Source organism: Jaculus jaculus, chromosome 5 (genome assembly GCF_020740685.1).
Source record: "Jaculus jaculus isolate mJacJac1 chromosome 5, mJacJac1.mat.Y.cur, whole genome shotgun sequence".
NCBI lineage: Eukaryota > Metazoa > Chordata > Mammalia > Rodentia > Dipodidae > Jaculus > Jaculus jaculus.
The window spans coordinates 156,649,833-156,792,751 of NC_059106.1; the positions used below are offsets into that span (position 1 = coordinate 156,649,833).

Genomic DNA, 142,919 nt, shown 5'->3' on the forward strand with positions numbered 1-142,919 from the left:
CCACATTTAAACAGGTTTTTAATATTTACTTATTGAGAGAAAGAGAGCAGGAGAGGGAGAAGGGCACACCAGGGCCTTCTGCCACTGCAAACTCGACTCACGTGCTACTTTGCGCATCTGGCTTTTACGTAAACCTGAGCCATCAGGATTTGCAAGTCGGTGTCTTTAACCACTGAGCCATCTCTCTAGCCCCAAGTTTTTAAATATATGTCTCATCCTTGGTGGCTATTAAAACTCAAATTGAGGGTTGGAGGGATAGCTTAGTGGGTAAGGCACTTTCCTGCAAAGCCAAAGGACCGAGGTTTGATTCCCCAGGACTCACGTAAGCCAAATACACAAGCTGAGACTCTTCAACTGGAAAATGAATGAGTGTGCTAGAATTACTAAGAATAGAGTTCCCACTCTAGGATGAAAGCCAGACAGAAGGTTCTGCACATGCCTACTTACAACAAAGGCCATACAGAGCTGGAGAGATGGCTTAGTGGTTAAGCACTTGCCTGCGAAGCCCAAGGGCCCTGGTTCAAGGCTCAACTGCCCAGAGCCCACGTTAGCCAGATGCACAAGGGGATGCACGTGTCTGGAATTCATTTGCAGTGGCTGGAGGCCCTGGCATGCCCTTTTTCTCTCTCTTTCTCTCTCTCTCTATATACATATCTGTCTCTTTCTCTGTGTGTGTCTGTCGCTCTCAAATAAATAAAAATAAACAAAAAAATTTTTTAAATAAGCATGTGCCACCATGTCTGGCTTGTTAAAAAATAAAAAAAGGCCATACAGCAGGCTCTGGTGTCAGTTTCCAGAGGTTTTCCTTCAAAAATGGGGAAGTAGGACTAGAGAGACAGTGTTAAAGCACTTGCCTGCAAAGCCTAAGGACTCATGTTCGACTCTCCAGGTCCCACGTAAGCCAGACAAAGGAAGTGACACAAGCATGCAAGGTCACACATGTGCATGAGGGGGCGCATGTGTCTGGAGTTCAATTTTAGTGGCTGGAGGCCCTGGCACACCAGCTCTTGTTCTCTCTCGTGCGTGCATTAAAAAAAAAAAGGTAAGCTGGAGCAATGGCTTAGCTGTTAAGGTGCTTGCCTGCAAAGCCTAAGGACCCAGTTTCAACTCTCCAGATCCCACATAAGCCAGATGCACAAAGGTGGCGCATGTGTCTGGAGTTCATTTGCAGTGGCTGGAGGCCCTGGTGTGCCCATTCTCTTTCTCAACCTTTCTCTCTCTCTCTCAAATAAGAATAAATAAATAAATAAGTTTAAAATAATTTTTTTTAAAGGCAGTCTGTTAGGCTCACCTAAAAAAATAAAGAAAAATGGAGGAGTACCCTTTGTGGAGATGCTGAGGGGAGATTTCTGTCAGCCTATCAGTTGGAGGGAAGCTCCACTGGATCCTGTGGGAGTTGGCTTGCAGTGAGTTTCCAGCTCCTGCGCCCTCACTCCTGATCACAGGCTGTGCTCACCAGGGCCTGTTAGCCAGGAACAGAAATACCAAGCTGACAGCCCCGTACAATGGTGCCTGCCTGTTGTCCCAGCACCTAGCTTTCAGAATACCCATCAGTATGTCTGTGAGAGAAGACTCAGAGTCCTCACTCCTTAATTAGTACCAATTATTGATACTATATCAAAAAGAATCTCAGCCTGGAGAGATGGCTTACCGGTTAAGCGCTTGCCTGTGAAGCCTAAGGACCCCGGTTCAAGGCTCGGTTCCCCAGGTCCCACGTTAGCCAGATGCACAAGGTGGCACACGCGTCTGGAGTTCGTTTGCAGAGGCTGGAAGCCCTGGCTCGCCCATTCTCTCTCTCTCCCTCTATCTGTCTTTCTCTCTGTGTCTGTCGCTCTCAAATAAATAAATAAGTAATAAAAAATATATATATATAAAAAAAAAGAATCCCAACAATCAAAGAAGGAAGACTTAGTGGACCCTGCAAGCTTTATAGCTGGACAGCCAGGTCTCATATACCAACGGGTGCAAGGGTAGTATGCCTGTTATGAGTGAAAGCAACTCTGCTTGGGCTGGAGGCCTGCAACATGGGAGAATTCCTGGTTGATACTGGACACCTAATCAAAAGCCTATGGAGGGGGGGAGGCCATGAGTCCTAGGGGGAAAGCTGCTACTACTGTTATCTGGCTAAATGGATATAGTATGCCCACCAAACTACCCTCCAAATACTTATGCTTATGCCCATATTATTAGTGCTACTCTCACTTTTGGTTAGAGAAGCTTCTCTCTGCAGATGGTGGTGACCACTGGGGAGATGCAAAACCCAGTGAAGTGCTGAAAAGAAATGGAGGGGTCAGAACTAAGTGAGACATCTCTATCATACCCTTCAAGGCTCAGGGACCATTATACACAAGACGAAGGAAAGAATGTAAGAGCCAAAGGAAGGGAAGGAGTGCTTTAAAATACTGTCTTCCAGACACAAAGTATCTGACGCTACCTACACAAGACCTGCAAAACAAAAGAGAAAAATATGATGACATCAAAACAGACGAGAGACTAGTTAGAAAGAAGGGATTAAGTGGAGAGGGGATTTGAGAGCGAGAAAAGGGAGAACGGTGGGAGATTATGATCATAGCATATTGTATGCATGGAGGTTGTCAATAAAAAGTGAAGAAGGCTGGGTTGGAGAGATGGCTTAGTGGCTAAGGCACTTGCCTGTGAAGCGTAAGGTCCCACGTTCAATTCTCCAGGTCCCACATAAGGTAGTACATGCGACTGGAGTTCACCTGCAGTGGTTGGAGGCCCTGGTGCACCCATTCTCTCTCTTTCTCTGTTTCTAATACATAAATAAATCTTAAAAGCAAAGAAAGTTGTATTTGAAAATGCCAGAATGAGTGATACCTAAATCTCTGAATGCCAACTAAAATGAAAATAACTTTTTAGCCAGGTGTGGTGGCACACGCCTTTAATCCCAGCACTCAGGAGGCAGAGGTAGGTGGATCGCCATGAGTTCAAGGCCACCCTGAGACTACATAGTGAATTCCAGGTCAGCCTGAGCTAGAGTGAGAGAGAAGAAAACAAAACAAAAAGTTTTATCATATAGAAGCTACTCTTAGAGATGTTCTCTGGAAGTATTATTTAACATTTTTTCAAGCATAAAGTAATAAATGAATAAGATCCCTCTATTCATATATATTATTCTATTCTTATGTAAATTTTCTAACAAACAATTAAACCAATAATTTTTTCCAAAGAGCATTAAGCATTAGTTTTTGAGGACTAAACCACAAAGTATGTGAGAAAAGAAATTTCTTACTAATTACTAAATGTCCAAAGTATTAAAAGAGACACAGTTAAAAAGCATAGAGAGAAATCACCAAAAAAAGTGAATTTAATAGAGAAAATAGTTGAGAAAAACATCCTAGATTTTATCAAAAATAATTACTCGGAAGTTCCAATTCCTGCATGTATCATAAATAGCTTTAAAATGTAAATGTGGGGAACAATAACTCTTTCTCATAAAACACAGGTGTAGGAATAATTCTACAGTTCTCTAGGAGATGTGGGGCGGGCGGGGCAAGGTACGGTTTGGGCCAGAGCTCAGCTGCTGCAGTTGGCAAAGGACAACTTTGACTCCACCTCCCACAGCTTTGTTTGCAGGGCTTGTAAGACATCTTCCATCTATCAAATTCAAAAATATGAAGAAAACAAGTGTGAGTGATTACAAATTATACACAGTTAGACATGCTAAAAACACATAATATTCATACAACCTTGGAGATTTTATGTACAATATAGGGTAGATCCTTGCTATCTAACAAAACTCTTAAGTTTTACTTAACATATAATTCTATTTGCAATAGTCTCAACCCATAATCTACAGCCACACACTCCTCACCATCTTGCCTATCTGGCATGAAAAGACATTAACATTTGGAAATAAGGTTATTCATACCAGGGGTACTGAATTAAAAACTGATTTGATTCAAAGCTATATTTCTAGTGCGTTTTAGAATTTGTAATGCTGTGATTCTGGCATAAAATTTTCTCAGTATTTTGTTGATGTAGCATTAGCTTAGTTTAAAACTTAACTTCACTAACAACTAAAATGAAATGAGCACTTTCTTATCCTAAGTGTGCTAAGAACCAGGCATGGTGGCACACACTTTTAACCCTAGCACTTGGGAGGCAGAGGTAGGAGGATCCCCATGAGTTCAAGGCCACCCTGAGACTACATAGTGAATTTCAGGTCTGCCTAGATGAGATCCTACCTGAGAGAAATAATAAGAATAAAAAAAAACCACTAAGTATGCTAATACCAAAACAGGTCACATTTGTTCACTAACAGGAAGGTACAAAGACAAAACAATCAAGATTACCTGCTTGAGAGACTTTTCTATTTCAACTCTGCTTTCAAGATTAAAAAGCTCTCTATCTTCTGGCACGATTTGCTTTTCGGCAGACCCTAGAGTATAACTGAAGCACAGTGCAAAGCAAAGTTAAGACATGAGCTTCTGTGAGCAGAAGCCAACGATGCTGGCAAGTAAGGCTGCACTCCCTTATACACAAGTGCTGAGGGAATGGTACAGCAACTTCATGACGACGCCATGGGATATCACGTCTCTCCATACTTCTACATACTAACTTCTCACTGTAAATACATCACTGTTGGAAGAAATTTGCTTTTCAGGAAGTTGGGTGGCAAAAACATCATATCATATTTCAAAATCTTAATAAAGGGCAAGTTTAACAATCCTGAGAAATCACTGCTTTATATAACTTTTAAGAAACAATATGGTTTCAAATCTGATTTCTGACAAATATTGTGTGCAATTAACTCTTGATTATCTAAATTTGTGGCAATGCAACAGGCATTCTCCAAGTTGTGTTTTGCTCAGCTCTACAGAGCTGTGGGATGTTATGGTTTGGGAAAGTATCAGGAACTTCAAGTTCAATTTTACTAACAACTGGAATAAGTACTTTCTTATCCTGAACATATTAGCATCAAAATAGTAAAAGAACAAACTGGAAAAACTAAATGTCATTTGAGTAATGTATAAAACTGTAAATAAATGCTGCAAAGGGCAACCACTTCTAAAATAAAACCAGACTCCATGGCATGAAATCCTACCTTGAAAAGTTAACTTATATCTTAAATTCAACTATTCAAGAAAAACAACTCCAAAATTGTAATTTTCTAGGGCAAACTCTCCCACACTTTTTCTTTTATTTAGTTAGTATCACTTTTAACAGTTTTGGTCAGGCTTAGTGTGCCACACCCCTGTAATCCCAGTGCCTGGAAGGTGGAAGGATCATTAAGTTCAAGGCTAGCCCGGGCTACAAAGTGAGGCCCTGTCTCAAAAAAAAAAAAAAAAAAACTGGTAAAAATACAAAGAGGGTTTTGTGCCAACTCCTTTATAACATAGGGTCTTACTACATAGCCAAGGCTCACCTGGAATTCCTGATCTTCCTACATTATCCTTCCAAGTGCTAAGATTACAAGTATGTGTCACTATACTTGGCTAAAATGTTTTATCTTTTTTAAAAAAGTGTTATTTATTTTCAAGCAGAAAGAGGCAGAGAGAGAGAGAGAGAGAGAATGAGAATGGGTGCACCAGGGCCTCCATCTGTTGCAAACAAATTTCAGGTGCATGTGTCACTTTGTGCATCTGGCTTATAAGGGTACTAGGAAATAATTTTTTTTTTAAAATCCTTTAACTGATAATCTCCCTTCAGTCTCTAATTCTTATTGTTTCCTAACAGTTCCTTTTTAGAAATCTTGGAGAATGGAGGCATTTCCTTACATTTTGCAAAAGACACCACAAAACTTTTTACTACAAGAAATAGGTGAAACTTGTTTCTCATTTCCAAGGATACCAAAGGAGCTCCTTTCCCAACAGCTGTGAAAGGCCTATTCTAACTGGGGACAGGAAAGCGCAAGACAGTACATACTGATCCACACATTTCCTTAAGACGAATCTTATTGGGAAGAAGGCTCAGCGGGTAAAGTGGTTACCGCTCAAGGTAGAGTAGCTGAGTTTGATCCTCAGACCCCACGTGAAAAGTCAGAAGCCACGGCGGGCTTCTATAAGGTCAGCAGTTGATGCTGATGGCAAGAGGTGGAGAAAGGAGAATTTCCCAGAAGTCCCAGGTGAAGCCAACAAAGATTGGCAGAATGGCAGAATGAGAATCCAGAGCAGGAAGCCCTGTCTCAGAGGATGTGGCTGGGCAAGGACCAACCTCGAAGTTGTACTCTGAGCTCCACACTCACCATGGGGCACACCCACATTCACAGAAACATGTGCACACACATGAACGAACACACACACAAATTAATTGAAAAATGTTAGGGCTAGAGAGATAGCTTAGCAGTTAAGGCACTTACCTGAGAAGCCTAAGTACCCACTTTTTATTCCCCAGGACCCACATAAGCCAGATGCACAGGGTGAAGCATGTATCTGGAGTTCGTTTGTAGTGGCTACAGTCCCTGATTCACCCATATTCTCTCTCTCACTCTCTCAAATAAAAAAAATAATTTTTAAAAACTTTTTTAAAAATCTTTCCAGGCAGGGTGGTACATAACCATTATCCCAGTCTTTGGAAAGTAGAAACAGAAGGGGACATGATGGAGAGTGGAATTTCAAAGGGGAAGGGGTGGGGAGGGAATTACCATGGGATATTGTTTACAATTATGGAAGTAAAAACAGGAGGAATGAAAGTTCAAAGCCAGCCAAAACTAAGTATTGAGCTCTGTCTCAAAAGTAAATAACCTGGAGAGATGGCTTAGCAGTTAAGGCACTAGCCTGTGAAGCCTAAGGACCCAGGTTTGATTCCCCAGTACCTACATGGCACATGCAGTGACTGAAGGCCCTAGTATAACCATTCTCTCTCTAGTAAACAAGTAAAAAAAAAAAAAAAAATTAAGTAAATAACTAGGCATGGAGTTGCACACTTTTAATCCCAGAATTTGGGAGGCCGAGGTAGGAGAATGTCTGTGGGTTGAGGCTAACCTGGGGCTACAGTGAGTACCAAGTCAGCCTGGGCTAGAGTGAGATCCTGCTTCAATAAAAACAAAATAGGAGGGGCTGGAGAAATGGCTGAGTGGTTAAGGTGCTTGCCTACAAGCCAAAGGACCCAGGTTCAACTCCCCAGTACCCACATAAGCCAGATGCACAAGAGGGCACATGCATCTGGAGTTCGTTAGCAGAGGCTGGAGGCCCTGGCACATTCATTCTCTCTCCCTCTCCCCCTGCCTATTTCTCACTCTCTCAAATAAAGAAAAATAAAATATTTTTAAAAAATAGGAGCCGGGTATGGTGGTGCACACCTTTAATCCCAGCACTCAGGAAGCAGAAGTAGAAGGATCACCATGAGTTCAAGATCACCCTGAGACTACATAGTAAATTCCAGGTCAGCCTGAGCTAGAATGAGACCCTATCTCAAAAAGGCGGGGGGGGGGGGGGAAGGCTGGAGAGATGGTTTAGTGGTTAAGGCTCTTGCCTGCGAAACCTAAGGACCCATGTTCAACTCTCCAGATCCCACGTAAGCCAGACGCACAAAGGTGAGACAAAGGTCACACATGCCTTCTAGGTAGTGCAAGTGTCTGGAGTTCAATTGCAGTGGCTGAGGCCCTGATATGCCAATTCTCTTTCTCTAAAATATTTTAAAAATCACTTTAAAAATTCACTTAAACATGCAAAACACGAAAGTTTCAATATACTTTTACTTCAAAAGAATTTCTTGCCGGGCATGGTGGCTCACGCCTTTAATCCCAGCACTTGGGAGGCAGAGGTGGGAGGATTGCTGGGAGTTTGAGGCCACCCTGAGACTCCATAGTGAATTCCTTGTCAGCCTGGGCTACAGTGAGACCCTGCCTCGAAAAAAAAAAAAAATTTCTAGCTGGGCGTGGTGGCACATGCCTTTAATCCCAACACTTGGGAGGCAGAGGTAGGAGGATCACCATGAGTTCGAGATCACCCTGAGACTACATAGAGAATTCCAGGTCAGCCTGAGCTAAAACAAGACCCTACCTTGAAAAAAAAAAAAAGAATTTCTTGGCCAGGCATGGTGGTGCACACCTTTAATCCCAGCAGTCGGGAAGCAGTGGTAGGAGGATTACCATGAGTTTGAGGCCACCCTGAGACTACAGAGTGACTTCCAGGTCAGCCTGAGCTAGAGTGAGACCCTACCTCGTAAAATCACACACACAAAAAAGAATTTCTTGGGCTGCAAAGATGGCTCAGCAAGTAAGAGAACTTGCTATGCAAGCATAAGGGCCTGAGACTGGAGTTCAATCCACAGCATCCAAGTAAAAAGCTAGGTGTGGTCACCCATGCCAGTAACCCCAGTCCTAGGCTGGTGGGAGGAGATCAGAGAATCATTGGGGATCACTCATGTCAAGTCTGACCTGGGGTGGGGGAGTGGCAGCAGCTACAGATTCAGTCAATGAAGTGGAAAAGTAACAGTGGAAGGATATCCAATGCTCTCTGACCTCCTTATGCATGCACACAGGGCCCCAGTATCTCTCTCTCACACACACACACACATTCATACACTCTAGATAATACTAAACCATACATACTGTACCTACACACACACACATACACACACCAGAAAATTTTTTCCTCACATTTTCTCCTTTGATTTACCTGACTTTTCCTATACCAGATAAATTAAACCAAGGCAAATAAACAAAAACATTAGCTTTATTGTCAGAAATTAGTATGTTAGCCGGGTGTGGTGGAGCACACCTTTAATCCCAGCACTCAGGAGGCAGAGGTAGGTGGATCACTGTGAGTTAGAGATTTCTCTGGGACTATGCAGTGAATTCCAGGTCAGCCTTGGCCCTACCTTGAAAAACCAAAATAAATAAATAAATAAATAAATTATTATGCTAAAATATAAATTAAGCCTAGAGAGATTGCTTGGTGGTTAAGGCATTTGCCTGCAAAGCCAAAGGACCCAAGATTGATTCCACAGGACCCACATAAGCCAGATGCACAAAGTGGTACATGTGTCTGGTATTCATTTGCAGTGACTGGAGGCCCTGGTGTGCCCATTCTCTTCATCTGAACCTCCTCTCTCAAATAAATAAAATATTTTGGGGGGGTTGATAAAAAGGAGATTTATTCACATGTGGTCTGGAGCCAGGATACCTTCTGCAAATAAAATATTTTTTAAAAATAAAAATATAATATAATTTAACCAAACTGTCATCCCCATACCAATGTCTCTGCAAACCTAAGCTGGTATCAGTAATGAGGTGAGTTTCTATACCAAGCCTACCTTTCAATGGCTTCGACACTGAGGCAAAACAAGTCTCTCTTGTAATCCAGATTCCTGGGAGTGCATCTGTACACGCAGCCAAGGGTGAGGGAACAGCCCGTACAGTACAGCGTCTCGAGAATGCTGCCACAGAGAAATGTCATCCTTTAGAGACAAAGTAGCAATATATATGGAAAACAAAAAGAGAGAAAAGAAAAAAAAAACATACTTTGCTAAAAGTCCACACACCCTTAAATTTTTGCACTCTAAAATGTTATTCTGACAAAATCTTTTTTATTGGGGGGGAGGAGATATTACGGTTGCTACTGTTTCTTTAAGACAAGGTCTATGTCACTCAACATGGCTTCAAACTTGTGGCAATGCTCCTGCTTATAATTACAACTGTGGGCTACTACATGTGCCTTTATTTTGACAGTATTAAGTTGTATATATAAGGAAGAAAAAAAATAAAAGTTGATGGTACGATTACAAGAGAAATGTAAAAATAGTTGGCGTCTAGGCTATAATGCCTTGGGCATCTAATGACAAGGGCCATATACAAAGTGGCCAGAGGAGAATATATGGAGAGATGTTTTTCCAGAATATAAACTCCTTGATCCGATACTAAGACAAGTTATTTAAAACTTTGGAAATGAGGCAAAAAAAATTCTATGTGACCTTTTAATGTGACTGCCTAAATATCCAGCCCTCCAATAGTCTTGGTACCTGGGTAGGGAGACACACCAGTTGTTTCTATTATGAACCAAAAAATAAGTCTTAGCTTTCAGGCCACGTGGCATCTGAAGCACACAGGATATAGTCAGACAACACAGAGAAGCTTGTGGTCCTAGTGACATGTTCATGTGAAACGTGGCCTAGAACAGTCCATAATTTGCAAATCCACTCTAGAGGAAGGTGGCCACATTTGCTTACTTGACTAATAAGGTGCACGTAATGCTAGTCTGGTAGAGATGCAAATGATTTCTGCTAGTAGAAAAGATAACCCAAAAGGCTGCAGCCATGTTGTCCTATAGGACACTAACTAGACTTGTCCTGCAACGCAGCATCCTCCCGAGCCAGCTCTGCCATGTTCTGGTGCTTGTCAGCCAGCTACTTAAATCTTTGACATGTTTCCTTAAATTATACTTCAACACACGCACTTCTCTATAAACTAAGTCCTTGTGATGATCTAGTCAACAGTTAATGGGATTTAGTCACCATGGAAACAAACCTCTGGACCTGTGTCTGTGAGAATTTTTCTAGACTAGCTTCAATGAGCTGGAAGACACACTGTTATGAAAAGTGCCATGGCCTGGGGTCCCAGTGTAAAAGGAGAGCTGGCTGAGGACCACTATTCGTCTTCTCTCCACTGCCTGACTCGCCCGGCCGTCTCAAGCTCTGGATCCACGCCTCCCCCTCCATGATGGATTTCCCATCCATCACCAGCAGGAAGACACCCGTCCTCCCTCATGTTACTTCACGTCAGGCGTTTAGTCACGGCACTGGGTCACTAAAACAGCCCTATACAGGTGATCCGCGAGTACTTTACTTAAGGATCCATCATTTCTCCACGTAATTGTTCCATCATTCTAGAGACTGTTCAACCCAGGTGCTGGGCAGCAGGATTCTCTCCAATCATACCTTCTTATAATCCATCACACCAGTCACCATCTCCCAAACTGGCCTGTCCAGATTCTCATTCTATACACATCCAAAGTTATGTTGTATACCTCAGAATACCACAGTCCCTACTTTGGGCAATGGTCACATAAGACAGAGCTTCCTTTTCTGTTTGCTGAGGATGCTGCTGGGAGCTGATGGCTGACAGGTGTGGCAGTGATACCTGTCCCCTTATCCTCACAGTGGCCACATAAGGCCTGGGAACGCTATGGTCCCGAGTTAGTTGCCTCTGACCAGGCAGCCTTGTCTGTGTACACTAGTAGTCTGTGAGTACACACACACACACACACATGGAAGTATTTTCTATTTGTGCATGAAAAAGGAGAGTAGACGTGGCATCTTTAATTTTGAGGTTTTAAGACAGATTATTGTCTTTCACATTTCAATTCTCTTCAGCAACAGGCTCAACTTCTATGTTACTAAGGGGATTGATAACACTGAAGGATTTTTTTTAACTTATTCTATACTGATTTAGTTAACATGAAAACACCTATATCCCAAGTAATTTCAATGGTAATGACAGAATGTTTTTCCTTGAAACTGACCATTTCCTGACACAGTATTCACAGACAGACTACCTTACTCACCAACCGTTTTCATCTTTGCGCTTGGATAGCTTCTGTTCCTTATCTACAGAAACGTTATTGGAAACACCTGGAAAGAAAGCGGCAAGGCTGTTAATGTGCTTGTTACGCATGTGCAGACTTTAATGCATCTGTCACTTGTACTTCAGAACTCAAAGGGCTAGAAGAGCCTAAGGAAAGAGAGACAGACATGGTTCATAATTACAGGCACAGAGAGGTCTTCTGAAAAAGGATAGTGGGTTAAGGGTTGTTTTATTTCCACTGACATCAGGAGAGGGAATTAGGGGATGGAGGAGAGAAGGGTTAATCAAAATTAAAGATGCTAGCCGGACGTGGTGGTGCACGCCTTTTATTCCAGCACTTGAGAGGCAGAAGTAGGAGGATCACCGTGAGTTTGAGGCCACCCTGAATTCCAGGTCAGCCTGGACTAGAGTAAAATCCTACCTTGAAAAACAAAAAACAAAATTAAAGATGCTATGGATAAGTCATAATGGAAACCTACTTCTTCATTGGCTAAAAGAAAATATATAAGAGAGAATGGGCAGAAGCACCCTGTAGGGGTGGATGAACACTGACCATAGAAGCCAAAGACTGTTAGAAGAAAAGGTCTGTGGCAGGGGTGGGGTACTTTCTACTGAGTTGTGATTTCCACCAAAACAATATGGACTATTGCCAAGACTCTTGGTTGCCCACCAGAACTACTTGCGACCCTACTGCTAAAAATAACACATGCTTGGGCTTCAGGAGACTGAGAAGTTGAGCTGGAACTGAATGTCATCATGGGTGTTAATCAGCAGTGGACTCTGCAAGCTATCCATCTGGTAAGACAGGCAAAATGTGCCAACTGGTAAAACGATGACATGTCTTATTTAAGGGAAACCAACTGGCAACTGACTAGATTTGAGGCCTGCTCACATGTGGGAATTCATGCCTGGTACTGAAAACCTATCAAAACCCTGTGGCCGGAGAGGGCATAATCCCTACAGGGGAAACTACTACTGTTTGTTAGACTAAATGGATAGATTAAGCCCACCAAATTGCCCTCTAAAGACTTGTGTTTATGCCCATACTGTTGGTTAGAGAAGCTTCTCTTTTCAGATGACAGTGACTATTGGAGAGACTTAAAACTCATCAAAGTTTTGAGAAGATATAACAGTGGAGTATTCAACATGAAGTGAGACATCTCTATCACACCCTCCAAAGCTCAGGGTCCATTGCAGAGGAGATGGTGGGAAGAATGTAAGAGCCAAAGGAAAGAGTGTTTTGTCATATTGTCCCCCAGATACAAAGGGGCTGTGGTATTCATGACCTCACAGTGGTTGATGCTACCTACACAGACTTGCTTAATATGGGGGGGGGGGATGATGACATCAAAATAGGACTATTTGGAAAGAAGGAACTCCATGGAAGAGGATAAGGAAGTGAGGAAAAAGGAGTGTGATGGGAGAGAAATATGATCAGGGTACATTGTGAGTATGTATGGAGGCTGTGAAAAAAGGGGAGGGGTGGAGAGATGGCTCAACAGTTAAAGGCACTTGCTCACAAAGTTTGATGTCATGGGTTCAATTCCCCAGTGTTCACATAAAGCCAGATGCAAAAAGTGGTGCATGTACCTGTAGTTCATTTGCAGTAGGCCCTGACACACCCAGTCACTCTCTTTCTATCTACCTCTTTCTGACTTTTTTTTCTCTCTCTCAAATAAATGAACAAAACATGATAAGTTTTAAAAAAAGACATTAACAACATGAGTAAAATTACCAGGGAAAATTCAGTCAAAAGTGGAACTTGGACCAATCAGAATATCAAGTCAGAAACTATGAAGAATAACTACCAGATAGAATGGAACCAAGACCAAGACCTGGGAGCCATCACCTACGCCTCCAGATGCCAGACATCTTGTCCTTGAAGAGGTCACCGCTGGAGCCCAGAAACAGAACACTCCCAAAGGAGAGAAAGGAAGATGGGGCATCAGGTGCAAAACAGCCAGAACAGACTCTGGATTTCACCCCCTTCTTAGGTCCGCCTCAACCAGGTAAATCCCACCTGCACTTATCCAGCTGCTCAAGTCAGAAACTGGGAGTGATTCCATCCGGTTCTTTTGATTTTTTTTTTTTTTTTTTTTTTTTGTGATTCCAGGTATCACACCCAGGGGGTCTGGCCCACACTAAGTAAGCTGTACCTCACAAACCTGACTCATGACTAGGAACCCTCAGTACCTCTTGTCTGAACCACTACAGTGGGGACAGACACCAGCAGTGTTAACCACTCCCCACCCCCACTTCCACCATGGCTTCAGAAGAAAGAACAGGCCTGTCACTCCCCAGAAGACTCCTGCTCCTTACAAAAGCCTACCTCTGCCTTCACTGTCCACCCCTTCATTCCGAAACCTCATCTTCAGTCTCCACTTTGGCCCTTTGTGCTAGCGACCTGCTGGGTCCCTGAGGCTGGGGGGGAGGGGGAAGCAGATTTTGAGAATTGTACATGCGGCCAAGTTGGCATTTGTCTAAAGACAACAAAAAGACAAGAGTTCATTTATCTTTTCATTGGGATAGGAGTAAATCAAATAACATAAATGAAGATGTTTTATACAGTTTTTAAAATAGTTTTATTTATCTGAGAGAAGAATGGGCACACCAGGGCCTCTAGCCACTGCAAACAAACTCCAGATGCATGTGCCACCATATGCATCTGGCTTTTGTGGGTTCTGGGCAATCGAACCTGGGTCCTTAGGTTTCACAGGCAAGTGTCTCAACGCTAAGCCATCTCTCTAGGCCTCATACAGTTTTTTTATTTAAATATTTTTATTTATTTGCAAGGAGAGAATGAGAGAGGAAATGGGCGCACCAGAGCTTCTTGCCACTGCAAATTAACTTCACATGCATGTGCCACAATTGTGCCTTTACATGGGTACTAGGAACAGAACACTGGCTTTGCTAGCAAGTGCCTTTAATAGCTGAGCCATCACTCCAGCTCCAGGTTTGAAATTTAAAAATGGAGGATAATATTACTCTCACATATAGAAAAAAGATAGTAAAGCTATAAAAATGGGGGAAACAAAAATCAAAGATCTAACATGTTATTTCTCAAAAAGCCATAAACAAGAGCAAGAGCTTCTCCAACTGTATCAAATATCCCAATCCAATTTTATGCTATTCTAGTCAACCAAGACCTCTTTGGCAAAACACTAGGTGAGTATCCTCAAGGATACACAGCTAGTCAGGGGTGGACCAAGACTCCAATACAAGCAATTAAAAATCTCCCCAATCAAGTCATGTCACTTCTCAGTAAGGGTACACCAAGCAGCTGCAAACAGTGAAAGTATGCAGGCCAGGCATGGTGGTGCACTCGGGAGGCAGAGGTAGGAGGATCACCGTGAGTTCAAGGCAACCCTGAGGCTACATAGTGAATTGCAGCTCAGCCTGGGCTGATAGAAAGTCTACCTCGGAAAAAACAAACAACAAAAAAAGTGGTCATTCAACCTTACTATAGGCTAAAGTGTTTTTACACTTTTCAGGGAACACATCTGGAAGTTTAAGTGAAAGTATATGCATTACTAAATGTGAGGATCAGCAGTCAAGTCCTTTTTAGTTCTACACCCTTCTGCATTGTTTAACTGTAAAGGGATAATTCCAATGAATCACTATGGGACACCTAAGCTTATCCTGTAATGAAACTCGGCCATCACCGTTAATGATACAAACTGATTAAACTTTATGGAAATCAGCATGTCCCAAAATGTTATCTGGTAAGCTCTGGTGTTCAGCTTTATGCCTGGTTTTACACAATCCACGAAGGCATTCCACGAAGGCTAGTGAATTTCTGCCATCATTCTTACAGAAGTCAGAGCATCAATTCACCTTTAAAACCATTAGATCCAAAAATAATAGCCGTTTTTACACCAATTCAGAAAAATACAGTGATCCATTTTACCCCTAAATATGCTCCAGCAAGTACTTGTAACTGCAGGTTAGAACTTCCCCTGCCTCGACGCTTACAACGCCCTTCCTCTCTCCCCTTTTGGTGGGGCTGTTGGTAAACTAACTGCAAGCTTACCCTCAAGTTTCCACAGGCCTGGGTTCTGTCCCGCGACAGAGCCAGTGGGATCTCAGACCTCACTCAGGCAGGAAGCGCCTGACTGAAAAAGCTGTTTCCCCAGTAAACCATTAACATCACTTACTAACACCCTGCTGATTCCCGCGAGGGCGGGGGAGGAGATGGGTGACAGCCCAGGCCAGGCTATTGGCCGCTTGTTTCTGAATAAACGCTAAGATGCTGGTTCCACAGAAGATGCTCTTTTGAGATGGGAGGAACCCCAGAAGTGACCCGTCACTCTTGAACCCAAGTACAGGGAGGACCCTCCTTCTTCCCTTTTCCAGGGACAGCTCACCTCTCAGGTGGTTTTTATTCCTCCTTTAAAAAATATGTATTTATTTATTTGGAAGAGAAAAAATTGGGCGCGCTGGGGCCTCCAGCCACTGCGTGCACCACCATGCGCATCTGGCTTACGTGGGTCCCGGGGAATCGAAGCTGGGTCCTTCGGCTTCGCAGGCAAGCGCCTTAACCGCTGAGCCATCTCTCCAGCCCCCCCCCTTTTGCTTTTTAAAGCCCCTTGGGCAGCGTCCTCCCCCCCCCCAAAGGGAAGCCTTGTCTTTCCTTGGGGACCCGGCCAGAACGACACACTGGGAAGTAAGGTGGCCCTCTAGGTCCCCCAACCCGACCCGGCCCGGCCCGGCCCGACCCGAACTGACAGCGCAACAGGATGCAGTTGGCGTCCTCCTGGCAGGCCACCCAGCTCAGAGAGTCGCCCAGCGGCCGCCGGCAGCCGGAGCACAGGAACACCAGCGGGTTCTCGGGGGCCGCCGCCTCCGCCTCCCCGCGCCGCGCCGCCGCCTCCGCGCCGGCCTCCGCCTCCGCCGCGCTGCACATGCCCGCCCACTTCCGCAGCAGCTCCTGGCGGCTCGAGTCCTCGCCCAGCCGCCTGCCCAGCAGCGACGAATTGCTCCACAGCCCCGGGCCGCCACAGTCGCACGCCTTGGAGCAGCATCCTCGGCCACAGGCGGGAGACCGGGGCCGCGCCATGGAATTAGAACTTATCTCCCGCCACCGGGCGGGAAAGCGCGTCTGCGCCTGCGCGCCGACGAGCACCGCCCCCCAGAGGGGCGGAGCCTAAGGAGGGACGCGCCTACGGCACCTAGTGCGCATGCTCCTGATCCGGAGGCTGGGGCGAGGCTGGTATCCATTGCGCCTGCGCGGCAATTTTCTTCCAGGGAAGCGAAGGATGCCGGAGAGCCGGGAAGCTGAGGTGTGTAAGGAAAGGCTTCTCCGCTCCGGCCGCTGTCCTGGAGAAAGTTGAAGGTCCCCATTCAGATTTACCTGTACCTCTCCACCTAAGCCTTCGCCGCCGCGGGGTACCCCGAGATGCTGGATTTGGGGGCAGCTAGCTAAACCGAGGCCTCGGAGCCCCACCTCCATGGATCCCTGGCCCTGGCGGCGGGAATTTTGCATCTCCACCAGCTCTCGGCCTTGGAAGCAGCGGCGAGTATTCAGCGCCCGCTCTGACTCCCCCCCCCCCACTTTGCAGGCCCTGGGGACCTGTTTTTCCCTGAGGTTTTTTATAGCAAGGTTGTAAGGAAGCCACCTTCATAGCCCGTTCTGGAGAAAAGATCCCTCCCTCCACCCACCCCTCAGAAGGACCCGGGATCCCTCTGCACCTGCAATGTTTCTAGAAAGCATAGATGAACCCCCTCACTCTGTCGAGATCACAGCGCTTAGCCGTTAGTGGGGTGTGGGGGGGGGTGGTCTCACTCTGTGGCCCAGGCTGTCCTGGAACTCACTGTGTAGCCAAAGCTAGCCCTTAATTGGTCCTCCTGCCTTCACCTTCCCAGGGCAGGGATTACAAACATGCACCACCACCCCCAGTTTGGATGCTGTTATTTCTTCATTGAGATTCTCGTTACAGCTAAAGTGGCTGAAGAACTGACCACTCCCTCAAAGGATAGATTAAAACACCCTCAAATTTGGGCTGGAGAGATGGCTTAGCAGTTAAGGCATTTGCCTGTGAAGCCTAAAAACCCAGGTTAATTCTCTAGTACCCACATAAGCCAAATGCAAAAGGTGGTGGAGTTCATTTGCAGAGGCTAGAGGCCCTGGCCTACTTGTTCTTTCTATCTATCTATCTATCCATCTACCTATCTATCCAACTATCATCTATCTGCCTCTCTCTCTCTCAAATGAATAAAAATAAAACATAAAAATTTCAATGCTATAGGAAATTATTTTTTTGTGTGAAAAGTGTCAAATGACTGGTAGAAGTAGCAATCAAGAAGTGTGAGGGGACCTGGGGAAATGGATTAGCAGTTAAGGAGTTTGCCTGTGAAGCCTAAGGACCCTGGTTCGATTCTCCAAGACCCACGTAAGCCAGATTCACAAGGGGTCGTATGCATCTGGAGTTCATTTGCAGTGGCTGGAGGCCCTGGCACGTCCATTCTGTCTTTCTGCCTCTTCCTCCCTCCCTCTCTCAAAGAAATAAATAAAAACACTTTTTAAAAAAATTTTAGGGCTGGAGAGATGGCTTAGCGGTTAAGCGCTTGCCTGTGAAGCCTAAGGACCCCGGTTCGAGGCTCGGTTCCCCAGGTCCCACATTAGCCAGATGCACAAGGGGGCGCACGCGTCTGGAGTTCGTTTGCAGAGGCTGGAAGCCCTGGCGCGCCCATTCTCTCTCTCTCCCTCTCTCTGTCCTTCTCTCTGTGTCTGTCGCTCTCAAATAAATAAATAAAAAAATTTAAAAAAAAAAATTTTTAAAAAAGAAGTGTGAGGAGCTAGAGAGATGGCCCAGTGGTTAAAGGTGCTTGCTTGCAAAGCCTTATAACCCGGGTTCAATTCCCCAGTATCACCCAGGGAAAGGCAGGAGATTAAATTTCCTTACCTTACTTTCCTCTCTCCTTTCAGTTTTCTCCTGTAGTTCCCCCATTGACCAAATTCAAGCAGAATCCAGAGGACCCGGAGCATGCTGATGGAGGTGGAGAGCAGGGTGCAGGGGTGTAAAGGAATGTCACAGGCTGCCCTTGGCCATCATCACAAAATGAGCTCTAGGGGCATGGAGCAAAGCAAGAGATAGAGGTTCATTTTCACCATATCTTGCAGGCTTTCTGCTCAACACATCAGTTACTCTTGATAACCTGATTGTGGCTTGGTTCAAAAATTGGCATAGGCCAGGCATGTTGGTACACGCCTTTAATCCCAGCATATGGGAGGCAGAGGTAGGCGGATTGCTGTGAGTTCAAGGCCAGCCTGGGACTACAAAATGAGTGCTGGATCAGCCTGGGGTACAGTGAGACCCTACCTCAAAAAAGAAAACTGGTATGAATAGCACAAATGCTAGCTAATGGTAGCCCTAGGAGAGTGGAAGGAAGGGAAGGAGAGGGGAGGGGAGGAGATGAGAGGATGAGAAGACAAGGTGAAGAGATAACTAGAAGAAAAGGAAGAGAAGAAGGGAATGAACGAGACTGACAATTTTTCAGGAAGAATTGTGGATTCTTAAAAGTGTTCTGAAGCCAGATGTCATGGCACACACCTTTAGTACCAGCACTCAGGAAGCTGAGGTAGGAGAATCACTGTGAACTTAAGGCCAACCTGGGCCAACAGAGTGAGTTCCAGGTCAGCCTGAGCTAGAGTGAGATTCTCTCCCTCAGGAGAAAAAAGGAAAAAAAGCTCTGGCAATTGAAGAAAATCAGAAATGAATGATTACTGATTACAGTCACAGACTAATTTTAATTGCACGCACTTCAGTGCACTTGCTCAGTGGAATGACAAGGTGTGATTACAGGTCACGGAGAGCTGACTGCAATGGCATGTCAAGACCATTTGACCTAACTCTTAGCGGGATCAATGTGTCTGGAAGCCAGAGGAAACCAGTGATTGCTTGCTCTAAGCAGCTGGCACTGAGAGAAGGACACGCTGTGCCCTCAGTCCCCGGGGACCTTCTACCACAATGAGAGCCCTCCCCCCTACCCAAGGAGGGATAAAATGCACTGTGGGGGAAGTAGGGGAAGATATTTATATCTGTGTTCCAAGAGTGAAGCAGTAATTACAGGAATGGGTTTCACCTTAAAACTCCCCAGAGCCAGGATGTTCTTTAAATAGCCCTTTTTTCCTCCTTCTATTTAGTGAATGAAATCATGATCTTCCGGTTCTTACCAGAGATAACTGGTTCTTGTTAAAGTTTAAAACAAAGAGAAAGAGCTGGGCATGATGGTGCATGCCTTTAATCCCAGCACTCTCGGGAGGCAGAGGTAGGAGGATCGCCATGAGTTTGAGGCCACCCTGAGACTACATAGTGAATTCCAGGATTGGCCAGGGTTAGAGTGAAACCCTGCCTTGAAAATAAATAAATAAAAAGAGAAGAACATGGTTTTCAGCAAAACCATAACACATTTAAGCTGAGAAAGAACCTATACATCCGAATTGGCACATCTCTAAAGATGAAAAGACTGGGGCAGAGGACAGCTCAGTGGTAAACAGATTGCTGTGCAGGCACAAGGGCCTGTGTTCAGATCCCAGCACCCACCTAGAGGCCAGAGGTAGTGGCAGGCATCTGTAAACCAGTGCTGGGGAGGCAACAGGGAATCTTGGAGACTCCCTAGCTAACTAGCCCAGCTGAATCTGTAAGCTTTAAGTTTCTCAAAAAGACCCTGTCTCGAGAAATAAAATGGATGGGGCAGGAAAGATGGCTTAGCGGTTAAGGCACTTGCCTGAGAAGTCTAAGGACTGAGGTTCAATTCCCCAGTACCCACATAAGCCAGCTACACAAGTTTGTTTGCAGTAGCTAAGAGGTGCTTGCATCTGCTTCTTTTCTCTCCGTCAAAAGAAAAAAAATAAAATAAATACAATGAAGGGCTGGAGAGATGGCTCAACCATTAAGGAGCTTGCCTTCAGAGCCTAACAACCCAAGTTTGATTCCCCAGTACCCATGTAAAGCCAGATGCACAAAACAGTGCCTGCATCTGGAGTCCATTTGCAGTGGCTGGAGGACCTGGTGCTGCATTCTCTCTGTCTCTGTCTCTCTGTCTCTCTCTCTGCTTACTAATAAATAAATAAAATCTTGAAAAGATGGAGAGCAACTCCTGGCCTCCACGTGAACACATATACAGACACACACACAAAAAAAAAAAACTCAAATAACAACAAAAAGATGAAAAGGCTGAGGTTCAGCCTGGAGAGATGGCTTAGCAGTTAAGTGCTTGCCTGTGAAGCCTAAGAACCCCAGTTCGAAGTTCGATTCCCTAGGACCCACATTAGCCAGATACACAAGGAGGCCACACGCGTCTGGAGTTCATTTGCAGTGGCTGGAAGCCCTGGCGTGCCCATTCTCTCTGCATCTTTCTCTCTCTCTTGCTCTCAAATAAATAAAAATAAACAAAATAATAATAATAATAAAAGACTAGTTACTGGCAGGGATTTGTGGACATCCGAGCTGTTAAAATCAAGTCACAGCAATACACTACCTTCTAGAAAAACTGCTCCTTCTCTCCTCCCCCATTTAATTTCCAAAGTCAGGCCCATTCTACAGGTGACTAAGCCCTGGTGGTCAGTCTTGGCCACCAGCCACCTTCCTGGTCAGTGACCAGGTACTAAAAGTGAGCAAGTAACAAACTTGCACCAATCCTATCTATCCTTGGACAGGCAAGTGCATTATCATCAAGCTACAGCCCCAGATCATTGTCATGCTAAAATTTGAGGGAAGGTTCTCTATTCCCCCTTTCCTTTTTTGTTTGTTTTTCCCCTAGGTAGGGTCTTCCTCTAGACCAGGCAGACCTGACACTCACTCTGTACTCCCAGGCTGGCCTTGAACTCACAGCAATCCTCTAACCTTCTCTGCCCAAGTGCTGGGATTACAGGTGTGCGCCACCACACCCAGCTCCTCTTTCCTGCAGAATCATGACCCAGCCACACAAAATAGCCCAGACAGTGATCTGTGAAGGGAAGCAAGATAAGAGATGGAGACCAGAGTCTCCACAGCATCTCATCTGTCCTCCAGCTCCCTGGGTCATTCCTTACAGCATGTCCCCACAAAACCCCATGGGAATTTAAACTAGTTAGAACGCCAGATGCATGTATCACCTTGTCCATCTGGGTTTACATGGGCACTGGGGAATCGAACCGGCCTTGTTAGACTTTGCAGACAAACTCTTTAACTGCTAAGCCATCTCTCCAGCCCTAATCATGCTTTTTTAAAACTACATCGAAATCCAATAGCTTACCTATCAACTTAATTGTTGTCAAAAAGAGACGCTGTTGGGCTGGAGAGATGGCTTAGCAGTTAAGCGCTTGCCTGTGAAGCCTAAGGACCCCAGTTCGAGGCTCGATTCCCCAGGACCCATGTAAGTCAGATGCACAAGGGGGCGCATGCATCTGGAGTTTGTTTGCAGTGGCTGGAGACCCTGGCACACCCATTCTCTCTCTCTCTCTCTCTCTATCTGCCTCTTTCTCTCTCTGTCACTCTCAAATAAATAAATTAAATTTAAAAAAAAAGAGAGAGAGAGAGAGACAGTGTTTCATACATTGCTGGCCAATGTGCGAGATACTAACCTTTACGGAAAGAAATTTGGCAATGGCTAACACAACTACATATAAATAACCTTTGATACTTATATCATAGATAGATACAGCTACAAATACATTCAGTTATGTGCTGCGTAGTATGTCAGTGATGGGCTGCATATAAATCTATATTGCCTGGTGATGACATATCTAGCTTAATTTGGATAAGTATCTTCTATGTTTGCACAATGACAAAATCAACCAACGACATATTTTGTGGGACCTGTTCCCATAGTTAAGCAACTCATGACTATATACATCTTATTTTCAGAAATCTGTTGCCAAAATATACTGGCAGAAATGTAATTTGAGAAATCATGACCATAAGGCATTGCAGTACTGTTAGAAGAGCAAAAGACTGAAAACAACCCAAACAGCCACCAGTTGGAGGCAGAGTGAGCTGCAGTACACCCATTCAGTGAGAGCTTTAATCATCCATTACAGAGTTCTTTTAATGTAACTTCCATTAGCACACCTGAACAGGAATGCACACACATGTTCACTTATTTTTTTTTTGTTATGTTTTGATTTGTTTTTTTTTTTTTTGAGGTAGGGTCTCACTCTAGCTTAGGCTGACCTGGAATTCACTATGTAGTCTCAGGGTGGCCTTGAACTCATGGTGATCCTCCTACCTCTGCCTTCCGAGTGCTGGGATTAAAGGCATGCGCCACCACATTCAAGAGATGGCTTAGAGGTTAAAGTGCTTACCTGCGAAGCCTAAGAACTCACATTTGAATGGCCAGGTCCCACGTAAGCCAGCTGCACAGTGACACAAGCTTGCAATATTGCACATGCACACAAGGGGGCGCACGTGTCTGGAGTTCATTCACAGTGACTGAAGGCCTTGGTGTGCCCATTCTCTCTCTCTCTCTCTCTCTCTCTGCCTCTTTCTCGCTCTCAAAATAAACAAATGATTTTTAAAGCTTTTTTAAAAAATGAAGGTTATGCCCAAAACCAGTTTTTTGTTTTGTGTTGTTTTTTTTGGTTTTTCGAGGTAGGGTCTCACTCTGGTCCAGGCTGACCTGGAACTCACTATGGAGTCTCAGGGTGGCCTTGAACTCACGGCGATCCTCCTATCTCTCTGCCTCCTGAGTGCTGGGATTAAAGGCGTGCATCACCACACCTGGCTCAAAACCATCTGTTTTTTTATTTATTTATTTATTTATTTATTTATTTGATAGAGGCAAATAGAGAGAGGAGAACGCCAGGGCCTCCAGCCACTAAAAATGAACTCCAGATGCTTGCACCATCCTCTGCATCTGGCTTATGTGGGTACTAGGGAATCAAACTTGCATCCTTAGGCTTTGCAGGCAAGAGCCTTACCCACAAAGCAATCTCTCCAGCCCCCAAAACCATTACTTTTTAAAAGATTTTTATTAATTAATTTGCCAAAGAGACAGAAGAGAGAGAGAATATGGCCATACCAGGGCCTCTTGCCACTGCAAACAAATTCTAGACGTGTGCACCACTTTGTGCATCTGACTTTACGTGGGTGGCTGGGGACTTGAACCTGGGGCTTTCATGGAAGCAAGCACTTTTAACTACTAAGCCATCTCCCCAGCCCCCACCAAAACCACTCTTAAGACTTACTTAGATGAACACATCAGGAAAACAGGAGTGAAATAGGAACTAGATACCCACAAATACACTTTGTATTGTACCATTCACTTGGAGTTATATAACAATTATGTTACATAATTATAAAGCTAGGTAATTTTGCCAAGCATAGTGGCTCATGCTTATAATTCCAGTACTCATAAGGCTGTCTAGAGGTTGAGGCCAGCCTGGGCTACATGGTGAGTTCCAGGTTATCCCAAATTACATAGCAAAATCCTGTCTCAAAAAAGAAAAGGTGGGGGAAGCCGGGTGTAGGCACCTGCCTTTAATCCCAGTACTTGGGAGTACTGGGAGGCTGAGGTAGGAGGATCGCTGAGAGTTCGAGGCCACCCTGAGACTACATAGTGAATAACAGATCAGCCTGAGCTTACCTCAAGACCTTACCTAGAAAAAAGAAAAAAGGAGGGGGAGCTGGAAACATAGCTTAATGTTTAAGGCAGATAGAGAAAGAGAGAATGTGCATGCCAGGGCCTCTAGCCACTGCAAACGAACTCCAGACATAAGTATCACCTTGTGCAGCTGGCTTACATGGGTACTGGGGAGGTGAACCTGGGTCCTTAGATTTCATAGGCAAGTACCTTAACTGCTAAGCCATTTCTCCAGCCCACCTCATATGTTTTGATCCTACCTGAAATCATTAAAAGTAATATCTTGGGCTGGAGAGATGGCTTAGTGGTTAAGGTACGCTTGCCTGCAAAGCCAAAGGACCCAAGTTCAGTTTCCCAGGACCCAAGTAAGCTAGATGCACAAGGTGGCGCATGCATTTGGAGTTCTTTTACAGAGGCTAGGTGCCCTGCTGTGACCGTTCTATGTGCCTCTTTCTTTCTACTTCTCTTTCCCTCTCTGAAATAAATAAATAAAAATAAAATATTTAAAAATAATATCCAAGGGGCTAGAGAGACTGCCTAGTGGTTAAGCACTTGCCTGTGAAGCCTAAGGACCCTGGTTCGAGGCTCAATTCCCCAGGACCCATGTTAGCCAGATGCACAAGGGGTGCATATGTCTGGAGTTCGTTTGCAGTGGCTGGAAGCCCTGGCGTGCCCTCTCTCCTTCTCTCCCTCACTCCCTCCTTCTCTCTGTCTGTCTCTCTCAAATAAATAAATAAAAATAAACAAAAAAAAATATCAAAATGAGCTGGGCATGATGATGCATGCTTTTAATTCCAGTACTTAGGAGGCAGAGGTAGGAGGATCACCATGAGTCTGAGGCCACCCTGAGACTACATAGTGAATTCCAGATCAGCCTGGGCTAGTGTGAGACCCTACTTTGAAATAAAAATACAAAATAATATCAAAATGCATACATTATACTCGCAATACGTATTCTACAACTGACGGGCACAGTTGACAGTGTGTGAGTCAGCTTGAGATGCCAAAGGGCCAGAGCACCACAGGTTGGGCAGCGTGACCAGCAAGCATTTAGTTTCTCACAACCCCGTGAGCTCTTCCTCCTGCACATGCTGTTACTGAGAAGCCCCAGTCTCCGCAGATCTGGCTTCCATCTCAGGCACTCCCCTTGACTTTCAGATGGCCGCTTTTACTACTATAATGAAATCCTTGAGGCCAGGTGCTTATGAAGAAAAGAGTTTTGGAGGCTGAAGCTCGAGGATGAGGCGGCCTCACGGGTTCAGCCTCTAGTGGAGGCGCAACAGCAGAGGAGGTCTTAGCAACAGCATGTCCAGGAGAAGGAGCTCACACAAGACAGGAAGCCACGATCGTCATATCGAAAGGCCTATCACCATGTCTTCCCACTGAGAATGTTACCCTTGGTCCCTGGCTGAGGGTAGCATCTGCTGGGTTTCTTTACTATCGTTGTTTTTCTCTGTGAAAACAATATTGCTTTCGAGATATTCATAAGTAGCTTGGAGGAGATTCTTGTTAAGCCATGCAGGCCCTGTTTCTTCTCTCGCACTTTGACCTTGTAATTTCAGCATCCAGTGTGGCATGCTTGCCAAGCTCTTGCCTGCCAACCATAGGGCTGTGGTGTTGGAGGAGAGATTTTTGTTTGTTTGTTTGTTTTTGTTTTTCAAGGTAGGGTTTCACTCTAGTCCAGGCTGACCTGGAATTTACTATGTAGTCTCGGGGTGGCCTTGAACTCATGGTGAGCTGGAATAGAGATGTTTTTTAACTTTTTGTCGACAATATACCATGATCATAATCCCCTCCCACCAGTCTCCCATTCTTCCTCTCCTATGCCCCCTCCATAGAGCCCTTCTTTCCAACTAGTCTGTCTTCTATTTTGATGTCATCATGTTTTCCTCCTGCATGATGCAGGTCTTAGAAAGGTAACATTAGCCATTTTCAGGTCATGAATATCAAGGCCACATTGTGTCTGGAAAAACAGTATTATAAAACACTCTTCCCCTTCTTTTGGCTTGTACATTCTTCTTTCTTTCTTTTTTTTTTTCTTTCCACAGTATTTTATATTTTGTTATTTTATATTGTCATATTTATTATTTTAGTCCCTTGTGTTTGACCTATTCTGGTTTTTTGTTTGTTTTTCAAGGTAGGGCCTCCACTAGCCCAGGGTGAACTGGAACTCACTCTGTAGTTCCATGCTGGCCTCAAACTCACAGCCATCCTCCTACCCCTCTCTTCCAGGTGCTGGGATTAAAGGTATGTGCCACCATGCCCAGCTGGCTCTGGCATTCTTTCTGCTACCTCTTCCTGCGTCTAGGAGGGTTCACGGGCTGCTTTTAACCTGGTTGATGTTAACAAAGTCTGACGTTACAGCACTAGGTGAAGCAGGGTCTTTGTCTCTTGTACTTTACAAGGACCTAGAGACATTAAGATAAGCACAGAAGTGAGGTTAAAACATGTGGCATGTTGGGGGTGGGGTGGGAGGGAATTACCATGGGATATATTTTATAATCATGGAAAATGTTAATAAAAATTTTAAAAAAATGTGGCAGAAACTTACCACAATAGGTCAAATGAGCCAGGCGTGGTGGTGCACACCTTTAATCTCAGCACTTGGGAGGCAGAGGAAGGAGGATCGAAGTGAGTTCCAGGCCACCCTAAGACTACATAGTGAATTCCAGGTCAGCCTGGGCCAGAGCGAGACCCTACCTTGAAAAACACAAACAAAAAACCAGGATAGGTCAAACACAAGGGACTAAAATAATAAATATGACAATATAAAATAACGGGAATTCTGGGGTCAGCTACCTCTTGCTAGGAGAGAAATCACCCCAAGACTGGTGGCTTAGACGGGTAGCCCTACATTCACCTCCAGGTTTCACGGTTCTGTGGGTTATCAGTGTAGACCAGGCTGGGGGTAAGGTGTGCCTTGAGTTGGGTTACACTTCCCCATGGGTCACCAGTCAGCTGTGTGGGGGCCAGGCAGCTCCCCTCCTGGGGATTAGCTGGCGACTGACGCATCTCTGATCCTCCAGGAGGCCAACTCTTGCTGATAGGGCTATGTAGGAGTGTGCAAGACCTCTGAAGACCTTGGCCTGGAACTTACACAACTTTCCTGTTTATTTGTTTTGTCAGTGCTGGGAATGGAACCCAAGGACTTGTCCATGCTAGTAAGGGTTCTGCCATTGAGTCACATCCCCGGCCAATAAACCTTCCTAACAGTTGTGTCAATTACTCAAGGTCAAAAGCAGTCAGAAAGGCAACACAAATCTAAGGGGTGGAGAAATGCTCCTTTTATATTTTGGGGGGAGGAAAATCACTGTGAGAGGCCGTGCCCGGGGAGAGAGACTGGAGCCCTTTGGGGATAGACTTCTTTGCGGGCTACTATTTGGATCGTGAGTGTCTCCCAAAGCCCACGAGTTAAAGGCTTGGTCCACAGTGCGATGCCATTGGAAATGGGACCTACTGGGAGGTCTGCAGGTCTTGGGGACATGCCCTTGGAAAGATAATAGGACCCCAGCCCCTTCGGCTCCCTCTTTTTCTCACTTCCTGTCCAGCTTTGTTCTGCCACATACTTCTGTCATAACATGCTACCTCGCCACAGGTCCAAAAGTAACAGGGCCAATTGACCCCAGAACCTCCAAAACGGTGGACCAAGATACACATATTCTCTTTATAAGCTGACTGTTCTTAGGTGTTCATTATAATAATGGAAATCGTGTTGTCACATACATTTTGCTTGTGGCAATGTAAAAGTAGTCATTTTATCCATTAAAGCTAAACTTATGCGTACCCTATGCCCCCATCAACTCCTCACCCAAGAGAAGTCAGCCATGGGAGACATGTAGGAGAAAGAGAGGCCCATGGTCACTTTATTCACAATGGCCCTGAGCTGAACGCCATGCAAACGTTCATCCGGATAGAGAAATGAATCGTGGGTTATTGGTATCCCACTACATAGGAAGAAAGATTTGCAACATGCTGATGAAAGATGCCAGATATCAAAAGGGTTGCATTTCATGTTTGGATATGAGGTTCAAAGGTAGCCACAACTATTTTATGACGGAAGTAAAAATAGTGGCTGCCTTAGTAGAAGGTAGGACCCAAAGTGCAGGACTACTGACCAACAAGGACACAAAAAACACCCCGACATGTTCCATGGCTTGATCTGAGCAATGGTCACATGGATGTGAGGAAGAGCACTGGATTTGCAGCAAGAGGGGCAAACACACCTCAACTATCCTCACACTCCATGTCTACTCTGTCTCCAGTTTCTAAATCCTGTCAAAAGACATCTCAACACATTCAGAGTGAAGATCTTTTATAAAAGTTTTTTTTTTTAATTTTTTTTGTTCATTATTTATTTATTTATTTGAGAGCGACAGACACAGAGAGAAAGACAGATAGAGGGAGAGAGAGAGAATGGGCGCGCCAGGGCTTCCAGCCTCTGCAAACGAACTCCAGACGCGTGCGCCCCCTTGTGCATCTGGCTAACGTGGGACCTGGGGAACCGAGCCTCGAACCGGGATCCTTAGGCTTCACAGGCAAGCACTTAACCGCTAAGCCATCTCTCCAGCCCTTATAAAAGTATTTAAAATAAAGTATTTTTTTATTCCAATGAGAGAAAGACAGAGAGACTGTGGGCATGCCAGGGCCTCATGTCACCACAAACAAATTCCAAGTACCTGTGCCACTTTGTGCATCTGGCTTTAACTAGGTACTAGGGAATCAAATCCTTGGCTGGCAGGCTTTGCAGCAAGTGCCTTTAACTGCTGAGCCATCTCCCCAGCCCCAGTGTAAACATCTCTAATTGTCTAATTTGTGATTCTAGGATGAGGCAACACTTCATTCCACAGCGTAAGTGTATCCATGAGCTGAGCAGAAGGCTGTTACCATCAGAAAAGGGCTGTAGGAAGCAGAAACAGAGCTGATGGCAGCGATCAGGTTGTTTTAAGTGACTTTCCTCCTGAGGTAGGGACAAGGGTGACAGAACAGAAAAATAACTGGTCGGTTAGCAATAGGTTACTGTCTTGGTAAGGATTAAAAGAGAGGAATTTTTGTCATGAAACTGGATAGCTTGAAAAATGTGGGCTGGAGAGATGGCTTAGTGGTTAAGCACTTGCCTGTGAAGCCTAAGGACCCTGGTTCAAGGCTGAATTCCCCAGGACCCACATTAGCCAGATGCACAAGGGGGTGCATGCATCTGGAGTTCATTTGCAGCGGCTGGAGGCCCTGGCGCGCCCATTCTCTCTCTCTTTCTCTCTGCCTCTCTCTCTGTCTGTCACTTTCAAATAAATAAATAAAAATAAACAAAAAAAAATTAAAAAAAAAAGTGACTGCTATCACCCTCTCCTGATTCCTCAGAGGGCCAGATACAACTTAATCTTGGTTTGACAACATGGAATCTCAGCAGGAGTGACTCCATTTTGATTTTTACCCTGGCTTGTTGGGGCCCGGTGCAGGAATTTAATCCCAAACACCAGCCTTCTGTAGTCTTTTTAATATATATTTTTTAAATTTTTTTATTTTTTTTATTTATTTATTTGAGAGCGACAGACACAGAGAGAAAGACAGATAGAGGGAGAGAGAGAATGGGCACGCCAGGGCTTCCAGCCTCTGCAAACGAACTCCAGACGCGTGCGCCCCCTTGTGCATCTGGCTAACATGGGACCTGGGGAACCGAGCCTCGAACCGGGGTCCTTAGGCTTCACAGGCAAGCGCTTAACCGCTAAGCCATCTCTCCAGCCCGTTCTGTAGTCTTTATTTAACGTTGTTCAACTCCAGCCTGCGGAGTTTAGAATTAGAAGAAAAAGAATTATACTACAATATATTATTTCATATGTATCTGATTTTTGTTGTTGTTGTTGTTCCCATTTCCTGGCATAGAGCTCCAAAACTTTTAGAACTTCTGAGTGATTGGATAAAAGGCATATCTTTACTATTTACAATAAGCCCCTTCCCACCATACGTGAGTTTATGCTCATGAGGGATTCCTGGAGGGAGGGATGGGAGGGCTGGTTGTCTGAAGAAACCAACCATGTATATTAACCCCTCGACCTCCAGGGAAGAGAGAAGAAGAAATGACCAACTGCTAAGTCACTCATGTGTATATAGGAGAATTTCTATAAGCTTCCTAAACACTGGGTTCAGAGAGCTTCCAGTTGCTGGAGGCTCTGGGAGGTTGATACAATTGAGGAAGGCCAGCAAGCTCCTCACCTCTTCCCAATGCCTCACGACTAAGGACAGTGGTGAATTAAGCCCTCTGGCATCCTTTGCTTTAGCTATGTGCTTTAACCACCATCTCTGGAGTTCCCATAGCTAAGCAGCACCTCCCACTAGCTCTGCTGAAAGAGAGTGGAAAATTCTACCCTTAGATCATACAAATGTTGCCATTTTCTGCAAGCAAGCACCTTTAACCACTGAGCCATCTCCCCAGCCCATGTTTTTTTTTCTTATCTTTTCTTTTCTTTTTTTTTTTTTTTTTTTTTTTTTGTTTTGTTTTTTCGAGGTAGGGTCTCACTTTAGCTCAGGCTGACTTGGAATTCTCTATGTAGTCTCAGGGTGGCCTCGAACTCATGGCAATCCTCCTACCTCTGCCTCCCAAGTGCGGCTACCCTGAGACAACATAGTGAATTCCAGATCAGCCTGGACTAAAGTGAGACACTACCTCAGGAAGAAAAAAAAAAAAATGTTTCTCTATTCCTTTAGATTTTGTTTACTTTATTTGTTGGTGTATGTAGTGTGTGATATATGTGCATGTGTACAGATGTGCATGCCCTGAGCACGTGTTTGCAGAGGTCAGAGGAAGACATCAGGTTTCCTCCTCTATTAACTTTGCTGCCTTATTCGGAGAATCCCTCACTGGACGGGTTCGTCCCCATGTTTTGTTTAAGCTGGCTGACCAGTGAGCCACGGTGATCCTTCTGCCTCCACCCTGCGTTGGTGCTGGTTTGGGGCATGCATGGCCATTTCAGGATGTTTGTTTGTTTGTTTGTTTGTTTGTTTGTTTGTTTGTTTGTTTGTTTTTTGAGGTAGGGTCTCACTCTAGCCCAGGCTGACCTGGAATTCACTATGTAGTCTCAGGGTGGCCTCGAACTCACGGCGATCCTCCTATCTCTGCCTCCCAAGTGCTGGGATTAAAGGCGTGTGCCACCACACCCGGCCCATTTCAGGATTTTTACCAGGGTGCTGCGCTGTCACCCGTTGGGTCATCTCCCCAGCCTCCCAGCCTGTGAGTTCCCCTTAACCCCTGTCCCCAGGGGAGCAGATTTGAGACCTGAGTCTCCTGCCTCCTCACACTTAGTTGCTGCTTTCTCTTTTGCTAACCTAGTTCAGTGATTGGCAGCCTGCAGTGGGTCTCAGTTGGCAGCAGAATCTTCCATCTGGCTGTACTTGACAATCTGTAGCCTGTTGTTGCTTCAAGGTAAGGTCTCGCTCTAGCCCAGGCTGACCTGGAATTCACTATGTAGTCTCAGGCTGGCCTCGAACTTACAGTGATCCTCCTACCTTGGCCTCCTGAGTGCTGGCATTAAAGGCATGCACCACCATGCCCTGCCTTATAGCCTTTTATAGCTAACTAAATTCAAGTAAACTGCTTTCCTGATCTAGCAAATGTTCAAACCAGAAGAGGGGGCATGTGAGCTTCCATGTGTAGCTGGTAGGTCAGAAAGAGATGACAGCCTGGGACTTAGTGTTACTAGTTCAAGGAGGGGGCCAATTTCATGGGATAGCTGGAAGGAGTCTGTTTAGGCTGGGCAGTTAATGTCAGAACTGAGCTAAATTATAAGAAAGCCAGTCTCTGTCTACTGAAAAGTGGAACTTGGTGGAAAACAATTTATCAGTCATGGTGGCACACACTTTTATTCCCAGTACTGGGGAGGCAGAGGTAGGAGTGAGACCTTACCTGGAAACCCACACATACATACACACATGTTCACAAACAAATATACCTACCCTCCCACACACATACATATACACACATGTTCACAAACACATATACACACACATGCTCACACACATACACATGCAAAAATATATATGTATGGTGTGAGGGCCGGAGGGATGGCTTAGCGGTTAAGGCATTTGCCTGCAAAGTCAAAGGACCCAGGTTCATTTCCCCAGGACCCATGTTAGCCAGTTGCACAAGGGGGCGCACGTGTCTGGAGTTCATTTGCAGTGGCTGGAGGCCCTGGCACACCCATTCTCTTCTTTCTCTGTCAAATAAATAAATAAAGTATGTTTTTAAAATATAGTGAGTACAGAGCTGGGCGTGGTGGCGCACGTCTTTAAGCCTAGCACTTGGGAGGCAGAGGTAGGAGGATCGAAGTGAGTTCAAGGCCACCCTAAGACTACATAGTGAATTCCAGGTCAGCCTGGGCCAGAGTGAGACCCTATCTTGAAAGACAAAACAAACATATATATATATGTATAGACACTCACACATATATATGGTGAGTGCATAACTCAGGGGTGGGTCCTACAGAAGCCCAGAATTTTCTTCATACTCCCTGTTAGCTAAGAGCTGAGTGGACCCCAGTGACCTATTTCCCAAGAGTTTGGTCCTGTGAGATCCTGGCCCAACTAAACAGACTCTTCAATCTAAAAAAAAAAAAAAAAAATGCAGATAGCTGCCTGGCTGGTCCTTGGGGGCTTGAGAAAAAGCTGGGAGGGGGGTGACTCGGCTGAGCAGTAAACTGTTCAGATGTAACGAATGGGCTCTATATACAACGGCAGAGATGACAAGTTCAGGGCCGGCATCACTCAAGTTCTGTCTTCAGACACTGAACCCAAGCCAGGGTTTCGCTGGTTGCTTAATAATCCCATGAGCTGCCTCGATGTAAGTCAAGGGCACCGCCAGGCTTTTGCTATGATTTTTTATGACCTTTTCATGTATAGAAGGCAAAAGTTACTGTTCTTCCCGGCACATTTGGACATCTGTCTCCAGCAGTGCCGTCATCTCTCGTCCCACCGATTCCTTGTTTTTCCACAGAGAGGCAAGCTAGAGCTGGGCTGGAAACTCCGGTCAGCTCAGCTGGCTTTGGAGCTCTCCCCCAGGAGGCAGGACTGGAGGCCTTGCTGGTATGCTGAGTATACGCTGCCCAGCACACCCCCTGACCTTTCTTCCAGCCAAGCAGCTCTGAGAAGTGGGCAGGACTCACGTCTGGAGACCCACAGACACGCCCAGGGTGATTCTGGCAGCAGTCCACTAAGCAATCTATCTCCTCTCCTCGCAAGGGGCTCAGAGCCCAGCTTGCGACTAGCCAGACGCTAGCTTCCAGGGGAGCAGCCATGGCCAACAGGACCAACACCTCCACCCCACACTACAGCTACGAATATTACCTGGACTACTTGGATCCCATTCCTGTGGACGAGAAGAAACTGAAAGCCCATAAGCGTAAGTCAGAACTGGAGAAGTCAGCCAGGCCAAGGCCGGGGGCTGGCCCAGATAAGGCTGTTCCATTCATGCGCTGTCTTCACCCACTAGCTCCAGGGGACATCACGGGAAAGCAACAATATAAATGAACGAGGCTCAGGACTCAAACTGTATCTGAAATGTTCTCTTATAAGCTTCTGAATTTACTTACCATAAAACTAAGCAGAGGGCTGGAGAGATGGCTTAGTCTTAGTGGTTAAGTGCTTGCCTGTGAAGCCTAAGGACCCTGGTTCAAGGCTTGATTCCCCAGGACCCACGTTTGCCAAATGCACAAGGGGGCGCAAGCATCTGGAGTTCGTTTACAGTGGCTGGAGGCCCTGGCACGCCCATTCTCTCCCTTTCTCTCTCTCTCTCTATCTCTTTCTCTCCCTCTTTCTCTGTCTGTCGCTCTCAAATAAATAAATAAAAATAAACAAAAAAACTAAGCAGAATATTATTGAATGGCAGATACATATTTTAACATACATCACTAGTTTTATGCTTTTATTTTTCCATTCATTTTTGTTGGCATATATTAATTGTACAAAATAATGGATATCGTGATTAAATTTTTTTTGTGTGTTTGTGAGAGGGAGAAATGCAGATAGATGCCAGGGCCTTCAACTACTGTAAACAAACTCCAGACGCATGCACCACCTTGTGCATCTGGTTTACATGGGTCCTGGGGAATCAAACCTGGATCCTTTGGCTTTGCAGGCAAGCGCCTTAACTGCTAAATCATTTCTCCAGACCTCATTATGATAGTTTCATATATATATACACATACATACATACATACATACATACATACATACATACATATATACATACATACATATGTATATGTATATGTATTTTTACTTTTTTGTTTCTTGACGACAGAGCCTTTGGCCTGGAGCTCACTATACAACAGAGGCTGGCCTCAAATTCCCAGCTATCCTGTCTCAGCCCCCCAAGTGCTGAGACTGCAGGTGTGCCCCTGTAGCACAGCATCTGCCTAGCTAGGTACTTCATTTTGTTTTTTGTTTTGCAAAGTAGGCTCTCACTCTCACCCAGGCTGACCTGAAATTCACTATGGAGTCTCAGGGCAGCCTCAAACTCACAGCGATCCTCCCTACCTCTGCCTTCCCAGTGTTGGAGCTAGAGGCGTGCGCCGTCACGCCCAGCCTAGCTGTGTACTTGGATCATGTTCAGCACCCCCATTCCCTCTCTTGTCCCTCCTCCCCCCTCCCACTGGTCCCCTTCTCTTCAACAACCCCTCTTCTATTTTCATGCCTTTTATTGTTTTTTAATAACTTATTTATTCATTTGAGAGAGAGAGAGGCAGGTAGAAAGAATAGACACACCAGAGCCTCTAGCCACTACAAATGAACTCCAGACGCATGCACCACCATGTGCATCTGGCTTACGTGGGTCCTGGGGAATTGAACCTGGGTCCTTGGGCTTCACAGGCAAATACCTTAACCACTAAGCCATTGTCCCAGCCCATGTCTTTTATTTTTGTTCCCATCCTGAGGATTGAATCCTGGGTCTCATGCATGTTGGGTAAGCATTGTACCACTAAAGGACTAAAGTCCTTTCATGCCGTGTGTGTGTGTGTGTGTGTGTTTATGCATGTACATATGTATGCGTGTTTGGGGGGGTGCATGCATGTACAGATGTGTGCCCTATACAGTGCTTGCAGAGGCCAAAGGAGAATGTCAGAAGTTCCACATTTATCACTCATTTGTGTATTTCCATGAGACAGGGTCTCTTCCTCAACTCAGACCTGTTGTCTGCTAACTGTTAATGAGCCCGAGAAGAGCATGGCCATGCCCAGCAATTTTTTTGTTTGCTTTATTTTTAAATGATTATTATTATTATTATTAACAAGATGTTTCATATGAATATATCATATGTTGGTGCCCTCTTTTCCCTTGTCCCTGTCCCCATTCTGTTGGGATTGCTCCTCGGTGGGGATGAAGATATTCCCCATGGGGTTGTAGTTTATGTGTGGTGAGAACAGCAGTCAGTTATTTTTTTGTGGGGGGGAGGCAGTGCCTCTGGGCATGACGTTCCAACCTGTGGCTCTTACAATCTTTCTGTCCCCTCTTCCACAAAATTCTCTTGAGCCATGGTGAGTGAGTTTTAAGTCTACTTCAGTGATGAGCTCTTAGAAGCCTCTGGATCTCTGCGTTTGTAGTGCTGAGTATTCTCAGGGTCTGTCTCCTACACCCTCACACTGATTATCAGGAACAGCATGGAAGCAGCGCTCTTGCTCGTCTCCCCATTCTTCTATGGATTCAGCTGTGGCTTGGCTGAAGTGTGAGGGGCAGTTTATCTCCTCCAGTCTCACTACCTTCTGCAAAACAGCAGATTCTCCAATGGAGAGTGAAGTGAGCATAGTTTAAATGGTATAAGCATTATTCATTTAGGGAGAATTTGATGTATGTAACCCATCTTTTAGCCAAAGACTAGTGAGAATTTGACACTGGAGAACATAAACTTTGTCTCCATAGGATTCTGTTCTGGTTTCCGATTCCAGATATGGGTTCCTTTACACTGAGCGGATCTCTTAGCCAATCAGAGAGCTATTGGTTACCCACTGAGGCCGTGTGCCACTATTGCACTGTGCCCAGCTTTTCTATAGACTCTGGGGAGTTGAACTTGGTAGTCTCTGGCCCAAGAGGCCCTCATGCTTAAGCATCAGGTGGCCATCTCCCTAGTGCCCCTTTCATGCCTTTCTAAAAAATAGATTTCTGGGGCTGGAGAGATGGCTTAGCAGTTAAGCGCTTGCCTGTGAAGCCTAAGGACCCTGGTTCAAGGCTCGATTATCCAGGACCCACGTTAGCCAGATGCACAAGGGGGCGCACATGTCTGGAGTTCGTTTGCAGTGGCTAGAGGCCCTGATATGACCATTCTCTCTCTCTAGCTGCCTCTTTCTCTCTCTGTCACTTTCAAATCAATAAATAAAAAGAAAAATAATTTAAAGATAGATTTCTTGGGCTGGAGAGATGGCTTAGAGGTTAAAGTGCTTGCTCGTGAAGCCAAAGAATGCTTGTGCAAATCTCCAGGTCCCACATAACCAGACACAAAAGTGATGCACACCTGCAATATCACACATGCACACAAGGGTACACATGTGTCAGGAGTTTGTTCACAGTGGCTGAAAGGACCTAGCACACCCATTCTCTCTCTGTGTGTGTCCCTCTCAAAAATAAAATAAAATAAAATAGGGCTGGAGAGATGGCTTAGTGGTTAAGGCATTTGCCTGCAAAGCCAGAGGATCCCAGTTTGACTCTCCAGTACCCAGTAAGCCAGATGCACAATGCACAAGGGGGCACATGCATCTGGAGTTTGTTTACAGTGGCTAGAGGCCCTGGCATGCCCATTTTCTCTCTCTCTCAAATAAATAAATAAAGTATATTTTAAAAATAAAATAGCCAGTCGTAGTGGTGTACACCTTTAATTCCAGCACTCAGGAGGCAGAGGTAGGAGGATCGCTGTGAGGTCGAGGCCACCCTGAGACTACATAGTGAACTCCAGGTCAGCCTGAGCAACAGCGAGACCCTACCTCGAACCCCCCATGCCCCCCAAAAAAGTGGCACATACATCTGGAGTAAGTTTGCATACTGTACGAGGCCTGGTGTGCCCATTCTCTCTTTCCCTTTCTCTCCTTGCAAATCAATAAATAAAAGGTTTTTTTTCTTTTGAAGGTAGGGTCTCACTCTAGCCCAGACTGACCTGAAATTCACTATGTAGTCTCAGGGTGGCCTCGAACTCAAGGCAATCCTCCTACCTCTGCCTCCCGAGTGCTGGGATTAAAGGCATGCACCACCACGCCTGGTCTGGGTTTTTTTTTGTTTTTTTTTTGTTTTGTTTTTTGAGGTAGGATCTCACTCTAGCCCAGGCTGACCTGGCGCTTACTCTGTAAACCCCAGGCTGGCCTTGAACACATAGTGATCCTCCTACCTCTGCCTCCCAAGTGCTGGGATTAAAAGTGTGTGCTACCACACTTAGTGAATAAAAGCCTTAAGAAAAAAAAAAATGGCCCCTCTGGCTGAGGAGATGGTCAGATGGTAGTGTGCCACACAAGCATGAGAAGGACCTGAGTTCAGGTCCCCAGTGCCCATGTAAATCCTGGGCAGGCATGGGTGGTTGGGAGGTGGAGATGAGGTACTGAGGCAAGCTGGCCAGGCAAACTAACAGAATCAGGGAGCTCTGGGTTCAAAGAGACTCAGTAAATAGATGGAGAGTGATTGAGGAAGACACCAGACATCAACCTCTGCCACATACACACCCACATGCACCAACCCAGCTCAGTGGTTAGTGCGCTGGCATGAAGAGCCTAACGACCTGAGTTCAATTCCCCAGTATCCATGTAAAGCCGGATGCACAAAGTGGCACATGCATCTGGAGTTTGTTTGCAATAATGAGGCCCTGGCATAACCATTCTCTCCCTCTCTCTCTCTCTCTCTCTCTCTCGCCTTGAAAATAAATAAAAATATGCTAGGCATGGTGGTGCACGCCTTTAATCCCACCACTCAGGAGGCTGAGGTAAAGAGAATTGCTGTGAGTTCGAGGCCAGCCTGAGACTACATAATGAATTCCAGGTCACTAGAGCAAGACTCTACCTTAAAAATTCAAAAAGAAAAAAATTATATATGTTTTTGGGGGGGTTGAGGTAGGGTCTCACTCTAGTCCAGGCTGACCTGAAATTCACTATGTCATCTCAGGATGGCCCCAAACTCATGGCAATCTTCCTACTTCTGCCTCCTGAGTGCCGAGATTAAAGGCATGTGCCACGATGCCAGGCTATGTATTTTTTTTTTTTTTTTGAGGTAGAGTCTCATTCTAGCCCAGGCTGACCTGGAAAATTCAAATATATATATGATTTTTTTGTTTTTTTGGTGTTTCAAGGTAGGGTCTCACTCTAGCTAAGGCTGACCTGAAACTCACTATGTAGTTTCAGGGTGACTTCAAACTCATGGTGATCCTCCTACCACTGCCTCTTGAGTGGAAAAAAATATTTAAAAAAATAAAATAGGGCTGGATGGATGGCTTAGCGGTTAAGGCATTTGCCGGAAAAGCCAAAGGCCCCAAGTTCAATTTCCCATGATCCACGTTAGCCAGATGCACAAGGGGTACATGCATCTGGAGTTCGTTTGCAGTGGCTGGAGGCCCTGGTGCGCTCATTCTCTCCCTCTCTCTCTCTTTCTCCCTTTTTCTCTCTCAAATAAATAAATAAAAATGAAATATTTTTAAAATTAAGTTAAAATAAAAGAATGGGCTGGAGAACTACCTTAGCGGTTATGGTGCTAGCCTGTGAAACCTAAGGACCAGGGTGGATTCCTCAGGACCCACATAAACCAGATGCACAAGGTGGTGCATGGCTTCTGGAGTTTGTTTGCAGTGGCTGGAGGCCCTGGCGCCTCTCTGTGTCAGGGATGGCTCAAAATCTGGTGTGATTTGGTTTATAGGTACTTGAAAAGGACTTGTAGCCTAGTGATTTGAGGCGTGGCTTTTGCCTGTTCCATGAAGATATAAATGCAGACCTGCTTCCTAAGTGCCATCTGAATGGACTAATCATATGTTTGATTTTCTATCTGTCTCCCTTTCAGAAACTAAGCTCAGAAGAAAGCCAATTCCAAGCTTATAGCAACAAAACAGATTATTCTAATCAGATCAGTCTCCAGTGACTGGTTAATGCCCTCATTCAGAGAGTAGCAGGGCTGATTGATTTCCTTTGACAAGTGCTCATTTTAATGCTCCATTATCTACCTCTTGGGTCCATGTGTCGCCTTCCCTTTAATTATGAGTTAAGAAGAATTTGTCATAGTCCATATTGACTTCTGCTGATGTCCTGCCTCTGGCAGTTTCAATAATGAGGCCAGCTCATCTGCTGCTCCCAGGGCTGGGGACTGAATAACCAAAACATGCCAATAATTCGTCTGTTCTGACAGCAACACAGAGATTGATGAGCATGTAAAACAAAGGGCTGAGTGTCAGTCTTCTCTCACTCACAGCAATCAGTTTCAGATCTGAACTTTAACCATGCCTTTAATCTCTTCAACAAATGCCCATTCCATGCATATAAGCAGTGAAAGTGATTTTGCAACAAAAGTACTAGAATGTCTATCTCGGGATACATTTACATCAAATGGCCCAGGGGCGGGGGAGGTGCTATGCCTGAATGACTTTGTTATTGCTCAAACATTTCTCAGAACTCTTATTTGAAACTGAGTTTGAGTAGCTGCGGCACATTCTGTGAAACATCGATGGACGTTACACTGACCAATGCCATCTGTGCCAAAAGTGAAACATGAATTCCACACACAAAATGTGTGTGTGAGAGAGAGAGAGAGAAAGGGAGAGAATTCCACAAATCAGTTCTTGAAAGCAATCTCCAAAGAGTTTTGTCAATGTTTGATCAACAAATGAATTATGGGACTCTCTATAGCTCTATGAGAGAGAGACCTCGTGTGAATGTTTAGGTTCTGGTATGTTCTCTGAGAAAGTCAACTTCTTTACTGACTTGATAAAGAGCATAGATTACAGCTAACAGAACAGCAGACAAGCCAATGCCCCCTTACATAGAAGTCTGATAGCCGGGTGGTGAGTTGCCCTATGAAACCTACATATCCAGCTGTTGTGAAGGACACTCCTCTGCCATCCCTGAGACACGTTCCTCAATCTCATGCTCTTGCCATCATATTCCACAGCCGAGCAACAAATTGGAGAAGGGCGGCAAGGAGATTCGTAGGCGTGACACAGCTAAATTCTGTTGTAAACGTCATTGGATTAGGAATCAAGTAACAGATATGCCTCTTGGGCTGTGAGAGTGATTCTAAGGACTGATAGAGTTCGAAGACCTGTCCCCAGGCTGGGTGGCTGGCTGTGGTGGTTTGAATAAATCAGCCCCCAGAGGCTCATGTGCTTTTGACTACTCGGTCCCCACCCAATTTGGGAAAGTTGCAGAGCCTCTGGGAGGCGGAGCCTTGCTGGAAGAGGTGTGTCACTGGACTTTACAGCCCAGACTGAGCTAAACCTTTTCCTTTGCCAGTGCTAGAGCTTGCTTTCTCAGCCTGCTTCCTTCCCACTGATGTGGAGATGTGATGCAGGCTTCCTGCTGCTCAGGCCTGTCATGCTTTTCCTGCCGTGAAGAAACATCACATGGAAACAGAAAGCCTGAACTAAACCTTTTCCTTCCATCAGCTGCTTCTGGTTGGGTGTTGGGTCCCAGCAGTGAGAAGGTCACGGTGGCAGCAGCAGCCTTTCTGGTGGTGGGCTATATGTAAAAAGCTCTAGGAGCTGGGCATGGTGGCACACTCATTTAATCCCAGCACTTGGGAGACAAAGGTAAGATGATTGCCGTGAGTTCAAAGCCAGCCTGAGACTACATAGTGAATTCCAGGTCAGCCTGGGCTAGAGTGAGACCCTAACTCAAAACAAAACAAAAAAAAATAGGGCTGGTGGGATGGCTTAGCAGTTAAGGCACTTGCCTACAAAGCCAAAGGACCCAGGTTCAATTCTCCGGGACCCACATAAGCCAGATACACAAGGTGGTGCATGCATGTGGAGTTCGTTGCAGTAACTGAAGGTTCTGGAGTGCCCATTCTCCTTCTTCCTCTATCTGCCTCTTTCTCTATCTCTCTTTCTCTCTCTCTCAAATAAGTGAAATAAATTTTTTAATAAAAGAAAAAAAGTTCTAGGAGAACACAGAACCTTTTGCCTGGCTACCCACTCTACTCACTGGTACATGCATCTACCCTGTTGCTAACTATCCTTCATGAACATCAGAGCCCAGCTTTTGAAGCCTTCCAGGGTAGACCAAAGAATCCTCCAGGAATCCTCCAGGTCTTCTGTGCCAGACTGGGACTGCGGAGGTATCCAGCCTTGTGGACTGAGCAAATACCAGGTTGTCCAACTCTCAAGCCTACAGACAGCCTCTGCTGGACTGCCCAAACCCGTATCCTGTAACCTAACCCAAAAAATCCCCCTTATAGCACACACTTATCTTATCCCTTCTGTCCCTCTAGAGGACTGTGGCTACACAGGTACAGGTAGTCTAGCAGCTGTTGGGTCACTTCCTCTCACGGGCCGTTGGGCAGAACTTTGATCATGTTAGTGAGCTTGAAAGATGTGGTGATATCACTTGCCACAAAGACCTCTTCACAGAAAGAATAATGTTAGTGCTACTTACAAATAGCATCACAACCACTGAATAAGAAGTTGGAAGGACTGGAGAGATAGCTTAGCAGTTAAGGCACATGCCGGCAAAGCCAAAGGACCCAGGTTCAATTTCCCAGTACCCATATCAGCCAGATGCACATGGTGGCACATATGTCTGGAGCTCATTTGCAATGGCTAGAGGCCTTGGTGTGCCCAGTTGTTCTCAGTCATAAATAAATAAAAAGAAAAAAAAGAAAGAAATTGTACCAGTGCATTTTATTTTGTTTTAAATCCTCCTAAACCTTAATTTTGCAGGCACTATTAGCTGCATTTTACAGACAAGCAAACAGATTTGCAGATTTGAAATTACAGGTTAGGGAGATGGCTCAGAGATTAAGAGGGCTTGCTGCTTAAGCATGAGTCCTCTCGGACTGGTGACCACAAAGTTTGACTGCTCAGAATCCACATAAAAAGCTGAGTATGTCGGGTGTGGTGGCGCATGCCTTTAATTCCAGCACTTGGGAGGCAGAGGCAGGAGGATCGCTGAGAGTTCAAGGCCACCCTGAGACTACGTAGTGAATTCCAAGTCAGCCTGGGCTAGAGTGAGACCCTACCTCAAAAAAAAAAAAAAAAAAAAAAAAAAAAAAGCTGGGTGTCGAGGCTGGAGAAATTTCTCAGAGTTACCTATAAAACCTAAAGACCAGAGTTTGACTCTCCAGTACCCATGTAAAGCCAGATGCACAAGGTGGCGCATACACCTGGGGTTTGTTTACAGTGACTAGAGGTCTTGGCCCACCCATTTGCCCTGTCCCTCCCTCACTTTCTCAAATAAACAAAATAACAAAAAAAAAAAATTAAAAATAATAATAAAGCCGCTGGGCGTGATGGTGGTACATGCCTTTAATCCTAGCACTTGGCAGGCAGAGGTAAGAGGATTGCTACAAGTTCAAGTTCAGCCTAGGACTAGAGTGAGTGCCAGGTCAGCCTGGGCTAGAGTGAGACCTTTGAAGAAAGGAAGGAAGGAAGGAAGGAAAGAAAGAAAGAAAATGTCTTTTAGCCAGGTGTAGTGGTACATGCATTTAATCACAGCACTCAGGAAGCCAAAGTAGGAGGATCACTGTGAGTTTGAGGCGAGTCTGAGACTACATAGTGAATTCCAAGTCAGCCTGGGCTAGAGGAAGACCCTACCTCCAAATACCAAAAAAAACAAAAAAACAAAAAAAAAAAAACAGGGATGATCACATACATCTGCAATTCCAGTTCATCCCTACATTCAGCAGGGTAGTTGGCCTGCAAACTTCCCAGAGAGTCTCCTGTCTTCACCTCCCTTCTTGTCGTGGGTGTACTGGTGTTAAAGACACTCTGCGAATAGAGCTGGAGAGGTGGCTTAGAGATGCCTGTGAAGCCTAAGGACCCTAGTTTAAGGCTCGATTCCCCAGGACCCACATAAACCAGATGCACGAGGTGGCACATGTGTCTGGAGTTCGTTTGCAGTGGCTGGAGACCCTGGTGTGCTCATTCTCTATCTATCTGCCTCTTTCTCTGTATGTCTGTCGCTCTCAAATAAATAAAAAATAACAACAACAAAAAAAGATACTTTGCGAGTCCATACTCAGGCCCTTAGGCTTGTACGGCAAGTGCTTTATCCACTGAGATATCCCCTGTTGCAGTCAGCTTTGTGTTACTGGCAGAAAACACCCAGCAGCTGGTGGGAGGAAAGGATTTCTTTTGGCTTACAGACTGGAAGGGAAGCTCCATGGTGGCAGGGGAAAACAATGGCATGAGCAGAGGGTGGACATCACCTCCTGAGCAACATCAGGTGGACCACAGCAGCAGGAGAGTGTACCCAACACTAGCAAGGGGAAGCTGGCTATAACACCCATAAGTCCACGCCCAACAATATATCACCTCTAGGAGTATCCAATTCTCAAATTGCCACCAGTTGGGGACCTAGCATTCACAACACATAAGTTTATGGGGGACACCTGAATCAAACCACCACATCTGCCCAGCCTTCTTTTGTTTTTTCATTTATTTCTTATTCTCTCTTCTCTCTCTCTCTCTCTCTCTCTCTCTCTCTCTCTCTCTCTCTCTCTCTCTCTCTCGCTCGCTCAACAAGATATTTCAAGGTTGCCCAAGCTGGTCCTAAACTAGGCTCAAGCAATCCCCCCTGCCCTAGCTCCCCAAGCACTTGCATAGAGATACATAATGCCAGACCCAGTTCAGAATCTTTTCTTGCCCGTCTGCTGTTGCTGTCTCCTTCATGTTCCACTAGTGGGAACTGGGAAAGGCAGGGCAGAAAGAACGAGGAGAGATGGAGATGAGAGAGAGCAGGAGAAGGGGGAAGGGAAGAGGAAAGGGTGGGAGGGAGGAAGGAAAGTTTTCCATAAAAGGACCGTTTCATCCTCAGCCCGGCCTGGGACTGCTTGGGAAAACAAGCCCATGGATGTGACAGCCCTTGCAGCGTTGGGTGGTCAGAGTGTTGACCCTCGGAACACAATGTTCTCTCTAAGCTCTCGGGGTGGACCTTCAGTAGAAGAGGAAAAAGAATTATTTTTCTTGGCTTTCTTTTTCAAAGGAACATGATGAGAGTAGATTGACTAAGGGCCCTGACAGAACTTGAATTTCACCGTGCTCCACACAAGGTATCTTCTCACTTCTTGCTCAGTATCTGGAAATGATGGTAAGGGCTGAAATGTAGACCAAGGGGGCTCTTGCATGCTAAGGGCTTGAAGCTGTTGGCAGAACTTCTCTAGGAGACAGTTACCTCAAACCCATCATTGTTTTTATTTGTTTGTTTATTTTGTTTTAGAGAGAGAGAATTGGTGTGCCAGGACCTCAGCCACTGAAATTGAACTCCAGACGCTTGTGCCACCTAGTGGTCATGTGCAACCTTGCACCTGCCTCACCTTTGTGCATCTGGCTTAGGTGGGATCTGGAGAGTTGAACATGGGTCCTTAAGGCCTGCAGGCAAGCACCTTAACTGCTAATCCATCTCTCCTGCCCCCATCATTGTTTAAAAAAAAACACACTTTTATTTATTTATTTGAGAGAGAAAAAGAGACACAGAGAGAAAGTGTATGAGCATGGGCACACCAGGGCCTCTTGCCACTGCAAACAAACTCCAGATGAATGTGCCACCTGTGCATCTGGATTCACATGGGTAGCAGGAATTGAACCCAGACCATCTGGCTTTGCAAGCAAGTGCCTTTAATAGCTGAGCCACTTCCATTTCCCCAATCCCCTAGCATTGTTTTTTGTTTGTTTGTTTGTTTTGTTTTGATTTTTGAGGTAGGGTCTCACTCTAGCCCAGGCAGACCTGGAATTCACTATGGAGTCTCAGGGTGGCCTCGAACTCACAGCAATCCTCCTACCTCTGCCTCCCAAGTGCTGGGATTAAAGGCGTGCGCCACCATGCCCGACTCGCATTGTTTTGATAAAGAAAAAAAAAAAAAAAACCAGCACCAGACACTCAGAAACCAGAACTACCCACACGGAACATAACCCCAATCAATTTTTCACTCATGCACTCTCATCTTGGAAGTCTACAAAAAACATAGTAACTCTCAGGAAGTGTGAAGCAACGCAGTAGGGATAGGCATGCTGGGAAAGCTAGAGAGGTCTTTAAGGATCCTTCAGCTGAGAACACACCTCTTTTCTCACTTCCCAGGAGCAAGCGGTGCTTAGGGAGAGAAAAGAAAGAAAACATAGAGCCAGCTGGACCTTGGTGTCCTTGCCTCCTAGGCTGTAAGTGACCTATGCTTTATACAACAGTGGCACTCCATGTCACCTTTTCATTAAGCCTTCTTTTTCACATTAACTATTGGTGCCCAAGGTTCACTCTTGCTAGTCTCCTGTTTCTCTACTTATCTGGGTGGGCCGTGGCAGGCAGAGGTGGTTCCGTTATTAATACTCAGTCCTCCTTACCCACAGATTAAAGATATTGGTGGGGGGGGGAAGAAGTGCAACTGTACTAAATACATATGGACTTGTCACTTGTCCTTATTTCTTATGGAATTCCTCAAGAATGTACAGAGCATTTATAATGCTATGATGTGAAGATGATTTTAAGTATGGAAGGGGGCTGGAGAGATGGCTTCGCAGTTAAGGCACTTGACTGCAAAGCCAAAGGACCCAGGTTCAATTCCCCAGTACCCACATAAGCCAGGTGCACAAGGTGGCACATGTGCCTGGAATTCACTTGCAGTGGCTGAAGGCCCTGGCATACCCATTCTCTATCTGCTACCCCCTTCAAATAAATAAAATTAATTAAAAATATTTTAAAAAATAATTTAAAGTATGCGAGGATAGGGTAGGTTGTATGCATATACAATGCTTTTTTATTTTTTTCAAATCTTTATTAACAACTTCCATGATTATAAAAAAAAAATCCCATGGTAATACCCTCCCTCCCCCCACTTTCCCCTTTGAAATTCCATTCCCCATCATATCCCCTCCCCATCTCAATCAGTCTCTCTTTTATTTTGATGTCATGGTCTTTTCCTCCTCTTATGATGGTCTTCTGTAGGTAGTGTCAGGCACTGTGAGGTCATGGATATCCAGGCCATTTTGTGTCTGGGGGAGCACGTAGCAGGGAGTCCTACCCTTCCTTTGACTCTTACATTCTTCCCACCACCTCTTCCACATTAGATCCTGAGCCTTGGAAGGTGTGATAGAGATATTGCAGTCCTGAGCACTCTGGGCACTTCTTTCCAGCACCATGATACCTTCTGAGTTACAGTGCTGTTTTATGTCATGTACTTGTGCAGCCAAGGATGTTGGTGTCCGCTAGGGGGTGGGGGAGCCTGGAGCCAGTTTCACAGACTCTGAGAAAAAAAAACCCCACTCTTCATGCCCAGAGCCTCCACCAACGCCTCCCACCACTCAGATGATTGATAAGCCTCCAATGCCCTGTTCCTTCCTCTGGAGATGTGTTCATTTGTTTACCCATTCATAAACATCTTTTTGTTGGATAGGACACAAAAACAGTGTTTGTTAGAACAGATCTCAACATCAGATACTAATAGTAGGTGGCTCGGAGGAGGAGGCAGGGGCAGAGCATTGCTTGGCTCCGCGTGATAGAATCTGGCTCCCAGAAAGCATTGCGTTACTTGCCTTCAGTAGCCTGTTTGAACACTCATTTAGGTGCCTGGACTCTTCGCGCTTGGTCATCTTGTCCTAAGGTTACCCAGTTGCTCTGGGCTAAGACATTTCAGACGTTGGTTAAGCCTGATGCTCTATGCTCATAGCCACGAGTAACCATCCAGGAACCCCCACAGCTCAGCAGTTCCCTAGCTTTGTGCTGACTGTTTCTGACCTGGGGCCCCAGAGGCAAACTCATCCTGACCTGGCAGGTTCTCCACAGGGCTAGAAGAGGCTCACCATATTTCCCGTGGAACCGGAGTCACATGGTGCTGGCCACGACAGTGCCCCTCCCCTTCTCTTCCTCACACACACTTCTCCACCTGAAAGACAGTGACTGGCCAACTCATCCCATGGCCTGAGCAGCCTGGCCAGCTTCTCCACAGGAGTAAGGCCTCTGACCCTCCACACATGGCCTCATGCAGTCCTCCCAAGCCTCTGAGGCTGCTCCTTCCGGGGCCAGTCACCAAAGGCCCCTGCGAGGCGTCCTGTTACACAGAGCTGCCCACAGTGAGAAATGGACGATGGGAAGGCCAACCTCAGGATTTCCTCCTCTGAGCAGCAGGCTTATGCCACATGATTCCATTCACTGCTTTCCCTCCACTGACAATCACAATAAATGGACCAAGTGGCTCGCTGCCTGCCCTGAGGAAAACCCACTTGCCTGCCCGCCTCTTCCTTGCCAAGGAGAGAGCGCCTGTGCCCAGGGCCCCGGCTCCACAACTCGCGCGCGGTCCCCTCGGTCGGTTCTCCTGGCGGTGGGTTAGGTGCCGCCCGGCTGACGCTGCGCCCACCATGTTCCCCTTGCAGATTCCATTGTCATTGCCTTTTGGGTGAGCCTGGTTGCCTTCGTGCTGCTCCTCTTCCTCATCCTGCTCTACGTGTCCTGGTCAGGCTCCGTGCACGTGAGGTAAGCAGCAAAGGGCTTCTCTTCTGAGCCGACGCCTCCCTCTCGCCCAAGTGGACTCGGGCTTCACGACGGTCCTCCTACCTCAGGCTCCCGATTGCTGGGGTGAAAGGCACGAACCACGTGCCTGGTAAAGGCAAATGTTACAGGATGACCCGTCCCTTAGCAGGTGCATGCACGCGGGGCACAGTGTGCAGCTGTGACGAGGAACAAAGCACGGTTTCATATGACAACGTGCATGTTCCCGATGCTGTGGGAGCTGCCCTGGGTGAACCGAGAGAGAGCAGTCATGGGCCCATGGCTATTATAACAGGAGCCTTGGACACACACACATACACACATACGTAACACACATACATACACACATATACATGCATGCATACATGACATATACATATACATACACACATGCACAAACATACATTCATACATATATATAACACACATACACACACACACACACACACACACACACACAGTTCAAATATGCAGCCCAGGCTGGCCTCAAACTCACAATCCTTCTTCTTCAACCACATGAGTGTTAGTCAGGATTCCAGGCTTGAGCAGAGCCGCTTCTGGGAGAGGATCGTATGAGGGGTCTCTGAGCCCCTGACAGAATCCCTACTACCTGACAGGGTTCCAGGGCATTTCCCGTGAGGAACCTCTGTACGCATGCACTATAGAACCACTGGGAGGCCTTGTCTCTTGGCCCCTTCCTCTCCACCAGGCCCAGGGTGTCTTATCTTCTTGGTTTAGCCTCATTAGGTCACTTCATGTTGCCTTTGGTCACACTGAGAGGCGGGGATCAGCTTCTGAGGAATGAACAAATTCCCCCTTTCGGATCTTAGAACTCACATTAAATTTAAAAAGTATTTTACTTGGGCTGGAGAGATGGCTTAGCGGTTAAGCGCTTGCCTGTGAAGCCTAAAGACCCTGGTTCGAGGCTCGGTTCCCCAGGTCCCACGTTAGCCAGATGCACAAGGGGGCGCACGCATCTGGAGTTCGTTTGCAGTGGCTGGAAGCCCTGGCGCGCCCATTCTCTCTCTCCCTCTATCTGTCTTTCTCTCTGTGTCTGTCGCTCTCAAATAAATAAATAAATAATTTTAAAAAAAGTATTTTACTTGAGTCACACAGGGGAAAAACTAGGAAGTCATCTTTCTTTTCTGTTCCTGAGTGACTTGCAGCAAGCCCTTTATTCAGGTCTGCCAGTTCTGTCAGCTGTCATCCCGGTGGGGAGCCCAGGGTCTGGAGAGCACCCAGGGGCCAGCCCTCCCAAGCCCAGCTCCACGGGACAGCACTGTCCTCCGCGTTCGCTCTGCAGGATTGAGTTACTGATAGTCACCGTGAGCAGAGCCGGGCTCATGGCAGAATGCCTGCGAAGGCACTCGGTGGTGGACAGGGCCTCCTCGGGGCAGCAGAAATCTTTAGACCAGGAAAGAAAGGAAAGAAAACTGAGGAGTTGCTTTATCCTTTCCATGAGGAAGGAAGGAAGGAAGGAAGGATGGAGGCCAGGAAATGAAAGACCGTCTGTCTCGCACTTGGCGCATCTGCCCAGCATCTCCCTCCTATGTTCTTCATTTCGTGTGAGCGTTACGCCCACACTGCAAGGTATTCTCCACATTAGACAGCCAATGTATGGCTTTGTTTTACCCTGTCAGCACCTATGAAACAATATGGTCCAATTTGGGGAGTGAAATCCAAGGCAGGTGGGAAATAGTGGTAGGGCCTATGGAAGGCAGCCGTGTTCGCTATCTCCAGCTTTCTAGGACAAGAGAATCCAGATTTCTTAGCTAAGACCCAAGTTGTTTTAGGGTGTGGCTATGAAATGAGCTCACTCCGCTCTGTGGCTGGATGGTCAATAGGCCCCTACCTAACCCACTGGAAATGAATAGAGGAGGCATTGAGGGGTCGGGGAGATAGTTGAGTCAGTCAAGTGCTTGCTGAGCAAGCATGAGGAACTGACTCCAATCCCTAGAATTCATGTAATAAAAAAAAGAAATAGCCAGGGATGGAGTAAAGAGTTTGTAATCCCAGCACCAGCGAGATGGAGATGGAGATGGGTGGATCCAGTCTATCCCTTTTGGTGAGCTCCAGGCAATGAAAGAAAAAAAAAAAAAAAGCCAGATGGCACCTGCGGACGCAGGAGGTTGTTTACTGCTATCCACATGCATATGTACATCTGCACACAAAATACACACACACACACACACACACACACACACACACACACACACATACACACACACACACACACAGAGAGAGAGAGAGAGAGAGAGAGAGAGAGAGAGAGGGAGAGAGAGAAAGAGAGAGAGAGGGAGAGATGACAGTGAGGGAAGGACCCAGGGCCTAGGTCCTGTCAAGGCACTTCTATTCTCAGATTTCTTGGTCAGGTGTTCACTTTTTTTTTATTTTTAATTTTTATTTATTTATTTGAGAGCGACAGACACAGAGAGAAAGAGGCTGATAGAGAGAATGGGCATGCCAGGGCCTCCAGCCACTGCAAATGAACTCCAGACACATGCGCCCCCTTGTGCATCTGGCTAACGTGGGTCCTGGGGAATTGAGCCTCGAACCAGGGTCCTTAGGCTTCACAGGCAAGCGCTTAACTGCTAAGCCATCTCTCCAGCCCTCAGGTGTTCACTTTGTGAGCTGAGCTAACCTTCCTCCCAAGGGTCTCTGCTCCCAAAGTCTTTCCCATATGTCTGGGGGTGAGGTGAGGGGACAGGGGCCAGGAAATTACTCAGCTGAGGACTGTGGTTCAGCCAGCTCTCTTGGCAGCTACACCTCCCATCTGCTCTGTCCATAGGAACAGCCGCCAGCATCACCAAATAGGCCCATGGAATCACAGCCTCAACCTCCCCTTCTGCCTCCGGAGGGCCTCCCAGGGGTCAGCGGAGGAGTCAGGAAGCAGAACTGGTGCCAACCAGCAGCAACTGCAGGACAGTCCCTCTACCACAACAGCCTCCACAGCGCCCTCAGGTCTCCTCTGGGAACAGACTCCGAGTGAGGGTTCCCATGGCATCAGCTGATGTCGGGAGCCAGCCAGAGGTGGCGGCAAGCTTGGAGACAGAACTTCTCAACTGTAGAACTGACATTAGTCAGCCGGTCCTGGCTGAGTGAGCTGGTGATGTCAAACTAAGTTGGACAGCCGTGTCCTCTAAGGCCATTTCCGTGCAGCAGAAACTGTGACCAGGTCGAAAGTGACTACAAGGAGGCCATCATACATCTGTCAAAGGCTTGCCGATGGCCCTCTGGCACAGAGATGCCGTCCCAACATCCGCCACTGATTCTATTTAGCATGCTGAATTGGTTTACTGTGTACGTTCGCTTTGGGATGAGTCAGAAAATAAAACATGCATGAATTAAGATAAAGGAATATGAACCTTGAGGTGGTGAGATGGCCAAGTGGGTAAAATGCCTGAGGTTGGATGGTCACAGTGGAGTCACATGTGTGTAATCCCTAAACTCCTCAACTGGGGAGGTGGAGACACAGACTCCTTGGGACCCCCTGGCTAGCGAGTCTAGCCAAATTGATGAGGTGTAGGTTCAATGAGAGACCCTGTCTTGAATAAGGTAGAGTGACTGAGGGAGACCCCTGTTGATCTCGGGTCTTCGCATGCATGTGTACACACTTGTATTCACACACAAACATCTATGCATACCACACACATGCAAAAAAAAAAGAAATTAACCTTGACTGTGTCTCTTTACTAACCCTTCCGTGTCACAAAGCCCAAGTGTACTTCATACATATGGCCCTGTTAGGATGCTGGGGAAGCCTGCAGAGGTTCCCTGTCCCCCACCGATGTGCCGGGTGTGCCCCGTCAGGCCAGTTCACGCACGTCACACCTCCCTCCCCCACAACCTTTCAAGGCATAGTCCAAGGAGGGTCTCTGCTAGAGGGAAGAGCCAAGCCTGTTGGCCTATGTTAATGCAAGCTTAATGCCAAGGGGGGGGAAAAAAAATCAAGTGTGTGGCATTTTGTTTGCATTGGCAACAGACCCTACCATGCCCCAATCCCAGGTAAATAAAATTTAAAAAAAAATATGTGAAAGCAGCACTAATAAATGGGTTTAAACATAAGCATTAAGAGGGCAGTTTGGTGGGCATCACATATCCATTTAACCAGACAACAGTAGTAGCTTCCCACTCCTACCTGCATGTGGAGGCCAGCTGTAGGCTTTTTACTAGGTTTTCAGTATCAAGCATGAATTCCCTCCCATGCCTCAAGTCCAAGCCGAGTAGTTGGTTACCCCATAACAGACATGCCTCTATTTCACCATTGGACATATCTTGCCTAGCTGGCCAGTAGTACAGCTTGCAGAATCTATTGCTGGTTAAGACCACCGATGATTTTTCCTCCCCCCCCAGCAGGCTGCAATAGCACTTTCCAAGAATATGACAGCCAGTCCGTGGGAGGCTTCCAGCTCAGTTCTAGCTTGATTTCTTGGTGTCCTGAAACCAAAACTTTAGCAACAGGGTCTTACCATCTAGTTCTGGTGGGCAGCTAAGAGCCCTGACAATAGCCCATGTTGTTTTGGACATCAATAACTCACAGGGAGGTATCCCACCCCTGGCACTGAAACTTTTCTGTAACCTATGGCTTCTGGACACGGTTCTGTCACACAAGGCACTGCTGCCCCACACTTTTTTTTTTTTTTTTTTTAGCATATATGTGTTCTCTGTGCTACTTAATCTAATAAGGAAGTAGGTTTCCACATGGCTTACCCATAACATCTTAGTTTTGATTAACCCCTATCCCCACTTGGACCATTACACCCCCACATTATCTACTATACTTCCCCTCTCCTCCCTCCCTCATGTCCTCTTTCTAACTTCCTGGCCTCTACTAGACTCGAACTCACATACAGATTTAAGCAACTGAAGCCAGGATGTGCATGAAAGAGAACATGCAGTGCGTTTGACTTCCTGAGCCTTAGTATAATCTGAACCTTAGTATCATCTCCAGATCCATTCCCTCCTCTACCCCCCGCTTTAAAATTTTTTTTATTTATTGAGAGAAAGAGGCAGATAGAGAATGGGTGTACCCAGGGCCTCTAGCCACTGCAAACAAACTCCAGATGTGTGCGCCTCCTTGTGCATCTTGCTTATGTGGGTACTGGGAAATTGAACCTAGGTCCTTTGGTTTATCAGGCAAATGCCTTAGCAGCTGAAGCCATCTTTCCAGCCCAGATCCATGCTCCCCACCCTCATGCCAATCCCATAATTTCATCTTAGACCTCCAACACTTTTAAGTCATCTCTACACTCCTAGCCAATACAGTGGAAACCCAAGGTCAGCACTGACCATCCAGTTCACAGAACGAGAAAAACGTCTGTGCATGTTTAGTACAGATGCAACTTTGTTTTCGGCCTGACTGGATGGTGGGTATGAATCCTCAGGGCTGGCTGTATTTACAATCCCATGTTTCCTAGTTCGGGTCACGGTGAAGATCATGTACAATCCATTCTCCACAGGGTGAGGGCCAAAGCATTATCTTGCCAGACACTGTGGTGGTGGATTTAGACAAGATGAGCAAAGGAGACACTGGCGAGCTCCAGGCATGCAAAAAGGAAGTAGCTAAAAATGAGTCGACTAATCTGAAAGGCAGCCCTCAAGTTCCGGCCAGTGCCTTAGGCTGCTTGAGACAGTGTTCCAGGAGGGCAACCTTCTCCAGAAAGGGAAGGGTAGGGAACCCTATAGGCATGACCCGTGGCCCAGGGACTGTTGGGTAGGGTTCGGGGAGGAGGGCAGTGTCACTGGGGTGGGCGTGAGCTCAGCCTATGAGAACAGGGCATTTAGACCACATGGTTGCTGGAAGCCAGAGACATATGGAAGCGATGACTGAGACCCGGGGCCATGACATGCTATGGAAACCTGCCAGGCTGGTGTCCTGTGTGCCTCTTTGCCCAGAGCTCTGGGCTGCAGGAACGGCCCCCAAGCCCACCCTTCCAGCAGCACCCCTCTGCGCCCTAGTCAGAGACTGCAGACTCCACATGCAACAGAACGGTGAGGTTAACATGCAAAGGGGCTGTGAAGAGAATGGGAATGTGGTCTTCATCACAACAGGGCCAGTGGGATTCCAGAAGGAATCCAGAGGGAAGACTTCATCTCAGAATGGTCACATTTCTCAATAATGTGAATCGTAGCAGTCAAATCCTGACCTGCAAGATGTAAGTCTCAAGAAAAACTGCTTAATAAATCAATGAAAGCAAAACACCTTTGCTTAATGCTCAGCTGCTTAGCCCACCACACTCTTCCTCAAAAGGTAGATGGGAGCCGGGCGTGGTGATGCACACCTTAATCCCAGCACTCGGGAGGCAGAGATAGGAGGATTGCCATGAGTTTGAGGACACCCTGAGACTACATAGTGAATTCCAGGTTAGTGTGGACTACAGTGAGACCCTATCTCGAAAAACCAAAAAAAAAAACGTAGATGGTTTGAGAAAGCACAACTCAAAAGCAGCCAGGTGTGGTGGTGCACACCTTTAATCCCAGCACTAGGGAGGCTGAGACAGGAGGATCAGTTCAATGCCACCCTGAGACTACGGAGTGAATCCATCTTAGCCTGGGCTAGAGTGAGAGTGTACCTCGTAAAACCAACACAACAACAAACACAAAAGCCTTACAAAAATAAACATTTATTATCAAAAGAATATAAAGTTAAAATCTCCTTGAAATATACAACTTTAAAAATATGGCCTTCCCAAAGCAGGTCAATTTTATACTTTAGGGAACTTAGTAAAACACCATTCTATACATCAGTCAGCAAACACTGGAGGAATTCATGTATTCAGCCATACATAATTGTGCTATGACCTATACAGAGAACTTTAAGTATCTTCATCTGTGCTTATCAAAACTATCACAGATTTTTTTTTTTCACATCTTAGCTTTAATGTCCATGAATCTGCCCTGTATCTCTACGTATCCCCTAAACTTGAGGAATTTCCTCTGAAGGACAATGAATCCCGAGAGAGGAAGGGCCTTGCCTACCTGAGCCACATGAGCTTGGTGGTCCTTGGTACACACAGTCCCCTGAGCTTATTATTTGTTGGCCACTTAAATAAAGTTCTTTAAATTTTTCTTGTTCATAGACTAAGCAAATGAATTGACTTTATCACCTCACACTTTCCCTGAAAACCTTAACTCAAACTTGTAGAACCTCAAGTTCTGGGCACAGGTCAGTGGGGTGGGAGGCGTCAACAGCAGGAGCCAATCAGGTGGCTGAGGAGATGACGTCCTTGCAGAACATGACAATGGCCTCACGATCCGCTGAGTCCTCCGCAGCCTCACAGACCATCTGGATGTGGGCTGAGAGGGTCTCTGGGCACTGGGCCCCCAGCCAGATGTCCTTCACATACAGAGACACCAGGAATGCTGCAGAGGCTGAGGAAGAGTTGACAAGGCTGTTAGGATGAGCTCGCTCTCAGCTGGAAAACAAGACACTGCCACAATGCTCCAGGCCTTTCCCAAGTAGCTGCCAAAACCTGTAGCCACAGGAGGGGTGTGGAGGGAAACCAATTTTCCCTGAGCTGCTCTTATGTCATGCACCTTTCTAGTGATGCAAGTGTAGAAGGCTAAAATTGAAGCTGCTATAAGCTCTTTCCTGATCTTCCTGGGCTGAGCCCCGTGCGAAGGGCCAGCACTGCCTTGAGAAGCCCAGACCACTTCTTGCTGCCTCCCCAGCGTGGGCGAGGAAGCGCAGGCTTTCCCCGCAAGAACGCTCAGCTCCTCCGGCGGCAGTGAGCTCCATCCAGCCTGGCTGGCCTTTCCTGCGACGTGAGAGGGGGGCCACCCTCCCAGATGGAGGAGTCCATGCCTGCCGACCCTCTCACAGCTCACTCCTACGTTCAAACCTTTGGGTGCGTGCTAAATGAGTGTGTATTTATGTAGATAAACACATCTGCGTTTGCTGCGCACATGCTTGCCTGGCTATCACGTGATGTGCAGGCCCTCACTTGGGCTGCTCAGCAGGGAGGAGTCCCTGGGGGCACCCTGAGGCTCTGAAGGGGCTTCTGTCTCCATGAACATGACTGTCACCAACGAGGCAAGATGTCCTCGCCCTTACGTTCACTGCCGCATGGTGAGCCTTGCAACTCCCACCATACTACGCCGAGGCACCAAACTGAGTAAGACTGTGACAGGGCCCGACACGTAGGAAGAGCTCAGTGCCGCCTGCCCCGGCACCCATGCCATGCATCTCTCCAGCTTCCGACCCGAGAACCCGCATTACCTCGTGTCGCTTCATCCTCCTCGTTCAGAGAAGCCACACACAGGGCCTCCGCTGCTAGGTGGAAGGGGTTCTTCATCTGGCCCTGGGCCACCAGTAACCGCAACATGACGGTGTTGAACAGGCAGGCGACGTCCTGCGTAGGTCCCACCAGGCCCGTGGCACTGCAGAGGTGACTATACAGTTTAAACAGGCCACTCTTCATGGCACTGTCCCTGAGAAGGTCAGACACCACCACCGAGTGTGGCAAAATGTGGCTCTTGAGCCAGCCAAGGAGTCCTGCAGCCTCTGCCCTGGGGAGCTGGCATTTGGCCACTGACCGCAGCACCCAGCTGGCCACTAGGGAAGCAGCTGCATGCCCGGGCCCCAGCGCTTCATGCTCTGGGGTAGCTCCTGAGCCCTCAGGCTTCTGAGCGGGTTCAGGGTCAAGGGCCACAGGCCCCCAGTGGGTCAGTATGGACCTCAGGAGGCCCTTGCATGTCTCCAAAGTGGCTGCTTCCAGCTCTCGCTCAGCTGTCTCCTCCTCCTCCCCAGGCCGCCTCTTTCGACCGCGCTGGCCTTTGGCTCGAGCTGCAATCACAGGCCTGTTCTTATCCTTGAGCATCTCTGTTCAGCAGAGAAAAGGCAGTGAGGCCGGTGTCCTCGTGCCCAGGCAGACCCTCCCCAGGGAGAAGGGGCAGCTTGCAGGTTCTGAGCACCTGGCTCTGCTCCTACGAACCTCTCCCTGCTTACACTGACACAGCACACAACTACTATTATATAATGCACTCATGAACACAGGAAGAAAGCTGGGTACCGTGGTGTGTGCCCACAGACCCTGCTGCTCAGGAGGCTGAGGCATGAGGATGGAGACAGCCTTGGCCAACACAGCCAGAATCCCACCACAGGAAAGAATGAACAAAGGAAAGAATGAACACGCACTGAACCAGGTCACTCAGCTCTACGAGGAAACAAGCCCATAGGTGGCAGCACCACGGCCTGAGTCTAGGAAGCCCATTCCCCTGCAGTCTATTCCTCGGATTCCAGCTTACTACAGGTGGGAACAAGTCACTCTCGGCTACTTCCTGTACAGCTGAGCACCGATGCTCAGTGTAATGACGTGGAGATTCTGTGTGTTTGCATGTATGTGTGGTATGCAAGTTCACAGGTCTGCGGGCATACATGCACATGTGTGGAGGCCAGAGGACAACCCTGGGTGTTATCCTCAGGGACACTATCTACCCTCTCTTTGAAGCAGGGCCTCTCATTAGTCTGGAACTCACTATTTATTTATTTATTTGGTTTTTCGAGGTAGGGTCTCACTCTGGTCCAGGCTGACCTGGAATTAACTCTGTCATCTCAGGGTGGCCTTGAACTCATGGCAATCCTACCTCTGCCTCTGGAGTGCTGGGATTACAGGTGTGCACCACCACGCCCGGCTGGAACTCACTATTTAGACAGTGCTGTCCAGTGAGCTCCAGAGATGCCTGTCTCTGCCTCTCCATCTTGGAAACCATGATGTATGGCATTTATCTGAATTCTAGAAATAGAACTCAAGTTCTTATGTCTCATGCAAAGCAAACACTTTACCAACAGCCATTTACTGGTCCCATGTTTTGTTTGTTTTCTCCCTTGGGTTTATGGAGGTAGGGTCTTGCTCTAGCCTAGGCTGACCTGGAACTCACTCTGCAGTTCCAGGCTGCCCTCAAATTCATGGTGTTCCTCCTACTCAGCCTTATGGTTTGGGTCTTAACCCAGTGGCAATGCTCGAGGCAGGGGTTATGTGAGGGCTCTGATTTGTGATCGTTAATCTTTTCATGTACTTATAGCTGAGCGGGCTGTTGGGAGAAGGCAGAAACTTTAGGAGATGGGGTGTAACTGGGGGGTTACTGTGAGCATGCCCTTGACAGAATGACTTGTTCTAGGCCCCCTTTCCCCTCTTCCTCTCCGTGCTTCCTGACTGCCAAGAGGCGAGTAGCCACGTGCTCCACACGACGACGTTATACCTTGACAGAGACCCAGATCAATGGAGCAAGCGACTGTGGACCAAAACGTGTGAAGGAAGGAGCCCAGAGATTGAAATCTTTGCTTCTGGAAGTTGGTTTTCTCAGGTATCTCATCATAAAGACAGCAAGCCCACTGACACACTCAGGTACTGACTTATCTAAAGCCGAAAGCTCCTAAGTATCAAGGCTGGAATTCCAGTGCAGGCCTCCTCTCTTCCTTCTCTGTGCTGTGTTAGCTTTGGAAACCAGCTCCGGCAGGGGAGGTGCTGGCTGCTCTGGGTAGTAAGGCAGCTGGGGGAAGTCACAGGGACTAGACTTACTCATGAGGTCCCTGACTTGGTACTTCTCAATGGCTGCTCTCAAGTCTCCCTGAAGCTGGATGTCTCTCTCGATGAGGCTCCACTTGTATAAGAGGGTCAGGACATCTCTGGTGGACAGCACTGTCTCGTTCACAGTGAAGCGGCCCATGTCCTTGAAGGCCTGCATGACAGTGGCCCGGTACCTCAGCACTGACTCGAGCGTCTCAAAGAAGTTGGTCAGTTGGGTGGAGGCCAAAGAGGGTCTGTTTGGAAGCCAATGTTAGTTATACTGAGCAAAAACTAGTTTCCTATCCTGGTAGCTGGCAGTCCAGGACTGGAGTGGAGTCACACATATTTCATCCAAGAAGACTTTACACCCAGGGTGGGCTCTAGAATGCAGAAGGGGCAAAGGCCCTCTGGGGAGGCCTTGAATCTGGTGTCTGCTACAGAAAGAGACATCTCTTTGGAAACCTAGGTGCAACAGGGAAGGTGGGCAGAAAGCTTGAGGGTCAGGGCCCTCCACTCCAGGATGCCAAGTCCTCTCCAGCCCAGGAGCTGTCACACTTGAGAATTCACAGCCAGGCAGCTCCAGGGCCAGCATCACCCCACAGGCAAAGCCTGTCTGATGTTCCTGGAGGAAACAGATCTTTCTGATCTCTTAAGACCCTCTGTGCTCCACACAAGTTTAGAAGCAAAACCATCATGTCCAAGGGCCACTGGTTCTCAGGCAGCAACATGCCTGGCAACTCGGAAGCCAGAGGCACAACCACCCAGCAGGGTCTTAATTCGGAACAACACAAAACTAAATGTTCTCTCTTATCAAGAGTCTCACTCCGAGCACTGCCTGCCAGCAGTCCTGTGCTTGTCCGCGCACACCAGGTCGTACAAGGTACTTCCTGTAATATAGCAGCATATTTCCTATGACACGGAGAAATCTGAGAACTTAGCTCTCTGGAGAAACCAAGAGCCTGAATCCTAGATCAGATGTGAGTTCTGCAGGCCAGCAAAGGCAGCAACAACAGTTTGGGAGGACCATCTTAGGCCAAGGTCACAGAAAACATGTTCTCTGAAATTCATGTTCATTTTGGGTTGTACAAGCATGCTAGGTTTTCAAGGCCCCAATGAGTAGTCGTATAAGGTTGAAATAAAAAGAAAGACATAGCCTGGCATGGTGGCGCACGCCTTTAATCCCAATACTGGGAGGCAGAGGTAGGTGGATTACTGTGAGTTTGAAGCCAGCCTGAGACGACACATTGAATTCCAGGTCAGCAAAAAAGCAGCAACAACAAAAAAGAAAGGCATAAAACATATGGATCCAGAAGCCACCTCCACCTGAAGTGAGCACTGTGGTTAGATCCACCCCAGACCATGGAACCAGCCTGTGGCATTACAGCAGAGGCACTGTGTCCACAGATGACAGAAAAGAATTAATACGTGTCAACGGTCACCACAGCATTACACCGCAACAGGAGGGCACACCTTGGCAGGAGTAGGCTCACCTCAGGTGCTTTGTGAGCGTGATAAGGACATACAGGAACTCATTGACCAAATGCAGGGCAAGCAGCTTCCGGGGCTCCCGGGAGCCGGCCTGTTGAGGTGGTCGACTCTCCTCCTCCATGCCTTTGTCTCCCAGGTTGGTCACCCACAGGGTATGCAGCAAGGAGATCACGTTAGAGAGCAGCTGGGTCTCCAGAAACCTAAAACCAAGCATGGCAACGGACTGTCGTGCTGCACCCTTCCACGTTGGCAAGGCCAGTCTGTGGAGGTCGGTCAGGACAGGACAATGGAGGCAGGTAATCCAATCTGCTCAATGACCCCCCCCACCCCCACCACAAAAGCAAAACCTCTAAATAAGAACAGGGTGCTTAACGTAGAAACCCAGTCTGAATGCAGGACAAGGCGCCCAGGCTACTTTCTACCCTAGGTAGGAAGGACTGCCCGAAGCCCCTCCACCACCACAGTAGCGGCTGTCTTCGTACGCCAGCAGCTTAAACTACAGTACATAAAGGTATTAGCCAGCTACATTGTTTTGAAAACCTGAAACAGTTTTAAACTTGTGGATCTTGGAAAACACAAGCCTTCTTCTTTTAGAATTACTCCCAGTGATCCTCCTGCCTAGTCTCTTGAGTGCTGGGATTACAGGTATGCCTCGCAGGAAATATTTTAGACAAATATTAAAAAAAAAAAAAAAACTAAAGAAGTTGCTGACCCCTAGGCTTTTAATAATTGCTCTGTGAGGACACAGCTCAAGCTCTGGTGATGTCAGGAATGACAGACTCTTCTACCCCAGCCCCTCCACACCAGAGCATGGGATTGTCACCGAGAGCTCAGACCTGCCCCACACAGCACTTCAACAAGCCCTCTGGAACTAGAGGCTTCGGGTTCCTACTTAAAGGAAGGTGCAGTCATTCATGCCTAAGATGACAGGACGCTATGACCTTGTATTGCCAGAGGCAATAAAGCGAACTGAAGTGGAGGTGGGAACTGCGCATGACACAGAAAAACAAGATTTAAGTGACAAAAAGGCCCTTTTGCCAATACCAGGAGCTGGGCTGTCGGCATTGTGGGACACAAGAGCACACCGCTTCAAAGAACGTGGTTTTATTGCACATTCTAACTGATACTAAAGCCTGTAGGACGTATCAATCATGTCACCACCCCACCTTCAGACACAGACGTCTCATGAGAAAGGTACTTACTTATCCTCAAGGACGTGCAAAATCCATGTTAAAAGGCTGTAGTCCCGGATGACTTCGTAGGCAGATCTGGCAACCAGGGCAGCGTTCTGTAGAATTTCTAGAATCCAATTCTGAAAATCCAAAACAAGTAGAAAAACCAAACAATCAAAGAATTGGTTTTTTTTTTAGTTAATTAATTAATTTTTTAGGAGACAGTGCCTTACTCTGTAGCCCAGGCTGGCCTGAAACTCACAATCCTAAGAAGTGCTAGGATTACAAGCGTGAGCCACCAGGCCTAGCTTCAGAGGAGTAATGTAAAGAAGGGACTGACATGGTGGCAGGAGAGATGGCTTAATGGTTAAGATGTTTGCCTGTGAAGCCAAAGGACCCAGGTTCAATTCCCTAGAACACATGTAAGCTAGATACACAGGGGGCATATGTGTCTGGAGTTCGTTTGCAGTGTCTACAGGTCCTGGTGGGCCAATTCTCTCTGCCTGTCTCCTTTCTCTCTCTCTCTCTCTGCTTGCAAATAAATAAAAATTATTAAAAATATTTATTAAGCTGGGCATGGTGGCAAATGCCTTTAATCCCAGCACTTGGGAGGCAGACATAGGAGAATCGCCGTGAGATCAAGGCCACCCTGAGACTCCGTAGTGAATTCCAGGTCAGCCTGGGCTAGAGTGAGACCCTACCTTGAAAAAAAAAATATTAAAAAAACCGAATGGACTGGCATGCTGTGATTGCAGGTGGCTCCTGCAAACAAGGACTGCTGTGCTAAGTCTGTCAGTATGATGGCTATGAAGGACAGTCCTTTAACCACCAAGGACAGCCAGAGGACACCCTTCCAGCAACTGAAAGGCCTGGGAGATTACCACTTCTGCTAGCCCATCGTGGAACCAACCCAAAGGTAAAGATACATCACAAAGAACACATGGCACAGATATTCAGTGACCAAGCTGGGAGAGTATGTGTACCCCAGAATTTTCACCCAACTGTGAGGTGTTGGGGCCACTTTGTCCCATTTCACCCACCTAAATTAGGGGGCCATAAGCACGGGATTGTCCTGAGCCATTCACTGAAACAACCACAGAAATCTCAGGTCATAAAAACAGAAAGTTACGGGCTGGAGAGATCGCTTGCCCGTGAAGCCTAAGGACCCCGGTTCGAGGCTTGGTTCCCCAGGTCCCACGTTAGCCAGATGCACAAGGGGGCGGACGCGTCTGGAGTTCGTTTGCAGAGGCTGGAAGCCCTGGCGCGCCCATTCTCTCTCTCCCTCTATCTGTCTTTCTCTCTGTGTCTGTCGCTCTCAAATAAATAAAATAAATAAATAAATAAACAAACAGAAAGCTACCATACTTAATCAGATTCATTCCAATATGGTCCTAATCCTGACTCACTGGCCCCACCTCCACTTTTACATTAAGACAAAAATAAGAGCCCACCAGACTGAATTATCAAGATATCAAGTCTTTTCCTACTTACTTCTTCCAACAACCTGTGCATTTAGAAAACAAACAGTAGCTATGGGTTCCAGGAGACAGGAAAAATGTAAAAGTTTTTGATAACTAGGTGAGGTAGGCAGCTGCAATTCCCAATTCCCATTTTCTGCTGAGCGCCCTGCCCACATTAGAGGCAAATAAAGTCTTGTTTTGTTTTTTCGTGGTAGGGTCTCACTATGCCTTAACCGCTAAGCTGTCTCTCCAGCCCTCAAATAAAGTCTTTTAATTAATTAAAATCCATAGTGCTTTTGATGCAAAGCTTCCGTGAAAATTGCACGTTGTCATTAAATGATTTTGCTTCTCTTAAGCTAATAAACATGTGTAAATACAACTTCATTCAGAAGGTTACAAGCAGCCAGTTAAGAAAAACCTTGGTCCAGCTCAGGAAGCAAAAACTCAGTGCATAAGACATACGACACATGAAGTTAGTTATGTTCCAAAAGACAAGTAAGAACTTGCTTTGTTCAGTGCGTGTGGTGCGGTGCCCACACGTCTGTGCCGCTGCAGTGCCCACGTGCTTGCCTGCGGTGGCTGGAGCAAAACCTCAAGTGCCCTGCTCCATCGCTCTTGTCCTGCAGCACCCCTGCCAGGCTCTGCAATTCTCAGGTCTCTGCTCCCCTATGGGACTGGGGTTATAGGCACACATGGCCAACACCCAGCTATTTATATATATGGGTCCTGGAGATCAAATTCAAGCAGTCTCAGGTCCTCATGCTTGCACAGGGAATGCTCTTAACCACTGAACCATCACTCTAACACAGAACTTATGTTTTGTTATTTTTTTTAGTTTTTATTTATTTGCATGCGTGAGTGTGTGTGTGTGTGTGTGTGTGTGTGTGTGTGTGTACGTGCGCATGTGTATGGGCTGTCAGGTCTCTCTTTACTACAAAGCCATCTCTCCAGATCTAAGAACTTACAATGTGACAGTCTGCAAGCTGGTTTGCCTCAATAAACTAACAAGCCCCAAAACACCAAAGCCGGGTGTAGGGCTGTGCCAGTCAGGCTGGGAGGGGAAGTCACATGGACCTGACTTTCCCGTAAAGGAAGCCAGCAGAATCCACTCACCTGAGCCACTTCGTCGCACAAGGGGCTGCTGAAAAAGGACAGGATGATGTGGAAGACCCTTCTCCTGGCGCACAGCTCGTAGCACTGCTTGTCTCGAATCCCCTGCCGCAGGAGGCCCAGCACCCACTCTTGTTCCGCTTTGTGCTAACCCAGGCAGGAAGAAAGCACTGTTTAGTCAAACGTCCTTTACAGTCAACCCCTCAGGCACCACTGTTTTTCAGGGGATGATAAAACTAACACGTTAGTCTGGCCTGTGTCTGGCTATACTATTAAGCAATCTTGGATCTTGAGTGGGGAGACAGCTCAGTCTGCAAAGTGCTTGCCATGTGAGGATGAGGGCCCGAGTTCAACCTCCAGAACTCATGTAAAATGCAAGGCATGGTGGCAATTGCTTGTGCCGGGAGGCAGATAGAGGATCTATGGGCCAGTCAATAAAAAAAAAAAGGCGGCTCAGGAACGAGAGTTGTGCCTGTCCTATAGCCTCCTCGAGACACATATGCACCTGCACGCAAATGCACGCACACACAACCCTGAATCTCAACTCTGAGCCTTTTTTTTTTTTGGTTTTTCAAGGTAAGGTTTCATTCTAGCCCAGGCTGTCCTGGAATTCACTATGAGGTATCAGGGTGGCCTTGAATTCACCATGATCCTCCTGCCTCTGCCTTCCGGGTGCTGGGATTAAAGGTGTGTGCCACCATGCCTGGCTCTGATCCCACTTTTAAGTGACGAACTACAGACGAAGTCAAGCTTAAACACTGAGCTGTGTTTAGACCAGGTCCATGTTCTACACGAGATATTTAACACACAGCCCAGGGATTTAGTGGGGAAACATTAGAATGCCCTAAGGCTTGGGACTCTGACACATACTTAGTGTTAAGCAAGGCTTGAGAGATGCCATAGCAAATGTAAGGCGTGGCAGTCCTGACTACATGGCGCAGCAAGATCAGTGTCTCTCTGTGACCTTGCTCTATACTGCTATGCAACGGTATTAGCTGTGTGACCAGCTATATGCCTGGGAAAAACCCAAGACACAGTGGCTAAGTCATTTATTCCCGAGTCTCTGGGAGGCTGAGGACTTGGCCGTACTACCTCAAAGTCGGAGCTGTAGAAGAACTGGTAGAAGCCTGGCACTTTGCTCATGTTCAAGGACTCGTGTGACAGCAGGAACTTGCTGATCTTCCAGTACATGTGCTCCTCTGAAAACACAGGTCCACGGTCACTGACAGCAGGCCTACCCAGGACAGCCTGTGGCCTGGCAGTGTGAGTCAGGAGGGAAGGGAAGACACTGAGGGTATCAGACATGCACCTGGTCCTATGGAGCTTCTGACTACCGCAAATTCACAAGAATTACAAAGTGACCAGACATCTGAGGCCACTTCTGCATGTGGCTCAGAAACCACTGCTGGGTGCGACCATGTGGCCAACAGCATAGGGCCCACAGCACCTGCCGTCAGCCTCTCCCAGAAAGGAGCTGTTCCAAGACGAAGGCTGACTTCTGGGTCTAGAACACAATGCAGAGGTGGACAGACAGCTTCTCTTCCTGCTGCAGCTTCACAGCGCAGCTGAGGACTGCTGCTCCCCACACACGTCCCTCAGCATCAAGGCTGATAAGATAGCTATGACCACGTGCCTTGGGCTAAATTTAAAAGGGAGGCCATGACCATCAATATTATGAACCCTGGGGCTGGAGGGATGGCTCAGCACTTTAGGCGTTTGCATGCAAAGCCAAAGGACCCAGGTTTGATTCCCCAGGACCCACATTAGCCAGATGCAAAAGGGGACACATGCATCTGGAGTTTGTCTACAGTGGCTGGAGGCCCTGGTACGCCCATTCTCTCCCTCTCTCTTTCTCTGTCAAATAAATAAAAATAAAATATTTAAAAAAATATGAATTGACATGTTTTCATGACAGGCTCCCCTTTTTGGAAAGTCTGCCAAAGGTTATTTTGCTTCTTTCTCAAGTTTCCAGGGCAGGGAAAAACTATGTAATAAAAATGGTATGGAAGTACATGAAAATCAGACCAGAGTCCTAAGAGCAACCTGACTACAAACTGAGAGGCCTGGGGCATGCTGACTACTGAGGTGGGTAGGGGTGGCATTCAGCCAGTGGGGAGCTGAGGGAAATGAGTTCAGGGCTATTTTGTCACCTGAGGTAGGAGCACGCTAGACTGAAGAACCCCCTGGCGTTAATATTCTATCGCTTTTCTCCAAATAGCCACAAAGGCCTTGTGATGAGTTAATTATCTCCCACCTGCTCTGCCTGCAGAGGCGGCCCTGCTCCCCTGTGGGTAACCAACAGGAGCTATTCTCTGACACCTTGGGTTACACCTACATGTACTCGCCAGCCGAGGACCCTGAGCTACACACACGGTGGCTTCTGCTAAGCACGGACCAGTAACTGACAACACAGGTGACAACAGAGGTGACGGAGCAGCTGCAAACAAGGACGGTGCGTGCTGGACCAAGTTCAATGCACGGGTCCTGCCGTCCTCGCAGTAATCCCGAGGCAGGGCGGCTCTCACCACGCTTACTGTGCCGTGAGTGAGGGGCACGATCAGTCCCAGGCAGCCAGGCTGGGGTTTCTCAATGTGGACACATCACCCTGTGCCGCGATCAGCCTGGATTATGCCAGCTATACCTGCTTCTACCAGCATACCACCGTACACACCTTTTCAGATCGTGGATTTCACCTCATAGAGGCCTTCAGGGAGCTTCCTCACCACTGTCCTGCCCACTACCCACGGGCACGGGCTCCTCCCAGTGCTTCAGCCTTGCACACAATGAAAGAACAGGCCGTTCTCATGAATGTGTCACTCACTGCGTGTGAGGGGTTAAGTCTAAGAACAGGACTTGCTCAACCTCAACCTCATTTTACCCATTTCTCTCAACGAGATTCTATAGGGTACCTGGTTTCAAGATCTGCTGGGCTGCCTTGGCGATGAAGAGGGCCAAGGTAAAAGGAAGTCGAAGGTTTGGAGTTCGAATACCATTTCGGACAACATCCAACAGGTGTAGAACCTGAACAGGGAAGGAAGAGCAGACGAGCCGTCTGAGGACGTGACTGGGTTGCCACGCCGCAGCGCGCTCCTGCTAGACGAGAAGCCGCGGTGGGGGACGTCCCGCCCGCCCCTCCCAGTGACGCTTTGCCTTTTCCTTTTAGGAGGCAAGCCTGTGCCCACTGGCTGAGGACAGACACCATGCTCTGAGTCACTCCTGTCCCTGTCCAGCACGGCACACAGGTTTCTGGGGGAGGGAGGTGTCACAGAAAAAGCCACCAAGTTCTAATCGGACACATTTAGCAGAAGCCAAACCGTTCTGTCTAACCGTAAGAGGGCAGCGTGGAGGGAACCTGCTTTGCTCTCTCCAGGGGCTTGGCAACCCAAGGTGAAACCCAATCCCAAGGTGAAGAGGTCCCTCCTTTACAAAGGTTTATGGCAAGCCGGACGTGGTGGTGCACACCTTTAATCCAAGCACTTGGGAGGCAGAGGTAGGAGGATCACTGTGAGTTCGAGGCCACCCCTGAGACTACACAGGGAATTCCAGGTCAGCCTGGGCTAGAGTGAGACCCTACCTTGAAAAAAAAAAAAAAAAGTTCAGGGCAGCACGTCCTCTCGGTGTTCCTCCTGAAGCCCTCCTCCCTGTCCAAGGGGATGGCCTCCGAAACCAGCCAGACCCACGCTCATCCCCACACCACAATGCTCTTTCCTACTCACCTGGGCCTGCTCCCGGAAGCGAGCCCCCTCCAGGTGTGAGTAGTAGGCCGCCAGGACACAATAGGCTGCGGCTCGCATCTGGGGGTCATAGCTGCTGAGGGCTGCTGCAGTCAGGCCCAGAGCATTTGAATCCAAAAACTTCCGGCAATCCACCACAAACTCTACAATTTAACATTAAACACACAATGCTATTTAACGATTCTTATGCAATCAGGAGAATTTATGTGAGCTACACATGTTGGACTCAAGGAAGAAGTCTCTTTAGCTTCTCCAACTGCTGCTGTTGTGGGACAAAGTGCATTCCTTTCTGAGCAGTAAGTACCGTGTCTTTGCTTCTGAGATGCTGATTCTGCCCTAATTGGTTATTTCCTTACTTCTTACAAACACCCAAGAAGACAGAGGCTAGCAGAGACAGCCGTGAGACACCCCTGCGAGATCCCAGTGCACCAACAGAACAAGAACACGGCAAAAGCATCGGCTTCCAGGCCCAGGCTCCACACAGAGACCCGGCCCAGCATGTCTGCAATGGCTGGTGAACATTTCGGAGTAACTCACCAAGACTGAGCGAAGCAGCAATCCAAAAATCATGCTAGGGGCTAGGAACTTGGGACATAACTCAGAGGCAGAACAGGCATGGACAATGTGCAAGACCTTGGGGTGATCCCCAGCACTGAAGAATAAACAAAGCTTGCTGGTAGCATCCACTTACTATTTGTGAGGCCTCACGACACCCTGACCACTCTGGGAGAAGGCAAAGGCAAAACAGAGAGGAGTCAGGGTCAGCCGTGTGGAGGGCCAACCTCACCCAGCTGCTGAGGCTTGCTCCTCACTAACAGAGCTCCTAACATTGCAGCTCCTCTTCAACGAGAACTTGGGTCTTTTTTACAAGAAATTCTGTCAAAAAACCCCTCAAAACAAAGATATGTCACATTACCGAGAAGTGACTGTCTAGCCAGGATAACTACCATGATGATCCTCTTTATGTTGGGTGACTACTGACCCGGCTAGGAACCAGCACAAGCCAACTAAAATGAGTGGCCCAAATGAATACTTAGGATATACTACCAGAAAACAGACAACAATAGGGGCAATTTTAAAGCCAGAGGGAAGATGGAACATGTTAAGTAGAGAGAGGGAAGAAATGAAGATCCAAACCAGCTTCCAGAGGAGCAGCCAGGTAGCTAGAGATGAAAGTATTGCTGGGTAGGATTAGACACTGAGGGATAAAGGCCAGCGATTAGACAGTAAGAGAAAGCTATCCAAACTGAAACAGAGAAAAAAAAAAAATTAAAAACTACAAACGATCATTAGTGGGCAGTGGGCTAACTTCAAGGAGAAAGAACTGAGGTCCTTGGAAAAAAATTCAGAATAGCTGAGATGTCCCCAGGTTGGACCCAAACAGTGGATATACACAGCCAAGCAGCTCAAGGAACACACGCACCGAAACCAAGGAGAACCACAACCAAGGAGTCATAATCGAACTGATAAACAGCAGCCATGTAACACACAGAAGTAAAGGTAAAAATCACGGCAGATTTCTGACGCCCCACCCCACCCCTGGATTCTGGACTTTAACTTGTCAAAGAATACACAAAAGACTGTTGAGTTTCCATATTAAACTCTTTGCTTTCATGCTCAGAGAATTATGAACAAATTTCTCTGCTATATATCTGGGCAACAATGCACCCCAAAGATCAGTGTAGTATCGTTTTTAAGTATTAAAAAGAAAACTGCCAAAAAACAAACACCCCCAAAACTCAAAACTAGCCACGAAGGAGTTTTCAAAAGTTAGGATGTTTTTCAGACATTTAAAAGCTACAAGAATTGGTCACCAGCAGACCTGAACTGTAAGAAGTCTGAATGGAAGTATTCTAGAATAGGAAAATGATTTCAGATAGCAATCTGGATCTACACAAAAGAATGGGCAGAACCAAGAAAGGACAACTATGTGGCTAGTATCTCTTAAATATTTAAATTTCTTAAAAAAAATTAACAAATCGAAATAAAAACAACAAATTTTGAGGTTTATAGACAATAATGCAATAATAATAATCATAATATCACAAATGCCAGGAAGGGAGAAATGATCTATATTGCTATAAGCTTTTTATATTATGAAGCAAAATTTTCTGGTTGGAAGGTCAATCAATTAAGGCTATATGATGTAAGTCCTAAGAGAGTCAGCACACACATATACACGCACAAACTGGATCAGACAAAAAATCTTATTAAATGTAAATGGCATATATATTCAACTTAAAGGCAAATGCCAGAGGTTAGATAAAAACCAGAACGCAGGTATTTGGTGATCAGAACGCACTCTTGAGAGCTTTTGGGGGTTCTAGCCGGGGAGCGCAGCTGCTCATACGCCCTGACCGAAGACTGGTCCTCCTCTCCTCAGAGGTCGTCCTCTTCAACAGAGCACACGGCTTTGGAGGACACACGTGGGACCGTGAGGAGGAAGGAGGGGACGCCCACCTAGCCAGGCAGATCAGCTAAATCAACCTTGGCAATCAATGGGTGACAGATGTCATAGCCAGGTCACCCTCATATCCCAGGACCCACTTTGCATATCAAAACCCAGACTACAGAAAGACTGCAAAAGCAGTCATGTGACTTTTGGTTCCAACAGCTTATGGATGGATTAAATTTTCTTATTTCTAACAAGTGATGATATTTGAAGGGGAAAGAGAACCCAAAAGCTTTAAAGCATCAAACTGTGGATAAAATCTTAGTTTTAGAAAGTAATTGTATTATATAACAAACAAATAGTCTAAGGAACAGGTAATGCTCTTAGTGCATTGTTGCCAACAAGATATAGCACAGAAACTTGTTCAGCTGGCTAGGGGCATATTTTTAGTGATTCCTGTCATTCTAAGACAAATGATTTTTCCACATGTCCATGAGGAACAATCAATTTCACATTTCATGACTGCTTTTGCTCCTCTTGGCTTTGTAGGACTTATGGAGAGGAGCTGCCCTTGGGATGCTGAAAATGTAATAGGCTATTTTAAAATGGTCATAAATGCCATTCTGTTTTAAGAACCTCATGAATAGCAATTTGACCTCTAAAACCAGCTTCAAATCCCAAATTGGCTTAACCAGGATGACCAAAGGTGACATGAGGAAGTGCCCAGGTTTAGTGGCTTTCATGGCAGCGCAGCTCTGCTTCTAGCGCACCAGAAGTACTTCCCAGTCTGGTTTTATATGACATCCCCAGGAGCACTGTCAGGGAAGGCTCAGCCCAGTGAGCAGAGGGTACCTGGAAATAAAGGCCCAGAGAACCGCAAGTGGGCCTCCCCGTGGTGGCTGCTCTGTGACACGTGTGAATTATGAGCTGCATATTTCAGAGCACTGTTGAGGACATGATTTGCTGTGGAAAAAGCATTTGTCACTGCCAGTGCTAACAGCCTTGGCTGGCCCTGTTTCTTGGCCAAGGACTCAAAAGGAGGCAGTAAGGTTATAAAAACAGAGTCCCACTCTCCACAAAGGTTTGAAAATGGAGCAGTGAGATTCAAAGAGGAACCACAGGCCTGACTGAAGATTAGCAACACCTAGACCAGGCTGGAATCACAGACTGACTACGATGTTGAGACCTTCTGCTCCATACTGCTTAGCTGAATCTCACAAACTTAATGGGCAGAAGAAAACATGATCAAGGAGTGCCATGTTCGCCATCCAGTGAAGTTCAAATGTACGTAGGAAGTGCTGAGGAACTACCAAACATGCTTGGTCTTTGAGCTGGCTTTGTGGTTTCACCAAAACTCAGCCCATGCAAATAGAACTGGTGTACCTTTTCTTTTCTTTTCTTTTTGGTTTTCTAAGGTAGGGTCTTACTCTAGCTCAGGCTGACCTGGAATTCACTATGTATTCTCAGGGTGGCTTCGAACTCTCGGCGATCCTCCTACCTCTGCCTCCCGAGTGCTGGGATTAAAGGTGTGCGCCACCACGCCCGGCTTACTGGTGTACCTTTTCAAATGTCACATTTTAAATCAGTTTGGGGCTAAGAATATTCCTCTCCTAACATATCGGAGTTTTTTTTTTTTTTTTTTTTTTCCAGCAGTGAATCTGTTTTAAAGGCTACATTTTGCTGGGCATGGGGGCACACACCGTTAATTCCAGACCTTGGGAGGCAGAGGTAGGAGGATCAATGTGACACTGAGGCCACCCTGAGACTCCATAGTGAAGCCCAGAACATCACCTAGGAAGCCTAGTTTTGGAGAGTGGGTTTTTAGTATGTCTCTCTCTCTCTGTCCTCCTCTAGGCTTTGTGACATGGCAATTGTTAGTGTCATCAGTTTTGAGTGATCCCAGGTTCTTTTTTGGGGGGGGGGAGGGGGGTTTCAAGGTAGGGTCTCACTGTAGCCCAGGCTGACCTGGAATTTACAATGGAGTCTCAGGGTGGCCTTGAACTCAAGGCGATCCTCCTACCTCTGCTTCCCGAGTGCTGGGATTAAAGGCGTGCGCCACCATGCCCAGCTGATCTCAGATTCTTTTCAAGATGAGGTTAGATGTGCTCTGTGGTACTTCTCACCTTATTTTGCCAGTTTTGAAATAGGCTGTGCTGGGAAATTAAAGCACATTGGTGACCAACACCACTCCCTAGTTGAAAAGATCATTTATGCTGGGCATGGTAGCATATCCCTGTAACCCAGCACTCAAAGCTGAGGCAGAATCTGCTTCACTGAGAAAAAAAACACAGTGTTCAAGATTTTGTGAAACATACCTTCCTGTTTTTACTTTCAAAATTTCCTCAGCTGCTGTCTCCTACAAGCTCTATTGTGAGACAGAGAGACACTAAATGACCAGTTATAATCCACTCAAGTTATAATGTGGGAGATTTATTTTCATGTCTGAAGATTAGACCAGGCCAACACCCTCAAGGCATGGGAGGCAGAAGGGCCAGAAGAGCTTCCTGCTCTGCCTCCACTAGCTTCTCACCCACTGTCACCAAGGTGATGAAGATACCTAATGGCTACTGTCACATCTGATGTTTGTATGAAATGACCCCTGTCCTTTTGCAAACAAAATCTTGCTTCACCAAGAGAACAGTGTTCACCAGAAGTAGCCTCTGCCAATACAAAGGGCCACTGATGGGCAATTCTGATGAGACGCCAGTCTCTCTGAGCCTTTCAAAAGGGCATAAAAGGGCAATCATAGTTCAGAAAATCTGTTCATAGGTAGGAGCATTTATGTATAAAACAACTTTCAAGTTGAAAATGGGGGAAACCAGGACGGGCAGTAGGAAACGGTTTTCGCGGTTCACTTAGCATACCCAGGTACTATATCTAATAAAAAGAAGCCTCATCACACATCGTGCTGGCTGTGCCAAACGCACACTTCCAAGCCCCAGACACACCTGCAACATGGAACCCTTTCTCCAGGTTCAACTGGAATCTCAGAGGCCTTTAACGGCAAGCTGGACCACAGATGACACACAAGCCACTGGTAACGTGTGCTCTTTCTGGAACAAGCGAACTGTGGCCAGAAGTCAGGTGCAAAAGAGGCTTTTAGTGTGTCCTTCACATTCTGAATTTTGCATCACCTGAACTGTAAGCTTTGAAGGCTCCCCTTCTGAGGAAGCAGCAGTAGTCCTTATTCTTCCTGCGAAGCACAAGTACAGAGCCTGCGTGCCACACACAATGCAGACCCAAGAAAACAGCAAGGAAGAGGACAAGCAGACCAGCTCAGGGTCTCTGGGCCCAAGTAATGACCCTGCTATTCTGCCTCCTAAGTCCTAGACTTGGCTGTATATTCAAAACACCACTGTGACTCAGTTGAAAGTCACTTCAATGAAAAACGAGAAGGTAGCTGAGGACCTTAAAAGAGTGATTTTCAAGATTCAGGCCTTAGAATCATAGGAGGGCTCTAGGAGACATGGCAACACCAATCGAACTCTGGGAACTCCAGCTGCACTCACCTGGCCTGGTCAGTTCCACGAAGAGATGCAGGAGAAAGCAGGGGTCGTACAGGCTGCCGAGGTCCACTCTCACACTCTTGTCCCTAAAGACTGGCTCCTGGGAGTCCTGCGACAGGCGAAGCCAACAATGTGCAATTCAGCCACAGATGTACATCACAAGGATGTTACTCCCAGGGTCAGAGCACAGAGCAGTGCCTGTGTATGATCACGTGGTCATATTTGAGAGCATGGAGCAGTACCTGCATATAATCATGTGATCTTATTTGAGAGCACGGAGCAGTGCCTGTGTATGCTCATGTGGTCATATTTGAGAGCACGGGGCAGTGCCTGCATTATGATCATGTGATCTTATTTGAGAGCATGGAGCAGTGCCTGTATATGTATGTTCACGTGGTCTTATTTGAGAGCACGGAGCAGTGCCTGTATATGATCACATGATCTTTGGGGCTTGCTTCAAGATAATCCCTGGGGCTGGGGAGCACTACACAACGTGGCCAATGCTGAAGCTGAGTGATGAACACGCAGGAGTCTGGTCTGTTGGAGTTTTACTTCCCAAGCCAAGGGTGCAGATGGAGGCCTGGGAGGGAAAGAGAACGGCAGTGGCCTCACCTCAGCGGGCAGCAGCCTCCGGTTCTGGGGGAAGTGCAGGATGGTGTGCATCATCCGGTCCCGGTCCAGTAGGCGGAGGATGTCCCCAACACTCGGCTGCTGCCACAGCGACTTGCCCAGGCTCCGGCACGTCTTGTGATGCTCCACAGCTGCTGGGCCCCACAACAGCACCCTAGAGCCAGAAAGGGGAAAGCAGACGGGTCTCTGTTGAGAACAAAACTGATGACAACAACCTCCAAAGGCAGCATCATTTAAGGTGTTGGCTCACACCACGTGCTGTTCTGGGTAAGTATACTTCCAATCTTCAACCCAGCTTGTAAAGTAGAAGGTGGGATGGGGACACTAAGGACGCAGCGGCAGTTGGCAATGGTGACATTAGTCAGCACCCACACACTACCTGTGATGCGCCTGCTGATAAGCCTTCTCGGTCTCAGTCGACTTCACCCATGCAACGCTATGAAAGGTGCAATTACTACCCTCTGGTGTGATGAAGAAAAAAGGGACCACAAGGCTTGAGGAAGCTCCTCAGCTGGTGAGTGGCCGAGCCAGGATTCACTACTGCAGGCCTGGCTCTAGAGCCAAGTTAGACCAGCCACAGAACCCTGAACTCCTGCTGCCCGGGGGGCACAAGCAAACCATGTCTGCCCACACAGCCTTTAGCTGGCCCTGCCTACAGTGCACCCCATGTAGCCCCATAGCCTCTGTAGCTCCCCGGAGGCGACCTTACTGTTTACCTGGAAAGTAATTCACATCTCTGCCCTACCCTTCCTCTCCTTCCCGCCCATCATCTCCCCATTGCTGTCAGGGTTTCCCAAAACCCTGCTCCCAGCACCGGCCAGCTCCCGGCCATCTTCTGGATGAAGAAGGCAGGGCTTGTGCCTGTGACCACCCACCTGCTTCTCTGGACACACCCCACAGCTCAGAATAGGTGGCAGCTATGGTGTGTGTTGGGTTCTTGCCAAAACTCATGCTGAGGCACAGGCACTACCCAAAGGTGGCAGTGACAGGAGGCAGGGCCTGGCCTGAGAATGAGACTGCAGGGCATCGTCTTCGGAAGGGACTGACTAACGCCCGTCTCCTGGAGCTCAGAAGGCAGGACTGGCTACCGTAAGAACAAGGTGTTCTAAGCATGACCTCTCCCCTCAGCCTTCCTCTTCCACACGCTCCACTCTTGTGTTCCTGGCACGTGATGCCATTTGGCATGCTTTGACACAGCCAGACCTCTTTCAGACACTAAAGCCACATGCTCTTTAGTCGTTTCAGCCCCTAGAACCATGAAGCTTTTTTCTTTACACAGCAATCAGTACCAAGCATTTTGTAATAGTAACATGAACTGTATTCACACTCACCACTTCCCAGTGTCCTGACTTCCCACCTCCCCGTCGCCATGCCCCAGTGCCCCAGGCCCCTCCACCATCCTCACCCCTGAGCACGCTTCCCGTGTCCTTCAAACACCAACCCTGCTAGGGAGCATTCATCGACTGCCCGAGCACACGCAGCCTCTGCTCTTCTGGATGTCTGTGACAGGCAGCCCGGAGCCTTGGGTCAGGCTGGGCTGGGGCTTGTTCCTATTGGATTTTCTGAGCACCGGGCCTGGCACCCGACAGGGCAAGTGCTACGTGAGCATTAACCGAACCCAGTGCTAAGCAGAATTCTTCTCAACAGAGGAGTGCTCACTGCTCCCTTGGTTTCCAGTAAGCAAGTGACTGGTGCTGCAGACGCACCCAGCCAGGCCACCAACTGCTGACTGGGGAGAGTGCAGAACTGAGTGTCCACAGGGCATCCGGGGCTCCCCGGGCTCAGGCGCTCTCGTCTGCTGATGGGCTTTTCCTTGCAGACGGTGCTTGACTACATGGCACCCGGAAGCCAACCCGCTTAGTGGACAGCACCCTCACGTGGCTCTGACTGCGAGTACAGCACCTTCCCCAGGGGTGACACCTGCCTGGTCCTCTCCTCTCCTCTCCTCTCCCGCAGGCACACAGGCACTGCGCTCTAGAAGTGAACAGTGACCAAAGAGTAGCAGCCTCAAAGAAGTGGGGAGAGTGGGAAGCCAGTGCCGAGGGGCAAGGAGAAGAAACGTCTTTCAAGACCTGGGATGCCTTAAGAGACGGAAAATGTTTGTTTCCTTTTTTTGTGGTTGGGAGCAGCTTCTGAACTATTACAGCTTTCATCTTTAAGCAAAGCATTCTAAAACGAAAATGGTCTGTTCCCACAAGAGCGCTCCCTAACTTCTTAGCTCAGACAGCTCCCTTCCTGCCTGGACACACAGGGGCCTTTGCTCATGCGGTATCGGGTGGATGTGAGTGAGGGCGCTGTTCCCATAGGCTGAGGAGAATTCAGTGCAGAGAAGAGTTCAAAAATGCTACCAAGGGTGCATGTTGTCAGTTCCTGCTTAGCCTCTATTCATGTAGAGAGAAGGCAGAGCCCTCAGGAAAAAGCACGGTGCCCAGACACTGAGGGCCACAGCCATGAGAGCTAAGCAGACCCTGCGAGCCCAGAAGGGACAGAAAGAGAAAAGTGGTAGAGACATGGTGCAGACAGACAGGAAAGGGCAGCTCCTCTACCCAGGCACCCAGAAGTCAGCAGGGGTGGGTGGCCCACAAAACGGCTTGATGTCTACATGAAGCCAAGCCTTCCCCAAGAAGCCTACACTGGAACCGTGCACAAGTTAGGGGAGCTCTGTCATGGGGTGGTGGTGGTGCTCTCAGCACCTGCTCATCCAAGCCTAGCTGCCCACTCTACACTCACCTCAAGCTGAAGAGGCTGAGATGGTTCTGTTCGTATGTATGGAGAAGCAGCAGAATCTTCTGGTCTAGAAGTCAAGTGAGGCCACTGTAGGAAGCTGTGTCCTTGAAACACATGCAGGGATACACCAGCCCTCCCTCGACACCCCCTACACAGCCTGACCCTCAGGCCCTCACCCAGGATGCTGAGGGAGGCACCGTAGGCCCCGAGCAGCACTGCAAAGTGGCTGCTGTCACAGACAGAAGGGCATAGCCTTGCCATTGTGGCCATGAGGTCCACCAGAGCTTCTGGAAGAAACAACACAGGGAGGTCAACAGTGCAGAGGACACACTCAGGACTGAGCAAAGGGGGCTCCCCGGGGAGCTCTGCAAGCTAGAAACAGCCGTGCTGAACAATGCCCGGCTCTGGGCCTCCATCTCCCTTTCCATCATTAGATGCATCGTTTTAGTAGACGTGTCTGCAATCACTATTTTCTTACACCTAAGATTAGGATTTGCTCACAGCCCTCCCACGTTTTAAGCTACCTAAGACTTTAAAATCTAAGCATCCCCACCAATTATGCACCACATCCTCTTTTATACTCCTGCGAGAATAGAGGATGGAGCCCATTTCCTTTTTTTTTTTTTAAACTACCTATACCAGTAATTTAAGTAACAACTGTCTTCAACACAACAGTTTATGAGAGATGGAGCCTGAGCCAGTGTTGATTTTGTCTCTAAACAGACTGTGACTTTGGGTAGGCTAGAACCCACGAGCCAACTTCTCTCATACTCCCAGCAGCCTACACTGTACTCAGGCCGCATGGGCACATGGCACATGCTTACAGCAAACCTGGCTCATGACAAGTTATGAAGCAATGAACCACTGGGTTCCAACCCTTTCTCACCTGTCACCATTTTCCTCCATGAAAATTCATGCGACTCATCAATTCCTCTCAGGTCATATCCTCATACTTAACGACCCCCCCCCCCATAGCCTCCAGGCTTTTAACACTCTTATGACAATGAAGTAAGCTCTCCAACATGACCTTTGTAAGCTAGACAAGGGCTTCATTCATGTCTGCAGCTGCCGCTCACTTTAACCTGGCTTTGACAAACAAGCCTACTCCATACACTCTGGAAACACATGGAGGAGGAACTCTGTGCGCAGCTGGCTGGACGAAACAGGAAGTCAAAGTGGCAACTGAGCTGGAAGGACAGGGTGAGGACCACCTTTTACTTCACTGCCCGGGTTTTCCTCTTCCTCGGAGGTCAGCAGGGTCGGCAAGAACAGAGAATGCTGGGTGAGCATGATGTGGACTACCGGGAGCGGGACCAGGTGTGCGCGTCCAGCGCTTGCCGGGCCGTACAGGAGCTGCACCGCAGCATGGAGAGTCTTTAGGAAGGTGTGGTCCTGATAGCGAAATCTGGGAGGCAAGAGTCAAAGGAAAAGCACTTCAGGAAGGAAATTTTAAAAAAAATTAATTATTTGAGAGAGAGAAAGAGGCAGAAAGAGAATGGCCACACTAGGGCCTCTTGCCACTGCAAATGAACTCCAGATGCATGCGCCACCTTGTGCATCTGGTTTACATGGGTACTGGAGAATTGAACTTGGATCCTTAGGCTTCACAGGCAGACGCCTTAACTGCTAATAAGGCTCCTCTCCAGCCCCCATGAAGGGAAGTTTATTTCATAGAAAATGCTTCTCTTAGAATTTCATAAAGATTTTCCAACAGTACAAAAGTGGGGGTTCATTCACATGCTCATCCAAACTCTACCACTAACATGGCATTGTAGTTTTTTTTCAAGGTGGAGTCTCGCTGTAGCCCAGACTGACCTGGAATGCACTATACAGTCTCAGGGTAGTCTCAAACTCACGGCGATCCTCCTATCTCTGCCTCCCAAGTACTGGGATTAAAGGCGTGCACCACCGCACCTGGCAGCACTGTACTTCTTTATCACAGTTTTAGGTCCACCATCATGGGGACCACGAAACAGGTGCAGTATGTTTACACTCTGCTACCAACAATGGGGATGTGTTCTGCATTTTTCAAACATTTCATTTTTAAAATGTTGCTTCTCAGGTTGTAGAGATGGCTCTATGGTTAAATGTGCTTATTTACAAAGCCTCCCAGCACCCACATAACTGATGCTCAAAGTGGCACATGAAGCTGGAGTTCATTTGCAGTGATGAAAGGCCCTGGCATGCTTCCTCTCATTCCTTCTCTCCCTTGCAAACATAGAAGCAAAGTGTGCGTTCTGAAAAGCTGCTTCTCACCACAAGCAGCACCCTCAGTGTCAAAGCAAATGATTTAAGGTCTCCAACAATCTTTACCTTCTACCTCTAAAAACAAGGAGACACCTGCTCTTCCAGTTGTATAACAAGCTATAAGAGGAACTAATATGGTCAAAGCATCCACACCTTTACAAATGGCACAAAAAAAAAAAATCAACTTACTTGAGTCCTGTCTTCACAAATTTCTGCCACTCACCAGGGTCAACCTCATTAAGTGCATGCTAGAAAAAAGTAAGCAAGAAACACACATGAACTCTCAGTGGATTGAAAAGAAAATTCTGGGCTAGGGACAGACTTAACAGTTCAAGGCACTTGCTTGCAAATCCTGGAGCCCAGTTTGCTTGCTCAGTACCCACACAGAGACAGGTACATTAAGTGGAAAGTGGCACAAGTGCCTGGAATTTATTTGCAGTGGCAAAAAGGCCCTGGTGCACCCTTTCTCTCTCTCATAAAAAATAAAAATATTTTAAAATGAAAATTCTGAAATGCTCCTTCAGGAAGGCAGCTGCCTCTGGCCTGACTTGCCCTGACATTAGGAGGAGAAGCTATGCCCTCCCCCGACTCTAGGTTTGGACTTCTGTCTAGCAGCTCCGTTCGGTGCCGCCATTCCTGGTGAGAACGTGACAACCCAAGCTTAGAGGCACCTACCAACAACTCGCTTAAATGGCGCAGCATCTGCCTCTCCTGATCCTCGGGGTTGCCAGGACCTGGGTGGTCGCCACTGAAGGACATGACCAACCACTGCACACAGCACCCCAACAGGGTCTTCCTCCAGACTCTCAGCTCTCCTGCAGACTCCTCCAGAGCTGCCGAGACAGAATCGGCCACAATCCAACTACAGGAGGAGAGTGGGGTCCCGAGTTAGAACAATGAAAAGGCAGATAAGGGGCAGATGCTCCCTACCCCGCTCACTCTGGGAACCCTCTTGCTCAAAAGTAGACACATACCACATGTCCACATATGCAGCACCCTGTCCACACTGTCTAGATCAGGGTCTTCCCACCTCAGCACTAGCACATTTGGGGCCTGGCAATACTCTTGTTGAAGGCTGTCCTTTGTGTCGCAGCATATGCAGCAGCACTCCTGTCCCCTCTGTTCTCTGGAGGCGAAAGCCCATCTCCCACTCCCACCGCAGCAACAGAAAATGTTACCCACTGCCTGGGGTGAGCACCTCAGCCAGAGTCTTGCAGAGATATGCTTCTCCAGCCACAATGGCTGGCACAACAGGAAGGCAGCTGGGCTTTACTAGTTTTCTTAAAAATACCAGAGAGACAGGTGATGCTGAGAGGGAGCCAGCTGTCCAACCACCTTGCTTTCATACCTCCTAGGTCCACTCGGGGTCCGCAGCAGTTCGGGCAAATGGTCCATCAGCATGTGGAGGTCTTTGGGTCTTGCAAATGGAACTAGTTGGGCCAGGATCTCCTGGTGCAGCCCAGACCCGGGGTGCTCATCAGTACTGAGAACCCTGCTCCGTAGCTGCTTCCACAGGGCCTTCCTCAGGACAGGAATGGCAGCGGAGGTCACTAGGGCACAGACATCAAGTGGAGGTTAGCATACACAATGGAGGCCACTGTGGTGGAGAGGTGGCTACAAGGCTCCAGCCTGGGGGAACTGCCTTCCTTTTGAAAGCCTGCTCACCACTGACATGAAGCTATACAAAACAGAGGGGAAAAAAATAATCCACGGGGCTGTGGGTGGTGGTGCACACCTTTAATCCCAGCACTTGGGAAGCAGGGGTAGGAGGATGGCTGTGAGTTGGAGGCCAGCCTAGGACTACAGAGCGAGTTCCAGGTCAACCTGGGCTAGAGTGGAACTCTGCCTCAGGGAAAAAGAATCATTCAAGGGCACTATAAAGGAATTATATTACATTTGTGGTGCCCGAACATCACGGTGCATTAGATATGAAAGCAAAGACTCAGTCTGCCTTCACTAACCAACATCTCCCCTAAAAGTGAGGACAGTATGAGGTAACAAAGGGAGGCTTAGCCCTCAATGGCTCCCTCAACTTGGTCAAACACAGGACATAGTCCCAAACAACCCACTCTGTCCTCTTCTAACTAGGAATGGCTGAGTAAGTACCTGGGGATGGCTGCACCTCAATTCATAAGGTTACGAGACAGGACGGGTGTTGAGAATTCTCAAACTGTCTTTAGAGCTGCTCAGACATTAGGTAAGGACCAGATCAACACCATACCCCAGGACGCCAAGCAGGTGAACCAGATGTCCAAAGCCAGCCTCTCCCATACCTTCTGCAGGCCGTGTAAAGTGCCCCTGTTTTCTGTGCTGGAGATACACATGGATGAGAGGAAGGAAGGTGTCCAGGTCCTCCTGCAGGATGGGCCCGGTGCCAGCCTGCCCGCACCAAAGCTCAAATCTCAGCAGGTGCGTGGAGCTCCACAGAAGCAGCAGGCTGGCGATGCCCAGGGCTGTCTGCGTCCGCCGGGTCAGGCAGTAGTCAAGCAGGTCGGTTGTGACTACAGAAGCCAAGACAGGCTCACTCTGCAGAGTGCGGAAGAGCACGGTGTCCAGTTCGTGCTCAGCCAGCGTCGGGAGCAGAGCCCCCAGCTGTCGCACATATTCGGAGCACCAGAGAAACTCACTGCTCTGCAGCTGATCCTGGGGGCTGCTGGCCAGCAGCTGCACCAGCGTCTTCCCAAGGAAACTTAGGTGTCTCTCCTTCCCGGGGGACCTGGTGGATTGCTGGCTCAGCAACTGGGTCTCCGGCAGGCCCAGCAGAGCCAAGATGATGTCACGGAGCTGGGCTCCTTCCATGTACGGATGCAGCTCCCTCAGGGCCTCCAGCTGAGGTGGGATCTTGGGAGACAATGTGGCTTGGCCTTTGGTTCTGGCTCGCAGTTCTCTCAATACACTTTGGGCGATGGCCTCTAAGTACTTGGCTAGGAGATCTGGTCGACCCAGTTTCTGGAGGACTGGGGCACTTGCCACCAGCAGCTGAAGGACCCCTGCATTGATGTGGGCTGCCAGAAGCTTCACTAGAATAGGGCTAAGCGTGTGTGGGGGCAAGGCTTTCTGCTCCAGGGCCAGAAACCAACTCTCCAGGGTGGGATGTTTAAGGATGGCCACCAGCACCTCCTCTACTGTCTGAAAAACAGAAGGACAGAGTTCAAGTGCTATGGCATAGGGCCAAGGGGAGGCCACAGCTGGTAGAAAACATTTGCTGTTATGAGACAGAGCATGGGTTATTTGTGAATTCACTCCCTCCTCACACCCAAGAGTCAATGACCCTCTCAAGAGATGTTCACAGTGTCCTAATTTACCATCTTTACATTACAGTCCCAGCCAGAGTGTGCAGTGTCTCCCATTCCCTCCTCTGTGTGCCTATAATGGACAGCCTGAGGTGGTTCCATACCCACCTCCAGAAAAATGAAGTCTACTGAGTGGCAAAACAGCTCTCCCCAGTCACTAAGGGGAAGGGGCAGTCATGCAGGAAACAGCAATGTGATTAGGAGCAGTCACCTGCTGGTATGTCTTTGTGAGTTTTGTCATATGGATTAGACCTGGTAGAGGTGTCTCATAAAGTGGGTCAGAGTGGACAGTTTAGACTATGTGTTTGAAGAAGCTGGACACCACTATGAACTGAAGATAACCCTGTCTCTACTTTCAGAAGAAAACTGGACCCCAAGAAATGAATTCTGGCCTGATTAGATGAGTTCAAAGTAGCAAGTCCCCTTGGCAGGTTAGAGAATGACGTGGGCCAAGTGTCCCACACAACCCGATTGAACATGACTCCTGACAGGACCGTCTACCAGGCCCCAGAGACACAACGCTGAGGGAAGTGCAGGAGCCTAGCTCCTTGACAGCTAGAAACAAGATAAACCTCCCAGAAAATTAATGAGGAGATCAAGGGGGAAAGCCATCTATTTCAACATGACCCCAAATGAGGAACTGCACCGAGTCCACACAGAGAGAAGGATCTGCCTGGCCCACTGCATGAGGCCTGTGACAGGACACTGGCTGCTGCCTATGCGCATGCTCTGTGGAAGGCCTTCCAGTGAGCGTAGGCCCCAGCTACTTGACTTTCCCAAGGGGCTCGAGAGCGCGCTAGCAAAAGCTGTCTGTGTGAGCGGGGTGACTGCCAAGTAACTACTGCAAACATGAAGGCCCAGATTACGCCATGTTATTCCCAGCAGGTGTTGTAGAAGGCTTTCACTGTCTCTGTGTACTTTCCTGCATATCTCTAGTTTTCTACAGTGACATAAAGAGAAAGTCAGTACCCATGAAAACTAACAGCTTGCTCAGGGAACAGGGTGGCCCACCTGGTCACTGGCCAACTCCAAGGAGGCTACAGACTCCATGTCCAAAAAGAGATCAGACTCAGCACGGGCGGCCTCCAACTTCTGCCTGTTCTGGGTGTCCAGCTGCTCGCAGTGCATAACCACGCGCCTGAGGAGATCCAGGAAGAGCTGCAGCAGCGGCGGGCCCACACTCCGGCCCAGCTGTGAGGACAAGAGTGGCAGGCCCCAGAGACAGGGAAGGGCCGATGGTCACTGGAGCAGCAGCCACCAGGCTCCTGGGTAATCACAGGGGTCTCCAGGGGCAGACCAAGAGGGTGAGGCTTCACACGGTGCTTCTAAGTCACTTCGTATCATTTCTCACATGAGACTCCTCATCCTCAAAAACTATGAAGCAATCTCTCCCTGCAACCATTCTCTCTCTCCCTCCCTCCCTCTCTCTCTCTCTCTCTCTCTCTCTCTCTCTCTCTCTCTCTCTCTCTCTCTCTATATATATATATATATATATATATATATACATATAAAATTTTTATTTACTTATTTGGGAGAGAGAGAAACAGAAACAGGCAGAGAGAGAGAGAGAGAAAGAATGGGTGCGCCAGGGCCTCCAGCCACTGCAAACAAACTCCAGATGCATGTACCCCCTTGTGCAGGTGGCTAATGAGGTTCCTGGGGAGTCGAACTAGGATCCTTTGGCTTTGTAGCAAGTGCTTTAACCGCTAAGCCATCTCTCCAGGGGCCCCTTGCAACCATTCTTCTTTACTAAACCGCCCCAGGTTAGACAAGAGAATATCTGTTGATTTAGGGAACATGGTGTGGGAGGGGACAACTGAGAGTTATCTTCTTAAACCTCGACTAAACACATCACTTTAGCTAAATGGGCAGAACAGGTCCAGGTGGAAACCTACATCACTCATCTATAGAGCACGTGAGGGAGAAGTTCAACACGCGCTGCTGAGTTCACACACTTACAAGAGGGGAGAGGTCGGGCATGCTGCAGCACCAGCCTGTCACAGGTAGAGCCTCATCTGATCCGGAGCCACCCCAGGACAAGCAGCAGGGTGCTGCTGCCTTGGAAGAGAGGCAGCTGGGCCTGGAGTTCAAGCTCTGGAGCTGACAGCCTATCCTACAGCCTTGGGGTCATCAGAATTCCTGTCCCTGTGAGGGCCACACTTAGAGAAAGCCGTGTTTTTTGGAGTTGGAGGGACAGCACTGACCTGGCCGAAGTTCTCCACAGCACTCCTGAGGTAGAGCAGAATCTGCTTGGCCGAGCGCAGGACTTGGTGCAAGGCCAGGTCAGCAACAGCAGCCAGCAGCTGAGTCTGAATGTGCTCCTCCGCGAGCGTGCGGCTCTCATAGGCCGCCTGCAGCAGGGTGCAGAAGCCGGAGGCCTGGAGGGGAGCTCTGGGTGTAGGGCCACTTGGCACGGGCAGTGGCTGAGGGAGATGGCAAAAGACAGAAGAGAAAAGAAATCAGCACGGAAAAAGTAGAAGCTACACAGGATGGTCACGACTGGGGTGGCATGGTCACAAAGCACACTTTGCAGTGAACATGCCCCAGACTAAAACATTGGGGCTGTGCTGCGTTTGACATACATAAACTCAGTTCCCACACTACCAGTCTCATCTATCTTTCTAGTTCATGCTTGTGAATGATTGAATGGATGTCCTCCAACAGATTCAGAAGTTTATTAAAGCCTGTAACTTTGATCTCCAGCCTAGTTGGAAGAAGTGTCACTGTGGGTGGATCCCAGGGCCCAGCCCTAGGGTGTGTTTGGGGGTAGATCTAATTTCAGCTGAAGATATGCAAAGCGCTTGCTCATGGTGATGGTGGTGTTTCTGTGTGGACCTGTCAAAGGGGGCCAGCTTCTCCCACCATTATTGAACTTCCTCTGGATCTGCAAGCTTCAATCTATCCTGTTCCTCGCATAAACTGTGGCTAGTTTGGAAGTTCATCCCAGAAAGGCAAAGCTGACTACGACTGACCTCCTCTGATGTGGAATGAAAGCACCTTGTGTGATGTGCACAGACCTGCAGCGAGGTGCTGCCTACCAGAGATGGGAGTTCATCAGTTACAGGATCAATCACTGGACACTGGGAAGCCACAGCCCACGAGGAGGCCAGCTACGAGATACGTGCCTCCTCTAAGGAGCCTGGACAGAATATCTTGTCAAAAGAACTAGAAAATGATGTACACAGTGACATTCCTGGAGGCATCCCATCTCAAACACAAGCTGTTCATTTCTTATGATAACTTCACACATTTGACTCAGACTGAGGACAGCAGGCTCCTGGCATCCCAAGGCTCGGTGGCTCTCAGAGCATGGTCACAGGACCGGTGAGGTAGCTGGGAAAGTCCCACCGATACCTGCAGGGGTCACACCATGGGCAGGGCCTGTGTGCCGGGTCCGATCAAGGCCCCAGGGAGCGCCTATGAAGAGTGAACCTCTAGTGTGACCCACTCAACAGAGGTGAACACTGCACACAGGAGGAGCAACAACGAACGACCTGATGTCTGACTGTGGCCTTGGCCTCTGTGCAGCAGAAGGTGGCAATGGGTACGCTGGGCAAGAGTTCTGGACCACACTGCCTGGCCGAAATCTTGACTCCACCATGGACTGGTGGTGGAGATACTCTGTGCCTGTTTCCTCATGAAAATAAAGGGCACTGAGCGTGCTGACGGGAGGATCGGGTGGCTTAGAACACACAGCACACCTGGTCTGGGGCCTGCCATGCCCAGCTGACACAGCACACGTTCGTGTGGCTCTGTTGTGAGGCGAAAGCCGTAAGTTGCCTACGTTCTCAAGCACAGCTGAAATGGAATGAATCCACGCAATACACAGCAAAGTTAACTTCTTGCCCCACGCGGCTTTCAGATATACTCTGCATCTGAGGCAGAATTCCCCTGTAAGAATCTTTTCTTCCCTATTTGCTTTCCCAGTTAGCAGCACAGAGCCTGCCAGAGATGTAAATGGGAGAAGAGAGCCCAGGCAAGCACCCCAAGTCACTTGACAAGGGAAAAAAGGTCATCTCGTGTCCCAAGCTAAAACTACGATTAGCCAACTGTTATGAGGCAGCCAGCAGGAGATTTAATTCCACTGCATCCCTGACTTGTGTTCCACTCATACCAGCTGAGCTGCCGAAATGTCACACATCCCTGGTGCAGAGGAAATGGGAAGGTTAGAAAATGTCTCTGTAAACTTCACAGCACCCAGTGGCCTAGCTGTGGCCCCGGGAAGAAACCCTCCACGACAGCAGCGGCGGCAGCTTACCCAGGCCTTGCGGGCTTGCTCTGGAACCCAGAGGCTATAATATCTGTTGAACTGGGAGAGCTGCCCAAGACAAGGTGGGCCTGGAGGCTCAAACTTGTCATACGCCTGAAGCAAAAGACACAAAGCCAGAGGGTCTCTCTGCGTGTGGAGGAGGTCGGTCAGCACTGCTGTCAGATAGGCCACGATGCTTTCCCCTGCAAAGGAACAGGATGAGTGTGGGTGAAGGCCTTCAGGAAAGACCTAGGAAAGCTCATGGCAGCTTCATGAGCGCACATGCCTGCAAGCAATGGTAGGACTAAAGCCTACATTCTCCATCACACAGACAGCACCTGGTGAGACACCAGGACCTGATGCCTGAAGTGGAGACTCAGACATACAAGCAGCTAGGCCAAAGCCACCTGAACACAGAACTCAGTAGTGGCCACCAGTTTCTTCCTATGACATAACATCCGCTGCTACTTGGCTGTCTAATCTTCCCATACTTAGTGACCCTGGAAACCACATGGTAAGATGCCATAGCTATGAAACAGGGGAAGCCTGTATCCCCAAGTCACCTCTGGAGGACAGCCACCAGAAGAGCGACCTGGCCTATAATGGCACATGATAGGTCAAGAAACAGACCTCTATTCTTAAGCCACTGTGGGGCTCATTTGTTATTGGAGCAAAGTCCAAGTTCTGCAGACTAACTGCAAAGCTGTGGTCTGCGGGTATGACATAAGGAGCACAGGAAGAAATAAATAGCAAAGACAAAGCCTCAGGGCGCAGCTGGTTTTTCTGCAGCCATGCTAGCACGCTCTTCTAGACGCACGCGCAATGCCCACCTTCCCAATAGTCCAGCCAGCCTGCACTTCTGCCAGCGTGCTGAGCTCTGGCTGGCTAGCTGTCACTATGGGGAACCTGACCTCTAGCTGCTGTGAACTCTTGGCAAGCTGTTTCTCGAGCTCTGGCACCCTGGCCCACAGAGCAGCTGACGTCCTGGCTACGTACCTGCTTCACTTTCGGTCCCAAGGAGCAGCTTATTCCTTGCTTCCAGGGCTGCAGGGACCACAGCACTGAATGGGAACGTGAGCAGGATCATGTCTTCATTCAGTGAAAACCCAATTTCCTCGTCCAAGCCTTCATCACCCTCCACCAGGACGTCTACCATGTCGAGTACGTCTGAGACAGAAGGGAAGGGGATAGTTGAGGGGCGAGTCACCAAAACATCCCACTATAACCAGGTCCTCACAGGAGGGAGAAACAAAATACTATTTTCAAGAAGAAAGGAAAAGCAAACCACCACCAACAACAAAAACTCTTCTCAGGGGAAAATGCTGCATAAAATTTGACCTTAAACAGATGACAGCAATGCCTGTAACATCTTGACAATGTTTTTCTGACCAAATGCGGGCTATTCAGTTAAGGTGATAATAAATTGAAGCCTGGAAATTTTAACCTGGATATTTAGAAAATAAGGCCAAAACTTGAGAGGATTATAGCTTTGGCCAGAGCTAGGGCATCTGGGTTCAAACCTTGAATTTGCTGTGAAGCAGCTTTGACAGCTGAAGTGAACTATTTACCCTCCATGTCTCAGCTCCCTCCCTTAGCTATGCATTAAAGGAAAACAAGACCTTCTTTCCTTTAGAGCTGTGGAAACAAATAAGTTCCAAATCCCTTTCCACTATGCAAGGAAGGCCACCACCATCTCTGGAGCAGGCTGGTATTTCACACAAAGAAATGGCTCTCTGTGCTGTGCCTAAGGCAGCAGCGCAATTCTTGCTGTCTGTAATAAGCCCTGGGGTTCCATCGTCAGAGCCCCAGCGGCGTGGAAGGGCGCGGCACCTACCGTCGATGTGGGAGATGGGAATGCTGACGTCATCGGCATCCTGCTTTGCTGCCGCGGCCTGCAAGGTGCTGGCTTCCTGGACAAAGTCAGAGACTTTGTCTGTGTAGAAGTGGGGACTTGCCACCAGGGTCAGTAAAATCTAGAAACAAGAGGCAAGTGGAAGACATTCACAGGGCGACAGTTAAACAAAAGAGAAAAATAGTTCAAAATGCTACTGGTCAAAATCAAAGGAAGTACAAAAACAATAACTCCCTTTATTAAGAACAGTAATAAAAATGGCGCTGAGGAGATGGTTCAGTGGTTAAAGGAGCCTGCCTGACTGGGCTCAATTCCCCACTACTCAGGAAGCCAGATGCAAAGTGGTGTATGCACCTGGAATTTGTTTGCAATTCTAAGAAACCCTAATACACACACACAAGTAAACAAAATTTAACTTTCTTAGCATGCTATTCCTTTTGACCTCACTTTCAGGGTCCCATTTCCTCATGTCAAAGCACACTCCCTGGAGGACAGGAAGGAGCATGCTACCACACTACACATGTGACAGCCATGCCGAGTGTCTCAGCAGGGGGAGGTGAGGTGGGACAGCGGCCCTTCTGGCCCTGGTGGGTCAAAGAAGCCCCAGTGTGCTGAGGTCCCAGTGCGGTCAGCCTGCGGCACGGCCTCGGTGACCCAGGTGCCTACCCGCTCCAAGAACCGGATGACGCTTTCTCGGCACTCGTCTGAGGTGCTGTCCAGGTGTTCCAGCCACAGCTCCAGCTCCTTCCAGGTGTGCTCAAACACGCCGGTGTCGCGCAGAATCTGCCAGCAGAGCCAGGGCACAGGCGGGGAGAGAAACATTTCGTGAGGCTGCAGCGGTTTCACACCACTGTGCCAGCCCAGAGACCGAGAGCAGAGGGGGGCTGAAAAGGCACCGCCCAAGTTGTTCTACGACGGCATCTACGCTGCCGAGGACGCGGCGAGGAGTGGCCCCGCAGACAACATGGACGCCGCCTGGCTGCTGCTTGTGCCTTCTGTCTCCTGAAGCCTCTGGTAAGGAGGGGAAGGCCGGCGCGGCTACGTAGGGGCTGGTGTTCTATCGGGACTTTCAAACAAAGACACAGCACGTACATGTGCTGACCCTTCCCAGTGACCCCTGTCTGCAGGAAACTCCAAGGCCAGTGCTAGTCTGTGACACCATGCTGGTGTGGTATCTCAAGCATCGAGCCTGGACGAGAAACATTCCATTTCCACCACAGCAGGATTTGGTACAAGGCAGGCCCTGACTTGGCAGGAGTGGCTAAAGGATATTCCTTAATGGCCTTTGAGGACAGAGGTTTAGGGGCAAAGTGCCTCATGGCACAAAGCATTGCAACAGCGTGCGCCAAAAACCCCTGACTGTGTCGTCCCGTCTTTGCAGCTAGCGATGTGCTATCTGGCTGGGTGGGCTCCTCATCTGCGTGGACTGCAGAGAAATGGCAACCCGGAGGCAAGGACCCAGTGCAGTCTTTAAGCCACTCAGGCAAGATGCACCAAGTACAGTGAGGTTACTATTGCTTCAATTAAATGTGAAAGGGTGCATCTTGGCACCCCAAAAGCCATTTTTTCTTTGTTGTTGTTTTTTGAGATAAGTCTATGTGCTCAAGCTTGTCTCAAATTCTCAATCTTCCTGCCTCAGCCTCCCAAGCCTGGGCTTACAGGTGTGTGCCACTATGTCCAGCTGCGAACTGACTTCTGTAGCCCTTCTTCCCATTCCCCAATATCTGCTGAGCAGCTCTGGGTTCCTGACGGCCACAGCTGGCCCTGAGTCAGCCTGGAACAGCAAGCAGCGCACGTGAGTCCTCATTCTCCCCCGTGTGGCTCTGGCCAAAGCCAAAGGATGGACGGCTCAGCATTTAGGAATGAGGGATGACACACAGCTATAAAACAACTCCCAAGAGAATGTGCTTGATCCCACACTGTGCCAGGTGAGCTCGTGGACATCATCACCTTCCACCCCCAACTGAGTTCTCAGAAGCTGAAGTTTGTCCAATGCCAACCAGGAAAGAGTAGGACTCAAAGCCTATGACTCTGAGTACTTCCTCACCCTGCTTCTTAGAAATGTAACTAGGTTGAAAACACATAAAATAAGACCAGCATTTGGGCTGGGGATGTACTTCAATCAATGGGAGAGCGCTTGTTTAGCTTATTTCCTGAGACCCTAGGTTCAATTCCCAGTACCACATTAAAAAAAAAAAAAAAAAAAAAAAAAAAGAGTTCCCCAACTAGCCTGAAGCCTTCTATTTAAAAAGGAACCACATCCTGGGCCGGGACAATGGCTCAGTGGTTGAACTTGCTTGCAAAAATTCACCACAACCTAATACATGCTATATTTAATAGCTGTTTAGTAAAACACCCACAACTAGGAAGTCCCATGCAAATGTTTATCAGGATTGGAAGCTGGTAGAAGTTCCTCACCTTCATGATCAGAAGTTTGGTGGATGACTTGAGCTGTGAATGACTACTGGTCACAAACATCTTCATCAACAGGTAGAAAACTGAGCGTTCTCCTCCAATAATTTCTGCATTTGGGCCTTCCTAAAGTTTAGGCGTTTACAGATTGTCAATATAGAAAGACCGCAATATAAATACATATGAACGTACATAATTTTAGTATATAACTATATATTATAAAAACAGTAACAGGCACTACTTTCTGAGCAAACAGATGACTGCATGGCCAGCACACTGCCAGGCCCGTCACTTCAACTCATTTAAACTACATTCAGTGAGTATTGGGATTTGATATAAAGAGAACCTTAGAAGTTAGGTAATTCATTCAAAAACCCCCGAAACACATCATGGTAGCAATGAGCCACAAGTGTGCACAGGCTTTCCTCTCCATGGGCCTGCAAAAAAGGGTCTTAATGTACACTGACTCCCTTAATCCCTTCAACCTGTGAGGTGGCATGACTGTTACTCCATCTGACACATGTAGAAAATGGGGTCCGGAGGTAACTACCTATGTCCTGGGAGCCAAGCCTAGGGAGCCCTGGTGTTGCTGAGGGCTGACTCTGGGGCCATCTGCTCTGTCCAAGGCTGCGTCGGTTGTATTTCAACAGGTTGCAGGTGCTAACATAATCAATTAAGCAGTCAATGCATAATGTGTCTTCCCTAAGAAGGCTTGGAACACATGGCTCCAAGTGCAGAGAACCCCAGGTCCAGCTTATATGCTGTCAAGTCTGTGCTGACTCTGACCACGGTGACGTGCTGGCCTAACTACACTCGACAGACCATGCCAATAAATCCATCTTACCAGCAGAAGGTGGGTAAGGCCCAGAATATACATTAATGTTTTGAGGGACGGGGAAATGGCTTAATGGGTACAAATACTAGCCATACAAGCATGAGGATCTGAGTTCAATCCCCAGCACCCACTTAAAAAAGTGAGTGTGGTCACACATGCCTGTAACACCAGTGCTGAGGGGAGTAAAGACAGGATAACTGCTGGAACTTACTGGGTAAGTCTGACCACAAAACAGCACCTCCAGTTTCAGTGAGAGACAGGTCTCAAGTGTACAACATGTAAGAGCAATACCAGACAGCCAGTGTCCTCCTCTGGACTCTGCACCCATGTGCACGAGGTATACACACACCACACATCAATACTCACGTACAGATGCGCACATCACACACATGCACACATCATACACATGCGCACATCACACATGCATGCACCTATACTCACGTACACATGCACATCACACATCTATACGCACGTACACATGCACACATCACACATCTATACTCATGTACACATGCGCACATCACACACATGCACACACCTATACTCACATACACATGCACACATCTATACTCACGTACACATGCACACATCACACACATGCACATCATCTACACTCATGTACACATGCGCAATCACACACAGGCACACATCACACACATGCACACATCTATACTCACGTACACATACACACATCACACACATGCACACATCTATACTCTCGTACACACGCACACATCACACACCCAGGGCTGGCAGACAAAGGTCAGCACTGGCACTCCCGACTCTCCTGGGTCCTAGAAGACACGAGCACTGCTCACTGCGCTGACACGCCGCCCCACCTCTCCGCTGGCGTGCTTGCAGTCCCATGTCTGGTTAGGTTCTTCCAGAATGAGGACAATGGAGAAGAAATATACTTCAATTCCACCAAGACCAGCAGGTCAGTAATGACACACGGGAGGTTGCCACTTCCTTACCTGTGCCTTTAACCACAAAAATTTGTTGGCAGGCAGTTCCAGAGCCACCTTCAGCATGTGGTGCTGCAAAATGGGAGGGGTCTCCTCACGAAGGCCCTGCTCAGAGATGACACCTGCATGTGTGAAAAGAGGCACAAAGCCACCCTGAGATGAGGGCCAGAGGTGCCCCATGACTGCTGCCTGGAAGAAGGCAGGCTGTGGGTCTGTTCCGTGTCTTGTACTTCCTTACCCAGGCTGTGAAGGGCACACCTTGCCTGACATCCTGCCTATCCAGGTCTATCCAATCCTTCAACAGCTCCAAATTCCATGCACCCCAAACAGCCCTCTCCATCACTCAGCCCAAAGTAGTCTGCCCTACAAGTGGAATCATGCCACCACACCATCTGCCGCCAAGTGTGGCCCCTCCTTATTGATTAACATAACTCCCCTACCTCACTATGCAGGGCACAGACCCTCCTACCCAGACCATAAGCATTTTTGTGAACACGGACTGTGGCTAGTGAACCTGACACGGAGTCTCAGTTCTTTAACCTGGTCTCTAGATTTTCCTTTGTTTGGGAAAAACACAGACACTAAGTCCTAAATAGCCAAATTCTGTAAATTCATACTCCTATGACAGACCACCTTTCATTTTCAAATGATTAAAAGATTATACCTCTTGGAAAAGATTGTTTGAATGGCTTATGTAAATCCCAAGAACGGTATTCGTGCAAGTCTTTTTCTGTAGGCCCAATTATAAAGACAATTTGATTATGCAACCTTGATCACCAAGACCACACAAGCATGGTGTTACTCTAACGGGATGTGGTTTGAACCTGACTCACTGCAGTAAAACAGGAGGTAACTCTGTCTAAAGTACGTCAGCATGCAAGCTGGCCTGTCCCTTCTCTTCTGCTGCACTGTCTGCAATCTTGCTCCTTTCCAAGGCAGCTTTCCAGTGAGCATCACATGACCTAGTTTGGGGACCACCCACAGCAGGTCACTCAAGCTGGCTGGCTTCCGGCTTCTGCATACTCACTGGTACCCTAAGGGTTCGGCTCATGTTTACTTACAGAAGCCAAGCTATTCAAAAATTACTGGTCCAAAGAAAATGAATCAGGGCGGTAGCTCATGCCTGTCAACTGCCCGCCAGCCTTTGAGATGCTCTGCCCCGGTCTACCACAGCTTCCTTCCTCCACATCTGGAAAGGCTGGTGGTTTGTCTTTCATCCCCAGACTCACCTTTCAGGAGCTTGCTAAAGTCGAAGTTGTACTGCATGACCACGTGGGGGAGCACCTGCTGATAGAGGCATATGACCTGGAGCAGCGCAGCTTTCAGAAGAACCGTTTCTGCATCATCTACAGCAGAAGGACACGGCTTGAGCTAGAAAACCTATTGCTCTTTGTCCCTGATCGGGGACTGCCAGCCACGCCTGAGCTAACTACATACTGAACACCAAGGCTTTCCACACATCCCCAGTACTTAGACTGAACATGTCAATATGCTAACAAGGGCATGGCTGTTTCAAGGGCCTGAAGTTAAGGTTCACTTCACTACTACAGCCTTGGGTAGGCCAAGGCTACCCAGCCTCTGGGCTTTCATGCCCTCATCTCAGCAGTAAAAATACACAAGAGGGCCCACCCACTTTAGGGCGGCTCTAAGGATTAATAAGGGTCTAAATACAGAAAACCCATTGCCTGGCCGAAACCACAAGGTAGGCCACTTCCCTCTGAGAGCACACAAGAGCTCCCCATCCTAAACCTCCCGTCCACTCACACAGCCCCCGCAAGCAAGTCTTCGGACAGCTAGCGTGGTATCCAGTTAGAGCGTATTTCTAACATACTCAAATTCAATCCATGATTTCATCATCTAGCTCTCTCCCTTCACCAAAAAAGAAGACAAGATCCTCCATACAAGAAGGGTTGTGGTCCTCAACACATAACCACCCCGGGGTGCACGTCATCTCGGGCATAGGCACAGAGTTGAGATGGCCAAAGTCCTCACCGCAGTAGACAGCCTTGCGGGCAGCTGGAGTCTTGTCCCCTTTCTTCGTCCCTTTCCCATCATCCTGTTTGATCTCCTGCTTTTTGAGTGACTGCCAGACCCATACAATGGTGTTCAGATCTGGCAAATTCTGAATGAGAAAAGAAATTTACGTATATATGACAATGAAAAGAAATGAATGAAATGAACATACAGAAAGTAGAACAAGTGAGGAGGAGCAAGCACACGCACGTGTGCATGTGAATGTGACCACAGTGTATACGGCGCGAGTATGTAAGAGAGACGGGAGGGTGCAGTAAGGACACGCTCACATCCTCTGTATGCTCTATCCTGCGATATAATTTCTAGAACTGTTCCCACTAAGGAGTGGGGGGAGGGGTGATAACAAAATGAACCCCTGAAGACACTGTCAGCTGCACCAGACAGTGAGGCAGAAGAAACACTTTTTGGAAGGCAGCTATGCTCACCACTATACTACCAACGCAGAAACACTTTTTGGGATCCCACAGCAATGACAACGACTCTCAGGAGCCAGCCAGTGCGCAGGAGCCTCACCTCATTAGCCACAGTTCTAGCAGTATGTGGGCAGAGCCACGGGCTAGGGAAAAGGAGTGTAATATGGCTCTTACTGAGACACGAGGTCCCACCAGAATCACAACCCGCTGTGTCCACGCAAGAGCAAGTAGCATGGTCTGCTTCTCAAGTCACCTGAGGACTTGTGGCCCATGCCCTAAGTATGACATATGAGAAGCACTCTATCAGTTATCCTCAGTAGGGTGCTAGGACAAGGCTCCCTGGCCTCTACAACCCCGCGGCCGTGAGGACACACCTCCTGGCTCCCACCCTCTGTGCTCCCAGGATGGGCTGACGAGGTCTACAGGAAACCCAAAGCTGGACCCATGCCCACCTTGCTCAGGGCTTCTCTGAAGAGCTGCACGAATTCCTCCATCATTGCGGCGGTGTACACACCTGATTCTTGCCACGACTCTTTATTCAGACAGTGTTCAACTGTCTTCAATGCTCTTTTCAAAATGACAGATATAAGGGATAAAGCTGTGTGCCTTACTGATGTGTTGTCCAGCTGGGAAGAAAAGACAGTAAGGGGCTAGACAGATGGCTCACATGCTGCAGGAGGTTCTGGCAAGCCATTCTCTCTCTCTCTCTCTCTCTCTCTCTCTCACACACACACACACACACATAAATTTTCATGGGGTTTTGAGGTAGGGTCTCGCTCAACCCCAGGCTGACCAGGAATTCACTATGTAGTCTCAGGGTGGCCTCACGGCAATCATCCTACATTTACCTCCTGAGTGCGCACCACCAAGCCCAGCTTCATTTTTCTCTTTAAAGAAAACACAGGGCTGGGAGAGATGACTTAGTACTTCAGGCACTTGCCTGTGAAGCCTGAGGACCCAGGTTCGATTCCCCAGTACCCACTTAAGCCAGATGCACAAGTAAATGGTGCTGAGGCTTCTGGGAAACGTGTACTTTGAGGACCAGCTCTTTTCAGGCATTGCTGGTGGACATGTTTGTGGAAAGAAATACATATTCCTAAATTCTACATCATCACTTTATATTGCAGAGGTCCTTAGGTCCCTTGAGAAACCACATTATGAGGGGCTCGTGTGTTTTTCACCACAGTGTCCTGAGCTTACATGAATGGCTAGGAGTTGTTGGCATTCAGGGTCATCTCCATCCTTGCAAGAAGGCCAGGCAGTTAGTTATGTGGCACCAGGGACACGGTCACCATGGTGTCCTGTGTGGGCATGAATGGCCCCATGGTGCACAAGGTAGCACATGTGTCTGGAGTTCATCTGCAGTGGCTAGAGGCCCTGGCATGACCATATTTTCTCTCTTTCTCAAATAAATAAATAATTTAATTTTAAAAAAAGAACATGCAGTTAAAGCATGCCCTGGGTGTCCCAAAGACTGATGGAACACAATCAGTCAGGCTGGTCTTCCCAGTACAGTCATGCACACAGCCCGAGGCTTCTGCAGAGAGGCCAATCAGACTTACATTTAGTGCCTGGGTAAACATGATCTTATTGCACACCAAAGGCACTGTGGTCACCAGCACCATTGCCAGTAGCCGCGGCAAGGGAATAAACTCTCTGGTCCAGAAAGCCCGGGAAATCTCAGGCTGGGCTTTATAAATCTAGGAAAAAGAAGAGAGTTAATTTGGAGATGAAGGAAAGTTAAATGTAAGCATTCAGTAGTGAATCCATTCCAACTAACCAATGATAGTGTGGTCAGACCGGCCCCAAGAGACACTCTGAAAGATAAGCACCAAGTCAGCGCCTACATCACTGCTTGAATGGCATCTCTTGGCAGTCACTGCAGCCCTTGACAGCCACCTGACAACCACACCATCCCTTTAAGCTTCATGAAAATCCTTTGAAATAGTCACAGATAACATCACAAACATGCTCATGGATGCCAAAGTGAGATTACTAATTTCTCTTGGGCCACATGACTAGAAAAAGTAAGGACTCAAGGCAGGCTGCAGAGACCACTTGCCAGAGCCCAGTACTAGGTTGGGCAGCTTCAGAACTAGTTCCCAGGATGGATGGTGGCCACAGGGCATCTTTCCCAAACAGGAGCCTTCTCATCTGGGATTCACACAAACACACAGGCGCTCCAAGAAAATTACAGAACATATAAATAAAGGCTGCTTTTACAAACAACTCCAAGGATAGACTGAGGTACAAGAAAATCTAAGATACAGGCTGGAGAGAGAGCTCAGATGGTGAAGAACTCGTGCTGTAACAAAAGGACCTGTAGAATCCACAGGCCAGGCATGTGGCACATGACTGTAATCCCAGTGCTGGAAAGGCAGATCCCTGTGGCTTGCTGGCCAGCCGGTCTAGCCTAATTAGGAAAGGTACTGGGCAGTGAGAGACCGAGTCAGAAAAAGATGAGCAGCACACGAGGCTGTCCTGTCCTTCACACACATGTAAACACACGTGCATGTGCTCCCACTCCCATACAAACATGCACACGCACAGGAAGTCCAGGCATCCCGTGAGGAATCAGCAGCACGGGCACAAGTTTGTAGTCAGGACAGGCTGAGCATCCCTGACCTGAAAATCCAAAATGCACAGCTTTCTGGAACTGACGCTCAGAGCTTCATTACTTACACACAGCATTTCAAATTTCAGACTTTTGGATTAGTTTTGCTTACCCAATGAAGGCCATGCAAATATTCCAACCTCCAAAAGCTTCTGAAATCTGAACCCCACCTGGCCCCACCATTTCCAGCTCAGGATATTCAACTTGACCTGCACAGGTTCAGCTACTGAGGCATTTCCTCTCTAGTTCAAGTTGTTCTAAGGACCTGACAGCCTATGGGGCCAAACATCTCATTGATTCCAATCTAACTCATGAGCATTAACTGACTCAATAGATTCAAAAGAAATACACCTCAAAATCCAGCTCTGTGAAAAGCAAAATGCTGTACTTAGAGGACAATGTCACCCAAGTGACATGACCTAAAATATCCATTATCCCTGGATGGGGGGCTTCACAGCAATTTATTATTTTTTTTTTTTAATTTTTTTTTGTTTATTTTTATTTATTTGAGAGTGACAGACAGAGAGAGAAAGAGGCAGGAGAGAGAGAGAATGGGCACACCAGGGCCTCCAGCCACTGCAAATGTACTCCAGATGTATGTACCACTTTGTGCATCTGGCTTACATGGGTACTGGGGAATAGAGCCTTGAACCAGGGCTCTTAGGCTTCATAGGCAAGTGCTTAACCGCTAAGCCATCTCTCCAGCCCTTCACAGCAATTTATGAAACAGGAAGCCAGACTTGCCTCCTGCTCCTTACACTCCACCCTCGTCCAGCTAACAGACATTACTGTTTGTACCTTGTTTAGCAGCTTGACATTATTTAGCCAAGTGGACTTCACTCTTGGGAGAAAGGAAAAATTCACTTCCTTGAAGTATTTTGTCAGCAAGTCCGGGCACACCTTAAGGATGTTCACCACAAGCTCGGCCACCAGGTCATCCTCAGCCGCAGTTTTCAAACCCAGTAAGAAGTGCAGGAGTGTCAGGTTGCCCCCTCTGTTGGGGAGAGAGATGATAGAGAGGTCACCAGAGAGAGTTCGAAGTACAGCGAGCACTGGCGTCACTCTCGGAGGCTCAGTAGTAACGTGACAGTAAGGACGTTTCTTGCAGAGCACTGAGGTGCTTCTATAGCCCGCGGGGGGCGGGGGGTGTTCCAGTGCTCTATCGAAGGGTGAGGGTTAGAGCCCCTTCCCCGCTCTCAGTTGCTGAAGGGGTCTCTACTTTATCCCACTGCCATCTCTGCTTTCCTCTTTCTTGCTCCTAAGTTCAATTTTACTTCCAAATAAGAGGAAGAAAGTCACTCTTGATATCCTACGCACTGGCACAAGTCTGAGAGGAGGAAAAACCATTGAGTTGTTACTTGGAATCAATTTTCTGGGTTCAATGTAAGCTTTACCATTTAGTCAGGGAAGTGGTGTAGCCTATGTAGCCATTCTCCTCTCTAAAAAGCTGGGGTAACAGCAGCACTCACCTCAGAACTACTGTGAGGCATGTCAACGCTCCCTTCCTGCCCTGAGTGACTCAGCTGAATCCACCAATTATAAGCAAACACGTGCAACACTTTCCCAGATGAAACATTCCCTGGTCTGTGTCTAAACTGCTATCCTGAGGCCTTGGTCCCCAAGGGCAGCAGCAGCTAGACTTCTCTGGCCACACACACTGCCAGCCCTAAGATGAGTTCAATGACATCCACAATTCCAACTTTAGCTACCACAATCCCACCATTTACTGGTTTCCACTGGATACTTATGAATGCTTGCTTCTGAGGAACATACACACTGGGGTTCAGAGTGTTGCAGTGTACCTGCCAAAGGTTCCCAAAGAGGCATCATAAAAATTAATCCCATGCTTGCGTGAACAGCAAAGATCCATGAGGAAGTTGTGAACAAGCTCCCTCACCATGGTTTTTCCTGCTTCTTCAGCAGACACCTAGGATAAGAACAGGACAGAGTCACCTGCCTAATGACAACTCAGAAACACTAAATCACACGCTGGGCATCATTCCAATAAGTAAACAAATAAACCCAAAAAACAGGTACAATGATAAAGAGAGAACTTTTTGTTTTAAGAACACTGTTAAGAAGGGCAAGTTTAAACCTGTATTTTAAAAAGTTCAAAATTGACTTAATTTGTCTTGTACTTTTGAATAAAATTCCACTTTCAGGAGTGTTTCTATAAGCCCTTGGGGATTCCTGGAAGAGGAATGTACAAAACAATGCTCAAAACAACAGGACATGGGCAAGTCACCAAGATAAAAGGAAGCAAAATAGTGGGTTTCTGAGAGACAAATTATCATAACATTAATAGGAAAATTGAGCCCTTACAACACAGGCCAAATCCATGTTCAGAAACACCGCAAGGAAAATGAAAATGCATGTTAGGCTTAGGCCAGTGTGAAAGCAACTATTTTAACTTACCACTTAAATTAATGATCACAAAATAAATTATCCCTGTTGGAAAGGCAAAATGTTAAGTGTTTCTAGACGGGCCTGAAAACAAAAACACACTGAAAAACTCCAAAAGGTGGATATGAAAGAATGGAAGGAAGAAAAAAGAGGCCAAAAGAAAGAAGGAAAACAAGAGTCTAGATGGGCCTTATAAATCTACCCAGCAGGCACTGCAGGGTCACTTAGATTACAAGGATAATCATTTCCTCACTTAAAAAGAAAGTAGGTTTGGGCTAGAGGGATGGCTTACTGGTTAAGGCATTTGCCTACAAAGCCAAAGGACCTCGTTTTGGTCCCCCAGGCCCCACATTAGCCAGATGCACAAGGTGGAGCATGCACCTGGAGTTCATCTGCATTGGTTGGAGGCCCTGGCTCACCTATTCTCTCTGTCAAATAAATAAATAAAAATTTTTTTTAATGTAGGTTTGTAGCCGGGCGTGATGGTGCACGCCTTTAATTCCAGCACTCGAGAGGCAGAGGTAGGATCGTCCTGAGTTCAAGGGCACCCTGAGACTTCTTGGTGAATTCCAGGTCAGCCTGGGCTAGAGTGAGACCCTACCTCAGAAAACCAAAAAAAAAAAAAAAAAAAAAAAAAGAATAAAACTCTTAAGATCAGAATAAAAATTTTATGTAATTATAGAAAACATTTAGGGGATGGATAGATGGCTCAGTGGGTAAAGCCCTTAAAGAGCAACTGTGAGGACCCGAGTTTAGATTCCCAACACCCATGTAAATGCCAAGTGGGCATGGCAGCTGGCCAGCAATCCTAGCACTTTGAAGGTGAAGCTAGAAAGATCCCCAGGGCAAGCTCAGTAGCTAGACTAGCAGAACTGGTGAGCCCTGACTCAAGTGAGACCTTGTATCAATAAAGAAGGTGCAAACCAATCAAGGAAGGTATCTGGTATCAACCCTTGGCCAGCACACACACATACCCACACGTATGAACATGCATGTACTCACATGCATACAAACACCAGCAAAAAAAAAAAAAAGGTTTTTAAAATTACCTCTAATACAGAATTAATTTAACCATATAATCATAAACAAAACAACAAAATTAAATAGGGTTAGAGGGATGGACTAACAGTTATCGTGTTTGCTAGCAAAATCAAAGGACCTAGGTTAGATTCCCCAGTACCCACATAAGCCAGATGCACACAGTGGCATGTGCATCTGGAGGTCATTTGCAGTAGCTGGAAGCCCTGGCACACCTATTCTCTCTCCCCTTCCCTCCCTCTATCTCATTCTCAAATAAACAAATGAAAATAAAAATATCCAAAAAACAAAACCTGATGATCAAATGAACAAATGAGGGAGGACAAGACCAACAGAAACCCATGATTCACCTCAGCACTGTCTGCGTTTTCTGGAGTGACGTCAGCAACCCCATTCCAGCCGTAGAGAGACGCTATGTGATTCAGTAGCTGTCCCGAAAAGAAACGCACCTTCTGGGTTTTAGTGATGTTTTTATTGTGAACCACCTGAATATAGGAAGAAAATTAAGCAAAAGAGAGAAAGTTAATTCTAAAATACTCAGCATTATCAAAATGGTACATGTGGCTGTTGGACAAATTGTGAAAGTAAAAGGAAAGCTGTAAAGAGACGCAATTCACCGATGTTCCTACGTAAGGTCGCCAAGTCCCATTTGGCTGCAGCTCCTTTCAGCCCTGCCCACTCAAACCACAACATACCCGGGGATGCGCTGGTTGTTGGTCTTTTCCTGAGAGGATACTTACGTATGACTTTGTGCATCTTTACTCGTGTAGTGTAAGACTTTCCAACGTTAAAAACTCCCTGAGAACATCATCTTGGGGGCCAAACACCCTCTACGCATTGAGTGGCCAGGGCTGACTTCATCCTCCCTCCTCCCTGCAGCGCTGCCCCAGGCTGCCTCCACACTCTGGTCCCCCCTCCCAGAGCTGCGAGCAGCACCTTCAGTGCATCTTTGACTAGGGAGCTCGCACAGGTTCTTCCAACGCAGTCCTGGCACAAGCTCCTGGCCCCACACACAGCTACTTCAAAATCAGTGGCAATGCAGCCCTGGTACATGTATTTCAAAGGCACGCCCAGGTGGTTCTGGTGCAAAGGACCAATTCACAGCAGCCACCAGTTCAGGTACATACGTAAGACCTCTAACACGTAGCCCCAAAGCCGTTGTCTTCAACAGGGGCTGTAACACTTGCTTCAGAGCAGCACCTAGCACTACGTGCCACTGGTCTAAAAGAGCTTGTCATGGTATCGTGTCTGCATTTCCTGGGAAAACGGCTTCTCATCCTTGGCTCCACTAATACTCCGCAGGCTACCTCGTACTTGGTGCGACAGACAGAGGCATGGCTAGCACTCACTAGGTGCTGGGGCCTTCCCAACCGTACAATCAAGAATACCTCCAGATGGAGAATGGAATTTCAAAGGGAAAAGTGCGGGGGGGGGGGGTATTACCATGGGATATTTTTTATAACCATGGAAAATGTTAATAAAAATTGTGAGAATTTTAAAAAAGATTAACAAAAAAAAAAGAATACCTCCAGATATCTTCATACGTTCTCCCCCTCACTCCCAGGGTATCAAAATCACTTCCACTTAAGAATCATTGTTTTAGCTGGGTGTGGTGGCACACGCCTTTAATCCCAGCACTTAGGAGGCAGAGGTGGGAAGATCATCGAGAGTTCGAGGCCACCCTGAGACTACATAGTGAATTCCAGGAAAAAAAAAAAAAAAGAATCGTTTTAAATACTACCTTAGTATTCGCTATGCTTATTAGTCATTCTATATGGGATTTTGACTTTTCATTTAGAAGGGTCAGGCTTTTTAATTCATCATTTAAGGTGCCCCTGAGTAAAAAAAAAAAAAAAAAAAAAAAACCTGATCCTTTTACTAAGTTTTAAAATTTCTGGAAGAGGGGCTGGAGAGATGGCTTAGTGGTTAAGGCATTTGCTTGAAAAGCCAAAGGACCTAATTTTTGATTAGGTTTGATTCCCCAGTACCCACATAAAGCCAGATGCATAAGGTGGCACATGTGTCTGGAGCTCATTTGCAGTGGCTAGAGGCCCTGGTATGCCCACTCTCTCCCTTTTACTTTAAAACAAATAAATAAAATAATGTTAAAATTTTTCTAACAAAAACATTAAAAAAATTTTTTTTTCTATAAGATACCTGAGAGCTAGACATAGCTCAGTTGGTAAAGTGTTTGCAAGCATGAGGACCTAAGAACGACCCCAGAGCCTGCATGAAAATCAGGGTGTGGCGGCACACGCGTGCAGCCCAGCGCTGGGGAAGCAGGCAGGTGCTCAGGGCGGCCAGTGTAACCTGAGTCGGCGAGCTCCAGGCAAGTGAGACACCCTGTCTCAAAAAAGTTGATGTGACCTTGAGAACAGCGACCCAAGTTGTCCTCTGGCCTACAAACACACACACACTTGGAAAGGACAAAATATACAATATGAATCAAACTAATACTTGGGTAGATAGGGAAATGAAGTATTGTCTGCAACTGACAGCTCACCATCACCACGCTGAGTTACTGTGGAACAGCTGTTCTCTTGTAGTAGCAAAAGGAGCGACGACACCACATGCTGCTGTGGCTCCTCTGTAACTATGGCGTCCTGGGACTCACTCTCCACCTAGGCCAAGGTAGGGCCAAGAAACTGTTGTCCAGACTATCTACCTGTAATCTTTAGAGCCCCCAAAAGCACTGGGGACCACGTCTTCACGCATAAGGAGAACAAACGACAGACACACTGACCACCACACACATACCTTTGTTTGCAGAGTGGATAACACAATGTTGATGGTGGAAATCCTATCCTCCTTTATGCCTGAGCAAAAAATGCAAGGAATAAACTCTGAAAGTAAAAGTTTCACAATATTACACTCAGAAGCATTTAGAAAATAAGAGAACATTACTGTTGAAATGTTACAGCAAATAATACTGATTATTCAAGTTCACAATAGGAAAAACCAGTTTCATGACACAGGAGGTGAAAAGGGGAAACCAATACAAGTGTGAAGAAGTTCAGGATGTGCGCAGCCCCATTTGACTTTCTGCCCCTGCCCCCCCCCCCCCACCCCCCAGGTAGGGTCTCGCTCTAGCCCAGGCTGACCTGGAACTCACTATGTTGTCCCAGGGTGGCTTCAAACTCACGATGCTCTCCTACCTCTGCCTCCTAACTGCTGGGATTAAAGGTGTGCGCTACCACGCCCGGCTTTTCCATTTGACTTGCATTTGCTCACATGAAGCAAAATCAACTTCATACTATTTGAAAGAGGATATGGTCTTTCAAAATGGCTCTCGCATAGACTTACTGAGAAACACAGCAAAAATACTGGTCATCCGTGTATTGGTTGATGGTAGAGTGTAGGAGATGTTGTTTATTTGCTTTTTGCTTTCTCTTCATACTTTTCCCTTGCTAGGAAGACAGCCACCAGACCCGGAGATGTGCCCACCACTGCTATTATACAAATGACCAGGGAGGAAAACCCCATAACAATTATAATTGTACTTGTTCCACACATGCTTAAAAAATATATGTAATTTCTACAAAAGTCATTATTTTAAAAAGGGAAAGGCTGGAAAGATGGCCTGGCGGTTAAAAAGCCAAAGGACCTTGGTTAAATTCTCTAGGACCCACATAAGCCAGATGCACAAGGGGGGCACGCGTCTGGAGTTCATTTGCAGTGGCTGGAGACCCTGGCATGGCCATTCTCTCTCCCTCTCTCTGCCTCTTTCTCTCTCAAATAAATAAATAAATAAAGTTAAAAAAAAAAAAAGGAAAAGGACTGGAGAGATGGCTTAGTGATTAAGGTGCATCCTGCAAAGCTAAGGACCCAGGTTTGATTCCCCAGGACCCATGTAAGCCAGATGCACAACATGGCACATGTGTCTGGAGTTTTGTCTGCAGTGGCTGCAAGCCCCAGCATGCCCATTCATTCCCCCTCCCTCCTTCCCTCTCTCTCTCTTTCAAATTAATAAATATTAAAATAAATAAAATATTTAAAAAGAAGAAAAAGAAAGAATTGGGGGCTGGGGATGTAGCTCAGTGCAGAGCTCTCACCTACCAGGTATAAAGTCCTGAGTTCAATCCCAATACTCCCCGCCCTCCCCCACAAATTAGAAAATATTAGGCAAACTCAAGAGTAAGATTTAAACTTAACCATAGGCCCATACTCAAAAGCAAACACTGCTAACATCTGAATTAAATGTTAGCCTTCTGTTGCATACTCACTACTCTGTTTAACATCCACTGCTATAACAAACTCCATGGCTTTATGACTGAGTTTACACCAAATCGCCTGTCACTTAGGACTGATGTCAGTTAGCACACTGACATCTTTAGTAGCAGCATTCCAACTATGATTCGATCCATCTCTTGCTGATAGATACTTAGAATCTAATTTTTGGCCAATATGAGAAAAATCTTCCCTAACTGAAGCTCTACTTAAATCCTCAGTTACTTCTTTGGACAACTGACAGTATGTGGAATTGCTAAATCAAACTTCTTAAAATTCAGATGGGCACAGCCCCGTTGCTTTGCATAACCCGTTCCTTTGGCAGTATAAATGAGTACCAGCCATCCTTCAGCACAATGCCAGACAGCTGAGAAGACCCAGGGCAACTGTAAGGAAACTCCCAGCCCTGACAGCAGCAAGAAGACACCCTGAGCTGGTTCCTGGCAATAAGAAGGAAGAAAACTGTCTAAGGCCTTGAGGAAGATTAATCTTCATTGTCAAGCTAACTGGATTTAGAAGCACCTAGGAAACAAACCTCAGGGTGTGTCTATGAGTGTGTTTAGAGTAAGGTTTAATTGAGGAGGGAAGACACACCCTGTACGTGACCCAGGTTTGACTCCCCAGATCCCACATAAGCCAGATGTACAAGGTGATGCATGCCCACGGCCGCACATGTGCACAAGGTGGTGCCTGCATCTGGAGGCCCTGGAGCACCAATTCTCTCTTGCGCGCACACTCTTTCTCTCTCACAAAAAAAATAATGAAAAAAGAGCTGCAGAGATAGCTTAGCAGTTAAGGCGCTTGCCTAAAAAGCCAAAGGACGCAAGTTCGATTCCTCAGGACCCATGTAAGCCAGATGTACAGGGTACCACATGCATCTGGAGCTCATCTGCAGCAGATGAAGGTCCAGATATGCCCATTTTCTATCTGCCCTCCTTTCTCATACATGAATTAAATTTAAAAACAACTACTAATGTGGGCAACCTTGGGGTGTTTGTCCTCTCTTTTCACCATCTTTCTGAGACAGGGTCTCCTGCTTTGGTGCTCCTGTACTAGCCTAGCTGGCCGGCAAGCTTTCAAAGCCTCCCGGCCCCACCTCCCACTGTCACGGGCAGCGAGTCCACACGCGTGTGCCGCTTTGCATGCAGCTTCATGTGCAGGTGCTGAGGAACTGAGCTCAAGGGGCTGACATCCCCTTCAACATCCCTTTAAAAAATGTCATCACTGGGGTTGGAGAGATGGCTTAGCAGTTAAGGCGCTTGTCTGTGAAGCCAAAAGGACCCAGGTTCGATTCCCCAGTACTCTTGTAAGCCAGATGCACAAGGGGGCACATGCATCTGGAGTTCGTTTGCAGTGGCCAGAGGCCCTGGCGTACCCATTCTCCCTCTCCTCCCACATACCCCCCGCCACTTGCAAAGACAAACAAAAAAAAGAATAAAAAAAATGTAAAGTCAGGTGTGGCACACGCCTTTAATCCCAGCACTCGGGAGGCAGAGGCAGGAAGATTGCTTTGAGTTCAAGGCCACCATGAGACTAACTAGTTAATTCCAGGTCAGCCTGGATCAGAGTGAGACCCTACCTCGAAAAATCCCCAAAAAAGTAAACAGTAAGGAGAGTCAGATAGCCAGGGCATGTCCTCTGCAGCCCAAAGCCATGAAGCCTGCTTGCCTGTCTCTGGGGGTGTGCTGTGATCTTTGTCACAGCATAGCTCAGCACTCCAGACAGCCTCAAAAGAACACTGACCAGCAGCATCAAGACAGGCCACAGCTCTGCTTTCGCATGCCCTTTAAGCCAGTGCACATGGCAACTGCAGAGGCTGCAGATTTTTAGAAGCACATGTTTACAGTGTGTTTTGCTGAACAAATGAAAGTGGCCTTTCCAAAGGGTCAAGGGAGAACACCTACCTTTCAGGTCCAGCACTTGCCCTATGGTGCTGTCATCACCAGCAATCAAGAAGGACAGGGCAAACTGGATGTAAGCCAGGCGGACATCATGTGTTCCCTGGAGAACAAAGGAGACACACATGTCAAGTGCACCTTGCATGGAGATAGAGGGCAGGCGGACACCTCCCAGCCCCGAGTCTTGTCTCCAGGCATCAGCGGATGGATGCCTGAAATAATTCCTCATTCATTAATGGAAGGCAAAGGATTTCTCTTCATCTTTCCCAACTGTTTATTCTTATTTGGCTTTTCCTTCTCTTTTGAACCCTAGTCTCAATACAAAAAAAAAAAAATTAATTAAAAACAGTGGTGTCTCTTCCCCTGATCCAAGTTTAAACTTCTTTCTTTATTAAATTTCTTCAGTTCATAGGCCACTCTGGTATAGGGCAAAAGACCCTCAGCCTGCAGAGATCCCTCCCCTGTTGCCTGCCAATAAAAATAATCCATTCTGTTTTTGAAAATCCAGAGATAATGAGGACACTGGTGCTGCTTTTGATGAGAAGCCAATGCAGCGATGTCTGGTTCTTATTAGAGATTATAAATACGTTACTAACTCATACCAGCAACCAGGCAGATGTTTCACGTTATGAACCCAGCAGGGAAGTCCCAGGACTGCAGCCCCCAAGCGTCAGCATGACCCAGGGCACAGAACACAAAGGTCATGACTGGGGCTGGGGGATAGCTAAGATGGTGAAGTGTTTGCTCCCCAAACATTAGGACCTGAGTTTAATCCCCAGAACCTACATAAAAAATCCAGACATGGCCAGGCGTGGTGGTGCACGCCTTTAATCCCAGCACTCAGGAGGCAGAGGTAGGAGGATCACTGTGAGTTTGAGGCCACCCTGAGACTACGTAGTGAATTCCAGGTCAGCCTGAGCTAGTGTGAGACCCTACCTTTAAAAAACAAACAAACAAAAAATCCAGACATGGTGGTAGCATGTGCTTGTAATCTCAGTGCTGGGGATGCAGAGACTTAAAAGAATTCATGGGGCTTTTTGGACAACCAATGAGGCCTAATGGACATGTTCCAGGCCAATGAGAGACCCTACCTCAAAAAACTGTGGATGGTGTCTGAGGAACAACAGTTGAAGTTGTCTTCTGGCTTCCACACAAGTGCATACACAATTACACAAGAACTTACACATACATGAACAAATGAACAAGTACACCCAGAAGAAGGCCATGATCAAAAGCCAACACTCCAAAGAGGTCACCAGGGCCATCTGATCAGCCTCCCCGCCCAGTGTGATTAGGATAAATCCCTGACTCTCGGCTAAGGAAGCCAAGGCACACACACAGTCACACAGCTCTCATCAGCTGTTCTAAAACTGCCACCTGAGCTTAGCCTAGATCCTCCGCAGCTTCGAGTGAAACTTTCCCCAACTCAGTTATGCCTGGAAACAAGCTGATATTACAGAAGAATTGCCTCAAATGCCCAGAAAGAACAACGGATTATTTCTGCCTTCCAGATAGTCAACTTAATGGCAGCAGAGGCAGCAAAAGTTATTGGGATGGTGATAATGACAATGACTGTTCCCTGAACACTTGCTATATACTAGGCACTGTGCCAGACACTGCACATCTGCCATCTCGTTCACCCTCCTAACAAGCTGAGGTGGAGGTGCTCAACATCAACACAAGACTGAGGAAACTCACTCCGGGCATGGCAGCGCACAGAGGTAGGAAGATCACTGTGAGTTCGAGGCCAGCCTGAGACTACACAGTGAATTCCAGCTTAGCCTAGGCAAGCAAGACCTACCTCAAAAAAAAAATTTAAGATCTTACTGCTAAAGCAGAATAAGATCTCGGAAAATAAGAGGTAACTGTATAAAATGTGCATCAAAAAGATGTGTCCTGCTGGGCGTGGAGGCATGCACTGAGGCAACGCACACGGGCACGGCAGCGCACGGAGGTAGGAGGATCACCATAAGTTTGAGGCCAGCCTGAGATACGTAGTGAATTCCAGGTCAGGCTAGACTCAACCTTGCTGAGCAAATACCGACATGTTCTGAATATGCCGAAGCGTCCAGTGATCCTCTCTGCTCTGGACACCTCTGTGGCCTCTTTACCATATGGAGCTGGGCCACTGAGAAGCAGTGTTGAGAAGGAGCCTCCTTCCTGAGGATGTTAACCCTTCGCTGTGCCTTCACCACCAAGTCATGTTCAGAAACCCCTCACGGCATCCGAGATGCTGGAGTCTTGTGCTAAGAGGATGAAAGACAACTAAGAGCCCATCTCCATCCTCAGGAAGCATCAAGCATTCGCCACTCCCAAACTGTGGAGTGGCCTTGTCATTCCGTGTGTGACACTTCATACTGAACAGGCTCCTGGAGTGAAGCCTGGTAAAATGCTAAAACTTGCCTAGAAAAGTTGAGTTAGGTTTTACCCTTTCCTTGCTAATAGGCTCATCCATCCATTCATTTCCACTGAAGTACTGAGTCAAGGCACTGGAACCTTGCTCCCAATTCTGTCAAAGCAGAGTTGGAATGGATCCTCCTAAGGCTTCGTCCAGAAAAAGACCCTGCTTAGCGCCCGCTAGTCCCCATCTAACATACTCCAGACAACCCCGAATCTCAGGTTCCTACACGGTGGAGGAAGTAGACAAATAAATCCCAGAGGCCCAGCACCTGCCCACCCAAGGCGGGCTGGCCTCCATTGTGACTCCCACATGGGGCCTGGCCTCCAGCTCTTCTTATGTCTGTAGTCCACTTCCTCAAAGGCATCTCCCTCCATTGAAAGAGGGCCCCATGTCCACTCTTCAGCCCCACCCTGTGACCTCAAAGGGATATTATCTCAGAGAGAAAATGTCCTGAACTTCCAAAGCACTTTCTAAAATAGACCGAAACATATTTGGAAAAACTGTTCTTTGGCAAAGGATTTCAGTAATGCTTTCCTTGGCTGGATGAATATATCTGAAACCTGCTTTCTTTAGGCGGCTGTCATAATTCCCTCTTAAATATTAAAAGACTTAACATAAACTGCTATCGGCACCTTCAACAACTAAATGGCAAGGAAAAAAAGCAAAAATGTTGTTTAAAAAGTAAAACACACTTAAAACATTTTTTTTTCCCCAAGGTAGGGTCTCCCTCTAGCCCAGGCTGACCTGGAATTCACTAAGTAGTCTCAGGGTGGCCTTGAACTCACAGCGATCCTCCTACCTCTGCCTCCAGAGTGCTGGGATTAAAGGAGTGCACCCATCCCACCCGGCTATACATTTAAGGGATTTAAACACACCTGACAAATCCATCAACCAAACACAACATGTACACCTTGCTTGAATACAGATTTGAACCAGTAAGTAAAAAGAATTTTAGACAGAAAAATCCAGAGTCCAAACTGGGCATTCACAATGAGAAATTAGTAATGGTGATGGTGCAATAATGCTGTGGTTTTAAAAGATCTTTTTCTGCTAAAAGCACATACTAAAATATTTATAGTGAACTATGATTCATGTCTGGGATTTGCTACACAAGCCAACTGCAGAGGTGGGGTGACAAGTGGCTGACACCGGCTGCAGCTAGAACATGGGAGTTCCTTTTGCTGCTCTAGCTTTTATGTCCTCGGCATTACTCTGAAAAAAAAAAAACTTAAAGTCTACACACCACTAAATATAGCATATAAGATAATTTAAGTAGCTGGTATGGAAGATCACACACAAAGTACAAAAAGTCCTAAATTCCCATTTTATAGATCCTGGAGAGGCAATACAACCTGTCTTGAGAGCCTGAGATGAAATGGCCTGAACAGCTGGAATTTGGAAAGGGAACTGGGGTTCTCCATGTTATCTGGGCTTGGCAGATGGCATGAGGAGTAAGTGCATTTACTCTGACAGCTGGGATAGCTAAGGTCTAGAGAGATCAGGTTGGCAAGGGAAGGAAATAAGATTGATAATTACTGCCAGGGTTTTGGCCAGCTAGCCAAGACCAAAGATCATGATATCCCCTAGTGTGCAAAGAGCTGACATATTCTTATTATTTTTATTTAAGTGTCAGAAGCCATTACTCACTGTCTGGAATTTACTGACATGTAGCACAGTACCTAAGAGGCACTAAGACATGGGCTTTTTTCCCCAGAAACTACTTTACTTGTGATCCCAGTAAAACCCTTAACATCAGAACAATCTCACAAAGCCGTAAAAGTTACTTCTTCTTCTTCTTATTATTATTATTAACCCTTCACCCTATTTCCTGGCAATGTAGAAATTCTTACATCCCAGGAATTCTGAGAATAAGCTCGCAAACTCTCCACGTTGGCAAACAGGAGTCCATTCCTGCCCACCTGCTCTTTCTGCTCAGAACGCAGGGCAGAGCTCCGGCCTTGGCAGCGCACAGCAGGTGAGCCCATCTGGCAAGCAGGAGCAGGCACTGCACGAGCGGCGGCCGCACGCCCCTGCGCCACCGGCAGCTCAGGATCCCAGCTGCGCCTTCGCCCCCAGAGCCCTTCCGAACCTAAGCGGCGCCTCTAGAGCCACCAGGGAGCTTCCGTACAGCTCTCCTGAAGAGCAAGCATTCCCACTCCCATCCCCGTTGACACAACTCAGCCCCTCCCATTCCAAGATGACACGAGTGACTTTCCACGGAGCCCAGGAGTCCTCTTTGAGGATATCACGGGCCTAGAGTTCCAAGTGGGCAGAATGGGAACAGAACACAGGTCTTCTTTTCACTCAGAAGATGCTCACAGTGGCTAAGTCACCCTTAAGGCCACAGGCACTGTACTTCGAGCCAACCTCCTCCCCTGACCTGGGCCCAGATATGCCTTGATGTCCCAGCAGTTACCATGGAGAGGTGTATGTGTGTGTGGTGGGGGGGGAGGGTAACCTCCTCAGTGACAGAGGGAGGAAGACACAGCCTTCATCAGCTACTGGGGACTAAGTAAGAGAAGAGGGAAGAACAAGCCACTATCGCCCTCCAAAGGAAGGGAAGGGGAGATGAGCACGACCTTCAGTATTCTCACCTTCGAACCCCTCTTGGTCACCAGGGTATGCAAGGTCTGTTTATTCAAGTCAAAACGGCTGCAGACATCCCTGGCTGCTTCGGGCCCCTGGGTCACCATGGCAGTCATCAGTTCCAGGCAGGCTCGGCCCATCCTGCTCAGGGACAAGAAAGGAAGCATGTCAGAAATAGCAGAACTAGAGGGCTACCTCATCAGAAAGCCAAGTGCAACCCTGGTTTAGGATCTGTTACCCCACACCGGAAAAATTAAAGTAGAATGAATGTCATTAACTTTTTTAGTTTGAAAACAAAATGCACAGAGATGGCTTCATAGTTAAGACACTTGCCTGTGAAGCTTAAGGACCCATGTTCAACTCTCCAAATCCCACATAAGCCAGATGCACAAGTTGACACATGTTCAAGGTTGCACATGCGCCAAAGGTAGCATACAAGTCCAGAGTTTGAGAATAGTGGCTGGAGGCCCTGAAGCATCAAGTCTCTCTCTCATTAAAAAAAACAACAACAAAAAAAAAACAAAGCTAATCTATTGGGCTTGCCCTTAAAAACAAAAAGGGCTGGGACTCGAAAGATGGCTTAGCAGTTAAGGCATTTAGCTACAAAGCCAAAGAATCTCGGTTCAACTTCCCAGGACCCACATAAGCCAGATGTACAAGGGAACACATGTGTCTGGAGTTCATTTGCAGCGGCTGGAGGCCCTGGTGCACCCATTCTCTCTCTCTCTCTCTGCCTCTTTCTGTCTCACTCTCTTGAATAAATAAAAGTTAAAAAAATAAAAAAGAAAATTTAAATGCATGGACTGAAGGAGGCTGGAGGTTAAAAGTACTATTTTTCAGACTAACAGCCTGGGTTCAATTCCTCAGTACCCATGTAAAGCCAGATGCACGAAGTGGGACATGCATCTGTAGTTCATTTGCAGTGGCAGGAGGCCATGGCATGCCCAAACTCACTCTTTGTCTCTGTCTGTCTCTCAAGCAAATAAATAAAAATATTTTAAAAAGAAAACTTCCCAAGAAGCTATAAAGCTGAGACTAAGGAAGACCACAATACAAAAACAATGACAACTTCTCTTAAGTAACCCACCAGTGACTGAGGTGTAATCATCATGTAACCTCATCAGTCACTGTGTCTGCGGGACACAAAAGACAACACGTGCACAGACACCTCTCAAAGTGAGCTCTTGGCTGCTTTTCTCCTCGGGGGCGACCCGCAACTGGTATTCCAATGAGCTCCTGCTCCATGCAGGGCAGTTCCATTTGCTGGGTTATAAGACAAGCAAGGCTGCTGCCCACATACACCTTGCATCCCAGTGGAAGAAGACAGTCAACAGAGATGAGTACTATGTCAATAATATAGTATGTGTCTGTGCGCAGAAAACCAGAGCAGGCTTAGAAGACAGAAAGGAACAGCAATCAGTACTACTGAACCTAGGACACCCAGTGAAGGCACTACGGCACAGTGCTGAGACAGAGATGGCCCATGACTACCTGCAGAAGAGTTATGATATGCAGGGCATGTGGGGGCTATTCCCAGAGGCAGCAGGAGCAGCAACAGGGCTTGAACGGAATGGAAACTTGGTGGGAGGAGTAAGCCATAGTCTTGCCACTCCCAGGAGAGAGAAGGACAAAGGCACAGTCCCAGCAGTCTTTGACACAGCTCAGTGCTCCTTAAAGAGCAGACAGAGAGCAAAGGTCAAGGTCTAAGACACTTGCAGAGAGCTGAGCTACGGAGAGGCTGCGCCCAGTCACAGACAGCAGCTCACCTGTAACCCGCTGCATACAGAGACTCGCAGATCAGCTTCATGTGGTTGTTCATTAGCTTCTTCACAATGTTGGTGCCCACAACATGAAAATGTGAGAGGTCGCTGGCTGTCCGCAGTAATATGGCCTCAAAAGCTTGAAATATTAACAACATCTGTAAAGATGGAATAGAAATACCATGAGTCATTACTTTTCCTCTTGCACGTATGTGCTCCGCCTCTCTTATAGAGTTAGGTCTTCCCAGATCCTGAGCCAGAATAATAAAGGCGGAGGTGACAGCTCAGCAGGCTCAGGTATCAGGTACCAGGCTCTGAACTAGTAACAGAAGAGCTTGCTTACAATGATACAAAAGGAAGTGAAGGGAGAAAGCTCTGTTGATGATGGGGGAAGACAAGAGTTTGACAGCCTTAGAATATAACCCTGACAGCATCAAGTTCAAAAACAACCCCGATGTTCAATCTCGTTGGAGCCAAAGACTGCAATCAATTCCATGTGTGTTTCATAGCAGAATATCCCCATTGTTAAAATAAGCCAGTCACATTTTAGGAATCTGAGATCCTGACTTCTGACATCATTTACTAAGTATTTTACATACTTCACTTTCAGGCCGCTTCTCTCCACTCAGGAGCTGGAAGAGCTCAGCACACTCCACCGAAATCTTTATGTATCCTTCCACGACATCATACATGTCTTCTTGTGGTAGTTTCTTGGCAGCAGAGACAAAGGCTTCCAAGGCTGAAATAAGTGATGTTCAAAGACCAATAAGAATGTCTCCTCAGAACAATCATAGCCACGACTAAACCCTGCTTCCCACATTTTGTGATGTTCAACCACCCCCCCATCCTACCTGCTGAGCCACAGAAGCCACTGAATTGTTCCCCCCAAAACTCACATGTTAAGGCTGTCACTCCTACAAGACTATTTGGAGATGGGGCTTTTAAGGAGATCATTAAACATGCATGAAGACATCAGGTTGAGGTTCTAATCCCACAGGATTGGTGTCCTTGTAAGAGAAAGAGATATGGGAGAGGTCCTCGCTGAAGAGGAGAGACCATGTGAGGACACAGCGAGAAGCAGCAGCGGTGTAAAATCCAGAAAGACAGCCTCACTCAAACTGACCACAGCGGCACCTTGATCTTACACTCCCAGACTTCAGAACTGAGGACACAAATGTCATTTAACCCTTCTTAATACAAGTACAGTACTTTGTCGGGGAAGATTTGGCAAATGAATCCATACGGACATTAATTACAGAAACACTCCAAATGGTGCAGACAGCACAGGAATACAGCTGTGGGTGGAAGAACTCTCAGGCTGCAGTCATGACTCTAGTCTTTAGCTGTACCCTGTAGTTACCATCCCCTCATCTGTGAGGTAAGGACAGGAACAGAAATGACCCATGCAACATGACCAGGAGCTCTTCCTATGTTGTATCAGTTAATGCTCTCCACACCATAATACTGTTTTCCTATTTTACAGACAAGAAAACTCAGTTCCTTGTCAATGACGTTCAGCTAATCAGTGGCAGAGCCAGGCCTCAAGCAGCCTGGCTCCAGGGCCCATCCTCTCCCTGTAAAAGCTGAACAAGGGCTGGAGAGGTGGCTTAGCGGTTAAGCGCGTGCCTGTAAAGCCAAGGACCCTGGTTTGAGGCTCGATTCCCCAGGACCCACGCTAGCCGGAGGCACATGTGTCTGGAGTTCGTTTGCAGTGGCTGGAGGACCTGGCATGCCCATTCTCTCTCTCTGTCTCTTTCTCTCTCTGTCGCTCTCAACTAAATATATAACAGTGAACAAAAAAATAAAAATTTTAAAAGCTGAACAATACCCACACACTGGACAGAGCTCACAGCTGCCGCTACAGGTGGCATGCGGTGTCTGCATAGTGCCTGTCTCACTGCCAACCCCCAGACGTGCAGAGAACCCCGGTGTTCTTCCAAAGCCCAAAGGTGTATATCCTAGAGGCACGTTTGTCCTGTTAGGCCACCTTAACTCAGGGGTTCCCTCCCGATGGCCTGATCACTTCCTGTATAAGCTTCCTAGCAGGGACCTACAGGCCCAGCACCATCAATGGAGCCACCCTTGTGCCGGCTCCCCAGCGGCTCATCCTATAGAGCCCAGGTTCTACAGAGCTGCCCTCTGTGACTCAGTATGCACAGATCTGCAAACCTGGACATCCGGGCACAGTATGAAAGCACAGGCTACAGGTGGTACAATTTCATGGGCACCTTAATCCTCTTAGGGAGAGACTTAATGTTATTTGAAAAACAAAGAAGGGAGGGACTAAATATTCCTATTAACACACACTTAGCCATTACCAGTAAAATAAAATCTTAAATATATCAAGTACTAATAGTCTTACTAACCCCAAGTCTTCACGTAAATATCAGGGCCAGGTGGTCCAACAGCCTCCCACAGACAGGGGAGAAAATGTGAGGCTACATTAAAACACCACCTACAACAGCCTCTGAAAGAGATTCACGCGCTCACCCACTGACTTCAGCTCTGCCCTGTCTTTCCTCCACTTCACCTACATATTCTGACATGGGCTCTGCTGCTCTGGGTCTTACAATCAAGTGGGGAAGGCAGATCGTCACAGTCACATAGCAGAGCTGGGGAGGTAATTCAATGGGTAAAGTGCCTGCTATACAAAGTGTGAGGACCTGGATTCAGAACCCCAGCACCCACGTAAATGTTGTGCTTCTGTAGTGGGTATGTTGGCATGTGTTCCTGTTTGTGCAGACACCGCATGTCTTCCTCAGTTACTCTCCCCCTTCTTTATCAAGGCAGTCTCTCATGTTTGAACCAAGAGCTTGCCTACTTGGCTGGTCTAGCGAGACACCTTGCCTCAGGAAACCTACCTCTGCCCCTAGAGCGGTGAGGCTACAAGGCGCACTATGACACCCACAGGCATCCATGTCAGGGCTGGGGATCCAAACTCAAGTCCTCAAGTCCTTGTGGTAAGTGCTACTGCTGTGAGTCTTACGTGATGTTTTGTTTTATTATTATTATCATCTATCTTTCTCACTTGACTGTACAATTCACAATGGCAGAGCCTGTGCTAGATTTTTATTCACCCAATTATCTCTATCCTGGGGGGAAAAAAACCCTAGCTCCTATTAAACACTAAATAAAATGCTTAATTATAAATACTGAGGTCTCCAGGCATGGTGGTGTATGCCTGTAATCCCAGTACTTGGGAGGCTGAGGTAGGAAGATCGCCACAAGTTAAAAGCCACGCTGAGGGCTGGAGAGATGGCTTAGCGGTTAAGTGCTTGCCTATGAAGCCTAAGGACCCCGGTTCAAGGCTCGGTTCCCCAGGTCCCACGTTAGCCAGATGCACAAGGGGGCGCACGCATCTGGAGTTCGTTTGCAGTGGCTGGAAGCCCTGACACGCCCATTCTCTCTCTCTCACTCTATCTGTCTTTCTGCCTGTGTCTGTCACTCTCAAATAAATAAATAAAAAATGAACAAAATATTTTTAAAAAAAAGCCACGCTGAGACTAAATAGTGAATTCCAGGCAAGCCTGAGCTACAGTGAGACCCCTACCTTAAATACTAAAGTCAGTACCACTTCCTAGCACAAACTATCAAAGACAAGTATTAAAAGTTGGATGATAAAATTTCTGGAAAGAAAACTCAGAACTTGAGGACTCCAATTCATTTCACAGTTAATTTAACCTGGGAGAAAGGCTGTCACAGTCTTATTCTAGCACAGTGCCAATATTTCCACGTGATGGCTCAGTTGGGCTCTTCCTCCTAAGCCATGCACTTTCCTGAGGATTACAGGTAGCTGTGAAGTGTGGCCCACTGGACACAAAAGTAACATTTAAAATGACAGAATCTGCTCCATCTGATCCAGTCCTCGTCAGCTGACAAGTCGTGGTGGAGGCTTCTGGAGCGTGTTCAGGGGGTCAGCACGTTTGTGCTAGCGGATCACAGCTGAGGGACATGGTAGTGACAGCCCGAGGAAAAGGGGGGCTGTGTGTCACCAATATGCCCTGAAATGACTGAGGATGAGGACCTGCGTGTCCCTTCCTGACAAGCGCACTGAAAGAGGTTCTGGAGCTTGCTATGGATCGCTGCCCGCAAAGACAACTGTGCAGACGCAATAAGCCCAGCGGAGTGTGCAGCGCGCCGGAGGACGCCGTGCTCAATGGCGGCGTGCGTCCCCGAAACCCAGGAGCCTGGCCCTGACTATCGGTGATGCAAGAGCTGCAGAAAGGGAGAGACTGTCTGGGCTGTGTCCAGATCGTGGCCAGCCGGCCCCCGGGCCTGCCGCGACCTCCCCTCGCCCCGTACTCACCGGGCCCGGGGCCCTGCGGGTCCCTCAGCCGAGCCTTGAATCGCACGCCCGTGAGCTCTTCCGCACGGGCTCGCTTGACGGCGTCGGCGGCGCCAGCCGGGTCGTGGGCAGAGGCTTTCCGCTTGGGGACCCCCATGGCCCACACGGCGCGGTGCGCAGCGGAAACAACGCGCCCACCCGCCCGAACCAGGAGATAGGGGGAACAAGCCGAACGCACACGCGCCGGAACCGCGTGCGACACGGAAGGGGCGGGACCGGCGGACAGGAGCTCGGCGGAAGGGGCGGGGCCTTGCGTCCAGGGGGCGGGGCAGCTATGGAGTTCTGTGGAGGGGCGGGGCTTTGGGTGCAGGGGCGGGGCCTTGTTGCGGGGGCGGGGCCGGCGAGGAGCTCGTCCGAAGGGGCGGGGCCTTGCTTCAAGGGGGCGGGGCCAGCGATGGAGTTCTGTGGAAGGGGCGGGGCTTTGCGTCCAGGGGGCGGGGCTCGGAGAGGCGGAGGCCCCAGTCTCCGGGGCTGGAATCCTGGTCCCTCTGCTTGCGTGACTGGCCAAGTCCCGATGCGTCACGACCCCTGCGCGTCTCTGAGGCCGTTTGGGACGGATCACGACGTGCCTCCTGCCCTCGGGGACCCTGAGCATCATCTCCCTGGTGCTTCTGGATGCACCCCTCCCCCCGTGCCCCTGAGGCGTCATAGCAGTGTCATGAGTTCGGATCCCCGAGTGCCCTGACCGTGTCGCTGGGAGACCTTCCTTCACACCGCGGGCGTGTGGGCCGCGAGGACTGTCCCCGGCTTGATGCCAGGCGGGATTATTGCCGAGAAACCCTCGCTTGGAGACGTGGGATGGAGATTAGGGGTCCCTAATCCAAGCTCTTATCCCAACCCGAAGTCAAGCTGGGCTTGTGTGGTAGGATGTCCCTCGGACTGATCTCCATCCCACGCTGGGGGAGGAGCGAACGACTTAAAACTTCGGTGACAGCTTTCCTCAGAGCAGGGGCTCCACCTCGTAGTTCCTCTTACTAAAGTGGGGATGGCAAAGCCAGCTCTATTGGGTCCTTGGGGCTGTTGGAAATAGCAAGTGATGAAAAAACTGCTTTGGGCCTGGGGAGATGGCTTAGCGGTTAAGACACTTGCCTGCAAAGCCTAGAGGACCTACGTCCGATTTCCCAGGACCCATGTAAACCAGATGCACAAGGTGGCACATGCATCTGGAGTTCGTTTTGCAGCGGCTGGAGGCCCTGGCATACTTGCTCACTCTCTCTCAAATAAATAAATTGAAAGGTAAAAATAAAAAATAAAAATTTTAAAACTGCCTTAAAGCCAGTGTATCCTAGCTCCAAATTGCATACACATTGGCATCTATCCTGGCCCGAGCCAGAGACATACCTTGTGACAGGTAGTAACTCAGAATTACAGATGGGAGCTTGAGACCAGTTCACACCAATGCGGTAAATCACTGGTTCCAGCTGGGTTATCATTTCAGGTACTAAGCTCACCCAGTGACCCCCTAGATAGTAACTTAGCTTTCCATGTAAAACACTGCATTATTTACCCCTGTATTAGTTCCTTTTTTCTTTTTCTTTCTTTTCTTGTTTGTTTGTTTGTTTGTTTGTTTGTTTATTTTTGGCAGTAGGGTCTCACTGTAGCCTAGGCTGACCTGGAACTCTGTAGTCCCAGGCTGGCCTCCACCCCACAGAGATCCTCCTACCTCTGCCCCTCAAGTGCTGCCATTAAAGGCGTGCGTCACCACACCTGGCTGAATTAGTTGCTTTTTCATGGCAATGACAGAGTAGCTAAATGAAAGAACTTAAGCGAGGAAGGATTTGTTGTGGTGAGCAGCCTGAGGGTGTATACTAGGTGTGGTGAGGGACTGCTGCAAGACGTGTGCACATCCTGGCAGAGCAGAAAGCAGAGAACTTGGACCAAAACAGGTACTATTTGAGACCCAGTCCTAACGAAAACACTTCGGCTAGCTAGGCCACTGTCCCAAAGGTTACACGACCTCCCAAAACAGCACCACCAGCTGGGGACTGAGCACACAAATGCATGAGCCTGTGGGGTGCTCACTTCATATTAAGTCCATCATAGTCCTGATGGTTGCTATGTCTATTGAAGACTGAGTATCATTGTTCCGGGGGCACGCTAAGCTGGTACCCTCCTTGGGGCCTTTGAAACTTCAGTCAGACCTCAAATGGCTGAGACTTTGACATCACATGAGCTCTTGTCTATCCCTCAAGTTGTCCTTTTATCCTCTTATTTCCCTGTATAGCCTACTGATAATATTAGATACTCATTACCAAAATCCTTTACCAAAATATATCATGGAACATAAGGAAGTTCAGTGCTCCATTTCCACTGCCCAGGCCACATGGTCCAGTAAGTACTTGTTGAAAAAATCCACGTCTATAGGGATATGAATATGAATGAATACATAGTCCTGAGTTTTAACCTTGGTTAATATTGGAATGCTATAAAGTATATACTTTTTTTTGAGTTTAAGGTTTTTGTTTGTTTTCTGAGACAGGACCTCACTATGTAGCTCAGGCTGGTTTCAAACTCATGATCCTCTGGCTTCTACCTACCAAATGCTGGGGATTACAAGTATGTGCCCCCACACCTAGCCTTAGTCTATGAGCTTTTGAACTGGCCACTGAGCTATGGTGAATTAGCCAAAGGAAGTGTCCACCATTTGTTAATCATTTGAGAGATGCTGAGAGAGAAAGAGGCAGATACAGACAGAGAGAGAGAGAAAAAATGGGTACACCAGGGCCTCCAGCCACTGCAAACAAACTTCAGACTCATGTGCCGCCTTGTGCATCTGGCTTACATGGGTCCTGGGGAATCCAACCGAGGTCCTTTGGCTTTGCAGAGAAATGCCTTAACTGCTAAGCCATCTTTCCAGCCCTTGTGATGGATTTTAATATAGATATGTATTGGTGTTTTGTTGGTTTTTTGTTTTGTTTTGTTTTTTTGCTTGTTCTTTTGAGGTAGGGTCTCATTCTAGCCCAGACTGACCTAGAATTCACTATGTAGTTCTGGCCTCCAACTCACAGTGATCCTCCTACCTCTGCCTCCCAAGTGCTGGAATTAAAGGCATGCGCCGCCACCCCCAGCTAATACATTTTTGATCATTTTATTCATGTATATATTTTGATCATACTCGCCACCAATCATGACCCTCTCTCTTGAGCCCTTCCTATTCCCACAGAACCCCTTCTTCCAAACTAGTTCCCTTTTCCCTTCTACTTTTATGACTTTTCTGTGACCCACTCAGTTGAACGAGGGTTGCTGCATGGTCGTGGGTGGGGGTTACTTACTGGAGCATGGGCGCCTTGCCAGTGGCTACTCCACTGAAGAAAGTGTCTTCCTCTCCCCCAGAAACCATTGACTGCCAGTTGCTCTTCAGGGAGGAGTGGTGCCTCATTAGCCACTCCTCCATCCGTGATGGGATGCTGATGGGCCTAATCCTTCTAGGCCTTGTGAAGGTAATGACAGCTGCTGTGAGCTCATGAGACCAGTGGCCGCGCATGTCCAGAAAACAGCATTTCGTGGCCTTCCTCCCTAACCTCCACCTCCTCCTCTGAGCCTAGGAGGGGGTGATATAGATGTTCCCCAAGAGACACTTGTTCTCAGCACTTTGACAAGTTATGAGTCGTGCATTAACCAACCCCCACTGCAAGCAGTTTCTCTATCCAGGGCTAAGAGCATGCCCAGTCTTGAGTATAAGCATACATATTTGGGAGGCAGTTAAACAGCATGTCCATGTAGCAAACCAGCAGCAGTAGATGTCCTCTACTAGGGCCTATGACCTCCAAGGGCCATGAGCTTTTGACCATGTTTACAACATCAGCCATGAATTTCCCTGTGTAGAGGGGCTTCAAATCCAATCAGAAAGTGGTTAGTTACTTGCTGTGCTGGATTGATTCAGATGTCCCCATATACTTAGGTATTCTGAATGCTAGGTTCCCAGCTGATGGCATTTTGGGAATTAACGCCTTCTGGAGGAGTGTATTGTTGAGGGCAGGCTTATGGGTGTTATAGCCAGTTTCCCCATGCCAGTGTTTGGCACACTCTCCTGTTGCTATTGTCCATCTTATGTGGGCCAGGGGGTGATGCCCACCCTCTGCTCATGCCATCATTTTCCCTGCCATCATGGAGCGTCCCCTTGAGTCTGTGAGCCAAAATAAACCTCTTTGTCCCACAAGCTGCTCTTGGTTGGGTGAGTTCTACCAGCAATGCGAACCTGACCGCAACACTTCTGTAACAATCATGCCACAATTGCAGCAATGGGCACATCCTTGCCTGGAAGGTTGGTATTTTAGCATATAGGGATCACAACTGAGTCATGATTCTTCTGCAACAGCCCATCTAGCACCTCCATCCCTCCACCCCATCCCTGCTTAGACCTTTCCACCTCCAGTATTCCCTCCGTCTGCTGCCATAATGCTGTGTTCTCCTCCCCCCCCGCACTTAGTACCACCCCATGCCACTCTCTAGGTTCCTAGAATCTACAGACATTCACTACAACTTAAACATATAAGTCTAAAAGTTCTAAGCTGGAATCTGCATACAAGAGAGAACATGTGGTTGTTTATCTTTCTGAACCTGGGTTACCTCACTTAGTATAATGTTTTGGTTCTTTCCATTTCTTAAAATTATTTCAGTTTTTATAGTTAAATAGATTTCATTTTTTTCATTATTAAAAAAAAATTTTTTTTGAGGTAGGGTCTAGCTCTAGCCCAGGCTGACCTGGAATTCACTATGGAGTCTCAGGGTGGCCACAACCTCTCAGCCATCCTCCTACCTCTGCCTCCCAAGTGCTGGTATTAAAGAAGTGTGCCACCATGCCAGGCTAACATTTTTATTTGTTTGCAAACAGAGGGAGACAGAATACAGTGAGAGACGGAGGGAGAGAGAGAGGGGGAGAGAGAGAGAGAATGATAATAGTCACACCAGGGCCTTTAGCCACTACAAATGAACTCCAGATGCATGTGCTACCTTGTGTATCTGGCTTTACGTGGGGTCTAGGGAATAAGACTCAGGTCATTAGGCTTTGCAGGCAAGTGCCTTAACCACTGTGCAATCTCTCCAGACTACTAGTTGAATAGAATTCTACTACACACATTTTCATTACCCATTTATCACTTGATGGGCATCTAAGCTGATAGTGATGAATATTTGAGCATGTCATTATCCAAATCAAGACTCTATCTGCTTGTTTAGCAAAACAAATATTACAGTATTTCTGAGCCAGTATCCATGAACCCTGTGAAAAGCACAGTATATACAGGCTAGAAAAGAGCAGTAAGCATTGGGATTCTCCCCAGTTCAAGACAACAAAACACCAGTATCCACCAATGACTGCTATGCATGTTGTTTTATATAACCAACCATAGTAGATTCAAGAAAGTATAATACAAGCTGGGTATGGGGGTGCACACCTTTAATCCCAGTACTCAGGAGGCAGAGGTAGGAGGATTGCCAAAAAAAACAGTATAATATAGACCATCTACCCCCAAAGGACTTATAGTGTTACTGAGGATGTGACAAGCCTGGTAAGTTCAGTATAAATAAACCAAGAATCCTAGATGAGATGTTAAAAGGCTATGTGGTAACTAAATGAATTATTTGAATAGACACACCATGTTCATATAACCCAGTTATATCATCATAGACTTCATATTGAAACAATAGTTTTTTTCAAGGTAGGGTCTCACTCTAGCTCAGGCTGACCTGGAATTCACCATGTAGTCTCAGGGTGGGCTCGAGCCCATGGCGATCCTCCTACCTCTGCCTCCCGAGTTCTGGCATTAAAGGCATGTGACACCACACCCGGGTGAAATGATAGTTTTTTAAAACAAAGAAGTATTAGAGTTTGTAATTTTTTTTTCTCTAACCAAAAATATAAGAATAGAAAATGCTCCTCTCTTTCAGTCAGAGAATCTTCTTTTTGTAGATGGTGGTAACTACTAAGGAAACACAAGACTCGTCAAAGTGCTGAGAAGTGACAGTTAGGAGCTCAGCACTAAATGAAGTTTTTCTATCACACCTTCTAAGGCTCAGGGACCATTGCAGAAGAGGTGGAAAAAAGAATGTCAGAGCCAGAGGATGGGGAGGAGTGCTGTGGAACACTGCATCCAGGGCATGCTGTGGCTGTTGTATTCATGACCAAACAGTGGCCGTTGTTATCTGCAAAATACGGGGTCAACCAACATGTCATCATGGGTGAAGGAGGAAGGCAAAAAAAAAAAAAAGAAGAAATAAAAAGCCATCAAACTAGAAACAGAACTAGTTGGCAAGGAAGAAGGGATTATGTGGAAGGGGCATAGGAAAGGAGGGACACAAGAAAGCAATAGAAGAGACTTATGACCAAAGTACATTCTGAACACATGTGAAATTTGTCAATTAAAAGAAAATGTTCCCCTTGTTCAATATGGAATGTTAGGCTAGACTTGATTTTTAATATTTTATTTATTTATTTGAGAGCAACAGACAGAGAGAGAGAGAGAAAGAGAGAGAGAGAGAGAGAGAGGGGCAGAGAGCAAGAGAGAGAATGAGTGCACCAGGGCCATCAGCTACTGCAAACACGCTCCAGATGCATGCTCCACCTTGTGCATCTGGCTTACATGGGCCCTGGGGAATTGAGCCCTGAACCGGGGTCCTCAGGCTTCACAGACAAGAGCTTCACTGCTAAGCCATCTCTCTAGTCCCTAGACTCGATTTTTTAAAAATCACAATGTAGAAGGAGTTTGTCTTCTCAGATTCGCCCAGGTCCATGATAGTCACATAGGCATACAGCACTTTCCTGGTGTCTTCTTTTCATAGGCCCAATGGAAATGCTTTTCCAAAACTGACTCCCTGGGAGAAGAGAAGATCTGTCTCTGGACTTAGTCCTGTTTCTTCCTCCCTCCCTGTGCTGGGTCTTCCTTTCTTCCCTCCATAACCTGTTCCCTTACAGAAATGTTCTCAGCTAGTCATCAGAAAACAAAGAAATTTGATAAGTTCATCATGTGCTATTAGAGAATAGTAATAATTTGCAACCCACTCATGAGTAGTTTTACAATTTAGAAGAGAACACTTGGAATTACAGCCCTCAAAATGACTTTTTAATAATTATTATCTAATCACTGTGTCATTAAACGAGGCAGAGGAGGGAATGAGAAGACAAGTCACAGATAAAGATGAAAATGAACTTCTGAACATTGACATAAATCTGAATTCTAACCATTGCCCCATATGTCACATTTTAAAGTTCTGGGAAATGCCTCAATGTTTTTAAAATGTACTTCCAAATTTATTCACAAAGTATCTACTGACTTGGCTCGGACAATGCCTGAGGGCTCTGTCAAACCCAGGGCATGTTGATGATCAAGGTCTTGGACTGGGCTGCCTAGAAGTACTATTGTGTCATTAGATTCATGGCCAATGTTCTTTGAACACCAAAATGTAGCAAAAACTCTACTGAAATCAGAGATTAAAATAGCAAATGACAAATTTCAAAACTATTGTGTAGCCAGGCATGGTGGCGCATGCCTCTAATCCCAGCACTCGGGAGGCAGAGGTAGGAGGATTGCCAGGAGTTTGAGGCCACCCTGAGACTACATAGTGAATTCCAGGTCAGCCTGGGCCAGAGTGAGACCCTACCTCAAAAAACAAAGACAAAACAAAATCCTATTGTGTAAACTGGGCTGACATCCTAATCATTAGAAATAAAATATATAAAGCAAATTTGAACAACAATGTTTTAAAATGAATTGATTGCAGGAGAATTTTTCTACCCACAAACAGAATACATGTTTGTTTGTTTTTTTAAAGCAAAGAACAGTCATAAAAACTGGCCATTTTTGGCCACAAAGGCTTCAATAAATTCCAGAATATTCACATCACAGATCATGTTCTCTAGCCACCAAGCTATAAAATTAGACCTTGATAATAGGAGATAGTTTTGTTTTTGTAATCCCATCAGTGTTGGATGAGGGGTTGACATTTTGCTGAGTAATATTTGGAAAGCATAAAGAAACTATGAGACTTGGAATGCAATAAAGTGGGCATTTTAGATGGCGAAATCTGTGGGACACAAGTGCTCAGTGGTTAGAGGCTGCTTGTTTGCAAAGCCTGACTGCTGTAGTTTGATTCCCCAGCACCCAGGTAAAACCTGAGATGGCTTAGTGGTAAAGGCGCTTGCCTGCAAAGCCAAAGGACCCAGGTTCAATTCCCAGGACCCACGTAAGTGAGATGCACAAGGTGACACATGCATCTGGAGTTCACTTGCAGTGGCTGGAGGCCCCGGTGCGCCCATTCGCATTCTCTCTCTCTCTCTGTCTTTCTCAAATAAAAAAGTGAAATATATATTTTTATTTGCAAGGAGAGAGAGAGAAAGAGTATGAGCATACCAGGGTCTCTTGCCTCTGCAAATGAAGTTCAACACTTGTGCCACTTTGTGCATCTGGCTCTACATTGGTTTTACATTTGCTGGGAAATTAAACCTGGGCCAGAAGGTTTTGCAATCAAGCACCTTTAACCGTCATCTCCTCAGCCCTCCTTATGATATTTTAAATTAAACTTTGTGCGTCTGGCTTTATGTGGATACTGAAGAATTGAACCTTGGTCAGGTTTTGCAAGCACCTTTAACCACTGAGTAACCTCTCTAGCTCCTTCTTTATGGTCTTTTGAAATTTTGGTTTATTTATTTGCAAGCAGAAAGAGAGGGAGACAGAGAGTGAGTCAGCCAGGACTTCCAGCTGCTACAAACTCCAGATGCATGTGCCACTTCGTGCATCTGGCTTTATGTGGGTAGTGGGGTCACTAGGTTTTGCAGGCAAGTGCATTAACTAAGCATTCAGAACACATGAGGGTTTTTTTTTGGGGGGGGGTGGCTCAAACCACCACAGGTGGGCTTATGGGTATTACAACCAGCTTCTCCCTTGCTAAGTTGGGGTCAGTCTCCTGCTGATGTTTGCCACCTGGGTGGCAGAGGTGGTGTCCAGATCATGCCATGCTTTCCCCTGCCATCACACAGCTTCTCTTCGAGACTGTAAGCCAAAATGAAAAAGGTTCCTCCCATCATTGGCTTTTGGTTGGGTGCAGGCTGTGAAGGGTCATCTTGATTAGGTTAATCAAGGTGAGGAGCCCCACCTGAACTGTGGGCAGCACTAGTCCAAGGATTGAGGTCCTGAACTGTATAAAAATGAGAGCTCTCTGCGTGAGTGCCGGCATTCATCTCTCTCTGCTTCCTCACTGGGGTGAAAGTGACCAGCCGCCTCAAGCTGCTGCCACCATGCCTTCTCTGCTGCGCTGGTCTGTGACCTTCCATCTCTTAAACTGCTTTCATCAGATATTTTAAAAATATATACTTTATTTATTTATTTGAGAGAAAGAGAGAGAATGGATGCGCCAGGGCCTCCAGCCACTACAGAACTCCAGATGCATGCACCCCTGCCGGGCTCACTGGCCACACTGAGTCGGGAGACTTGTCGAAGCAGGATCTCACTTTATTGCTACAGGCGGTTGCCTATATAATGTTGAGAACATAGGCGGGGATCTCAGGAAAGGATGAGGTGTAAGGGCCAATAGCATATCGCGACTTTTGAAATGATTGGTTCTAAGCGCGGGAACTCTAACTATTTTTGCAGAGGTAGCAGGCCAGAGGCAATTTGGTGCCCTGCTGAGTCCTAGCTGGCCAGAGAGAGGTCGCCAAACTTCAGCTAGGCTCAGGAAGTTCCACTAGGCCTGGTGTCCAGGCCTCTCAAGGCCCAACACACCCCCTTGTGCATCTGGCTTACATGGGTCCTGGAGAGTTGAATCGGGATCCTTTGGCTCTGCAGGCAAACGCTTTAACCACTAAGCCATCCCTCCGGCCCTTTTGTCAGGTATTTTGTCCCAGCAAGGAGAAGCTCACTGACATACTAGGCATGAATGTACAGAAATCCTCTCTTTCAAGCTTTTCTATAAATCTAAAATTATTCTGTGAGTGTTGTCAAAGCAAAATAAAGACTTGTGCCCAGGAACTTTTACTTACTTTTATGTTTAAGCACTTTTCTTGAGATAGAAGTGATACGCATTAAATTGAACATATTTGATCAAATTGCACCCACTTTAATGAGTTTGGTCCTATGTATACACCTATGAACCCATCACCACAACCAAGGAAACAGACACATTCATCACTGCCCCATTTTCTTTTTTTTTTTTTCCAAATTTTTATTAACAACTTCCATGATTATAAAAAATATCCCATGGTAATATCCTCCCTCCCCCCATTTTCCCCTTTGAAACTCCAATCTCCATCATATCCCCTCCCCATCTCAATCCATCTCTTTTTATTTTAATGTCATGATCTTTTCCTCCTCTTATTATGGTCTTGTGTAGGTAGTGTCAGGTGCTGTGAGGTCATGGATATCCAGGCCATTCTGTGACTGGTGGGAGCATGTTGTAAGGAGTCCTACCCTTCCTTTGGCTCTTACATTCTTCCCACCACCTCTTCCACATTAGACTCTGAGCCTTGGAAGATGTAATAGAGATATTGCAGTACTGAGCACTGTGGTCACTTCTTTCCAGCACCATGATACCTTCTAAGTCATCCCAAGGTGACTGCCATCTGAAAAGAGAAAATTCTCTACCAAAAGTGAGAGTAGCATTAATATAAGGGTGTGAACATTTATAGAAGTGCTTAGTGTCTGCCCCATTTTCTTATGTTCTCAGAGAGTGCTTTTTAGGGGTGTGGGATCTGTAGAACTATTGTCTGTCATAATTGAAACTGCATACATTTGAATAATACCTTCCCATTTCCTTTTGGGGGGCAGGGTTTGAGGTAAAGTCTCACTTTAGCCCAGGTTAACCTGGAGCTCACTCTGTAGTCCAAGGCTGGCCTTAAACTCACAGCAATCTTCCTACCTCTGCCTTCCTAGGGGTGGGATTAAAGGCAGTGCACCACCACGCCTGACTCATAACTTCTCACTTCTCGCTATGTAACCTGACTGGCCTAGAACTCACAGTATAACCGAGGCTGGCCCCAAACTCATGCCAGTGCTCCTACCCAAGCCTCCTGAGTGCTGAGACTGTGTAGCGCAGCACCCAGCCGCCAATCTGTTCTTGGTTCTGTGTGTTTGACTATTTTAAGTACCACTTGTAAGTAGAGCAATGCAGTATCTGTCCTTCTGTGCCCAAGAGAATTGAAATCAGGATCTTGTTCCTGGTAGCATTAGTCACAATAATTAGCTTGCAGAAGAAACAGATGAATATACAATGAAATACACACACACACACACACACACACACACACACTCAATGAAATATTATTCCACCTATAAAAACAAGGAGATCTTGCCACATTTAACAACTTGGGAGTCCCTGGAGGACATTACAGGAATGGGCTATCTCCTAGAGATGCTACCCAAGATCAGTGGGAAGAACGTGATGAGGCAGATTGCAAAAGGCAGTCAGGTTCCCTCCATCCTGGTATTCATACCTGTTTGCAATTTGACCTTGAAGTTCTTCCCTTCGGGATATGGAGACATTTCTTCACCTGGTGGAGAACGACTTGGATTTTCAGGTCTCGGGGAGTCGCTGAGTCACAGTGCCCAACACTGCTCTCCTCTCCCTCAGCCCTCCTGGCTCGCTTATCTCATCTGTGACAACTCTGTATACTTACACCATTTCCTTTACATCAGTTGGGTCTTTACCATTCAGACTGCTTCCATTTTGCACGGTAACATTTTTTTTTTTTAATTTTTGTTGTTGTTGTTGATTTTGATTTATTTATTTGAGAGTGACAGACAGAGAGAGAGAGGGGGGAAAGTGGGCGCACCAGGGCTGCTTAGCCACTACAAATGAACTCCAGACGCGTGCACCCCCTTGTGCATCTGGCTAACATGGGTCCTGGGGAATTGAGCCTTGAACCGGGGTCCTTAGGCTTCACAGGCAAGCACTTAACCACTAAGCCATCTCTCCAGCCCTGCACGGTAACTTTTTAACAGCGTGAAGCCATAATTTTGCTTTTGCTACCTTGAAGAACTCCCAGACTTGTAACTTCAAATGCCATTATATTTTCAGAAGGCCTTTGGGGGCAAATTGCCTCCAAATACAAAAAGACTAACAACAGACTAGAAGGTAAGCCACCACAGGTACTGGGCAGATGGATGACGTGAGTGAGGGCGCCTGGGTTGGGCGAGGACTTGGAGACAGCCGAGATTGCTCAGTGTTGCAGCTGGGTTCACATTGTTGGCAGAAATCACCCAACCAAGAGCAGCTTGTGGGAAAGAGAGGTTTATTTTGGCTTACAGGCTCGAGGGGAAGCTCCACAATGGCAGGGGGAATTGATGGCATGAGCAGAGGGTGGACATCAGCCCCTGGCCCACATAAGGTGGGCAACAAGAACAGGAGAGTGTGCCAAACACTGGCATGGGGAAACTGGCTGTAACACCCATAAGCCACCCCCAACAGTATACTGCCTCCAGGAGGCTTTAATTCCCAAAATGCCATCCGCTGGGGACCTAGCATTCAGAGCACCTAAGTTTATGGGGGGCACCTGAATCAAACCACCACAGTTAGAGAGGAAGTCCACAGCGACCCTGGCAGAAACGCTTTCCCAGTGGAAGCCGTAGGGAATGATAGGGACCTGGTCAGAATGGGACAGGCAAGCACAAGACCAATGTGTCTGAAAGTTAGTCCATTTTTCCATTGCTACACACAGATACTTGAGACTGTTTAATATAAAGAGAAAAAGTTCATTTATCTTACTATTTTTGGGAAATCCAAACAGCATGCCACAGGTCCTGACAGGGGCCTCTCTCACTGGATCGGTTCTGGTGGATCGCCCTGCGTTGGGAGTGCTCCTGAGATCACTCACATGGTGAAACAGGAAGTCAGAGCATGAGGCGGGGCCAGTCTTGATCTTTTCTATAACAAGCCTCTCAAAACAACTGCTACCATTTGGACCAGGAATAGTTCCTCGAAAAAACAAAACAAAACAAAAGAGCTTAGTCCCATCCCATTGTGCTGTTGGGAGGTGATGGATGGACACCCACGAGATGAGGGACCCTCTGGCAAATTTTAGGCCACGGGTTAGTGTGCCCCCCCCCCCAAGGGGATTGTGGGACTCTAGTCTCTCTTTTCTTTTCTTTTTTTTTCTTTTTTCTTTTTTTTTTTTGGAGGTAGGGTCTCACTCTGGCCCAGGCTGACCTGGACTTCACTATGTAGTCTCAGGATGGCCTGGAACTCTCTGTGATCCTCCTACCTCTGCCTCCCGATGTAGTCTCATTTTTAGCGCCTTGAGGTGAGCAAGATTCCTCTGCCCGGGGATCACCATGTGATGCGCTATATACCTCTGCAGGCCCAAAGCCACAGAACTAATCTGCCATGGAATGAAATCAGCCAAACAATGTCTGGTGGCACACGTCTGTAATCCCCATGCTCGGGAGGCAGGGTTAATCTTGAGGCTAGCCTCAGCTGCATAGCAAGTTCCATCAGGCCAACCTCAGCTACATAGTGTGAGACCCTATCTCAAAACAAACAAAAAACTGTGAGCCAAAAATAGTTTTCCTTTTTCGAAGCTGATTTATCTCATGTATTTTTTTCACAGTAATAGAAAGCTGACTAATGCAAGAACTAACCGGGAACCATAAAGAACTACATCAATGCCTTTGGTGGTCATTAATGAAGTGGACAAATTAGTTGACACTAAGCCCCACTTTTTTTTTTTTTTTGGTTTTTTGAGGGAGAGTCTCACTCTAGCTCAGGCTGACCTAGAATTCACTCTGCATTCTCAGGGTGGTCTCGAACTCATGGCGATCCTCCTACCTCCACCTCCCAAGTGCTAGGATTAAAGGAGTGCGCCACCACGCCCGGCTCAAGCCCCACTTCTTAAAGAGTCCACAGCTCCCACGTCACTACACTGCCGACAAAAGTTCCCATCCATGAAAACAGAGGGCGCCAACCATAGACTAGAGAGGAGAGACAACAGTGTGGTGGCTGTGAGATGAGGAGGTCAGCCAGGGCAAAGCTCACGGAGCGTTCTTATCGGACAATGTCAGTTCTTTTTTATTTTATTTTATTTTTATTTTTATTAACATTTTCCATGATTATAAAATATATCCCATGGTAATTCCCTCCCTCCCCACCCCCACACTTTCCCATTTGAAATTCCATTCTCCATCATGTTACCTCCCCATTACCTTCATTGTAATTACATATGTACAATATCAACCTATTAAGTATCCTCCTCCCTTCCTTTCTCTACCCTTTATGTCTCCTTTTTAACTTACTGGCCTCTGCTACTAAGTATTTTCATTCTCACGCAGAAGCCCAGTCATCTGTAGCTAGGAGCCACATAGGAGAGAGAACATGTGGCGCTTGGCTTTCTGGGCCTGGGTTACCTCACTTAGTATAATACTTTCCAGGTCCATCCATTTTTCTGCAAATTTCATAACTTCATTTTTCTTTACCGCTGAGTAGAACTCCATTGTATAAATGTGCCACATCTTCATTATCCACTCATCTGTTGAGGGACATCTAGGCTGGTTCCATTTCCCAGCTATTATAAATTGAGCAGCAATAAACATGGTTGAGCATGTACTTCTAAGGAAATGAGATGAGTCCTTTGGATATATGCCTAGGAGTGCTATAGCTGGGTCATATGGTAGATCAATCTCTAGCTGCTTTAGGAACCTCCACACTGTTTTCCACAATGGCTGGACCAAATTGCATTCCCACCAGCAGTGCAGAAGGGTTCCTTTTTTTCCACATCCCCGCCAACATTTATGATCATTTGTTTTCATGATGGTGGCCAATCTGACAGGAGTGAGATGGAATCTCAATGTAGTTTTAATCTGCATTTCCCTGATGACTAGTGACGTAGAACATTTTTTTAGATGCTTATATGCCACAATGTCAGTTCTTGGTAGCACTCAACATCCAGAACTCCAGTTCCTGCACTGGGCCCAGAACATGGGCTAAATGCACAGTTTGTCTTGGAATGTTTGCACAAGTTGGAGGAAAAGCAGCTGTGGTGGTTTGATTCAGGTGTCCACCATAAACTTAGGTGTTCTGAATGCTAGGTTCCCAGCTGATGGAGATTTGGGAATTAATGGCTCCTGGAGGGAGTGTATTGTTGGGGGTGGGCTTATGGGCTTTATAGCAAGTTTCTCCTTGCCAGTGTTTGTCACACCCTCCTGTTGCTGTGGTCCACCTTCTGTTGGCCAGGGGGTGATGTCCACCCTCTGCTCATGCCATCGTTTTCCCCTGCCATTGTGGAGCTTCCCCTCGAGCCTGTAAGCCAAAATAAATCTCATTTTCCCAGAAGCTGCTCTTGGTTGGGTGATTTCTACCAGCAATAGCAGCTATCCTTTATTTTTTTTCGAGGTAGGGTCTTCCTCTAGCTCGGGCTGACCTGGCATTCACTCTCTAGTCTCAGGGTAGCCTTGAACTCACGGTGATCTTCCTACCTGTGCCTTCCAAGGGCTGGGATTAAAGCATGCGCCACCATGCCTGGCAAAGCAGCTAATCTTGACATTCATTCATTCCTGGGCAAACTACTAGTTCACAGTCGTTCTGTTCCAACATTAGACTGTAACTGTTTTCATTTCAGTTATGTGACAGCTCTCACATCTGGGCTTCAGGGCTGATTGTGATCATGAAACAAAAAGTAAGCAGAAGTCAACAGGGAACAGGAAACATGAGGGTGGCAGTGCCCCATGGGACTTCAGGGCTGGAGAAATGGTGACACGCCCAGCAGGCGCACACACACCCCATTAGCAAATAACTGGGGTTACTTCGGGGGGAAAAAAAAGCTATTTCTCTTTTCAACTTCTTGTGCACTGAATTTTCAAACTGATACTATTTTTCTCATAACACAAATGTTTATTCCATTGCTTATCTGGCTGCTGAGTAAATGGAGAAGTTCAGCTTGTTACTGTCACAGATGCCTGTGATCTGACCAGGGGCGCTGTGAAGCTGTATCAAGACATGAAGGGTTGCCTGGACCTGGGGACATTTAGGACTTCTGCTCTGTATCCTTAACCAGAATTCATTTTAGTTGATTCTGAATTCCTTTTGCTAGACTTAGATTTAATGTTGTGCAGTTTTAAGTTTTGCCTTGAGAATGATCTTTTTTTATTTTTTTTAAATTATTCTGGGGGCTGGAGAGATGGCTTAGCAGTTAAGGCTCTTGCCAGCAAAGCCTAAGGACCCATGTTTGACTCTCCAGATCCCATGTTAGTCAGAAGCACAAAGGTGAGGCAAGAGCAAGGTCGCACATGCCCACTAGGTGGCACAAGCATCTGGCATTCTATTGCAGTGGCTGAGGTCCTGGCTCTCCAATTCTCTCTCTCTCTCTCTCTCTCTCTCTTGCTCTCTAACTTTCTCTAAAATAAAAAAAAATTTTTTTTGGAGTGTATATGATGTATGCATATACGTGTTTGTGTGTGAGTACAGCATGCATGTGGAGGTCAGAGGACAACTTTCAGGTGTTCTTGCCTTCCAACTTTTGTTTGAAGTAGGGTCTCTGTTTGGCAGGTTAACTGGTCCCTGAGCTCCTATCTCCACCTCCCATTTTACCTTAGGTGTGCTGGGATCACAGAAGCCTACCATAGCTTGAGGCTACTACATGATATCTGAGGATCTTCATTCAGGTAACATTTGTACTGATATACATTGACCACTGAACCATCTTTACAGCATTCCCCTCCCCCCCTTTTTAAATACAACTTGTTTCATAACAGCATTTTTCATAATAGTCAAAATGTGGAAGCAGCCCACTTTACCAATGAGAGATGAATGGATAAGCAAAATGTGGCATAAACATGCAATAGACTATTTTTAAAATTTTTTTGTTTATTTATTTAAATTTGAGAGCAACATAGAGAGAAAAAGGGAGAGAGAGAGAGAGAAAGAGAGAGAATGGGCGCGCCAGGGCCTCCAGCCACTGCAAATGAACTCCAGACATGTGCGCCCCCTTGTGCTTCTGGCTAACATGGGTCCTGGGGAACCGAGCCTCAAACCAGGGTCCTTAGGCTTCAACAGGCAAGCGCTTAACCACTAAGCCATCTCTCCAGCCCAATAATAGACTATTTTTCAGACTATGCATGGAGTAGACTGGTTTCCAGCTTTAAAAAGGAAGTAGATTCTTGTATCTGCTACATGATGGAAGGATTTTAAAGACATCATGTTAGATGGAATGTTAGTCACAAAAGAACAGATATCACATTATTCCATTTATTCAAGATCTGAAAAGTAGTCAAATTCATAGAGACAGGAAGTGATGGTGTTGGAGTTACCTTCACATTGCTGGGACATAGCACCTGTCTAAAAGCATCTGATGGGAGGAAAGTGTTCATTTTGGCTTAAATTTTTAAAAAATATTTTTATTTATTTGTGTGTGTGTGTGTGTGAGAGAGAGAGAGAGAGAGAGAGAGAGAGAGAGAGAGAGAGAGGGAGAGAGGAGGCTCACTGGGGCCTCCAGGCACTGCAGATGAACTCCAGACTCATGCACCAACTTGTGCATCTGGCTTATGTGGGTCCTGGGGAATTGAACCTAGGTCCTTTGGCTTTACAGGCAAGTGCCCTAACTGCTAAGCCATCTCCTCAGCCCTTGGCTTACAATCTTGAGAGGAAGCTTCATGATGGCAGGGGAAAGCATGGCATCATGGGCTGGACATCACCTCTTCCACAGCAGGTGAAAAACAGCAGCAGAAGAGTGTGCCAAACTCCAGCAGGGGGAAGCTAGCTATAACACCCCTAAGTGTGCCCCCAACAACACACGCCCTCCAACAAGGCTCCACCTCCCAAATTGCCACCAGCTGGGGATCAAGCCTTCAAAATGCATGAGGCTATGGAGGACATCTGACCTAAAGCACCACAGATGGTGATTGTTAGGGAGTGACCATAGAGGAATGAGGAATTATTGTTGAGTGGTTGTTAACTTTTAGTGTAGTTATAGTCAGCTCCACATTGCTGGGATGAACCTCCAAACAAGACACAAGTAATGGGAGGAATGGCATTTATTTCAGGCTTACCGGTTCCAGGGGAAGTTCCATAATGTGAAAGTCCCCACACAGGCTTATTATATGTTTCAACACTAGGTTCCCAGCTGCTGGTGGTATTTTGAGAAGTTGTAGTACCTTTTGAAGCCTAGCTGGCAAAAAATTAGGGGTTTCTCATACTGCTGGAGAGCCCTATGGGAGCCATTGGAGAACAATGGTCATCAACAGTATGAATTAGCAGGGGACTCTGCAGACTATGAAATTAATTATCCAGACAAGAAGCACACACTTGGGCAACAATGGCACACAGCCTCTGTGGGTAACCAACTATTCTCTGATTGGACATGAGGCCCACTCAGTGCATGATGTCTTATATCTGGTCCTGGAAACCAAGTCAGAATCCCTTGGTCAAGAAACTCAGGCATTATGCCAAACATGGTGGCACATGTCTTTGATCCCAGCACTTGGGAGGCAGAGATAGGAGGATTGCTGTGAATTCGAGGCTACCCTGAGACTACATACTGAATTCCAGGTCAGCTTGAGCTAGAATGAAATCCTATCTCAACCCCCACTCCAAATAATAATAATAAAAAGAAAAGAAAAGAAAATCAGACATCAGAGAGAAGCCCCACTGCTCTTTGGAGAAGAAAAGTGGGTTTGCACACCAAAAAAAAAAAAAAATCTCTCAAATAACTTTGCATACTCCCTTTAACCTAAGCTGTTCTCGCTCTTGGTTGGAGAGCCTGTTTTATTTTACAGATGGCAGAGAAAACAGAGGAGAGCCAAGGTTCATTGGTAAGTCAAGAAGATAATTAAGTGTCCACTATGAGACTTGCCACTTCTACCTCATCTACCAGGGCCCAGGAGAAATTGCAGAGGAAGGGGTAACTTGACTACTGCTCACACTGCTAGCCTGACAACAACTCTAGGGTGATGGTGACAGACACAGTGATCAGTCAAAAACTATCAAAGCAGAAATCCAGAGGCTACAGAGAACTCAGCACTGAATCAACCTGTCAACAGGCCTGCCATGGCTCAGGGAACATTGCCGAAGAGCAGTCAGAAAGGATGTAAGAGCCACAGAATTTAGAAATACCCTGAGACATGGTCCTCCTGTTACCCCTCAGGGACATCACGGGGGAGGGTGCCCAGTGTGGCGGGGATCGGGATGAGGGGATAGAAGAGTACAGCCTGTTATATATAAAATAAAATTTAAAAAGCAATAGGGCTGAGACTTGAGGGTTATGAACTGCTCGGATTCCTGCTGGTGCTCCCTGTTTCTTGTGAGAATGCTCCCACCAGGACAGACCAGGGACATTCCCACTGCCATGAACAATGCCATCCCTTCCCTGCCATGAAACGATGAGCAAGAATAAGTGCTTCCCCCTCCCTTGTAAAGCGTAACCAATACAAAGGTTGTAGAGTTACAGTTTTGGAAAATGGAGTGGTCTGGAGACGGTGGTGGCTCTGGACACACAACAATATGAATGCGCTTAAGTAACTGAAGTGCACCTGTAAAAGGGCTGTGATGGCCATGGCACGCACACTCACACACACGTGTACATACACACACCTAGATTAAATAACATATATCTTAAATCTATTTATTTGTAAGCAGAGACAGAGGAAGAGAGAATGAAGCAGAAAGGGTGGGGGAAGAATGCACATACCAGGGCATCTAGCCACTGCTAACAAACTCCAGACACGTGGCGCCACTTTGTGTATCTGGCTTTACGTAGGTACTGGGAAGTTGAACCCGGGCTGTCAGGTTTTGCAAGCAAGCACCTTTAACTGCTAAGCCATCTTTCCAGCCCAATAATATTTTTTTGGGGGGGGTTTCGAGGTAGGGTCTCTCTGGAGCCCAGGCTGACCTGGAATTCACTATGGAGTCTCAGGGTGGCCTCGAACTCACGGCAATCCTCCCACCTCTGCCTCCCAAGTGCTGGGATTAAGGCGTGGGCCACCACGCCCGGCCTCCAATAATATTTTTTTAAAAAAGGTTTAGGGCTGAAGAGATGGCTGAGTGGTTAAAGTGCTTGCCTGTGAAGCTTACGGACCCAGGTTTGATTTCCCAGTACCCACGTCAGCCAGATGCCCAGGATGGTATATGCATTTGGAGTTTGTTTGCCGTGGCTAGAGGTACTGGCAAGCCCATTCCCACTCTCTATCTGCCCCTTCCTTTCTCTCTTAAATAAATAAATAAATGAATAAATAATTTTTTTTAAAAAAAAGAAAGGTTTGGGCTGGAGAGATGGCTTAGCGGTTAAGCACTTGACTGTGAAGCCTAAGGACCCCGGTTTGAGGCTCGGTTCCCCAGGTCCCACGTTAGCCAGATGCACAAGGTGGTGCACATGACTGGCGTTCGTTTGCAGTGGCTGGAGGCCCTGACATGTGCCCATTCTCTCTCCCTCTCTCCCTCTTTTTCTCTCTCTTTCTGTCGTTCTCAAATAAATAAAGAGAAACGTTTAACATGTATTTTATACCTACATATTGTTTTGTTGAACTTTTGAAAACCTGAAGAGCTGAAGTCACACTTATCTCATATTTCAAAGGAAATCCAGGGCCTGAAAGCTCAGGAAGGTCACGGAGGACTGGGGACTGGGATGTGACGTAGAAAGAGCCCATGCTAATGTTCCAGCAGGGGATCGGGACATCTGTCACAGAGGAGCCAGTTCCTAAGAGGGTGAAGCTCTTCCTTCCCATTGGTTCAATGAGAACCAAAGATCATCTCATCTTATGTTCAAGTCTATAAAACGACTGTTTGTCCTCACGGATCCTCACATGCAAACCCTCCACTCTGACCCGCTCTCTCAGCTCTGAACTCCAACACAGCCCATAGCAGCCCACAGCACCAGTAGGCATCAGGACAAGCCTGGGTGCCAAGAATCAGAGTCTTTCTTTTCTTTAAAAACTGTTTTATTGGGCTGGAGAGTTGGCTTAGTGGTTAAGGTGTTTGTGAAGCCTATGGACCCAAGTTCAATTCTCCAGGACCACATGAGCCAGATGCACGAGGTGGCATATTGTGGGAAGGTTTTCTTGCAGTGGCCTGAGGCCCTGATACATCCATGCTATCTGTCCATCTCTCTCATCAAATCATCAATTAGTTAAAGGATAATAAATTTTAAAATGTTTATCTATTTACTTATATATTTAAGTGAAAGAGGCAGATAGAGAGAGAGAGGGTGCCCCAGTGGCCTCTAGCCACTGAAAATGAACTCAAGACACATACACCACCTTGTGTATCTGACTTTACCTGGGTACTGGGGGACATGAACCTGGGTCCTTTGGCTTTGTGGGCAAGTGCCTTAACCACTAAGCCATCTCTCCAGCCCCAAGAATCAGAGTCTTTCTAATACGGAGGGAATATTCTTCTATTGATACACACTCTTTTCTGGCCTCAGAACTGGATAGGAAGAGTCCCTGGTCTCCAAGCGGAAGTGAGGAGAAGGGGAGGAGAGACGGGCAGAAGGGTCTCTGAGGCCAGCTGGTCTTTGCTCTCACATGCAGCCAAGGCTGACCCAGCTCTGCAACCGATCCCTGGCAGTGGCCTCCAAACTTCCTCAACACCTCCCAACTCTGGCTGGGAAGGGGTTAAGGTGTCTGCCTCCCCCAGGATTGAGCCCCTCCTGCACTCCTCCAGACATGAACTTTGTCACTCTGGATACCAACAGCTTGTCACACTGAGAATTTCCTGTGAATCTGAATCGGATCATTTGCCACAGACCCTCATGTGTGCTCATGTTGAATGTGGTCTTTCTCAAAGAGGAAAATGAGAGGCATGTAAACGCATGGATAGTGTGTACAAAAGTTCATGAAAGATGCACATTTAAAAACACAGAGGGCTGGAGAGATGGCTTAACAGTTAAGGTGCTTGCCTGTGAAGCCTAAGGACCCATGTTTGACTCCTCAGATCCCACATAAACAAAACACACAAGGTGAACCGCGCAAGACCACGCATGCGCACAAGGTGGTACACACATCTGGAATTCAATTAGAGTTGCTAGAGGCCCTGGTGGCCAATTCTCTTTCGCTCTGGCTCTTGCTCTCCCATAAAAAAAAAAGAGGGCCACTGTTGAGCTTGCCCCCCTCCTCTCTCACAGGAATGTCAAAGAATCATTGTAGATGTGGTCCAGTTTTCTAAAATGCTACATCTTTTTCATTTAAAATTTTATGTATTTATTTGCAAATGGGGGGGGAGGGAAATAGAAAAGAGACAGAGAGAGAATGGGCATGCCAGGGCCTCTAGCCACTGCAACGAACTCCAGATGCATGCGCCCCTTGTGCATCTAGCTTACATGGGTCCTGGGGAATCAAACCTGGGTCCCTTGGCTTTGCAGGCAAACACCTTAACAGCTAAGCCATTTCTCCAGCCAACTACATCTCTTTTAAATAGATTCTGGACTTGAAGGTCCAAAATGGGCTTTCCGTTTCTCGTAGAAGAAGCAGGGAGATCAGAGGGCTCGGTTGGCGTCTACCTCTTGGATACAGAGCTGAAAGTTCGGCTGTGGTCTCGGGCATAGCTATTGGAATACCAACAGACACTATTGGACAAGGTGTTTGGGCAGCAGGTTCTGACATCAGAGAGCTGCCACATTCATGTATTCTTAAAGACTGCCTTCAGTAGGCTTTTGAGCCAAAAATTGCCCATACCTTTTTTTTAAAGTGCATTCCTGCCTCTGCAGTCCCTCCACCCAGGCAGGATCTGCTATTGATGTGGCTCCGTGGTGCCAGCTCGATAAACAAACCACCACTTGTTGTTTTCTAAAAATAAGGCTTTTTAGCCCTGCATGACACTTGGCCTCCCTCTCCTGAGCTGAAAGGTTGGTTTCTCTGAGGCTGACAAACGGTGGTTTATGTCTTCCCCGAACTGCCACAGCCCATCTTTGTTGGAAGCCAAAAGTCTTACCTTGATGGCCCTGGTGAGAAAAAAAAAAGTACTCAGACCTGAATTTGAGTGCAAAGCTCACATTTTTCTTTTCTTTTCTTTTCTTTTTTTTTTTTTTTTGGTTTTCAAGATAGGGTCTCTCTCTAGCTCAGGCTGATCTGGAATTCCCTATGTAGTCTCAGGGTGGCCTAGAACTCACAGTGATCTTCCTATCTCGGTCTGCCAAGTGTGGGGATTAAACGTGTGTGCCACCACGCCTGGCTTTCACAAACATTTTCTAAAACAGGCTGAGAGATACATGGAGGAAAGTAGCCAAGATCTCAAGGAAAACAGGGATGAAACCTCGAGCTGAAAGAATGGACAAAGGTTGCTTTAAAAGGAAAAAAGAGGGTGGAGAGATGGTTTAGTGGTTAAGGCACTTGCTTGTAAAGCCAAAGGACCCAGGTTTGATTCTCCAAGACCCATGAAAGCCAGATGCACATGGTGGCACATGTGTCTGAAGTTCATTTGTGTGCCCATTCTCTCTCCCTCTTCCTCTCTCTCTCTCTCAAGTAAATAAATAAATAAAAATAAAAATACTTTAAAAAAGAAAAAGAAAAAAACAAGGGCTGAAGACATGGCTCAGAGGCTATGGTGTTTGCCTGCAAAGCCTTAATGACCCAAGTTCAACTCCCCAGTATTCACATACAGCCAGATGCGCAAAGTGGCACATGTGTCTGGAATTTATTTGCATCCACTAGAGACCCCAGCACTCCCATTCCTTCTCTCCCTGCCTCAGGTTGGTTTTTACAAGGGTCTCACGAGGATCCCCTGTTTTGTAAGTATTTATTTCCTTCCACATGAGTTTTGATAGATTTTTGGTGTTTGACTCCATAATATTTAAGAGATAGGGCAACAGGGCAGGCCTTTTGTTGGAGGCGCAAAGGTAGCAGGAAGTATTTATTACGTGGATCAAATCCAGGGCCTCATACACGCTAGGTAAACAAATTGCCACGGAGCTAAACCCCAGCTGGCAGGAGTGCTTTTGCCGCATGTCCAATCACACCGCTCCTTTGTTGACTACCCTTCGTCAGCTTGACATAAAGATGCTCATTAAGCAGCAGCTTCAGAAAGATACGGGTGTCCAGTGAGTGGTCAGCCCTTGAGCCGAGGCCTGCCAGACCCTTGAAAGCACCATTTCCTGCTCTCTCTGCCCCAGCAATGCTGGATGTTTCTCCATCCTTTTTGGAGTCACGTTCCTTTCAGGTCCTCTTTCCTAAAATGCCCTCACCTTGCCCCAGTCCTAGCTCTTGTTATCTCCTCCATGGCCAGCTCTTCCTTCCTTTTTTTAAAAAAATATATTTTTAGAACGAATAATTTATTTTTAAAAATTTTTTTGTTCTTCATTTTTATTTATTTATTTGAGAGCAACAGACAGAGAGAGAAAGAGGCAGATAGAGAGATAGAGAGAGAGATGGGGTGCGCCAGGGCCTCCAGCCACTGCAAATGAACTCCAGACGCATGTGCCCCCTTGTGCATCTGGCTAACGTGGGTCCTGGGGAATCGGGCCTCGAACCGGGGTCCTTAGGCTTCACAGGCAAGCGCTGAACCACTAAGCCATCTCTCCAGCCCTCTTCCTAGCCTCTGCAATTGAACTCCAGAAGCATGTGCTACCTTGTGCATCTGGCTTTACATGGGTCCTGGGCAATGGAACCTGGGTCCTTTGACTTTGCAGGCAAACACCTCAACCACTAAGCCATCTATCCAGCCCTCTTCCCTTTTCTTATCTTCCTTGCCTTAGAAATCTTCCCAAACACCCACTCCCTCCCTCTGCTTAGCAACCCGTTACTCTCTTTCTTTCCTGAGGCCCCTAGACTGCCAGTTGACTGGGCTAGAATGTTTGTCCAGTGTCTGCCTCCCTGGCCATAACGATGACTTGCGTTGAACACCTGCTAAGTTTCAGGTGCTATGGAACGCACGTTGCCTGTATCTCCTTATTACATGCTGCCAACAGGCCGGAGGATTTTCCAAATGTGGAACCCTGGGGGTGTAGTCACAGTCACATTAGCACCCACATTCGTCACTACAGACCCACAGAGCTGTTGTGCTGTCCCCCATCTTTCAGGGAGCACAGAACTCTTCCTGTGCAGATCCTC

The 142,919-nt window shown here is 47.2% G+C and overlaps 3 protein-coding genes across 5 annotated transcripts; 1 reads left to right on the plus strand and 2 right to left on the minus strand.

The window, feature by feature from the left end:
- Positions 1-3,300: 3,300 nt before the first annotated feature.
- Positions 3,301-16,569, minus strand: Mis18a (MIS18 kinetochore protein A). The gene is made up of 5 exons (XM_004654568.2): positions 16,214-16,569; positions 11,469-11,535; positions 9,223-9,345; positions 4,317-4,413; positions 3,301-3,618 (listed from the first exon to the last, which is right to left on the minus strand). Exons 1-5 carry the CDS (start codon positions 16,542-16,544, stop codon positions 3,538-3,540), a joined length of 699 nt encoding a protein of 232 aa, XP_004654625.1. The 5' UTR covers positions 16,545-16,569; the 3' UTR covers positions 3,301-3,537.
- A 16,759-nt stretch (positions 16,570-33,328) lies between these two features.
- LOC101601307 (melanocortin 2 receptor accessory protein) lies at positions 33,329-50,946 on the plus strand. The gene is made up of 3 exons (XM_004654569.2): positions 33,329-33,434; positions 47,556-47,655; positions 50,459-50,946. The coding sequence occupies exons 1-3, from the start codon at positions 33,329-33,331 to the stop codon at positions 50,679-50,681; spliced, it is 429 nt and encodes a 142-aa protein (XP_004654626.2). The 3' UTR covers positions 50,682-50,946.
- Positions 50,947-54,277: 3,331 nt separating this feature from the next.
- On the minus strand, positions 54,278-118,071 carry Urb1 (URB1 ribosome biogenesis homolog). 3 transcript variants are annotated; one of them, XM_004654440.2, is made up of 39 exons: positions 117,931-118,071; positions 114,224-114,363; positions 113,631-113,782; positions 111,873-112,005; positions 106,884-106,980; positions 103,510-103,595; positions 101,103-101,237; positions 99,114-99,238; positions 98,110-98,305; positions 96,260-96,397; positions 95,150-95,323; positions 94,243-94,372; positions 93,480-93,596; positions 92,260-92,372; positions 90,457-90,576; positions 88,705-88,821; positions 88,021-88,159; positions 87,183-87,353; positions 86,196-86,389; positions 84,142-84,360; positions 82,949-83,128; positions 80,918-81,773; positions 79,993-80,194; positions 79,320-79,506; positions 78,834-78,892; positions 77,609-77,802; positions 76,574-76,684; positions 76,401-76,464; positions 73,653-73,824; positions 73,044-73,149; positions 67,125-67,285; positions 66,318-66,429; positions 64,501-64,607; positions 63,412-63,555; positions 60,869-60,978; positions 59,669-59,866; positions 58,191-58,432; positions 55,889-56,491; positions 54,278-55,041 (listed from the first exon to the last, which is right to left on the minus strand). In XM_004654440.2, the coding sequence occupies exons 1-39, from the start codon at positions 118,064-118,066 to the stop codon at positions 54,872-54,874; spliced, it is 6,810 nt and encodes a 2,269-aa protein (XP_004654497.2). In that variant the 5' UTR covers positions 118,067-118,071; the 3' UTR covers positions 54,278-54,871. The 3 variants fall into 3 exon arrangements, with proteins under 3 accessions (XP_004654497.2, XP_045005355.1, XP_045005356.1); XM_045149420.1 differs by lacking the exons at positions 54,278-55,041; positions 55,889-56,491 and having other exon boundaries at positions 58,197-58,350; XM_045149421.1 differs by lacking the exons at positions 54,278-55,041; positions 55,889-56,491; positions 58,191-58,432; positions 64,501-64,607 and having other exon boundaries at positions 59,729-59,866.
- Between the last annotated feature and the right edge of the window lie 24,848 nt (positions 118,072-142,919).

What these genes read in the sequence shown, in the direction of transcription:
- LOC101601307 (XM_004654569.2), top strand. Translation starts at nt 33,329, where the DNA reads ATGGCCAACAGGACCAACACCTCCACCCCACACTACAGCTACGAATAT. An exon ending in GAAACTGAAAGCCCATAAGC is followed by an intron (nt 33,435 to 47,555) that starts GTAAGTCAGAAC and finishes TTCCCCTTGCAG; the next exon opens with ATTCCATTGTCATTGCCTTT. An exon ending in TCAGGCTCCGTGCACGTGAG is followed by an intron (nt 47,656 to 50,458) that starts GTAAGCAGCAAA and finishes CTCTGTCCATAG; the next exon opens with GAACAGCCGCCAGCATCACC.
- Urb1 (XM_004654440.2), bottom strand. Translation starts at nt 118,066, where the DNA reads ATGGGGGTCCCCAAGCGGAAAGCCTCTGCCCACGACCCGGCTGGCGCC. An exon ending in TCCCATCTCCCACATCGACG is followed by an intron (nt 87,354 to 88,020) that starts GTAGGTGCCGCG and finishes CTTCTGTCTCAG; the next exon opens with ACGTACTCGACATGGTAGAC. An exon ending in TGGGACCGAAAGTGAAGCAG is followed by an intron (nt 86,390 to 87,182) that starts GTACGTAGCCAG and finishes GTTCCTTTGCAG; the next exon opens with GGGAAAGCATCGTGGCCTAT.
- Mis18a (XM_004654568.2), bottom strand. Translation starts at nt 16,544, where the DNA reads ATGGCGCGGCCCCGGTCTCCCGCCTGTGGCCGAGGATGCTGCTCCAAG. An exon ending in CAACTGCATCCTGTTGCGCT is followed by an intron (nt 11,536 to 16,213) that starts GTCAGTTCGGGT and finishes CTTTCTTTCCAG; the next exon opens with GTGTTTCCAATAACGTTTCT. An exon ending in AGTGTCGAAGCCATTGAAAG is followed by an intron (nt 4,414 to 9,222) that starts GTAGGCTTGGTA and finishes ACTGTGCTTCAG; the next exon opens with TTATACTCTAGGGTCTGCCG.